The following is a 144,179-nucleotide window of genomic DNA, read 5'->3' on the forward strand; positions in this document are numbered from 1 at the left end:
CGTTGATTTCTTGCATCAAAAAATCGCAGCACATCTTTATTAGAGAATGAATTTTGAGCAGGTTGGCTGTCGCTATTGTGCTACCTATGGTATACAACGACAGGGTTATCTTTCCACAATAGGCATAAGTAATAACTGTGATGAGACCAACTGGAGATATGTCATTGAGGTCTACTCTTTGGGTTGACGGGTCTTTGGTCAGAATATTCCTGAAGTACTCACTGGAAGAAGCCATCACTAATTTGTGAACATCAAAAGATTTGGTTTTTGTAGCAATGGTCAAATCACACAAAAACTTGTCTTGCCTCATTTTACTGAGTGCTTCCAACAGACTGGAACTGTAGGAGGAGTTGGATATCTCTGTGGAAATACAGCTAAAACCATTACCTCCATCCAAAAGGCCGTTCATACCATTCAAATGGATGAGTGTACTTTCTTCCACAATAACAGTCGTTTCCTTGTTCTCTGTTTTATTCTTCTTAACATTTTTCTTCTTTGGCGCCATGATTGTAATTCTGTATCACAGTCACGATCTGGAACACGTGTTTATTTACAAATTTAGTACATAATGCACGGAAATTTAAGAATAAATTGCGGACATAAAACATGCATTATAATTATGGAAATTAGATTTTGAAATTCTCCTCCCCACAGAAAATATCTTGCAGTTTTCTTTGGTTCAGTCATGCACTAAACATGAGTAGCATTCTTGAAAGAAAAAGTTGTAAATATTGAAAATCTAAAATTAAGCCAGAAATGCACAAGATTTTTTCCTATTATTTCAAGATATATGGACTTCGCTGGCTAGGCCAACATTTATTGCCCATGCCTAATGGGTGGCAGGGTGGCGCAGAGGTTAGCATTGTAGAGTTTGCACGTTCTCCCCGCGGCTGCATGGGTTTTCTCCAGGTGCTCTGGTTTCCTCTGCAATGTGAAAGACATGCTGGTTAGGTGCATTATCACACTAAATTCTCCCTCAGTATACCTGAACAGATGCCGGGACTAGGGGACTTCCACAGTAATTTCATTGCAGTGTTAATGTAAGCCTACTTGTGACACAAATCAAAAATATAAAATATAATTACCCTCGAGGTGGTGAACTGCCTTCTTGAGTCACTACAGCCCAAGAGGTAGGTACACCTACAGTGCTATTTGGGAGGAAGTTCTAGCGACAGTAAAGGAACAGCAATATATTTCCAAGCAAGGATGGTGAGCGGTTTAGAGGGACACTTCCAGCTAGTGTTCCCATGCATCTGCTACCCTTGTCTTTCTAGATGGTAGTAGTCGTGGGTTTGGAAGGTGCTGTCTAAGAAAGCTTTGAGTGTTCCAGCAGTGCATCTTGTAGATGGTACACACTGCTGCTATTATGCACGGTGGTGGAGGAAGTGAATGTTTGTAGATGTGGTGCCAATCAAGTGAGCTGCTTTGTCCTGGATGGCATCAAACTACTCGAGTGTTGGAGGAGGTGCACTCATCCAGGCAAGGGGAGAGTATTCCATCACAATCCTGACTTGTGCCTTGTGGATTTTGGATAGGCTTTGGGGAGTCAGGAAGTGAGTTACTCGCCACAGGATTCTGAGCCTTGACCTGCCCTTGCAGCCAGTGTTTATATGGCTAGTCCAGTTCAGTTTCCAGTCAATGGTAACCCCAAGGATATTGATAATGGGGGATTCATGCCATTCAATGTCAAGGAGTGATGGCTAGATTCTCTCTTGTTGGACATGGTCATTGTCTAGCATTTGTGTGATGTGAATATTACTTGCCACTCATCAGCCAAGATCAGGCCAAACCTGCATATTGTCCAGGTCTAGCTGCATATGGCACACTCTGCTTCAATATCTGAGGAGTCGCGAATGGTGTTGAACATGGTGCAATCACCAGCGAACATCCCGACTTCTAACCTTATGATTAAAGGAAGGTCACAATCAAGCAGCTGTAGATGGTTGGGCCTTGGATTCTACCTTGAGAAAGTCCTGCAGTGATGTCCTGGAGCCGAAATGACTGACCTCCAAAAACCACAACCTTTGTGCTAGGTATTATCAGGTTTATAAAATGATGAAGGGGATAGATAGAGTGAACGTTCAAAGACTATTTCCTCGGGTGGATGGAGCTATTACAAGGGGGCATAACTATAGGGTTCATGGTGGGAGATATAGGAAGGATATCAGAGGTAGGTTCTTTACGCAGAGAGTGGTTGGGGTGTGGAATGGACTGCCTGCAGTGATAGTGGAGTCAGACACTTTAGGAACATTTAAGCGGTTATTGGATAGGCACATGGAGCACACCAGGATGATAGGGAGTGGGATAGCTTGATCTTGGTTTCAGATAAAGCTCGGCACAACATCGTGGGCCGAAGGGCCTGTTCTGTGCTGTACTGTTCTATGTTCTATGTATGGCACCAACCACCAGGGAGCTTTTCCCCGATTCACATTGACTCCAGTTTTGGTAGATTGTAAAAATGCTGAAACATTGAGAAGTGTGTATCAAGCTATGGTAATTTTTTTTTCCATTTACTACTAAGAAAGCATTGGCAATTATATTTGGGCAAAGCAATTTGCCATTGTCTTCTGCAGTAATTCTGACCAGGAAACCTTTGCTCTTACCACCCACCTTCAGGCACATTTGATAGACTTGAACTTTGAAGGACTGATAATCAAATCTTTTGTCCACGTAATGAATGCACCTTCTGTGGTCATCCAGTCCTGAACTGGGATGTGAACTCAGAGCTTCTGGACCAGAGGTAGGGATGCTATCCACTGTGGCACAAGAACTCCACATTGGTAATTAACAGATTGTGGAACAATCTCAAATTATACACAGTCGTATCCCCACTTTGGGATTCTTCAGCATCAATTACAGAACATGCACTAACCACCAGCTAAGATGGATGTGGATTTCAGTAGCATGGTGGCACAGTGGTTAGTACCAGGGATCCTGGTCCGATTCCAGCCTTGGATGGTTGTGTGGAGTTTGCACGTTCTCCCCGTGACTGCGTGGGTTTCAACTGGGTGCTCTGGTTTCTACCCACAGTCCGAAAATGTGCAGGTTACGTGGTTTGGCTATGCTAAATTGCCCCAAGTGTCCATTGTAGATTTGATGGATTAGCCATGGTAAATATGTGGGATTAAGGGGATAGGGTCGAGGGGAGGGCCTGGTTGGGATGCTCTTTCGGACAGTGGGTGCAGACTCAATAGACCAAATCATCTCCTTCTGCACTGCAGGGTTTCTAAGGACCTGGTCCCACAATAGCAGAAGATGCAAGGTTGATTAGGCCATCCTAGACACAGACTGAACACCCACACCACAATGCATTATTCACTGAACCTTTGGAAAAGCTCCACAGATAAATTGGGTATCAACTGTACTCGGTGCAACCATGTAAACTTGCCATATTTTAGAAACTGCATTAAACCTGTTCACCCCCCTCAACTTTCAAGTCATCATAATCAAATACAAAATGTATTCCAAGTAGAAAATTCCAGAGTAACAAAAGTCTGTACAAGTGAAATAATGCCCCAAAACAAATTGCAAATATTGCAGGTGCTGAACATCCGAAATGAAACCAGAACAGACTAGTTGGACATTCAACAGGCCAGGCAGTGCTTATGGAGCAACTGTGGGACCCAAGGCTGTGGAAAAAGGTAATCAATCTGCAGCAACCCTGCCTTCACCTCTTCCCAGATGCTGCCTGATCTACTGGATGTTTCCCACATTTTTGGAAATAAAGGCAACTTGAATTTATCATGGTCTTGGGATGTCCCAAAGCACTTCAGGAAAAATTGAAGTACTTCACCGTAGTCAGTGTTGAAATGTAGGAAACATCGCTGACAAGTTTTGGCCATGCTAAAATGTCCCTTAGTGAGTGCTAGGGGTATTAGCGGAGTAAATAAATGGGGTTATGGGGATAGGGCCTGGTTGGGATGCTCTGTCAGAGGGTCAGTGTAGGCTCGATGGGCCAAACGGCCTCCTTCTGCACTATAGGGATTCTATAATTGTAATAAGCACATGTCAAACTTCCACAAACAATAATGTGATAAATGATCCAGCCAGAAGTAAAGTTGAAAATAAAGTTTAAAAATGACTAACATTTCTGATACTCTGGTTAGTATTGAACACGTGGAAAGGCTGGTAAAGGAATAAAGGTCTCAGAGAGATGAAACTCAGCCCCTTACATTCTCTCTCTCCTTGCATCTGCTCAAGTACATCACTCAGACCCAGGAATAGTAACACTGCAATTTCGACCCCAGCAGCTCTGGCAGGACTTTCCATATTAAGATCGTTTCAAATAAAGACACTGCCATTCTGGCAAAGGCGACGGTGGGGGAGGGTCCACATTTCATTCATTATAATTAGTTAATCAGCAGAAAACAGTTACTTTAAACCAAAGTGGATAATTTACTTCAAATGGGAAGACATTAATGATCTCAAGCTGCCAAACTAAATATGTCAATTCTTGCACAGTTAAGCACATAATGAATTATTTAAGCTTTATAAAGGCAAACAAAAAAAAGCTATTCAAACTTGCCATCGTTTAACAATCCAAATAAACTGGCACTCCGAATCCATGATTAACAAGACATTTACAAACTCGAAATAATACATTTCTTTCGTATTGCAAGCATTCGTTCCTCTTGAAATTTAGACTTAATTTAAAAGTACAGACTGCCGTATAGTTGTTAAATGGTTGAAATACAAAGAGCTTCAATGTCACAGACTACCGATTTCACACATTTTGAAAGCCTACCCCAAATGATAAACGTTCCTCTTGAAAGTATTAGCAGACTTGGCAGCCTGGTTCACCACTCTATTGCTGAAGACTAGAAGCAAAGTCAGTACAGGGTCGGTAGCTTTAAAGACATGATTCTGCGCGCTGCGCCTGTGTTAAATGGGAAGAGTGGGGTGGGTGAGAACGCGTTTCCGGGCGTGTAGGTTAAGTTCATTCAGAGCAGCAGCTTCAGGAGACCCTGCTCACCAATGAGAAGCCAGGCATGGCAGAAGAGACAGTGCAAAATGTATTGCATCTGAAAGACCGTCTCCTAAAGGTCAGCGACTCAAATAAGGTGTGTTGGTCAGTTGCTAGGTAAATAGTTCCAAAGTGAATTGCAACCCCCGCCCCCCCCCCCTTCTCAATTGTAGTTGTTCACAGAGCATTATAGTAGTTACCTTCACTGGCAGGAGTGCGGGTTCAGGAAGATAAAGTTGACCGAGCAGTTGAGTTCTGAGGTAGATACAGTCACCATATGCTGTAGAACTTCATGAAGCAGCAGTGTTTCTGGATTAGTGTTAAAGTAGGTACTTGAAAATCATTGAGAATACTTTTTGCACCTGAAGCAACGTTTCCTGGATTACAGACAGGTGCAGAGTCTGTCTGTGATGTATGCCACCCTAGAAAGTAGGAAAAGCTGGTCTAGTATCTCCAACAGAATTTGACACAATTCCACGTCCATGTTTGCAACTTCAAACCAGCTCTGAATGGACACCGTGATCTACCATTGCATTGAAAATGGGAGGTATGGGGGGCAGGGTCATGGGACTGTCACAATATAAACTACAGATATACCTCACATTCATTTCTGGTGCAGAAATGATAAGTTATTTTGCTTCTATATTATGCATAGAAAAGCTGTGGTACAGAAAGAAGCCATTTAACCCATTGTGTCTGTGCCAGCTAAAAGAAGAGGAAAATTAAACTAGCTGCTCACTTTAATCCTACCTGGTCTGCAGCCTTGCAAGTTACAGCACTTCAGATGCAGATGTCTATTTTTAAATAGAAAGTTATTGGTCCATTACTGGATCATACCAAACATTTAGGTGTCTGGGCCAGGATGATAGCACTGTGGTCTCTCTCTCCCTCATCCTCCTCCTGTGTTTCTGACTATACTGACTGGAGTCTCCCTCAGTCCTTGTAACTGCATTGTTACTAAATCTGATAAGGCCCCTCCTTCTGTGAATAATGTTCCCTGAAAAGGGCATCAACCATTTTGCAAATTAGGTGGTGTTACAAATTCAGATCTTCCACAAATACCTTCCCAACTTCTGTTGTTCTATTAAATGATTTGAGTCTTGTATTTGTATTGGGGTCACCTATCTACTTGTACAATAAGGTTCTTTAAAAAAATGTTCAAATACCCAGTTAACTCAAGATAAACTTATTGTTCAAATTCTGGAGAAAACCGCTTCCGCTTAGCATATTAGCCATCTTTCACCTACAATAGAAAACCAAGCCAAATAGTGCCTGTCTGATATAAAAACAGAAAATGCTGGAAATGCCCAGCATGTCAGTCAGTGAAGAGTATTTTTTCCAAAGCTCATGTTTCAGGTGGAGAAATTGTAAGTTATTCTGCTTCTATGTTGTGCATAGAATCCCCTTCATTGGGACTGGGAAAAGTTAGAAAGGTTTTAAGTAAGTGAATGGTGAGGAGGATAAAAAAGAACCGGTGAGAAAGTTCTTTATAGGGTGGAAGAAAGGAAAGATTAAATGATGAAAGAGTTGGTGGCAAAGGGAGTGGTAATGAGACAAGTAAGGAAACAAAAGATGTGTCCAGAGGAGGTGTGAATGGCAGAATGAACAACTTGAATTTGGAAGCAAAAGCAGGAGAAAAATTGAATGTGAAACTGGAACTTGCATATGGATTGAGGAAACAAAATGAAGGCAGAGATTACGACCAGGAATTATTGAACTCATTGGCTTAAATTTTCTGATCGGCATTGGAACTACTGTTTCTGACAATGATCACACAGAAAAGTACACCATATATCCTGGTTAGATATATAGAAGTCAGAGTTCCCTTTCACTGTGCAGAAGAACTTCCTCACATAGGAATCCATGTAGGGACATGGGAAAAAGATCAGTGCAGCAGACACGCCCACTTTGCAACATTACTTTGACCGACTCCTCTTCATTCATTGCAATTCATATGCTGATCTTCCTTCCACACCTATGCAAATTCATGAGCCCATGGTTTCACTCTACTCTACCCTTGGCATGTTTCTGTGGGCCCATTAGCTGCCATCTCAGAGAATCTAGCAGTCATTCCTTTAGCCCACCCTACCTACTTGCCACCCATGATTGCACAATGTTTACAGCACTGACATAGGCCATCGGTCTTCCTCCAATCCCATCCATTATTTTATTTGAAATGTTAAACAGAGCCTATGTTTTGAGTGAACTTAAAATATTCAATAGCACGAGTTAAAGAAAAACAGAGGAGTTTCCTGGTGTCCAGCAGAAATTTATTCTGAAATGGCCATCAGTAAAAACAGATTGCCATGGCCTCTGAGACAGAAGGTTTTGGTTCAAGATCTACTCCAGAACTTGAGCAAAAACATCAAAGCTGACACTCTTGTGTTGCAATATTGAAGGAGTGCTACAATGAGAGGTGTCAATGGATGATATGTTAAACCAAGGCCTGGTCTGCCCACTCAGATGGATATAAAAGAAGCCATGGCACTATTTCATGGAAGAATATTGCTTGAAAAAAGACACATTATCAAAGTTTTTTGTCTTGCACTGATCAGAAGAATTTGCAAGCATACCAAATGTAAAGGGAACAACAATTTATACTTTTATGAGAGAGGAATGTTGATCGGTTGACAAATGGACTCTGCTTGGTAGAGATGTTGCCATAGAGAATGAACCATTTAGCTAAGCAGGCAGGTTGACTCTGGTCAGGTCATTGGCTGAAATGAAGTGCTTTTGAAGTGTGGTCATTGTTGTAATGCAGGGAATATGCGCACAGCTAACTGCCACAAGCAGCAGTGTGATGACTAGAAAATCGTTTGCATGATATTGATTGGGAAATAATTATTAGCAGTACAGAACTTATTGCTGAAAAAGACACATATTTGTGAAACTTTATGAATATTTCTAATGTTTCCTTGCATAACAGTGACATCAAAGGTATTTAATTACTGCAAAGCAGTTTGGGATATCCTAAGATTGTGAAAAGCATCACGAAAATGACAGTTTGTTATTTTCTAGTTCTCTATTCTTGGCCTACCAAAAGCTGCCTTATTTCTGTTTTCAAAGGCCTGTAATTTCCAGCTCCCCAGCGTCGGATTTGGGGGATACCCCAAAGATGTGTTGGGGAATTCTCTGGGAAGTTCCTGGGGAAGGGTTTACCCGGCAATTGTCCAAAAGTGTTAACTTGCTCTGGGACAATTGCACTGCACTGGGAACCATCTGACAAAGTGATTTAAATTGCTAACTTCGGATGATTCTGCCAGTTTTACACTCATAGTTGCTCTGAAAGAATTAGAAGGAAAAAAGCACTTGTAACTTTAGAGCAGTGGTTCCCAAAGGGTGCGGCACGCCACACTGGTGTGGCAAGAGAGGATGGCAAGTGTGGCGGGAAGATTCAAGGACAATCAAAGAAACATTTAAACATGGTTTAAATAAGCATCGTTTTATACTTTCTGGATGTCCCATGATATTATAAAGTAGTTGTGTTCTATGTTATGAATCAAGCACTGCTCGGAGTTTTTCTTTTTGTTTTTGAATGTATTTCTTATCAATATAAAATTCGGTGTGGTGCGAGCAAATTTTTATTCCGAAAGTGTGGCCCAGTGAAAAAAGTTTGGGAACCACTGCTTTGAACAAAGAACAATACAGCACAGGAACAGGCCCTTTGGCCCTCCAAGCCCGTGCCGCTCCCTGGTCCAAACTAGACCATTCTTTTGTATCCCTCCATTCCCACTCCGTTCATATGGCTATCTAGATAAGTCTTAAACGTTCCCAGTGTGTCTGCCTCCACCACCTTGCCTGGCAGCGCATTCCAGGCCCCCACCACCCTCTGTGTAAAATATGTCCTTCTGATATCTGTGTTAAACCTCCCCCCCTTCACCTTGAACCTATGACCCCTCGTGAATGTCACTAATGACCTGGGGAAAAGCTTCCCACCGTTCACCCTATCTATGCCTTTCATAATTTTATACACCTCTATTAAGTCTCCCCTCATCCTCCGTCTTTCCAGGGAGAACAACCCCAGTTTACCCAATCTCTCCTCATAACTAAGCCCCTCCATACCAGGCAACGTCCTGGTAAACCTCCTCTGTACTCTCTCCAAAAGTGGTTTAAGGCCCAGATCGAGTCCCACCCCCTGCTGTTTGAAGCTCCACATACCATTCACTTACCTTAGAAACTTGGTCTCCTTTTCAATGGGACCTTCTCTGAACCACTTCTAATGTATTTGCATCTTCCCTTAAATAAGGAGACCAGTACTATACATAATCCTCCAAATGTGGTCTCAACAAATCCCTGTATAACTGAAGCATAACCTCCCTATATTTGTAATCAATTCCCCTCAAAATACATGATAACTTTCTATTAGTTTTCCTAATTACTTGCTGTACCTGTACTAGCCTTTTGTAATTCATGCACGAGGACACCCAGATCCCTGTGCACTCAGAGCTTTGCAATCTCTCACCAGTTAGATAATAAGCTTTTTTTATTCTTCCTGCCAAAATGGACAATTTCGCATTTGCCCACATTATAATCCATTTGCCTGAGTTTTGTCTACTCACTTAACCTATGTCACTTTGTAGACTCCACTTCACAGTTTACTTTCCTACCTTTCTTTGTGTCCTCAGCAAAGTTAGCAACCACTCTTCAGTCCCTTCATCCAAGTCATTTATATAAACTGTAAAAAGTTGCGACTCAGCACTGATTCTAACCAATCTTCAATTCATGCCAATGTGTTACCCCCTACACCATGAGCTTTTAATTTAAACAATAACTTTGGATGTGGCACCTTGTCAAATACCTTCTGTTGAAGGCAACTGCACTTTTAAACATGCTGCTGCCTCCATGAAATTCAGATGTGTGCACTATGTCCTGCCCCTGTTCCTCCTCCTAGTGAAAATGGTAGATTTTCGGGGCAGGACTTCCAGGTTTGGGCCTTTAGTGACATTTTGACTAAGGCGCAGAGCCCGTCCTCGCCGAGACTCAGTGAAAATTCAGGCCGTCGTATCAGTTTTCACAATAAGGAATCTGGATTAAATACCAGAGAAATGAGGACAACTAAAACATAAATCTAGAGAAGGAACCTACTCGATCCATACATTTACATAGCACATTTCATTCAACAACAGGATATCCCAAAGTGCTTCACAGCCAATTAAGTACTTTTGTTTAGAAGTGTTATCATGGTTACAGTCCTAGAAAAAATAGTGCTGGAGAAATATCTAGCGTTTCATCTATAATAACCTCACCAAGGCCAGTACAACGGTGCTTTCCTGAAGTAAAGGAAAGGACTCAGTTTGTGGCTTACAATAACTCAAGCCAGTGCCGTGGATCTACAATACCTTAGACCAGGCTATGAGCATGCATTTTAAACTCCTGTTCCTCTTCTCTCAATGAGGAAACTCTCGCTCCACGAAGCCCATGGGGAGATCCGTTGATGGTGCCCTGTGTACTTGTGGCCACTAAAACACCACCCCAGGATATTAGAGGAAATCTCATAATTCAGGGATTGTCGTCTTCGATTGGAAAATGGTCAATTTCACTCTTAACATTTTAAGGAGGGTAGGAGAGAGAAAGTATGAAATTATACCGCCATTAGTTTTTGAAGAGGGAACTAATGTGACAAGTAGGGCAGTGTCCATCAATGTTAGATAAAATTGACTTGCAGATGACATTTGACAAGATTTCGTATTAAGAGACTGTTAACGAGTGGTGAAAGCACTAGAGACTGGAGGCAACCTGCTGGTTTGGATAGGGAGTTAGTTTGGAGATCCGAGACAGTGTAAGGATAATGGGTATGTACTCTTAATGACAGAGTAAATATATATACTTTTTAATTCATCTGCTGGACATGGGCGTTGCTGGCTGGCCGGCATTTATTGCTCATCCCTAGTTGCCTGGGAGCAGTTGAGTCAACCACATTGCTGTCGCTCTGGAGTCACATGTAGGCCAGACCAAGTAAGGACAGCAGATTTCCTTCCCTAAAGAACATGAATGAACCAGATGGGTTTTTCTGACAATCAACAATGGTTTCATGACCATGAAACCAATGTTCAGCATCCTTTGCAGTCCGTGCCCATGCGCAGAAAGGCCTGGACAACATTCAAGTTTGAGCTGGTAAGAGACAAGTAACATTCATGCCACACGCAGACAATGACCACCTTCAACAAGTGAAATTCTGCCCATTTCCTCTTGACATTCAATGACATTACCAGCACTGAATCCCTCACGCTGAACATCCTGGGGTGTTAACACTTCAGAGCAAGAAGATTTGAGAATAGGGATATTTTTCTTTAATTGCACAGGGTGTTGGTGAGGCCACACCTGGGGTATTGTGTGCAGTTGGTAAGAGTGAGAAGGGATCTTATAGAATCATAAAATCCCTACAGTGCAGAAGGAGGCCATTTTGGCCCATCGAATGTGCACCGACAACAATCCTACCCAGGCCATAACCCCACATATTTGCCCCACTAATCCCTCTAACCTACGCATCCCGGGACACGAAGGGGCAATTTATCATGGCCAATCAACCTAACCTGCACATCTTTGGACACTTCGAAACTTCTAACAGGATTAGACAAGGTTGATTCAGAAAGAATGTTCCTGATAGTGGTGGAGTCCAGAACTAGGGGTCGTAGTTTGAGGATAAGGGGTAAACCTCACTGAGGTGAGGAGAAATTTCTTCACCCAAAGAGTGATGAATCTGTGGAATTCACTACCACAAAAAGTAGTTGTGATTTCAAGAAGAAATTGGATATAGCTCTTGGGGTTAAAGGGATCAAGGATATGGGGGAAGGCAGGATCAGGATATTGAATTTGATGATCAGCCATGATCAAAATGAATGGCAGAGCAGGCTCAAAAGGGCTGAATAGCCTCCTACCCCTTCTATTTTCTATGTATCTCCCCTCCTGATTTCCCACCATAGTGGGTCGGATCTCAAACAATGATGAGACAGAGTATAGGAAAGAGAGAGAGAATTTGGTGAACTGGTGTGACAACAATAATCTCTCCCTCAATGTCAACAAAACGAAGGAGTCATTGACTTCAGGAAGCATAGTGGAGAACATGCCCCATCAATGCGGACGAGGTAGAAATGGTCAAGAGCTTCAAGTTTTTAGGTGTCCCGATCACCAACAACCTGTCCTGGTCCCCCATGCCGACACTATAGTTAAGAAAACCCACCAACATCTCTACTTTCTCAGAAGACTAAGGAAACTTTGCATGTTCTCATCTTACGACTCTCATCAACTTATACAGATGTACCATCGAAAGCATTCTTCCTGTCATTTCACAGTTTGGCATGGTTCCTGCTCTGCCCAAGACTGCAAGAAACTACAAAGGGTCGTGAATGAAGCCGAGTCTAATAATGCAAAACAACCTCCCATCCATTGACTCTGTCTACACTTCCCGCTGCCTCGGAAAAGCAGCCAGCATAATTATGGGCCCCATGCATCCCGAACATACTCTCTTCCATCTGCTTCCGTCAGGAAAAAGATACAAAAGTCTAAGAACACATACAAACTGATTCTAGAACAGTTTCTTCCCTGCTGCCATCAGACTTTTGAATGGACCTACCTCACACAAAGTTGATCTTTCTCTGCACCCTAGCTATGACTGTAACAGTACATTCTGCACTCTTTTCCTTCTCAATGGATGGTATGCTTTGTCTGTATAGCGTGCAAGAAACAATACTTTTCACTGTATACCAATAGATGTGATAATAAATCATATCAAAGCCTGATCACTGTCTACAAGGCAAAAGCCAAGAGTCTGATAGAATACTGTCCACTTTCCTGGATGAGTGCAGCTCCAAAAACACTCATGAAACTTGATACAGATTTGATTTATTATTGTCACATGTATTGGTATACGTGAAAAGTATTGTTTCTTGTGTGCTATTCAGGAAAAAGCAACCAGCTTGATTGGCACTACATCCATCAGCTTAAATTTTCATTTCCTGCACCACTGATGTACTGCATAGTGGCAGCAGTGTGTACCATCCAAGAGATGCACTGTAGCAACTCACCAAGGCTCCGACAACACCACCTTCCAAACCCTTGACCTTCACTACCAAGAAGGACAAGGACAGAAAATACATGAAATCACTATCGCCTGTAAGTTCACCTCCAAGCCACATACCATTCTGACTTGGAACAATATTGCTGTTCCTTTGCTGTTGCTGAGTCAAATCCTGGGACTCCCTTCCAAAGAGCACTGTGGGAGTACCTACACCACATGGACTGCAGCATCTCAAGAAAGTGGCTCACTACCCAGTTTTTTTTGAAGACAATTTGGGATGGGCAAAAAATGCTGGCCTGACCAGCAATGTCCACATCCTGTGAACAAATTAAAGAACAGTTATCCAATTAACAAAATGTGCTCAGACGTAGGATTTAAGGAATGTTTTAAAGGAGGGAAGTGAGATCGAAGTGGAGAGGAGAAAATAGATAACCATTAACAATATCAGCTTACATGGGAGCCAGGAATGGAAGTTGGTTGGTCAGCTGTTTAGTGGGACTTAGGTCATAGGTGCAGGAGCTCGGTCTCATGGACAAGATGCATTTGGGGAAGGAGGGAGTGAGGAGAAATAGTACAGAAACTATAGAAAATCTGGCCTGAGGGCCCTAACAGCAATCATCAAGGAAACTTGATGTAGTGGGCTAGTGGAAGGGAGGGAAGAGAAAGAGGCATCTGATAGGATGGTCTCGATGTTAGCAATAGAAATTCATGTGCTCCTCACACTTGTTTAGCAAGAGGGTGCAGGAGACATCAGGATGATCCTGGAACAGAAACACTGCAGTCCAGCCAAATCTGTCAGTGAATGGCTAAATCTGTTCTCTGCCACATCTGTTCAACTCTGTGTCTCTTGGACTTAAGGGAGTGAAGATGAAGGCCATACCAGGTGGAAGGGTTTGTGGGTGAGAGTGATGTGTTTAACAGGGACTGGGCATCCACGATGAAGCTTCTGGTATGGTTGAGCATACTTGTAGCTGCAGAAATGGCATGGTAGATGGAGGGCCAAAGTTGACGTTGCTATTTTAAAAATACAAGGATGTTTTTCCAGGAACAGATAAAGTAGCTTTAGGGTGTAGCTTGGGGTTGTGGGGAAGGTGGAGTGTTATGCAATGAACTGATCAGAGATGGCCCAATCTGCCATTCCGATGAAGGGATTCGTGAGGCTATGTGAGGTGGCAAAGTCAAGGAAGCGGTTGTGATGTGGAATGGAGAGTTTATTTGGAGGGAGAGCTTAAAACAGGAGAGGCAACGTGGGCTGGAGGTGAGGGGGTTGGTTGCAGTGTTTGTGGGGGTGGGTGGGAAAGGAAGAGGGAATACATAATGAATTGAGATGAAGGTTGAAATCACCCAAGTTGCTTAGCGCAGAGGCTAGGGAAGGAAAATAGTGAAGGTCGTTCAGTGAGAAATGTTTTCTGCTACTTTGGGTGGTCGCGAATTAAGATCTTAATTGAGGCTGGAGGGGAGGGGTGGAATAATGTGTGCTCCTGAAGGGAACAAATGCCAGAGGAGTTGGGGGGAGGGGAGACTGTAAAATGTGCCTTATCTGTCCTCATCAAAAGCATAGTTTTGTTAACTCCCAGATGAACTGTCTACATTGACAGTTTCTGGTACTTTGTTTAAAATGCTTTTTGAATGCTTGTTCTTGACTGGATTAGACATTCTACAGGAACTTGTGTCGTGTTGGAGAAAGACGGAAAGCCAATAATTGTGCTGAGGAAAGAGAAATCTAACTTAACAAGACTAGTGCTGTCTTAATGCACCTGTTATGATAAGCCTCTTAAAGCATCTGTGTATGAAGCCAATCGTCCTCACTGAAGATGGAATGGAGTGAGTGAGGGAGATGCAGGAATGAAGAAAATACTGCACACTAATTTTTTTATCTAGTTCTTAAGTGACCATGTCAATAATGCTTGAAGTTCACCGTAAAGAAAAAAGATGATCCCGTGTATCTGCAACCAGACTTAAATTGAAACAAGAAATAGAAGCACTGAAGAGCACATTTTCAAATCATGCTGGATTTACTCCTCAAAAAAGAAACACTATTTATATAGCTCCCTTCATGACCTTGGGATATCCCTAAGTGCCTTACAACCAATTAAGTGCTTTTAATATGTAGTTACTGTTGTAATGTCGCTAAAACCTGCTCAGCTCCATATTTTTCCTCTTCTAGTTTAGTAGCTCATAGCTCCAAACTCTTGACAGCTGTGCATAGTTTTTGCTGTTGTCAGTTGTACACATTCCACATAGAGTAGATGAATTTGACATTGATGAGCCTCACTCACAATGCAGAGCCAATATTCTGTGAACTTATCAGCTGGGTGAAGCCAGAATGCAAGTTGTATGCATCTTTTGTTCCACACACATTAGCATTTTAATCCAGAAAAAACTATATATCTTAATTTATAAATGCTTCTCAATTTTATAAAGGTTAAAAGGGGCTGAATATTTTCATCTGCTCTTTGTCTTTAATATTTTAAAAATGCATTATAAGAATACATGAAATAACTGAACTCTGAGGCATCACTGTCCTGAAGTTGGGAATTAAATATTTTATGTCCCCTCATCTAATTTTAACAAACCTCCTGTGTGGTTCTGTTGTTACCAGTTTATTTCAAAGTCACAAAATCACATGAAATTGTCATTTGTACACCAAGTATTACAATAATTGTGCTTATCTTATGAGTTGACGTTTGTTAGCCAGGGGTTTTGAGTCTTGTTTCTGTTCTTGCTTTCCTTCACAAGTATTTCTTACTTCCTTTTCTCCTCTTTTCATTTCCTCCCAACATGTCCACTCTTATTCCATTCACTAATTCCACAGTCATAAAAGCAGATGAAGGATTCTGTTAGTGCTGCTGCCAAGCTGGCTGCCAGGGAATGGGAAATTTGTACTGTCACCTTTTTAGTGAATTGCTTGGTATCTACTTGATATGGCCTTAATTAAGAATGTGTTGGATGGGGATGGTGTTTCCTCCATTCTGTGCTGCAAATACAAAGTACTGTTATCTAACAATTTGCATGCTGAAGCAAGTTATGCAACTACTTTATATGCACCTTACATCTTCACAGAAGAATACAAATGCACCATCCAAAGATTTGTGGATCTAAATCTGAGATTAACCCTTTACTGTAAAGCTTTGATGAACATGAGATTGAAGATGCACATAATAAGGAAGTGAAAGTGAGAATATTGAAATCATAGCTGTAAAATTCTCTGACAGTCCTGTTCTTCTGAGCATGTCCGCCACCATCTTCTGCTAATCCATCTGATGTTCGAGTTTTCATCAGGCAGATTCCAGAGTGACTGCTGTCAATGATTCAGTATAGTACATTTAGAACAATTCTTGGTAAATGGAATGTATCCTGATTTATCTGGTGTCCTTGATGCTTTGTTGCTGTGAACTTTGGGATTTTCATTTCAGCAGCATTTGTTGGGAACTTTTGCAAAAGATCAGAATTGAGGCCAGCCCTGGCGAGGTCATGCTATTTTTTGCTGCCTGTGTAACTGCTATCGTTTTTAAGTTGCTCATTTATAGTCTACGGTAAAAGGAGTAGGCCAATCCAGCGTTCCCATAGATAGGCACTGAGCTCATTGCAAACTCAGCCATTCCATGATTCCAAAAGAACAGGGAGTCATTTGCCATACATCATACTTTTGCCGATAACATTATTGAGTTTTAAAGTTTAATTTTATTAAATATTACTATTCCAGTTAACATGTTTTTAAACACTGTCAGAAACCATGCTTTTGTGTTGTACTTGTAAAAATAAATGCCAGGTTAGTTTAAGGATTATGATTTGCTGCAAATTGTTTTTCCTCTTTAACATCCATTCAGATCCCTTGAGTTAATACCAAGATAATACCTCCCTCGAGTTCCTTCTAAAGCATCAATTTGTGGATCTCTTCTAGGTTCTGAAATTGTTGAAGCAATTGCAAGAGTTGCATATCACAGTGGATATTCTGGTGGTAAGATACAATATCTGTATAAAACATTTTCTCAATTTACATTGTGTTCTGTTCTATTCAGCAATTTGTGCAAATATGTTAGAGATAATATTTCCTGTGTGTAAACCTCTGATGAGTCACTTAAGTTTCTCATTTCCTTGCAAAATAGTTTTCAGTTGTTTGTGCAAAACACTTGGTAAGTTATAGGCCTGCACTAGCTCCTGAGAGTAAGAACATTTTTAGAAATACTGTGACAGAACTCATCCAAAGCAACTTTACTTCTAAAGATACCACAAACAATGGCAGATGGTAATGTTTGCTGTAAAGCATCACCTTGCAGGATATGTTTAATTACAGGTCAACTGAATTCGAGAGGAATGAGCATTAGAACAGCCATAGCAAAACTTCAAAAAATCTTTGGAATCGTCAGTGGTGAATTAGTTCACAAAACAATTTTCTTTGCAAAACTGAGCCAAACATCCAAGAATGTCTATTTACACAGTATAAAAGAAACTATGGTACACTATCTATCTTCTCTTCTCTAGGTAGCATCCACAATTATTATTTGAGGGTTTCTGCACCGCAACTCATGTCATGGTTTTACTGCAGGACAAGGCAAGGAGGCAAGCCCCAAGTCTAACTCAGCTGGAATGGAGATTAGACCGGGCAATGTTGGAGTTATCCTGAATGACACACTAAGCCACCTGGACAACTGGGTTAACCACAGTTAACCCAGCACACTAGCTATAAATTACTTAACACTAAACTTATTCTGCTAACAGGCAGATTGGAAAAATAACGATGGTAAAAGCATTGCATTACCATAAAACAAAAAGATGATTTGAAGTCTACTAATGACTAAAAGCAAGGCAATCAAAAAGCAGTTCCATTCACTGAGAAATTATTTAATTTAAACTCGGCAATCTGGTTGCTCCTATTATTTACCATTGGTCACCACTTTCTTTTTTAACTTGGAACAATGTATAATAAGTTACAACTTTCCCACTCTACCACCAGTTGAGGCCTTTAAGTGGGCAAGGATCTCATCCCACCGGTGCTGGCATTCCCCTAGCAGCGGGTGTGGGGTTCGCATCACAGGAAACATGAAAAGTACAAACTCTGCAAATCCTGTTAGAGTTGCTTGTGGGCTTCTGGGAGTCAGGTGGGTGCAAGGTGTCCCTCATGCAAAGATTTTCAATACATGTGTAAGAAGCGAATGGAGGCGGGGGGGGGGCGGTGTTCACTGAGACACACTCGCCTTCCCTTGCTGTAAAACATCTAGCCACCTCGCAATCCCCTCTTGCTCTATCATACAACTTGTGACTTGAGTTCATTGGCAATCCTGGACCTTGTGTGGGTGCATTCCCAGCAGCAGCCACCACCTGTTGGCGCTACTGAGCAATGAAGAGAGGCCAGCAGCTCACGGAAGGCAGAACCTCTGCCCTCAAGAGCCCTTGATCCTGGATAAAGACTCACACTTGCCCTATTGAAATTGTTAAATTCTATCCTTGGGTCAAAAGTCAGCTGCTCCTCCCAAGTATGCTACACTCGCATGTGACATCCCAAATGACCCACCTACTGCTTTTCATAATTTTAATTTCTAAAAGAAATCTGTCCAATTTGCATTTCAATTAGTGAAAGCTATTTGCTTTCAACCAGCTCCCCAGGGAGTTTGTCTCATTTAATTCTTCGTGTGCTTTTCTTCTGAGTCCTTGATGATTTCTCTGCGTGCATCATTACAGACCAGCAAGATACTATGTCTATATTTAGAATAGTAAAAGTATTTGAGTGTGTGCCAGACTTAAAATCATGTGAACAGAAAACATCAGAACAAAAGCTTCACATTTGAATAATGGAGCCAAATACCAACTGATTAGAAAATAGTGGCACTTTCAAATCTGCTTGAACTTTTAACCTTGTGCATGAAAAATAATTGAAAGCTTGTAGAGTGGGCAGAGATTTGTTTTACCTTGAGAGATTATGGCATAAACTTGAGTTTGTTTTACTGTAGCTACATGCAGGTTTCAGTCCATGTCTTTGTTTGTTGCCAGCGATCTATTCTTCAGGTTCTGACCATGTTGTCCATAAAATAAAAAAGCTCCATCATTGGCTCTTGGGCAAACCTGCTTTTCCCCCAGCAAAGCAAATCAAATTCAGCTTCACCTTCTTGTGAGGGGGAAGAAGAGACCTTGAAATACCACAACTTTCAGATCTTTGTACTTCTCACTACGTTGACCAGCAGTCATCCCAACTAGGTTTCTTTGCTGGTATTGTTGGCGCACATGGTTCCTTTTCACCCTTTTTGTCAGAAGCAATGTTGCATGTCAATGATTCATGCACGAGAAAAATGCATGCCTACATCTTACGAAGCCATGATCTCAAATGTTACCTATGGTTATGAGTTCCTACTATCTAACTGGTGAGCCAACTTTGGCAGGTTGCTACCAGTTTTGAATCTGTATTGAATCTCATGGCTGTAATGATTTCCATATGTATTAAATGAGTAAAGGGATACCTCAAGACCACCTTATTTGCTGGAAGATAATGTGGTGGGAAAAGAGCATCTAACTATAATTAATTGCGATATAACTTTTCTATTCCGACTTTTATGCATTCAATTTAAAGGAGGAATCATTTTCTGTTAAGCGTGGCTTTTCAGCTTGATTTTTTAAAAAATACAATAAACTGGTGATGGGGGATATATCTTGATTCACAAGACTGGGAGAAGGCATCCTACTGCTTTCAGCCTTACATGGTCTCCTTCGTTTCAAACTACATCTCACCCTGGCACTTTCTGGTTTCATTTGGGTTGACTGACAATACTGGAAATGTGAAAAGGTTGCAGTAATCAAACAGCATGCACAAGTGTGCAACTCACTGCTAATTCTGGTCAATACCAAAACCAGACTAATCTCTTTGTAACCATTTGGAGCTGGCAATCCAACTATGAACTTGCAGCACACACCCCCCCTACCCACCCCCCTCCTCCCCAAAAAATCTCCATCATTGGCTCTTGGGCAAACCTGCTTTTCCTCCAGCAAAGCAAATCAAATTCAGCTTCACCTTCTTGTGAGGAGCCTGCACTGTAATAATTGTAGGTTGTGAAAGCAGTTGAGCAGAAATAATGGTACTCGGGCTTATGTCAATAAATCTAGTGAAATTGCAAGTACCAGTTTTATTTTGTTTTCAACTGCAAGCTGGCTATATTGGTTCAAAATTTAAAGGGCAGGATATTTAAATTACTTGACAGTTCCAAAGAGCCTATGCACTTTTTGCACACGTTCATGTCTACTTTTAACAATCCCAAAAGGGTACCTGACCTCTCTAAAGAACTCTGGTAGGTTCAGACAATTTTCTCAAATGCCTGAAGCCCATGAGTCATGTTTCTAATGACCAAAATTGCTACTGTTTGACTTTTAAATGTCCTGTTACCTCCATGAATCAGTCTTGTATGAAATATGTCCTGTGTCCCCCCGCCTCTGCAAAAATGGTGGGTGCCCAGTTTTGGGAACAGGATGTCTGGATTCAGGCTTCAGTGTCATTTTGACTAAGGCACAGAATCCATCAGACTCAGTGAACATTCAGGCTTTAGTATCACTTTTCACAGTAAGGGTTAAGGATATAAAGTACCCGAGATACAAGGGAAAACTAAAAATAAATCTCGAGGAAGAACAGGTGAAGTGCAGTATTGGAGCAAAGAAACTGGAGAAGAGAGTTGGTGCAATGACACAATCTTGTTTGATCCCAGTCTTCATTGAGATAGGGTCTGTGGTGGGGATACACTCCTGGCGTAGCTGCAGAAGCTCATATCTCTCATCCGTGAAGAGGAGTACATGTCCACGAAGGGAGACCAGACAGATTTGCAGTAACTACAGAGGAGTCTCCCTGCTGTCAGCATAGGGAAAATCTTTGCAAGAATCCTCCCCCCAGTGGCCTAGAAACTGCTAGTCATTGTGTAACTTTTGAGAGCCACAACAGACGTGATCTTCGATCCGTGGCTTATGCAGTATACTCCTCAAATACCCCCAAAAAATCTGTTACCATCCTCCGCCCACTCCATGATGACTTCTAAGGAATCACAGTGATAATTTAAAATCACTTGGTGAAAAGATAGTTTAGGATTAACTTCCTTGCAGAACAAATGTGGAATGTTTTGCCACAGGGAATGGATAGGGCATGCATGCCATTGTATCTCTTTAAAATTGCATATCTATTTGAAACATTGGCATACAGGACTTTGGAGCAGGAGTAGGCCATTGAGCCTGCCGCACCATTCAGCAAGATCATGGCTGATCTGGTAGTGGTCTCGCCTCCATTTGCCTGCCTGCCATGATCCTTGAGTCTCTCCTGTCCATCACAAATCTGCCTTAACTCTGTCTTGAATAAATTCAATGACCCAGCCACCACTGGTCTTTGGGGAAGAGAATTCTACATGTTGACAACCCTGAAATAAAAGGAATTCTACTCGTGTCCATCATAATAAGAACATAAGAAATAGAAGCAGGAGTAGGCCATCTAGCCCCTCGAGCCTGCCCCGCCATTCAATAAGATCATGGCTGATCTGAAGTGGATCAGTTCCACTTACCCGCCTGATCCCCATAACCCCTAATTCCCTTACCGATCAGGAATCCATCTATCCGTGATTTAAACATATTCAACGAGGTAGCCTCCACCACTTCAGTGGGCAGAGAATTCCAGAGATTCACCACCCTCTGAGAGAAGAAGTTCCTCCTCAACTCTGTCCTAAACTGACCCCCCTTTATTTTGTGACTGTGCCCTCTAGTTCTAGTTTCCTTTCTAACTGGAAAGATTCTCTCCATCTCTACCCTATCCAGCCCCTTCATTATCTTATAGGTCTCTATAAGATCCCCCCTCAGCCTTCTAAATTCCAACAAATACAAACCCAATCTGCTCAGTCTCTCCTCATAATCAACACCCCTCATCTCTGGTATTAACCTGGTGAACCTTCTCTGCACTCCCTCCAAGGCCAATATATCCTTCTGCAAATAAGGGGACCAATACTGCACACAGTATTCCAGCTGCGGCCTCACCAATGCCCTGTCCAGATGCAGCAAGACATCGCTGCTTTTATATTCTATCCCCCTTGCGATATAGGCCAACATCCCATTTGCCTTCTTGATCACCTGTTGCACCTGCAGACTGGGTTTTTGCGTCTCATGCACAAGGACCCCCAGGTCCCTCTGCACAGCAGCATGTTGTAATTTCTTTCCATTTAGATAATCCAATTTGCTATTATTTCTTCCAAAGTGAATAACCTCACATTTGTTAACGTTATACTCCATCTGCCAGATCCTCGCCCACTCACTCAGCCTGTCCAAATCTCTCTGCAGACCTTCTACGCCCTCCACACAATTCACTTTTCCACTTATCTTTGTGTTGTCTGCAAACTTTGTTACCCTACACTCAGTCCCCTCCTCCAGATCGTCTATATAAATGGTAAATAGTTGAGGCCCCAGTACCGATCCCTGCGGCACGCCACTAGTTACCATCCGCCAACCAGAAAAGCACTCATTTATTCCGACTCTCTGCTTCCTGTCGGATAGCTAACACCCTACCCCCAACTCCGTGTGACCCAATCATCTTCAGCAACCTTTTGTGAGGCACCTTATCAAACGCCTTTTGGAAATCCAAAAACACCGCATCCACCGGTTCCCCTCCGTCAACCACACTAGTCACATCTTCATAAAAATCCAACAAGTTCGTCAAGCACGACTTTCCCCTCATGAATCCATGCTGCATCTGCTTAATCGAACCATTCTTATCCAGATGGCCTGCTATTTCTTCTTTAATGATGGATTCCAGCATTTTCCCAACTACAGACGTTAAGCTAACCGGCCTGTAGTTACCCGCCTTTTGTCTATTTCCTTTTTTAAACAGCGGCGTAACATTAGCCGTTTTCCAATCCGCTGGCACTACCCCAGAATCCAACGAATTTTGATAAATAACCACTAACGCATCCGCTATTACCTCTGACATTTCTTTCAGTACCCTGGGATACATTCCATCCGGGCCCGGGGACTTGTCCACTTTCAGACCCGTTAGTCTACCAAGCACTGCCTCCCTGGTAACATTAATTGTATCGAGTACCTCTCCTCCTACCAACACTCTATCGTTAATATTCAGTAAACTATTTGTGTCTTCCACCATGAAGACCGACACAAAAAACTTATTTAAAGTTTCAGCCATTTCCTCATTTCCCACTATTAAATTCCCCCTCTCGTCATCCAAGGGTCCAACATTCACTCTTGCCACTCTATTCCTTTTTATATATTTGTAAAAACTTTTACTATCATTTTTTATATTTAGAGCTAGCCTAGCTTCATAACCTATCTTTCCTTTCTTTATCGCTTTCTTAGTTGTTCTTTGTTGTTTCTTAAAGTTTTCCCAATCTTCCGATTCTCCACTATTTTTGGCCACTCTGTACGCATCGGTCTTTAATTTAATACTCTCCTTAATTTCCTTCGTTATCCACGGCTGGTTATCCCTTTTCTTACAGTCCTTCTTTATCACCGGAATATATTGTTGCTGAGTACTGAAAAGGATCTCCTTAAAAATCCTCCACTGTTCCTCAGCTATCCTACCTACCAGTCTGCTCTCCCAGTCCACCTTAGCCAATTCAGCCCTCATCCTATCGTACTTCCCTCTGTTCAAACAGAGGACAATGGTATGGGACCCTACTTTCTCCTCTTCCATTTGTATCAGAAATTCGACCATATTGTGATCCATCTTAAAATGGAAGCCTGTTATTTTTAAACTATATCCCCTGGTTCTAGACTGAACCCCTCCTCCTTCTCCCCCACCCCTCATCCTGACACACACACACACACAGATGGAAACATTCTTTCAGTATTCACCCTTTAAGTTTATTTATTACTGACACAAGTAGGCTTACATTAACACTCCAATGAAGTTACTGTGACAATCCCCGAGTTGCCACACTCTGGCGCCTATTCGGGTAGCATGGCCAGTGCACCAAATGAGTATGTCTTTCAGACTGTGGAAGGAAACCTGGAGGAAACCCATGGGGAGAATGTGCAGATTCTGCTCAAATGACGACCTAAGCCAGAAATCAAACACAGGTCCTTGGCGCTGTGAGGCAGCAGTGCTAGCCACTGCACCACCGTGCCACCCCGTTAGTCACTTGGTGACTATCAAGTCACCTGAGGATCTTGTATGTTTCAATGAGATCACCACTCATTCTTCTATACTCCAATGGCAATAAAATAATGGGATGTAAAGGTCTTTAGGGAACGAGTGACTGGTTTTACTATTGAATTACTTTTACACAGATGTGATGGAGTAAAATGGCCACCTCCCTGCTTATTTTGGACCATGTTGCCCCACAGACTAGCCTTTTCTGTCACCTGTCATGGATATCCTTGATACCGAGGCTATGTACAGTCTGAGGTGTTTATCTCAGTATTCACATGCAAATATTTCACGTTTCCTCCTACACTTTCAAAACGACCTGGAACTCCCCTTCACGGGAAGCATTCTCTTTTGCTCATCTCTGCGAAAACTACTTTCGAAACTTCAAAAAAAGCCTGAAGATTTTCTGTAATCTGACAGTTGTCTGTGACCTACCATAAAATTGCATTAAACAGTAAAGTGAAACATGATCGGAAGGGAATGTCAACACAGAAATGTCTGACTGAGAACATGATTCTAATACTTGGCCACAATTTACATGTTGTAAAATTATTGAATCCCAAAGAAACAGTTTACTCATTCTCACTGAAGATTTTCAAGTTTGTCCGAATGACTTTTTTTTTGCTGTTGTTGTAGGAAACTGGAATAGGTAAAACAGTAAATGGATTCAGGAAAAATGAAGTTGTTGGTGACCTTGCCAAAGAGTTGGTGTGCCGGTGGAAAAAATTAATTCCTGAGGAAACCTCCAGGTATTCTCTCATATACAGCTTCTGGGAGGAGTTTGAAATTGAGGTGCAAATTCTATTCCTGTGTGTTGTGTCACCAGATTGGCTGCTTCTACCAAATGAGTCCAATAATGTACAGGTTAAGTGGATTAGCCATGGTAAATGAGTGGAGTTATGGGGATAGGGAGGGGTGGGGGGTCCTGGGTAAAATGCTCTTTTGGAGAGTCGGTGCAAACTTGATGGGCCAAGTGGTCTCCTTCTGCACTGTAGGGAATCTATGGAATTACAAAATCGCAAGTGGTCATAAAGTGATTATGAAAATATCACATGGAAAGATATGTACTGTGGAAACTTGAAGATTTTAGCAAGGCATTTGACAAGGCCCCACATGGCAAATTAGTCAAAAAAGGTAAAAGCCCGTGGGATACAGGGTAATGTGGCCAACTGGATCAAAAGTTGGTTTAGTAAAGCAAAGGGTAATGGCCCATGGATGCCCTTACGAATGGTAAGTTGTTTTAAGTGATGTACTACAGGGTTTGGTGTTGGGACCCTTGCTGCTTGTGTTACATGTTAACAATTTATGGTGAGGCCACAACTGGAATATTGTATGCGGTTTTGATCACCATACTACTGGAAGGACGTAATTGCTCTGGAGAGAGTGCAGAGGAGGTTTAAAAGAATGTTACCAGGGCTAGAGAAGTATAGCGATGAGGAGAGATTGGATAGTTGGGGTTATTTTCCTCGGAACAAAGAAGGCTGAGGGATGACTTGATAGAGGTGTACAAAATTATAAGTCACTTCCCAAATGTGAATGGCAGTATAGTGTAAAGCTGTGTACCATTTTGGGACGGAATTAGTGGTCTTATTCAGGCTGGGCCATGGTAAAAGTCATTCTTGTGCAGTAGGAGTTATTCTAGGGTTGGGCTTGTAGGCACATTGTTGAATCAGAGTTTATGGAATGTTTCTCTGCCTGTAACTGTTATTTGACCTTGGAGCACTTGAAATGGGAAAAGTGTTTATTTCCCCCCAGTGTAACTTGTATCAGTTTCATCTTCCTCAAAAAAATTGGAACAAATGTTTTCAAGGATTTTGTTTTCCATGTAATAGCTAAAATGTGTCCCTGTGAACCTCACACAGCATGTTGAAATATTGGCTGAGCGACAGAAATCTGCTATAATTTAGAATTAAATTGACACAATATTAGATGGGGATGTATAATTGGCTTCGACATCCCTAGGCGAGGGAGTGAAAATAATCATTGGGTTTCCTGCTTTTGATAATACAGGGATCTCTGGATAATTAAGTACATCTCATCAGGGTACTGGGTTGATGGATTTGGTTCAATTGTGACAGTTTCCAAAATCAAACTGCATGCTTCATGCCCAAAGAATGTTCAGCTGTGCAGCCCTGGATGAGTAGCAATGTCTGGGGAGTTGTAACCCAACCATGAGTCTTAAGGTGAGAAAGGTTAAAGGCAAATTTGAAGGAAATCTACTTTTGGCATCTGGTGCTGGCATAAAACCCTGCCACGGTGAGTATAGTATAATCCGATCAAGAGAGAACTCTCCTGTGCACTGGTTCGAATTTGTTTCCCACACCAACTATCCCCATGTTCTTCCTAACTAATACTAATTCAGAACTGAATTTAATCTTTGTCACTTTTTAAAAAATTTTCCCAGACACTGGTTTGAACCGACCCAAACTTATTTTCATTTGGTATTTGCACAATGGACATTTAATTCAACTCCGATTTCAGAGATGAACGCTTTGTGTCCCATTGCACCACCCAGTTCCTGAATCGATTTAATTATTTTTCCTTGAGATGTACTTATCAGAAGAGCTGTTGCTCTGGTTTTTCTCTTTTCAGTTAGTCCTTTAAATTATATTGGAATGTCTTTTTTTTTTTAGGAATAGCAGTGAGCAAAATGAGAAGAGGAGTAATAATGACGATGGCCATTTTGGGAAAAAGCAAAATCTGGACAAATCTGTGCTGTCCTGGCATGAAGAGACTTCGCAATTGACTGATGTGAATAAGTTTGCAAAACTCTTAAATGAGGAAGGAAGTCCACAAAACTCAGATGGTGTTGTGTCTAATCAGCGACCTCCCAAGCTCAATAATAAGTTAAAGGCCAGTGAACACAAAGCTTCATGGAGGGAAAGCAAAAAATATACTCGCACATCAAAAGACATATCTCTACATGATCAACTGTTGCTTAGAAAGGTTCAGAAACATAAAAAATCAAAATCTTCAGATAAAGATCAAAATAACTTTTCTGGAACAGACAAAAAGTCTACCAGTGGCCGTCAAATGAAAAAGTTGATTGAAGACCAACAGGAGAAGGAGTCTTCACCGGAAAGCTGTGCTACATCCTCCATTATGAGTCCGGAAAATCCTCTCTCCGTAAAGGGAACTGGTGAAAATGGTAAAAAGAATAAAAGAAAATCCATGGATGAAACAGAAAATTCTAAATTATCTGGCAAGATGCAGAAATGGTCTTCAAAGGACAAAGAAAGTTCTGGACGAGACAAATCGCAGGATGTGCTCTGTATGACTAAGAGTGTTAAGGCCTGCCAAGTTGAAGATCTATCTGAATTTGAAAATGAAGAGTTTGATAAACCAACTATGACTTTTGAATCATATCTAAATTATGAGGAACCAAAAAGAAAAGCAAAAAAACCCCCCACAAATAAGAATCCATCTGTTCTAGGAAAATACAAGGATTCTAAATTGATCACGATAAAAAAGGAGAATGTTGGATCTCATAGTAAGGAAAGCAATAAAAAGAGAAATGTAGACCGAAGAGCGCAACATGAGGAAGATATTTGGCTTGGAACACCAAATAAAAAGGTATCTTTTTAAAATAAACTAAGTTTTGGAGGAAAAGGGAAAGAAGCAAAATTGATTTTTTTGAGTTATTGTCACATGTATTAGCAAACAGTAAAAGGTATTGTTTCTTGTGCGTACCGTACATAGGGAAGGAAAGGAGAGTGCAGAATGTAATGTTACAGTTATAGCTAAGGTGTAGAGGAAGAACTGTTTAATACGAGGTAGTTCCATTCAAAAGTCTGCTGGAAAGAAGCTGTTCTTCAGTCGGGTGGTATGTGTCCTCAGACTTTTGTATCTTTTTATTGATGGAAGAGAGTATGTCCTGAGTGCGTGGGGGCCTTGATTATGCTGGCTGCTTTACCGAGGCAACGGGAAGTGTAGACAGAGTCAATGGATGGGAGGCTAGTTTGCGTGATAGAATAGGCTTCGTTCACGACCGTTTGTAGTTTTTGCGGTCTTGGACATAGCAGGAGCCGTACCAAGGTACAACCAGGAAGAATGCTTTCTATGGTGCATCTGTAAAAGTTGGTGAGAGTCAAGCGGACATGCCAAACTTCCTTAGCCTCCTGAGACAGTAGAGGCATTGGTGGGCTTTCTGAACTATAGCTTCGGCATGGAGGGACCAGGACAGATTGGTGATCTGGACAGCTAGAAACTTGAAGCTCTCGACCATTTCCACTTTGTCCCCATTGATGTAGACAAGGGCATGCCCTCCACTACGCTTCCTGAAGTTGATGACTATCTCCTTCATTTTGTTGACATTAAGGGAGAGATTATTGTCATCGCATCAGTTCACCAGATTCTCTATCTCTTTCCCATATGCCGCCTCATTGTTTGAGATCCGACCCACTATGGTGGTGTCATCGGGAAACTTGAAAATCGAGTTGGAGGGGAATTTGGCCACACAGTCATAGGTGCATACGGAGTATAGTAGGTGGCTGAGCACACAGCCTTATGAGGCACCCGTGTTGAGGATAACCGTGAAGGGGGCGTTGTTGCCTATTCTGAGGGATTTAAGGAGCAAACAATAGAGAATAGAGGCATGAAAGAATGGCCACTATCTGTATAGATGTGACACTGAACCAGGATTGACCAGTATCAAAAGAGTAAAGAACATTTGCAGATGTGAACTTATCCAGCAAAGTTTCTGTTTGTATTTGGAATGCTGGATAGTTAGATATTGGATAGTGGAGCCGAAGCTTGATGGGCCGAGTGGCCTACTCCTCCTAGTTCATGTGTTAGGTAGAAACAATGTTTGGAGAGGTAGAGAAAAAGCAGTCTTGTGGAATGAAACTATGCCTCTGATCAACTGCATTAAGATGCTGAATTTCAAAATTTGGCCCATTTGCAAATAGATTCCTGAATAAAAGTAAAAACACCCAAAAATTAATTAAATTAATATATCTACATGCATAGATGGCATTTACTGAGTGCTGAGAGAAATTGAGCACTTGTGAAGCTGTGATCTGCGAGCAAACTCTGGATGTTTGCCTGTTTCCAGTCTACTACTACTGTTCCAATGTGGTTACTATATTCGAGGGTGATAAGCCATTAGGCTTCAATTCAGGTGTAAATTTGAATTATCTAGAGAGCAATAAACAGCATGGAGTCAAAAAGGAAGACCCTTCTGACTAACTTTGAAGTTGCATCCGAAGTAAACTATTTTTTTCTCTGTTTATTCTTTCATCTATCTAATCCCCCTTGGAGTTGCTTGCTAGACCATTTCAGAGACAAATTAAGAGACAGCCATGTTGCCTTAGGTCTTCAGTCTCACAGATAAACCAGACAAGGTAGGGATCCAGATTTCCTTTACTGAAAGACATTTAGCAGGTGGGTTGATGGTTTCACACTCACCATTACTTAGATTAGCTGCCATGGTGGGATTTGAACTGGTGCCCCAAATCCTGGGCCTCTGGATTACTAGTTCAGTAATGTTACCACTACATCACCATCTCCTCCTTTTGTGCCAGACTTGAGGGTATTTTTAAAATTCAACACTATTAATCCAGCTCCGTGTATTCAACTGCCATCGTGCAGTTCTAAAAATTTGATTTCAGGTTTTGAAATCTGAAAATGAAATGTTGGTACCGTATAGTCAGTAAATAAGAAGTTGACCATTGAGTTGTCAGTAAAACAAAAGAATGAATCACTGTCTACAGACTTTACCCAGCCTGGTCTGCATGCAACTCCAGTCCAAATGATTGACTTTGACTTTAACCACCCTCTTTGCAACCATCTTGCAAACCATTTGGTTATGTAGAACCGCCACAAAGAACAATTTTTAAAAACAATTGGCATTCTTAAAAGGATTGTGCAGCAGTCGAAGAAGATGGTTCACCACCTCAGGGCAACTGGGGATAAGTAATAAATACTGGCCTTGCCATCACAGCCCACACCCAGAAAAAAATGTATTTTAAAAACAAAAGCTGCAATAGTCTCAGTTGGAACTACACTGTTGTTGCTGCAGAAATTCTGAGCAAAGAAATTTCATCTCGCATGCTAAATTCATGACCCCAAGACACCATCTTCCCCAATAGAGAATCACTATATTAAAACACTTCCTGATTTTAAAATCTCCATTGAATCGCCTCTGCTCAAGTATCCAGTATCTTTCCTATCATTAAGTGTAGTCTGACTTTATCCTTCTCAATTTATGCTGTGCTGTCTGTGGCTTTCATGTTTTACAGGATGCCCAAACTGTATGCAGTATTCTAACCATAAATTAATCTTTGCCTGATACAAATTGATCACCCCTCTTTTTTAACTCTATTCCCATGGCTATGAAATCCAATATTAGCTTCTTCTACAGTTTTATTGTGTACTTCATTGGCTGTGAAGTGCTTTTAGATGTCCTGAAATCATGATCAAAAGATTTTCTTTCTATCTACCTATACATGCAATTTCCCTGAATTATGTATTTTGAACCCTGAGGTCTGCGTAGTCATCACTGCAATCAATCATCTTCAGCTGCTTCATCAATGACCCTTCCTCTATTGTAAGGTCAGGGTTGGGTGATTGCACCATCCTCAGATACTGAAGCAGTTTGTGGCCGTGTGCAACAAGACCTGGACATATTCAGGCTTGGGCTTACAAGTGCTTGCGAAGTAACATTGCCCGGCACCTTTGATCATCACAAGAAGAGAAAATCAAACTATCTACCCTTGACATTCAATGAGGCATTACCATTGCTGAATGCCCACCATCAGCATCTTGGGGGATCAAGAAAAGAATGGGGAAACTACTCAAATGATGTTTAAGTAGCTAGAGTACAGACAAAAATATCTGGGAGTGACTGTATACTTGGCACTTGTCCAGATTAGTTATTGCAGATTGGAATTCAAAACGTCAAATGCAATGTCAAGCTATTTGGCCAGATCAAAGTCAGAATCTGTTGTAAGCGCTCAGCCAGAACGCGATGCAAGCCAGAAGGCTGATTCTGAATGTTAGTGCAGAGAAATTCAACTCTTCAAACTTGAAATTAGGTGATATACTGTACTCCAACAAGCGCTTAGAAATAAATTACGCTGTGCAATAGAAACGAGAAATACAGAGTACCAGTTAAAATTTGAAAGAAGCAAATGCAAGGAAAGAAAACCTCATTTAAAAACTGATCAGAGAAGTTAGGCTTAGTGTAAGGAAGCATTTTGTTTCAGGAGTAGTGATTAATTCCTGGAATGATTTCTGAGTGGAGACAGAAATTATGGTGAAGCTGGGACAGGATGAATGGGTTGAATCAAATAACTCCCCTCATCTATAATTGTCTTTCTTTGAAGCACGGCACGATGTTTAGCACTGCTACCTCGCAGCGCCAGGGACCCGGGTTCGATTCCCAGCTTGGGTCACTGTCTGTGTGGAGTTTGCACATTCTTTATGGGTTTTCTCCGGGTGCTCCGGTTTCCTGCCACAGTCCAAAGATGTGTGGGTTAGTTTGATTGGTCATGCTAAATTGCCCTTAGTGCCAGGGGGACTAGCTAGGGTAAATGCATGGGGTTGTGGGGATGGGGCCTGTGTGGGATTGTGGTCAGTGCAGACTTGATGGGCCAAATGGCCTCCTTTTGCACTGTGGGATTCTATGAAGATTGAATCTGAGAACACTTACAAAGGTGAGATTTTAATATATGGATTTACAAAAGTTATTTGATGTGCCACATAAGGTTTGAAAATTATGATGTATTTCAGATAAATGCAGTTATATGAATAGAAAAATGGTTAGGAATCATAGAATCTCTGCAGTGCAGAAGGAGACTATTCCCCCCCCTCCCCCCCAATCCTCATAACCCTGCACATTCACCATAGCCAATCCACCTAACCTGTCCATCTCTGGGAGGAAACCAGAGCACTTGGAGGAAACCCACACAGGCATTGGGGAGAACATGTAAACTCCATGCAGAAAGTCACCTGAGGCTGGAATCGACCCCAGGTCCCTGGTGCTGTGAGACAGCAGTGCTAACCATTTATGCTGCACAAACAACTATAGGAATACATTGATGTTCCATATTAGTGCATGTGGCCAGGAATCTGGAACAAGACACTTCTTTTTTACTTTTGTTTTACCATTTATGTAAATGATCTGGATATAGGCCCAGAAGGAAGATATTGAAACCTAAAAGATACAAAAATTAGGTGACATAATTGAGCAGTGTGGGGAAATAATGTAATTCAATGTTGATAAATGTGAGATGGTCCTTGTTTGGGGAGAACAAAAGTGAGAGGAAACATGATATTCTCTATACAGCCATTGATCAGAAAGTGGAATTATTGGACAAGTGTTTGGAATTGAGAAACATTTGAGAGGGCAAGGTATTGCAACTTTTGGTGAGGATCTAGCACCAGCCAAAATGGGCTGATTTGACCAACTTGTCCTCCATTTTCTAGGATTCAGTCTGTACTTCAGGATTGTGTCATTTGGATGCTGGATACCACAATGTTCACCACTTTCTTGCCGTTATCAATTTCTGTCACCTTGTTTCATATTCTTGTTTCACTTGTAACCAAGTTGAATATTCACCTGCTTCTTTCTCTTCGCTGAATTGCTCTTTGCCAATTTTTATATAACTGCAAGCATAGGAAATAATATAAAATGTTCTGTGCACTCTCTCCATTTGAATAATTTTCTCCTTGGAAGTTTCAGAGTTGTTTTATTCTATTAATAAATGAACAATCCAGTTGATTTTACTTGGTTTCTTTTATATTCTACAGGGGAAAATTGATATAAATACTTTGCTAGATATCCCATTGCCTAAATTTCTACCAGATGTTACTGTTATGCCTTCTGATAGCCCACCTACATCTCCCATCAAGAAATGTAAGTGAATCACAAACATTTTAGGAGAGTATTTTTCTGTCATTATTGTTTTCCTTTCATGGTAATCTTTCCAGCATCTACATTACCTAGCTTTAAAGACTGATGTCTCCCACAATATTCGTAGCTTGATATCGGTGAGTGTGTCAGAGAGGTTCAGTGATGCTGGACAGGGTATTCAGGACTCTTAGGGGGGAGGGAGATAAACCACAAGTTATTGTACATGTGGGGACACACGACATAGGGAGGATAGGGGAAGGGGATATTAGGCAGGGATTTATGGAGTTGGGGTGGAAACTAAAGGCCAAGACTGACAGAGTGGTTATCTCTGGACTCTTGCCTGTACCACGGGATAGTTTAGAGAGGAATAGGGAGAGGGAAGGTTTGAATTCATGGCTGAGGGGATGGTGCAGGAGGGAGGGGTTCAGGTACTTAAGCAATTGGGGCTCGTACTGGGGAAGGTGTGACCTCTATGAGAAGGATGGTCTACACCTTAATCAGAAGGGGACCAATATCCTGGGGGGTAAATTTGCTAAGGCCATGCAGGGAGGTTTAAACTGATTCGGGGGGGGGGAGGGATCCTGAGTAGTGGGGCTGAAAGTGAGGGATGCATGGATGGGGACTGCAATGCACGGCATTGCAGAGGTGGGGTGGAGCAGGGTTTGAAATGTGTATACTTCAATGCCAGGAGTATTCGCAATAAAGTGGGTGAACTTGCAGCGTGGATCAGTACCTGGGACTTCGATGTTGTGGCTATTTCAGAGACATGGATAGAGCAGGGGCAGGAATGGATGCTGCAGGTCCCGGGGTTCAAATGTTTTAGTCGAAGTAGGGAAGGAGGTAGAAGAGGGGGAGGGGTAGCATTATTGGTCAGAGATTGTATCACAGTGTCAGAGAGGAGGTTTGATGAGGACTTATCTGTTGAGGTAGTATGGGCGGAGATTAGAAATAGGAGAGGAGAGGTCACCCTGTTGGGAGTCTTTTATAGACCTCCTAAAAGTTCTAGAGAGGTTGAGGAAAGGATTGCGGAGTCAATCCTGCTTAGGAGTGAAAGTAATAGGGCAATTGTTATGGGGGATTTTAACTTGACTAATATTGACTGGAATTGTTATAGCTCTAGCTCGTTAGAGGGGTCAGTTTTTGTTCAAAGCGTGCAGGAAGGTTTTTTGACTCAGTATGTAGACAGGCCAACTAGAGGTGAGGCTATATTGGATCTGGTGCTGGGAAATGAGCCAGACCAGGTGCCAGACTTGGAAGTTGGTGTGCATTTTGGTGATAGTGACCACAATTCGGTTACGTTCACCTTAGTGATGGAAAGGGATAGGCATGAACCTCGGGCCAGTGGTTTTAGCTGGGGGAAGGGTAATTATGAGGCTATTAGGAGAGAATTAGGAAACATAGGTTGGACTAGGAGATTACAGGGACTGGGAACGTCCGACATGTGGAGTTTTTTCAAGGAGCAGCTACTGCGAGTCTGTGATAGGTATGTCCCTGTCAGGCAAGGAGGAATTGGTAGGGCTAGGGAACCGTGGTGCACCAAAAAAGTTTCTTTGTTGGTTAAAAAGAAAAAGGAGGCTTATGTTCGGATGAGACGTGAGCACTCGGGTAGTGCACTAGAAAGCTTTAGATTGGCTAAGAGGGAGTTGAAGAGCGAGCTTAGAAGGGCTAAAAGGGGACATGAGAAGACTTTGGCGGATAGGGTTAAAGAGAATCCTAAGGCGTTCTATAGGTATGTCAAGAACAGAAGGTTGGTTAGGGCAAGTTTAGGGCCAGTTTATAGATGGCAGAGGGAAGTTATGTGTGGAACCGGAGGAGATTGGTGAAGCATTGAACCAATATTTCTCTTCGGTGTTCACGCAAGGGGACATGAATATAGCTGAGGAGGACACTGGGTTGCAAGGGAGTAGAATAGACAGTATTACAGTTGATAAGGAGGATGTGCAGGATATTCTGGAGGGTCTGAAAATAGATAAATCCCCTGGTCCGGATGGGATTTATCCAAGGATTCTCTGGGAGGCAAGAGAAGTGATTGCAGAGCCTCTGGCTCTGATCTTCAGGTCGTCGTTGGCCTCTGGTATAGTACCAGAAGATTGGAGGTTAGCGAATGTTGTCCCATTGTTTAAGAAGGGGAACAGAGACTTCCCCGGGAATTATAGACCGGTGAGTCTCACTTCTGTTGTCGGCAAGATGTTGGAAAAAATTATAAGGGATAGGATTTATAGTTATTTGGAGAGTAATGAATTGATAGGTGATAGTCAGCATGGTTTTGTGGCAGGTAGGTCGTGCCTTACTAACCTTATTGAGTTTTTTGAGAAAGTGACCAAGGAGGTGGATGGGGGCAAGGCAGTGGACGTGGTATATATGGATTTTAGTAAGGCGTTTGATAAGGTTCACCATGGTAGGCTTCTGCAGAAAATGCAGATGTATGGGATTGGGGGTGATCTAGGAAATTGGATCAGGAATTGGCTAGCGGATAGGAAACAGAGGGTGGTGGTTGATAGTAAATATTCATCATGGAGTGCGGTTACAAGTGGTGTACCTCAGGGATCTGTTTTGGGGCCACTGCTGTTTGTAATATTTATTAATGATCTGGATGAGGGTATAGTTGGGTGGATTAGCAAATTTGCTGATGACACCAAAGTCGGTGGTGTGGTAGACAGTGAGGAAGGGTGTCGTAGTTTGCAGGAAGACTTAGACAGGTTGCAAAGTTGGGCCGAGAGGTGGCGGATGGAGTTTAATGCGGAGAAGTGTGAGGTAATTCACTTTGGTAGGAATAACAGATGTGTTGAGTATAGGGCTAACGGGAGGACTTTGAATAGTGTGGAGGAGCAGAGGGATCTAGGTGTATGTGTGCATAGATCCCTGAAAGTTGGGAATCAAGTAGATAAGGTTGTTAAGAAGGCATATGGTGTCTTGGCGTTTATTGGTAGGGGGATTGAATTTAGGAGTCGTAGCGTTATGTTGCAACTGTACACAACTCTGGTGCGGCCGCACTTGGAGTACTGTGTGCAGTTCTGGTCCCCACATTACAGGAAGGATGTGGAGGCTTTGGAGAGGGTGCAGAGGAGGTTTACCAGGATGTTGCCTGGTATGGAGGGGAGATCCTATGAGGAGAGGCTGAGGGATTTGGGATTGTTTTCGCTGGAAAGGCGGCGGCTAAGAGGGGATCTTATTGAAACATATAAGATGATTAGAGGTTTAGATAGGGTGGATAGTGATAGCCTTTTTCCTCTGATGGAGAAATCCAGCACGAGGGGGCATGGCTTTAAATTGAGGGGGGGTAGTTATAGAACCGATGTCAGGGGTAGGTTCTTTACCCAGAGGGTGGTGAGGGATTGGAATGCCCTGCCAGCATCAGTAGTAAATGCGCCTAGTTTGGGGGCGTTTAAGAGATCCGTAGATAGGTTCATGGACGAAAAGAAATTGGTTTAGGTTGGAGGGTCACAGTTTTTTTTTTAAACTGGTCGGTGCAACATCGTGGGCCGAAGGGCCTGTTCTGCGCTGTAATGTTCTATGTTCTATCATGCCTTCTTCCTACTATAGTGAGGCACCGGGCCTCCATTCCAGAACCTTCCCATGATTAGAGATCAGAAACCTTTATTTTTGGTGCAGTTTAAATGATCCTGCTGGATACTTGTATCAGGCTCTGGACTCTGCGAGGGTGATGGTCATTTCAGCTGAGCATTGATTCAGAGAAAGATCATAATTGTTCAAGTGTAAATGCCAACTATAAACGCTTTAGTACAATGACAGCTGACTGGTCACCTCAGGCTGTATATAAGAATGATGTAACTAACGTTATGGAGCTCTTTGCAATAACAAAGTTTAAAAAATAAGAAACTTCTCAAAACCTGCAGTGTTTCAATTATGTGGGCCAGCTGCAAATAGGTCAGTAGGCAGTGTTAATAAGGTACAGTGTAACAGAGAGCTGTCTAATCGGATGAAGTTGGTTTGCGGCTCAAGTGCATTTATAGGGTGAATGACCTGCTAAAGCACAGCTGGTTACAGTGAGCTGGAATTAGAATGGAGACCTTTTGAAAATGGGAATTTATTGACTGGGAATTATTCTATCTGCTCATTGACGCAGAGATGAGCAGCTCACAAAGGTAAATCCATGGCCTAAAAGGGTTTCATATCATTATACACTGCAAGCAGCATTATGACAGGAAGGAAATGTACAACTGGGATGAGCTGCACGTGAACCTGTCTGGAGCCACAGTCCAAGCAGAAAGAACAAACGGGACCGTAGAACAGAATTTAAACTGATACAGCGGAAGGTGGCGCTTCTGAGTAGAAGCAATAGTCCATGACTTCTCGTTCTCAATCCTTCTATCAATGGGAGCAGATTTCCCCCCAGTCGTCTTTGTCCAGACTACTCATCCTATGAAATCTCATCTCAACTGTCTCTGCTCCAAGAAAAACAGTCCCAACTTCTTCAATCAGTCTACTTAATTGAAGTTCCTCATCTACCATCACATATTTCCCAAAGGATGGCATATAGAACTGGATGCAATACTCCAGTTGAGACTGAACAGTATTTTACACAAGTTTAACATACCCTCCTTGCTCTTGCCCTCTATGCCCCTGTTGATGTAGCAGAGGAAACTATGGGCTTTATTTACTGCTCTCTCAACCTGTCCTGCCACTTTTAATGATTTAAGCGCACGTGCACCCAAGTTCCTCTGCTCCTGCATGTCTTTTAGTATTATATCCTTCAGTTTTTAATTCTCTCTGGGATCTTCCCACTGAAATGAATCATTTCACTCTTCTCGGCATTGAATTGCATCTGCCACTTGTCCACCCATTGCGCCAATTTGTTCACACAATCTTCCTCGCAGTTCACAGTGCTTCTGAGTTTCGTATAATCAGAAAATTTTGAAATTATGCCCCTGTACACTAAGATCTAGGTCATTAATACATATCAGTAAAAGTAGGGCTCCCAACAGTGACACCTGGGGAACTCCACAACAAACATTCCTCCTATTTGAAATATATCCACCACTCTGTTTTCTCTCATTCAGCAAATTTTGTATCCATGTTGTTGCTATCCTTTTTCTAAGCTATAACTTTGCTCACAAGTCTGTAGTGTGGCACTGTAGCAAATGCCTTTAGGAAGACCATACACCACATCAACAGTATTACCCTTATCTATCCTCTGTCTGTTAGATCTTCAAAAGCAAACTCCTAAGTTAGTTAAACATTATTTATCTTTAACAAATACAGGCTGGCTTTAATTAATTAGCCCTTCCTTGAGCAAATCAGTGGCATAGTGGTATCGTCACTAGGCTACAATCCAGAGACCCAGGGTAATGCTCTGTGGGGCCAGGTTCGAATCTCACCACAGCAGGTTGTGGAATTTGAAGTCAATAATAATCTGGAATGAATGACACCTCTGAAACCATTGTTGATTTTAAAAACCCACCTGGTTCACTAATGTCCTTTTAGGGAAAGAAATCTGCCAAGTCTCTACCTGGTCTGGCCTAGATGTGACTCTGAAATAGTCCAGGAAGACACTTTGTCTTTTGATCGACCACCCAGCTTCAAACTAGGAATCAACAAAAGCAAACTTAGCCCTGTCAACTCTGCAAAATTTTCCTTTACTAACATCTGGCAGCTTGTGCCAAAATTGGGAGAGCTATCTCACAGACAAGTCAAGCAACAGCCTGACATAGTCACACTCAGGGAAACAGATTTTGCAGATACTGTCCCAGACATCACCATCCCACCAATAGGACAGACCCAGCAGACATTGCAACACAGTGGTATACAGTCGAGAGGGAGTTGAACCATGAGCCTTCAATATCGACTCAATGACTCAAAGTCATTCATGACCTTACTTTCACCATAAGGTCAGAAATGGGGATGTTCACTGATATTCAGCACTACTCACGACTGCTCAGATACTGAAGCAGTCCCATGTCCAAATGCAGCAAGACCTAGACAATAGTCCAGATTTGACAATTAGCAAGTAACATTCATGCCACACAAGTGCCAGTCAATGACCATCTTGAACAAGAGGAAATCTAACAATTGTCCTTGACGAATCCCCCACCATCAACAACCTGGAGTTAACATTGACCAGAAACTAAACTGGACTAGCCATATAAGTTCTGTAGTTGTTGGAAGTAACATTTGCAATTCTCCAGTCCCCTAGCACCATCCCTGAGTTTAAGGAAGACTGAAAAATTATGACCAGTGGCTCCGCAATTTCCATTCTCGCTTCCCTTTATTCATTCCATCCTGGTGTCTTATCAACAGATACTCTTAACAGTACTAACACCTCCTTAGCAATCTTCTATTGTCTGAACCTCTTTCACTAACCTGATCCGCATCTTTTTTCTTAGTGAAGATGGATTCAAAGTATTGTGACAATCCCAGTTACTACTGGACAAGAAAATCCCAGACTGGAACCCTAGCTCAAAATACTGTAACATTTTAGAGACAGAGGTTTACAACGTGGAAACAGACCCTTCGGCCCAATTTGTCCATGCCGCCCTTTTTTTTTAACCACTAAACTAGTCCCAATTGCCCACGTTTCACCCATATCCTTCTATAGTCATCTTATCCGTGTAACTGTCTAAACGCTTTTTAAAAGACAAAATTGTACCACCTCTACTGCTACTTCTGGCAGCTTGTCTCAGACACTCACCATCCTCTGTGTGGGGAAAAAATTACCCCTCTGGACCCTTTTGTATCTCTCCCCTCTCACCTTAAACCTATGCCCTCTAGATTTAGACTCCCCTACCTTTGGGAAAAGATATTGATTTTCTAGCTGATCTACGCCCCTCATTATTTTATAGACCTCTACACGATCACCCCTCAGCCTCCTACCTCTAGAGAAAAAAGTCCCAGTCTATCCAGCCTCTCCTTATAACTCAATCCATCAAGTCCCGGTAGCATCCTAGTAAATCTTTTCTGCACTCTTTCTAGTTTAATAATATCCTTTCTATAATAGGGTGACCAAAACTGCACACGGTATTCCAAGTGTGGCTTTACCAATGTCTTGTACAACTTTAAGACGTCCCAACTCCTGTATTCAATGTTCTGACCAATGAACCCAAGCATGCTGAATGCCTTCCTCACCACTCTGTCCACCTGTGACTCCACTTTCAAGGAGCTATGAACCTGTACCCTAGATCTCTTTGTTCGGTAACTCTCCCCAACGCCCTGCCATTAACTGAATGAGTCCTGCCCTGGTTCAATCTACCAAAATGCATCACCTCACATTTATCTAAATTAAACTCCATCTGCCATTCGTCAGCCCACTGGCCCAATTGATCACGATCCTATTACAATTGTCGATAACTTCTTCATTGTCCGCTATGCCACCAATCTTGGTGTCATCTGCAACTTACTAATCATGACTCCTAAATTCTCACCCAAATCATTAATATAAATGACAAGTAACAGTGGACCCAGCACTGATCCCTGAGGCACACTGCTGGTCACAGACCTCCAGTTTGGAAAACAACCCTCTACAACCACCCTCTGTCTTCTGTCATCCAGCCAATTTTGTGTCCATTTGGCTACATCACCCTGGATCCCCTGAGATTTAACCTTGTGCATCAACCTACCATGCAGGCCTTGGTGAAGCCCATGTAGACAACATCAACTGCACTGCCCTCATCGACCTTTTTGGTTACCCCTTCAAAAAAACTCAATCAAATTTGTGAGACATCATGTTCCACTCACTTTTGTTTTAGAAAATTTGAGTCACAGGACCAAATTGGTTTATAACAAGAAAAAAATGTTGAACGTAAGTTTGATAATACAGTACTCCTTTACTCCCTGCCCTGCTTCACAAATGTATACAGTTTTCAAAGATAATACCCCACTCTGAAACCAAATGGCTGATGCTACTTGACCTATTTTCCGTGGACCGACCTCTCAATTCTCCAGCTGATTATCATGTAAAAGTTTTCCAAACTCCATTCCCAAGAAGACACACTTTAAAACCTTCTTTCAAATGATGCTTTCCATCAGCTGATTCTGTAATTTCCATGTAAAATTGTATCTCTACACCTTTCCTACTAGTTGGTGGCCTATAGATTATGCTGAGCAATTGAACAGCTTTTATCCCTTAAATTTAGCCATGCAGGTTCTGTCCTTGATCCCTCTAGGACATTCACTTTCTCCAGCACTGCAATATTCCCCTTAATCAATTTGACCATCCCTTGCCCTTTTTCTTCCTTTCATGTTCCTATGCATCTTGTATCCAGGAATATTTAATGTCCTGCCCTTCTTTGAGCCAGCTCTTTGTAAGAGCTACAACGTCATATCTGCACTTCGACTCACCAATCTTCTTTACCACACCATGCATTAACCGTGATTTAGACTTGATTGCTATCTCCCTTACACTGAACCTACCTAATAACTTGCACCATTTCTTGCTGTAGTGCTATCTTTCTCTCCTAGTTTACTGCGCACCTTGATATTTTGCTCTGATATTACCTCTTGCCAAGTTAGTTTAAACCCTCCTCAGTAGCAGCAGCAAATTCAAGGAATTCAGTCATGGCTCTATTTAGGTGTATTCTATCTGGCCGTTATAGGTCCCATCTTTCCCAAAGCTGGTCGCAATGTCCCAGGAAGCTAAAGCCTTCTGCCCTGCACTATCTTTCCAGTCATACATTCATCTGCTTTATCCTTCTGTTTCCAAACTTGCTTATGTGTGGTACTGGGAGTATTCTGGAGATTACTATTTTGAGTACTGCTTGCTAATTTCTCACCTAGCCCCCTAATTCTGACTTTACATTTATGGCTGCAGAAACACCTGTCTATTCCCCTAATTATCAAATCTCCTTTCACTATTGTTCTTCCAAACTTTTTCTGCTGTTCTGTACAGCTGTGTCATGGACTTAGCTCTGGCTGCACTCTCCAGATGATCCATCAGTCTCATCAGGATTCAGAAGTGAGTACTCATTGAACAGTGGGATGCACTTGGGGAACTCCACTACCTGTCTGGTTCCTCTTACTGTTTCGTAGTCACCTATTCTCCCTCTCCCTGCATACAGTTACGGAGCGACCACATCTGTAAACGTGCCATCCGGGAATCCTGGAGTTTCCATATAGCAGAGGGTGTATACTATAGAGGTCCAAGCAACCTTGCCATTACTTTATCTGTTGGATAATAAACCATGCTACAACTAAAAAATTTCAAAATAAAAGATTGGACTCAAAAGCTACTCCCTTCCTAGTTTTGGCTTAGAATCGATCCCAAACTTTGGAGAAGGGGAGACACAGCAGTAATATTCATCAGCCACTCACCTCATGGCTTTCTTATGATGTGACTGATTTTTTTAAAGAAAATATCTATAATGAGGAGATAAATGTGAAAATAATAGAACAGGTGTAGTTGGAAACTTAATGCTCTAATGTAGACTGGGAAAAAAAAACAGTGCAAAAGGCAGAGAGGGTGTAAAATTCCAACAATATGTACAGGACAATTTTCCTAATTATTCTATTACTAGCCCCCCAAGAAATGAAGCTGTGCTGCATCCAGTTCTGAGGAATAGCAAGGGCAAATGGAATATGTTACAATGGGAGAGTTTCTGGGGAATAGTTGTCACAATTAGATTTAACTAGTTATGGGAAAGACCAATGGAATGAATAGCCAACTGGAAAGGAGACAATCTCATTAATTTTAAGAAGGGACCTAGCGCACGTACACTTGAAAAAAAGATTGGACAAGAAAATAGTAAATGAGCGATTGCATACCTTCAAGATGGAAATAGGTCAGGTACAGCCCAAGCGCATTTCTGTAAGTTGGAAAGACAGGGCATCCAAAGCTAAGGCTCCCTTGACGACAAAGGAAAAATAGGTCAAAATAAAACGGGAGGAGTTTTATGATGTAGCAATACAGAATATAATCAAAAACCAGGCAAAATATAGAGTGCGGGGCAATTGAAAAAGAAACCAAGAAGGGAAAATGGAAAAAAGGAGTATGAGAAAAGACTAGCAGCTAACATAAAAGGGAACCCAAAAATCTGTAAAAGGATGGTTAAAGAATGGTGGAGGCAGATTATGGTCAAAAAGAGGGATTCTTAAAGATAGAAGATTTAACTGAATTACTGAATGAGAACTTCAGTAATCTTGAAGGAGGATGAAGGCAATGTTGATATAAGAGGGAGGAGCTGAGATATTGGATAGGATACAAAATATAAACGGGAGTTTTACTAATGTCCCAGCCAGTTTGAAAAAGTGGAGAAGGATACACCGGTAACTACAGGCCAATTAGTCCAATGCCAGTGGTGGGAAAATGCCTAGAGACCATTGTCGAGGACAAAAATAACAGAGAGAGAGAGAGAGGGTTGATGAAGTTTTGCAATAAATGTATCAATGTTCTTTCAAAAGGCATTGGACACAGTGCCTTATTACAGACTAATTTAGAAGATAAAAGAATATGATCTAATGGCACAAAATTGGCTGAGGAATAGGAGGGCAGAGGTTATTGGTGAACTGATGGTTCTCTGACTGGAAAGAAATACAGAAAGAAGTCTCTCAACACCAGGTTAAAGTCCAACAGGTTTATTTGGGAGCACAAGCCACAAGCTTTCGGAGCACTGCCCCTTCATCAGGTGAGTGGGAGTTGTGTTCACAAACAGGGCATATATATGGACATAACCATTATCTTGTAAATTGAGTTTATGTCCATATATATGCCCTGTTTGTGAACACAACTCCCACTCACCTGATGAAGGGGCAGTGCTCCGAAAGCTTGTGGCTTGTGCTACCAAATAAACCTGTTGGACTTTAACCTGGTGTTCTGAGACTTCTTACCGTGCTTACCTCAGTCCAATGCCGGCATCTCCACATCATGGAAAGAAATAAGCAGTGGTCAGTATCGGAACCAAACCTTTTTTGTTGTATATAAGTGATGTGGATGTTTGTATGGGGAGTACAGTTTTGAGGTCTCCAGATGATTTAAAATTTGGCAAAGTAGTGAAGGGATAGGAGCAGATATCAGAAGTTCATAGACTGGCAGAAATGGAGCAAGTGCTATTTAATGAAGATAAGTCAAGTGATACAATTTGGGAGAAATAACATGAAGATGCACTGTAATCTAAAGGATAAAAGCAGAGGGATCTGGGGATACATATTTACAAATCTTGAACAGTGACAGGACAAGTTGAGAAAGTAGTTAAGAGAGAGCATTGGGGCACTTGGCTTTGTAAATAGAAGCATTGAGTGGTAAGAAAAGGAAGTTGACCTGGCACAAAGGAAGATGGTTGTGGTTGTTGGACAGATGTCGAACACCTGTCCCAGAACATTACTGCAGAAGTTTCTCAGGATAGAGTCTAGACCCACCATCTTCAGGTATTTCACCAATGAACTTGCCTTCATAATAACATCAGAAGTTGAGATGTTTGCGGATGACTGGACAATGTTTACACCCTTTTGTGACTCCTCAGATACTGAAGCAAGCATGTCTAAATTCAACAAGACTTGGACAATATCCAGACTTGGGCTGGCAGGTGGCAAGTAACATTTGTGCCACACAAATGTCAGGCAGTGGCCATCTCCAACAAGAGAGAATCTAACCATTGCCCTTGATAATCAATGGAATTGCAATTGCTGAATCCCCCACTATCAACATCCTGAGGGGTTACCATTGACCAGAAACTGAACTGGACTAGCCATATAATTATGTGGCTACAAAAGCTGGTTAAAAGCAAGCAATCCTGTGTCAAATAACTCTCTTGAAGTGGCCCTAGAAATAGTGGACACAATGATCATTTTCCAGAATTCTATAGATTCTGGAAGAGTTCCAATGGATTAGAGGGTGGCTAATTTAACCCCACTTTTTTAAAAAGGGAGGGAGAGAGAAAACAGGAAATTATAGACCGGTTAGCCTGACATCGGTGGTGGGGAAAATGCTGGAGTCAATTATTACGGATAACTCAGCATTTGGAAAGCGGTGACAGGATCAGTCCAAGTCAGCATAGATTCACTAAAGGGAAACCGTGCTTGACAACTTTTCTCAAATTCTTGAGGATGTGATCAGTAGAGTGGACAAGGGTGAACCAGCGAATGTTGTTTATCTGGACTTTCAAAAGGCTTTTGACAAGGTCCCACACAAGAGATTAGTGAGCAAAATTAAAGCTCATGGTATTGGAGGTAATATATTGACATGGAAAAGAGAACTGGTTGGCAGACAGGAAGCAGAGAGTAGGAATAAACAAATCCTTTTCCGAGTGGCAGGCAACGACTAGTGGGGTACCACAGAAAATCCGTGGGCGAGGTCTATTCCTGGCTGAGAGGCAGGGCCTATTCCCTGGATAAGCTAGCTCCGATGATTCTCTTCCACCCCACCGCCCCCCCAAACCCGGATGGCCAGTCCCAATTTGCTGTCCTCCCTCTCTCTGCCTGCGACTTCTATGCAGAGTGGCAGCAGGACCCCCACCTAATAGGCTATGCCCCCTTGTCACTGCCTGATGCCCCATGGGGAAAGGAAAAGGAGCAACTATTTTGACTTAAAAACACAATTACAACAGTAAAAAGGAATTCACTGTGTAATAAAGTAGTTACTGTTTTTTAAAAAAACAGTTAAAGTAAGAAATAGTGAAAGATGCACAAGTCTGGTGAGAGTTGTCTATGGACCTCCTGTTAATGATGTTGCCAGCAGTGTTATGTATAAACATGAATGGCTAATTGATCAGTGGAACAGGCTCCCTTGGGTGAATGGGACCCATAGCTTAATCAGTTAAAGGTAATTTTCTGCATCTGAAACTGACTTTCTTTTCCTCTTTTACTTATAGCATCAACAACACCCAACGTTTCTGATAGTACCGTGGCGTTTACTGGTCAGAGATTACACTGTAAAATGCAAGTGTACTCTGGCTCAAAAACAACAAATATTTTGAAGATGATGTCTCTGTATGAGCAGTGCATTCGAGTCCTCCAGAACAACATTGATTGTAAGGAATTGGGAAAATATAACTTTTTTCATTTCCTTTTGTACACAGATGGCACAGGAGAAATACTAAAGATGCAAATTGTATGTCACTTTTATTAGAAGTCTCTTTTTAAACAACTGGAAACTTTTCCTCTCTGCATAGAATGTGATCAGGAAAACAGATAATCACATATTTCTTGTTTTGGAACAGCGTGGCTCTATAATTAACAGGCAGACTGCACTCATAATTCAGAGACCCAGGGCAAATTCTGAGGAATCCAGATTCAAATCCCAGCACGGCAGTTGGTGAAATTCGAATTCCATAAAAATCTGGAATTAAAAGTCTAATAATGGCCATGAAACCACTGTTGATTGTTGTAAAAACCCATCTGGTTCACTAATGTCCTTTAGGGAAGGAAATCTGCCATCCTTCTCTGGTCTGTGACTCTAGATCCACAGCAATGTGGTTGACTCTCAAGTGCCCTCTGAAATGGATGGCAGTTAGGGATGGGCAATAAATGCTGGCCCAGCCAGTGACAGCCACAGCCCATAAGTGAATAAAAAGGAAACATTCCTAAACAATGAATTGTGTTGATACTGAAGAAGATGAAATGGTTACAATGCTTCCAGATTTTTTTGTGACTGAAGCAGTTACAGGTAAACTTTACAGTCAAGTACTTGCATGTCAAAAAAGTGTTGTTTAATCCCAACTTTTATTCTTTCTCTTTCCTGACACCCTCCCCACCCAAGCTATTCATGAAGTAGGTGGAGTGCCATTTGAAATTATTGAGCCAGTGCTTGAACGATGTACTCCGGAACAGCTCTTTCGAATTGAGGAATGTAACCCGGTAAGAAAGCTCACTATATGAGATCTCTGTTCATAATGAATGGGTAAGCAGCAACTGAGAAGAACTTTTTCATAACTTGTTCTTAAAATATATACTTGCTTTAGGAATAATGTTCCACCTTTGTGTTGGATATAACCTTAATTTTTGTTTCATTTCTGGAGCTTGGAATGTTAGCCTTCAGAACAAATTTTGTCCTGAGTTTAGTTTAGTCTTTTTTTCCCCAAGTTCCTGCAATTGTTGAGTTTTAATCAAAAACATAGTTTCTGGCTTCCACATTTTCACTTGTACCTTCATTTCAAATCAATCTACATTTGCACAACTCAAGTTCAGAAAAATAGTGAAGCAAAATGTTTGTGAAGATTTTTATTTAATGGCTTAAATTTCCAACATCTGTTCTTGAAGTTATGGATCATGACTAGTTCTTTTAAATTTATCTTGTTCCTCCATAATTTTTGCCTTAAGTTAGCTTTGGTCTCCAAGATATTTTGTTCCTGTTTCAACTGACTTTTTGGTCACGTTTACTCCTTTGTTCTTCGTTTCAATTGAAGTCATAGAATCACAGAAACCCTACAGTGCAGAAAGAGGCCATTTGGCCTATCGAATCTGCACCGACCACAATCCCACCCAGGCTCCACCCCCATATCCCTACACATTTAGCTGCTAATCCCTCTAACCAATGCATCTCAGGACACTAAGGAGCAATTTTGCTAAACGTTTTGCACAGAAGTAAACAATTCTGCTCATGATGCATCATCATATTTGTATGACATTTCCTGAAATTCAGCCACCTGTTTTGACTTGAATTTCACCAAAACCAGAGGGCATGGGTTAAGGGTGAAAGGAGAAAAGTTTAAAGGGAATATTAGGGGGGGCTTCTTCACGCAGAGAGTGGTGGGAGTGTGGAATGAGCTGCCGGATAAAGTGGTAAATGCACTTTTAACATTTAAGAAAAACTTGGACGGGTTCATGGATGAGAGGGGTGTGGAGGGATATGGTCCAAGTGCAGGTCAGTGGGACTAGGCATAAAATGGTTCGGCACAGACAAGAAGGGCCAAAAGGCCTGTTTCTGAGCTGTAATTTTCTATGGTTCTATCTTGCTAGCTAAAAGAATATGTTTTCAAGGAACCTCAAGATTGTTTCCCTCCCGTTTTTAAATCTCACTTGTCTAGATTTCTGGATGATGAGTCTGGAAAAGGATGTGTAGATAGTTTGGGTCATGTTGAGATCAAAAAGGAGGAGGTATTGGGGTTCTTGAGAAACATTAAGGTAGATAAGTCCCAAGAGCCTGATGGGATATACCCAAGAATACTGAGAGAGGCAAAGGAGGAAATTGCTGGGGCCTTGAGAGAAATCTTTGTATCCTCACTGGCTACAGGGGAGGTATGATGTGGAGATGCCGGCATTGGACTGGGGTAAGCACAGTAAGAAGTCGCTCAACACCAGGTTAAAGTCCAACGGGTTTATTTGGCAGCACTAGCTTTCGGAGCCTCAAGCTCCTTCTTCAAGTGAGTGAGGACTTGTGTTCAGAAACAGGGCATATAAAGACACATGTGACTTTGTTCTTTGTTCTTTGACACAAACTCAATTTACAAGATAATGGTTGGAACACGACAACGCAGAATCGCTGAGCAGAAACTGATAGCCAAGTTCCGCACACATGAGGACGACCTCAACCAGGATCTTGTGTTCATGTCACACTATCTGTAACCCCCACGACTTGCCTGGGCTTGCAAAATCTCACTAACTGTCCTGTCTGGAGACAATACACATCTCTTTAACCTGTGCTTAATGCTCCATCCACTCACATTGTCTGTACCTTTAAGACTTGATTACCTGTAAAGACTCGCATTCCACCCATTATCTTGTAAATTGAGTTTTTGTCTTTATATGCCCTGTTTGTGAACAGAACTCCCACTTACCTGAAGAAGGAGCTTGAGGCTCCAAAAGTTAGTGCTGCCAAATAAACCTGTTGGACTTTAATCTGGTGTTGTGAGACTTCTTACTGTACAGGGGAGGTCCCAGAGGATTGGAGAATAGCCAATGTTGTTCCTTTGTTTAAGAAGGGTAGCAAGAATAATCCAGGTAATTACAGGCCGGTGAGCCTTACATCAGTGTTAGGGAAATTATTGGAGAAGATTCTTCAAGACATTATTTATTCCCACTTGGAAATAAATGGACGTATTAGTGAGAGGCAACATGGTTTTGTGAAGAGGTCGTCATGTCTCACGAACTTGACTGTGTTTTTCGAGGAAGTGACAAAGATGATTGAGGATAGGGCAGTGGATGTTGTCTACATGGACTTCAGTAAGGCCTTTGACAAGCTCCCTCATGGCAGACTGGTGCAGAAGGTGAAGTCACACGGGATCAGAGGTGAGCTGGCAAGGTGGATACAAAACTGGCTCTGTCAAAGAAGACAGAGGGTAGCAGTGGAAGGATGCGTTTCTGAATGGAGGGCTGTGACAAGTGGTATTCCTCAAGGATCAGTGCTGGGACCTTTGCTGTTTGTAATATATATAAATGATTTGGAGGAAAATGTAACTGGATTGATTAATAAGTTTGCGGACAACACAAAGGTTGGTGGATTTGCGGAAAGCGATGAGGACCATCAGAGGATACAGCAGGATTTAGATCAGTTGGAGACTTGGGCGGAGAGATGGCAGATGGAGTTTAATCCAGACAAATGTGAGGTAATGCATTTTGGAAGGTCTAATACAGATAGGAAATATACAGTAAATGGCAGAACCCTTAAGAGTATTGATAGGCAAAGGGATCTGGGTGTACAGGTACACAGGTCACTGAAAGTGGCAATGCAGGTGGAGAAGATAGTCAAGAAGGCATACGGCATGCTTGCCTTCATTGGCCGGGGCATTGAGTTCAAAAATTGGCAAGTCATGTTGCCGCTTTATAGGACCTTAGTTAGGTCGCACTTGAAATATAGTGTTCAATTCTGGTCGCCACACTACCAGAAAGATGTGGAGGCTTTGGAGAGGGTACAGAAAAGATTTACCAGGATGTTGCCTGGTATGGAGGGCATTAGCTATGAGGAGAGGTTGGAGAAACTTGGTTTGTTCTCACTGGAACGACGGAGGTTGAGGGGCGACCTGATAGAAGTCTACAAGATTGAGAGGCATGGGCAGAGTGGATAGTCAGAAGCTTTCTCTCGGGGTGGAAGAGTCAATTACTAGGGGGCACAGGTTTAAGGTGCGAGGGGCAAGGTTTAAACAAGATGTACGAGGCAGATTTTTTACACAGAGTAGTGGGTGCCTGGAACTCGTTGCCGGGGGAGGTAGTGGAAGGGATACAGTAGTGACTTTTAAGGGGCGTCTTGACAAAAACATGAATAGGATGGGAATAGAGGGATGTGGTCCCCGGAAGGGTAGGGGGTTTTAGTTAAGTCGGGCAGCATGGTCAGTGCAGGCTTGGAGGGCCCAAGGGCCTGTTCCTGTGCTGTAATTTTCTTTTTTCTTTGTTCTGGATGAGGTAACCATTTTTTCTAAAATTAAATCTATGTTTGAATAATGACCACATCTTGGTGAATGGTTCTTCTTCTACTTATTTCAGAAGCTTTTAATAAAACTTGAAGTTTATGTTGATATTTTTTAAATGCTTTCTACCTTTTTGGATTATTTTTAGATTTTATATTTGCATGCACATGCTTGGCCTTTATCTGCTCAACCTATCCTTGATATGCAATGGCATTGTTTTCATTGCGTATTAGATGAAACTTTTACATGTATGTTCTTAATAACTAACTGGAAAAGCTGCAGAATGAGCAACATAGTGCAGAGGCAGTGTTTTGCAAAAGTGTAGTTTTAGTGTTTAAAATAGCAGTGGGGACCATAATTTAACAGAGTTTACTTAAAGAAATACACACATGTCGGTGCATCTGAAGTTGGATGATTGTGTGCTCAAATGCTCATGAGGTACCTCTAGTCACTTGATTTTTTGTAATGTCATTACTTTGACTGTTCTGGTAGCTGCAACTCGATCTCTACTTTGTATTCAGCTCCGTTGTTGGGCAGGATGCTGCAGGAAAGTAAAACTTGTTTTGTTGCCTATCCCACCTTCAGTGACAGTTTGTTTGATTTATTATTGTCACATGTATACAGTGAAAAGTATTGTTTCTTGTGTGTTGTACAGACAAAGCATACCTTACATGGAGAAGGAAAGGAGTGAGTGCAGAATGTAGTGTTAGTCATACCTACTTAATATGAGGTAGGTCCATTCAAAAGTCTGATGGCAGCAGGGAAGCTGTTCTTGAGTCAATTGGTACATGGCCGCAGACTTTTGTATCTTTTTCCCAATGGAAAAAGGTGGAAGAGAGTATGTCCGGGATGCGTGGGGTCCTTTGCTGAAGCAGCAGGGAGTATAGAAGTCAATGGATGAGATACTAGTTTGTGTGATGGACCGGGCTTTGTTCATGACCCTTTGTAGTTTCTTGCAATCTTGATCAAGGCAGGAGCCATACCAAGCTGTGATACAACCAGAAAGGATGCTTCCTATGGTGCATCTGTAGAAGTTGGTAAGAGTTGTAGTGGACATACCAAATTTTCTTAGCATTCTGAGAAATTAGAGGTGTTCGTGGGCTTTCTTAACTATAAACGCCAGCATGGAGGGACCAAGACAGGTTATTAGTGATCTGGACACCTAGAAACTTGAAGCTGTCGACCATTTCCACTTCATCTCCATTGATGTAGACATTGGTCATGTTCTCTCCTACGTTTCCTGAAGTTAATGACTATTTCCTTCGTTTTACTGATGTTGAGGGAGAGATTATTGTCATCACACCAATTCACCAGATTCTCTATCTCTTTCTTGTACTCTGCCTCGTCATTGTTTGAGATCTGGCCCACTACAGTGGTGTCATCAGCAGACTTGAAAATCCAGGGGAATTTGGCCACACAGTCATAGGTGCATAAGGAGTATAGTAAGGGGCTGAGCACAGCCTTGTGAGGCAGCGGTGTTGAGGATAATCATGGAGGGGATACTGTTGCCTTTCTTTACTGTGGGTTAGGAAGTCTAGGATCCAGTCACAGAGAGGAGCCGAGCCCTTGGCCAGGGAGTTTGGCGATGAGTTTCATGAGAATAATGGTGTTGAAGGTTGAGCTGTCGTCAATAAATAGGAATCTGACATGGGTGTATTTGCTATCCAAATATTGACCAAGCTGATGATTAAGTGGTTACAAAATCTACGTTCAATGATGAGTTGCATTTCAAAAGATATTGGCATCTGCATTTTTACAATATTTACCAAAGGGCTTCTTACCTGCTAGATATGGTTTGCTTTATATTAGCTCTAATCTAGCATAGAATTCTAAGTCAACTGCTGGGAAACACATTTCCAGCCCAATTGGTTTTTTCTAGCATTCACACAAGTTTCTTCATTTAAACTTATTATAATTTAGTATATTCCTTCCTTCGTCATGCTTGGCTCAAGTCCCCTTGAATGCAACAATGCTTTTCACATCAACTACTTGCTGTGGTAGTGCATTCTATGTTCTTGCCACTCTTGGGTAAAATGGTTTCTTCTGAATTCTTTGAATTATTCGTGACTAACTTCTACTTATGACCAGTGGAAATGTTTCTTTTCCTGCGTTTACTATGTTGTACCCATTCATAATTTTAAAGATCTCTATTGGATCACGCATTGGCCTTCTCTCTTCTGCAAATTGCATGCTTGTTCTACAAGTTTTTTGATGTATTGTATGTTGTCACATTCTGTAACCTACATCCACCATACTGTTGATCACAAGTTCTGAAAATATACATTCAATTCCCAAACCCGTTTTGAGCCCAAGATGATCTTCTGATCACATACATTCCATCCAATCATTTTGTGTCTTGTGAACACCAGAGGTTGTAGTGTTGATCCCTGTGAAACACCGCTTCCCACCTTTTTGCCAGTGTGTGGTATTGCCTACAACCCCTTTTCAAAGACTTGTTGCAAGTCCAAACATTACTGGAAAGTAAGATATGCTGTCAAAGATTTACATCTTGCACTCATCAGGACAGATTCACAAAAATACCAATAGCTTGGTATTGGTATACAGAAATTTATACTGCATGAGAAGAACATATGAAATAGGAGCAGAAGTAGACCATTTGGCCCCTTGATCCTGCTGTGCCAATCAGTACAATCATGGCTGATCTGTTTGTGTTTTGAGTTGCATATTCCCGATAGCCTTTGCTTTAAAGTTTATTTATTAGTCATAAGTAGGCTTACATTCATACTGCAATGAAGTTACTGTGAAAATCTAACTGCCTTTAACTGCTTCAATTGATCTGGCCCTGGTGTAGAACATAAGAACATAAGAAATAGGAGCAGGAGTAGGCCATCTGGCCCCTTGAGCCTGCTCTGCCATTCAATAAGATCATAGCTGATCTTTTTGTGGATTCAGCTCCATTTACCCGCCTGCTCACCATAATCCTTAATTCCTTTCTGTTCAAAAATGTATCTATCCTTGCCTTAAAACATTCACTGAGATAGCCTCAACTGCTTCACTGGGTAGGGAATTCCACAGATTCACAACCCTTTGTGTGAAGACATTTCTCCTTAACTCGGCCCAAAATCTGCTTCCCCTTATTTTGAGGCCATGCCCCCCAGTTCTAGTTTCACCTGCCAGTGGAAACAACTTCCCTCCTTCTATCTTATCTATTCCCTTCATAATCTTACATGTTTCTATAAGATCTCCCCTCATTCTTCTGAATTCCAATGAGTACAGCCCCCGTCTACTCAGTCTCTCCTCATAAGCCAACCCTCTCAACTCCAGAATCAACCGAGTGAATCTCCTCTGCACCCCCTCCAGTGCCAGTATATCCTTTCTCAAGTAAGGAGACCAAAACTGTACACAGTACTCCAGGTGTGGCCTCACCAGCATCTTATACAGCTGCAACATAATCTCGTTATTTTTAAACTCCATTCCTCTAGCAATAAAGGACAAAATTCCATTTGCCTTCTTAATTACCTGCTGCACCTGCAAACCAACTTCTTGAGATTCCTGCACAAGGACACCCAGGTCCTTCTGCACAACAGCATGCTGCAATTTTTTTAACCATTTAAATAATAGTCCATTTTGCTGTTGTTCCTACCAAAAGTGGATGACCTCACCTTGTACTCCATCTGCCAGATCCTCGCTCACTCACTTAGACTATCTATATCCCTTTGCAGACTTTCTGCGTCTTCTGCACGCTTTGCTCTGCCACCCATCTTAGTCATGATGTGGAGATGCCGGCGTTGGACTGGGGTAAACACAGTAAGAAGTTTAACAACACCAGGTTAAAGTCCAACAGGTTTATTTGGTAGCAAAAGCCACACAAGCTTTCGAGGCTCTGAGCCCCTTCTTCAGGTGAGTGAAGAAGGGGCTCACCTGAAGAAGGGGCTCAGAGCCTCGAAAGCTTGTGTGGCTTTTGCTACCAAATAAACCTGTTGGACTTTAACCTGGTGTTGTTAAACTTCTTACTGTGTTTACCCATCTTAGTGTCATCTGTGAATTTTGACACACTATACTTGGTCTCCAAATCATCTATGTAAATTGTAAACAATTGCGGTCCCAACACTGATCCCTGAGGCACACCACTAGTCACTGATCGCCAACCAGAAAAACACCCATTTACCCCCACTCTTTGCTTTCTGTTAGTTAACCAATCCTCTATCCATGCTAATACATTACCCATAACACTGTGCACCTTTATCTTATGTAGCAGTCTTTGGTACGGCACCTTGTCAAATCCTTCTGGAAATCCAGATACACCACATCCACAGGTTCCCCATTGTCCACTGCACATGTGATATTCTCAAAGAATTCCACCAAATTAGTCAAACATGACCAGCCCTTCATGAACCCATGCTGCGTCTTACCAATGGGACAATTTATATCCAGATGTCTCGCTATTTCTTCCTTGATGATAGATTCAAGCATTTTCCCCACTACAGAAGTTAAGCTAACCGGCCTATAGTTACCTGCCTTTTGTCTACCTCCTTTTTTAAACAGTGGTGTCACATTTGCTGTTTTCCAATCTGCGGGAAGCACCCCAGAGTCCAGCGAATTTTGGTAAATTACCACGAGTGCATTTGCTATTTCTCCCGCCATCTCTTTTAGTACCCTGGAATGCATTCCATCAGGAGCAGGAGACTTGTCTACCTTTAGCCCCATTAACTTGCCCAACACTACCTCTTTCATGATAGTTTCTAGGTTCTCACCTGCCATAGCCTTCCTGTCATCAATTTTTGGCATGTTATTTGTGTCTTCCACTGTGAAGACCTACACAAAATACCTGTTCAATGCCTCAGCCATTTTCTCATTTCCAGTTATTGCTTCTCATCCTCTAAAGGACCAATGTTTACTTTAGCCACTTTTTTCATTTTATATATTTGTAGAAACTTGTGCTATCTGTATTTTGCTATTTGGCTCTCGAGATGTTGCCCTGAGATGGAGTCATAGACGTTTACAGCATGGAAACAGGCCCTTCTGCCCAACATGTCCAATCCGCCTAGTTTCTACCACTAAGGTAGTCCCAATTGCCTGCATTTGGCCCATATCCCTCTATACTCATCTCATCCATGTAACTGTCTGAATGCTTTTTAAAAGACAAAATTGTAGCCACCTCTATGACTGCCTCTGGCTGCTTATTCCAGACACTCACCACCCTCTGTGTGAAAAAACTGCCCCTCTGGACCCTTTTGTATCTCTCCCCCCTCACCTTAAACCTATGCCCTCTAATTTTAGACTCCCCTACCTTTTGGGAAAAGATGTTGACTAAAATAATGAGGGGCATAGAAAAGATAGAAATAGACCTCTAGGAGGAAGCTCACCACTGAGCCTCCTACGCTCCAGGCAAAAAAGTCCCAGCCTCTCCTAACTCAAACATCAAGTCCTGGTAGCATCCTAATAAATCTTGTCTGCAGTCTTTCTAGTTTAATAATATCCTTTCTGTAATAGGGTGACCAGAACTGTACACAGTATTTCAAGTCTGGCCTTACTAATGTCTTGTACAACTTCAACAAGACATCCCAACTCTTGTATTCATTGTTCTGACCAATGAAACCAAGCATACCAAATGAATTTGCTGTTGCTCTGGCCTATATACTTGCGATGACCTCACAATTTTCTTACACCACAATTGGTCTGAGATTAGTGGGAGGGATTAGTGGGTAAATATGTAGGGATATGGGGATAGGGCCTGGGTGGGATTGTGGTCGGTGCAGACTCGATTGGCCGAATGGCCTCTTTCTGTACTGTAGGGTTTCTATGATTTCTATGATTGTCAACAACGGCAAATTCAAATCTGATAGGCTCTTAATAGCTGATTGTCTTTTTTAAACTGATAGGCTACCAAAAATGCAAAAGCTTGCTACCAAGGCAACCCTGATGCTTGGTTCTTGAAACAAATGTTGCAACTTAGAGTCTCTGTGCACTCTGCATCCAAGCACGGAACTCAAAGCTAGTTTTTAAAGGGACCATGCACTATTTTCTTTCCCTCTAGCATTTTTACAATTCTTTACAAACATTCTTTAAAAACTCAACTTCACAACATTACCCAGGCCATTCTTTCTGTTACTACTTCAATGCAAAAACCCAGTCTGCAGGTGCAACAGGTGATCAAGAAGGCAAATGGAATGTTGGCCTATATCGCAAGGGGGATAGAATATAAAAGCAGAGATGTCTTGCTGCATCTGTACAGGGCATTGGTGAGGCCGCAGCTGGAATATTGTGTGCAGTATTGGTCCCCTTATTTGCGGAAGGATATATTGGCCTTGGAGGGAGTGCAGAGAAGGTTCACCAGGTTGATACCAGAGATGAGGGGTGTTGATTATGAGGAGAGACTGAGCAGATTGGGTTTGTATTCGTTGGAATTCAGAAGGCTGAGGGGGGATCTTATAGAGACCTATAAGATAATGAAGGGGCTGGATAGGGTAGAGGTGGAGAGATTCTTTCCACTTAGAAAGGAAGCTAGAACTAGAGGGCACAGCCTCAAACTAAAGGGGGGTCAGTTTAGGACAGAGTTGAGGAGGAACTTCTTCTCTCAAAGGGTGGTGAATCTCTGGCATTCTCTGCCCACTGAAGTGGTGGAGGCTACCTCGTTGAATATGTTTAAATCACGGATAGATGGATTCCTGATTGGTAAGGGAATTGGGGATTATGGGGATGAGGCGGGTAAGTGGAACTGATGCACTTCAGATCAGCCATGATCTTATTGAATGGCGGGGCAACCTCAAGGGGCTAGATGGCCTACTCCTGCTCCTATTTCTTATGTTCTTATAACAAACAGCCTGCCTTTATCCCTTCTAATGTAATAAAATGTCCTGACATTTAACACCAAATCAAGAGATATTAGGTAACCAACAATGGCTTAAATAAGCATTAAGGAGCATTTTACCGCCTCTGCCTCTCTGTCCTCCTTCAAGGGAGGGAATTTCAGAACTTATGGACCAGACAACTGAAGATATCGATGTTATTATGTCTGTATTTGCGAGAGTTGAGAATTGGAGGAAGACAGAGTTCTTGGAGGGTTTAGCACTGGAGGGTTCTCCTAAAATTAGGAGCAATTTGTAAATAGGATTGAGAATTTTAAAATTCGGGTGTTGCTAAACTGAGAGCTAACTGACTTGTGTTAGTGAGCATGGTGGATGGGTGAATGGAATTTGGTGCAAGTCAGGGTATAAGCAGTGTTTTTCAAGACTTTTCAAGAACTCGAGTTCATGGAGGGTAGAAAATGGGAGGCCGGCCAGGCATAGTCAAGACCAGAGATATCAAAACCAAGGATGCAGGTTCCAATAGCAGTTGGGTGAGATAAGATCAGAAATGAGCGATGTTATTAAATTGGAGGTGAGCAATTTTTATAATGGAGCAGATATGTGGTTGGAAGCCTATCCCCGGTGGCACAGTGGTTAGTACTGCTGCCTCATTGCCAGGGGCCCGAGTTCAATTCCGGCCTTGGGTCACTGTCTGTGTGGAGTTTGCACATTCTCCTTGTCTGCATGGGTTTCCTCCGGGTGCACAGGTTTCTTCCCACATTCCAAAGATGTGCGGGTTAGGTTAACTGGCCATGCTAAATTGCCCCTTAGTGTCAGGGGAACCAGCAGGATAAATAAGTGAGGGGTGGGATTGTGATCAGTGGAGACTCTGGGCCAAATAGCCACCCCCAGCACTATAGGGATTCTATCTCAAGGTCAAGGAGGACTCCGAGATTTCAAATGGTCTGATTCAGCCTTTAAAGGTTGCCAGGGAGAAGGAAAAAGACAGTGACGAGGGAACTGAGTTTGTGGAAGACCATAGCTTTGGTCTTCCCAATGTTAAGTTGATGGAAATGTTTGGTAATCTTGTACTTGGATATTGGCAATCAGCATAATAAATCCGAAACCATGGAAGGATTGAAGAATTCAATAAGATTGGTCAAGCATGATCTTTTTGGAAATCCATAGCAACTTTTTAATGTGTTTTGAGTTCCTGGATATTTTGAATACATTTGAGTAAAGCTTCAATTACCTTTTCCTACCACCAATGATGAGCTAATTCATAGTTTTCTGGTTTCGTTCTTTAAAGAGACTTAACACATCTTCATTTCAATTACCTTTCTGTTTTTGTACTTTCAACTTGCAAGGACAAAATGTTCAAGTGATAACATGGTATTTAATGCATTATTAAACATGGTGAATTACCAAGATTTTTTTTAAGTTAAACAGTATGTAACTGATTAACTAGGTACAAGGGATGGTTCTTGTTTTATTTTTGTTTTGAAACCTGAACAAACCTCTTGTGAAATATTTTTAACCAGTAATTGAGTTAATTGCCCAAGAAAACATTCTCCAAAGGTGATGGGGCAGAAAAGATAACTATTTGATTGTATTGAATTAAAGTATATTTCATTTTATGATGTTTTCAAATGAGTGAAGAGTATGTACACAGGGACAAAGGAGCGAGAATAGATTACACAGTAAACAACAGTGGTGACAGCTTAAATTGGACCCAAAATAGATGAAAATCACATGTGACTTAAAAATTTTATGTTAAGAGTATTATTGAATATCAGTAATAAAACTTGGCCACACAGCTGAAACTGGGAAGAGAAACTGAACAATTCAAACCCATGATCTGGTAAATCTGACATCACAATGTTATAGGTGGTATGGTAGTTAGCACTGCTAGCTCACAGCACCAGGGACCCAAGTTCAATTCCAGCCTCGAGTGACTGTGTAGAGTTTGCATGGTCTCTCCATGTCTGTGTGGGTTTCCTTTGGGTGCTCTGGTTTCCACATTCCAAAGATGTGTGGGTTAGGTTGATTGGCCATGCAAAATTGCCCCTTAGTGTCAGGAGGACCAGCAGGGAAAATACGTGGGGTTATGTAGATAGGCCTGGGTGGGATTGTTGTCGGTGCAGGCTCGATAGGCTGAATGGCCTCCTTCTGCACTGTAGGAATTCTATTCAATGATTCTGCATATTTTGGGAAACCCATTCTTTCAATCCTGTATTTAGTATTTTAGTTTGAAGGATGAGTCTATATGATGAATATACTTGAAGTGCGAAACTGGAGTGTCGATATCTTGTCCCATCTTTTTAATAAGATCTTGGGCACTTTTGCTTACCTTAAATAGGGTTTTATTGAACAGACTGATCATTTCTGGATGAAACATTGTAAAAAGGATTTCAAAAGTGAGGAGCCTCAGGAGTATGAATCGTGGCGAGAGTTGTATCTGAGACTTTACGACGAAAGAGAACAGAAACTGAAAATGCTGACGCAAAGCATTAGTTCTGCACATGCTAATAAGCCCAAAGGTCAGTGAAATTTTGCATTGGCAAGCTATTATGGTGTAGCACAAGGTTCAAATTTAAGTTGTTAATATACTATTAGATCTGAAGTTGGAGGTCAAGGTACAGAGCGACACTCTGAAATTGGGTTCTACATCTACAAAATAATTATGTTAACTGGAACTGAAATTGCGTTAAATTTAGTATGGTGACAAAAATGAGTTTCAGTGTGACTGCTTGAAGAATTTCAAACATGACATTGTAATAAATCTTTTGTTGAAGGTGTAAGGAAAATTGGGAGAGGTTGAGGGAGGCTGTGCAACAATCATTGACTTCTCCTTTTTACAGCTCATGCCAAATTTCAGGAGCTCTGAGGAGCTGCCCACAGCATTAGTCTTAACCATAAAAACAGGACATAAAAGAATTTCCTTCTGCATAGGCAATTTTGGGATTTTTATTTTTACAGCCTTTTGAGTTTTTGTTCCCAATCAAAATTGAAACATCACCTTGTAACAAATCCAATTTGAGAAGTGATGTGTTATTAAAACCACTTCATTCCAGTAGCCAGGACAAAGTCATTCAATAAGGTGCCACGCAAAAGATTAATACCGAACATAAGGGACCCTCTGGAATTGGGGTAAATATGGTTAGAGAATTGGTTAATGCACAGGAAATAGAACATGCATATTTGTGGAGCATTTTCAAGTTGGCTGTTTGTGACCAATGGAGTGCTGCATAGATCTTTGCTGGGCCTCAGCTATTTACAATCTATTCATGACTTGGAGACTGAGGAGTAATTATGTATCCAGGTTTGCTGACGCACTTGTCTATTTTTGTAAGCTATGAGGTAAACACAAAGTGGTTGCAGAAAAAGGCTGCTTATGTGAATGGGCAATATGTAGTAAGATGGCCTCTTGAGTTTAGAAGATTGAGATGTGATCTCATTGAAACATACAAGATTCTGATGGGGTGTGAGGGAGTAGATATTGAGACGTTGTTTGGTAGACATTGAGACCTTATTTTTCTCCTGACTAACCTGGGGAGGGGCGGGGAGGTTGTTTCAGGCTAAGGAGTCAGACATTTTGGGCTGAGATGAGGAGAATCTTTGAAATTCTTAAAGGCTTCTCAGGAGGATGGATTTCTAGTGTCTCGGGGAATCTAGTGATATGAGGAGCGATTGGGGAAAGTGGAGTTCAGACAACAGATCAGCGACAATCATATTGATTGACAGAGCAGGCTTCAGGTGAGGGGCATATGGTCTGCTTATACTTGCTATATTTGTATGATTTCTGAACCAGCGGCTTTACACTCTTCAGTATCATAACTGTAACTTGGGACTTTTATTTTATTGATGCTGTGTATTTTGTTAAGGCTCCTACTGGGCATCTATTTGACCCATATGACCAACGTTACCTGAGGCTAAATAAATGTAAATTGGGTTTGAAAATTTGTATTTGACTGGATAGCAATTTTTGACTTGTGCATGCAAATGGAGTAGAGAAGGTAACATGTAATTTCCATAGTCACGTAAAACCTGCCACTATGATGTCATTAGCCTTGCAGCAGAGAATGATATCAATTTTCTTGACTCAACAAACATTTAGTGTGTTGTTAGAACGTGCCAAAAAATGTAATGATTTGATCTATGATTCCATCTTCAGGTCGTCAAGTAAAATTAGCTTATGTAAATACTTCGGCAAAACCACCAAGAAACATTCTGCGCCAACAAGGAAAACATGGCACTGCTGGCTCTGCCCTTCAAAGTTCTCCCTTTGCCAAGCACAAGTAAGCATTTTTGTTCCTGCAGCATGTGCGCTAACGACTGGAAAAGAAGGTCTTCGTTTTTTTAATGTTGGAACAGTTTTATGAATAGATGGCCTCCTGTTTCTACACCAGGCAAGAGTAGAGTGCAGGTTACCACCATTTCTACTTGTTTTTTAATGCGAACAACTCGCCACCTGACTCCCCAAAGCCTGCCCACCATCTGTAAGGCGCAGGTCAGGAGTGTGATGGATTACTCTTCATTTGCCTAGATGAGTGAAGATCCAACAACACTTGAAGCTCGACACCATCGAGGATACAGCAGCCCACTTCATTGGCACCCTTTCCACCTTCTTTAAACATTCACACCTTCCACTACCAGCAAAAAGTGACGACAGTGTGTAGCATTTGCAAAATGCTTTGCAGGAACTCACCAGGGGCCTTTAAGCAGCACCTTCCAAGTCCAAGACCATTACGGTTGAGAAGAACATGGGCAGCAAATACCCGGGGACAGCATCACCTGGAAGTTCCCCTCCAAGTCACACACTTTCCTGACTAGGAAATTTATCCGCATACCTTTGCTGTCGCTGGGTCAAAATCCTGGAATTCCCTCCCTAACAGTGCTATGGGTGTACCCACACCAGATGAACTGCAGCAATTCAAGAAGGCAGCTGGCACTACCTTTTCACCACCTGGCAATTAGGGAAGGGCAATAAATGTTAGCCTAGTCAGTGATGCCCACATCCCATGAATGAATTTTTAAAAAAAACTTTATTAATCACTGGTCAGGAACCAGTTAGAATATTGTGGCTAATTCTAGGCACCATACTTTAAGAAGGACACCCCTAAACCTGTGAGAGAGTATGGTAAAGGTTCATTTAGAATTTTGTCAGGATAAGGGATTCAGTTATGAGATCCGTGAAGCTGAAATTATTCTCCTTGGAGCAGAGAAGCATAAGGGAAGATTTAATAAAGGCATTCAGTGTCATGAAAAATTTGGATCAAGTAAATAAAGGGAAGTAATTTTTAATGGACGAAGGGATCAACAACCAAAAGGCACAGGTTTAAACTAATTGTCAAAGCACAAGATGGGGGGAGAAAAGTTAGTGGGCTGTGATGTGAAATGTCTGGAATGCACTGCCTGAATGGATGGTGGTGGTATATTCAATAGTAACTTTTCAAAAAGGAATTGGGTAGAATACTGTTGAGGAAAGTACCTGCAGGGCTATCAGAAAAGAGTGGGGGGAGGGGGGTGCAGTTGCGCTAATTGGATAGCTCTTTGAAAGAGCCAGAATAGATGCGATGGGCCAAATTCCTCTTTCCATGTGGAGATCATTGTATGATTTTTGCATTCCCCTCAGAATTTTACATTCTTGTTTGAGTGAAAATGTGTCACCTACTTTGCTCTGTACTACAACATTGCCTAAAAACACAAAATATAAGACGTGGTGCTAGGATGGGCTAAAATATGAATCTGTACTTTGCGATGCTCAATGAGAACATGGCCACATCAGTCATTTGGCAGTTTGATTCTTTGTAATTTTAGTAGCTGGTTAATCTTGTTTAGGTAACACTCATAGAATCACACAGCATAGAAGAGGCCCTTCGGCCCATCGAGTCCGCACCAACAGGAAAAACCTGAACTCTCACCTAATCCTATCTGCCAGCACTTGGCCCATAGCCCTGAGATTTCGGTATGTTAACAAGTACAGTTGGTGATTACAGTCAATACATGTGTCATGATGTTTTGTTTGATGCCAACTTTTTGTGAATGTTTGTTCTCTTTATGGTAATCAGTTAATGGATACTGGTTTTGTCGGTAGGGGGGGCGGGGGGGGGAAAGATTTTTTGGCAGAATTTATTTGAACTATGTTAGCTTTTGCTTAAAGCCGCTTTATAAGTTTCTAATGCCATACACAATGAAAATAAAGTGTTCTGAGGATTGATGTGGTGGAGGTTGTTTTGCCTGTTTAGAAGATGATGTAACTTGACATGGCTGAGTGTTATGCAATATGTGAAGTACTTTCATACGTTGATACTGAGAAGAATGCATTGATTATAAATTGTGCTGTGGACAATTTTATTTCTCTTTTATGAATAGATGAGGTATTAAATTTTGTAATGGCATTTGTGATATCTTAAATCGCAGCTAATTATAGTGAACTATGTTTTAACTTGTCGATTAGAGTATAATCGCTTTTCAATTCCTCTTCCAATTTTTTAAGAGAAACATAGAAACTGGAGCAGGATTAGGCAGTTCAGCCATTTTGAGCCTGCTCTGCCATTTAAATCTGACCATGACTGATCCTCTGTCCGCATGCCATACTCCAGTGCTCTGTCCACACTCCTTGACACCGAGTCTAGAAATCTATTTCCTCCTCGTATACATTCACTGACTTTGCCTCCACAGCTTTCAATGGGAGGGAATTCCACAGGTTCACCACCCTCTTCAGTGAAGAAATTTCTCCTCATCTCAGTCCCTGCATTCTGAAACTGTGGCTCCTTGTTCTGGACCCGTCCAGCCAGAGGAAACAACACCCTTGCACTCAGTCTGTCCAGCCCGGTCAGAATTTTATATGTTTCAATGAGCTCTCCTCTCCTTCTACTAAATTCCAGTCAATAGAGATCTCGTTGACCCAATCTCACACTGACCCAATCAATGTGTAATCGTGACTTAGTTAAGGAGACCAAAACTGCCCACAATACTCCAGGTGTAGTCTCACTAAGGCCCTGCACAGCTATCCTTGCTCCTGTAATCAAGCCCTCTTGCAACGAAGGCTTGTGCATGCAAATGGAGTAGAGAAGATAACATGTAATTTCCATAGTCAGGTAAAACATAGAACATAGAACAGTACAGCACAGAACAGGCCCTTCGGCCCACAATGTTGTGCCGAGCTTTATCAGAAACCAAGATCAAGCTATCCCACTCCCTATCCTGGTGTGCTCCATGTGCCTATCCAATAACCGCTTAAATGTTCCTAAAGTGTCTGACTCCACTATCACTGCAGGCAGTCCATTCCACACCCCAACCACTCTCTGCGTAAAGAACCTACCTCTGATATCCTTCCTATATCTCCCACCACGAACCCTATAGTTATGCCCCCTTGTAATAGCTCCATCCACCCGAGGAAATAGTCTTTGAACGTTCACTCTATCTATCCCCTTCATCATTTTATAAACCTCTATTAAGTCTCCCCTCAGCCTCCTCCGCTCCAGAGAGAACAGCCCTAGCTCCCTCAACCTTTCCTCATACGACCTCCCCTCCAAACCAGGCAGCATCCTGGTAAATCTCCTCTGCACTCTTTCCAGTGCTTCCACATCCTTCTTATAGTGAGGTGACCAGAACTGCACACAATATTCTAAATGTGGTCTCACCAAGGTCCTGTACAGTTGCAGCATAACCCCACGGCTCTTAAACTCCAACCCCCTGTTAATAAAAGCTAACACACCATAGGCCTTCTTCACAGCTCTATCCACTTGAGTGGCAACCTTTAGAGATTTGTGGATATGGACCCCAAGATCTCTCTGTTCCTCCACAGTCTTCAGAACCCTACCTTTGACCCTGTAATCCACATTTAAATTAGTCCTACCAAAATGAATCACCTCACATTTATCAGGGTTAAACTCCATTTGCCATTTTTCAGCCCAGCTTCGCATCCTATCTATGTCTCTTTGCAGCCTACAACAGCCCTCCAACTAATCCACTACTCCACCAATCTTGGTGTCATCAGCAAATTTACTGATCCACCCTTCAGCCCCTGCCACTGTGATGTCATCCGAATACTTGCTGTACCTGCATGTTTGCTTTTAGTGGCTGATGTAATTGGACACCCTTTGTACATCAATATTTCCCAATCTATCACAATTTTTAAATAATATTCTTCCATTCTATTTCACTATCTGAAGTGGATAACTTCACACTTATTCAGATTCTACTGCATATAGAACATAGAACATTACCGCACAATACAGGCCCTTCGGCCCTCGATGTTGTGCCGACCAGTGAAACCAATCTAAAGCCCATCTAACATACACTATTGCAATATGCCATGTATTTGCCCCTGGTGGTGGACAATTAAACAATTCAGTGGAAGAGGAGGCTCCACAAATATTCCCATTCTCAATGGTGGAGGAGCCCACACATCAGTGCAAAAGATAAGGGAACTAAAAGAGATGGCGGGAGAAATAGCAAATGCACTCGTGGTAATTTACCAAAATTCGCTGGACTCTGGGGTGCTTCCCGCAGATTGGAAAACAGCAAATGTGACGCCACTGTTTAAAAAAGGAGGTAGACAAAAGGCAGGTAACTATAGGCTGGTTAGCTTAACTTCTGTAGTGGGGAAAATGCTTGAATCTATCATCAAGGAAGAAATAGCGAGACATCTGGATATAAATTGTCCCATTGGTAAGACGCAGCATGGGTTCATGAAGCGCAGGTCATGTTTGACTAATTTGGTGGAATTCTTTGAGAACATTACATGTGTAGTGGACAATGGGGAACCTGTGGATGTGGTATATCTGGATTTCCAGAAGGCATTTGACAAGGTGCTGCACCAAAGATAAAGGTGCACAGTGTTACGGGTAATGTATTAGCATGGATAGGGGATTGGTTAACTAACAGAAAGAAAAGAGTGGCGGTAAATGGGTGTTTTTCTGGTTGGCGATCAGTGACTAGTGGTGTGCCTCAGGGATCAGTGTTGGGACTGCAATTGTTTACAATTTTACATAGATGATTTGGAGTTGGGAACCAAGTGTAGTGTGTCAAAATTCACAGATGACACTAAGATGGGTGGAAGAGCAAAGTGTTGCAGAGGATGCCGAAAGTCTGCAAAGGGATATAGATAATCTAAGTGAGTGGGCGAGAGTCTGGCAGATGGAGTACAATGTTGGTAAATGTGAGGTCATCCATTTTGGTAGGAATAACACCAAAATGAACTATTATTGAAATGGTAAAGAATTGCAGCATGCTGCTGTGCGGAGGGACCTGGGTGTCCTTGTGCAGGAATCTCAAGGAGTTGGTTTGCAGGTGCAGCAGGTAATTAAGAAGGCAAATGGAATTTTGTCCTTCATTGCGAGAGGGATGGAGTTTAAAAACAGCGAGGTTATGTTGCAGCTATATAAGGTGTTGGTGAGGCCACACCTGGAGTACTGTGTACAGTTTTGGTCTCCTTACTTGAGAAAGGATATACTGGCACTGGAGGGTGTGCAGAGGAGATTCACTCGGTTGATTCCGGGGTTGAGAGGATTGGCTTATGAGGAGAGACTGAGCAGACTGGGGCTATACTCTTTGGAATTCAGAAGAATGAGGGGAGATCTTATAGAAACATATAAGATTATGAAGGGAATAGATAAGATAGAAGCAGGGAAGTTGTTTCCACTGGCGGGTGAAACTAGAACTAAGGGGCATAGCCTCAAAATAAGGGGAAGCAGATTTAGGACTGAGTTGAGGAGGAACATCTTCACACAAAGGGTTGTGAATCTGTGGAATTCCCTGCCCAGTGAAGCAGCTGAGGCTATCTCATTGAATGTTTTTAAGGCAAGGATAGATACATTTTTGAACAATAAAGGAATTAAGGGTTATGGTGGGCGGGCGGGTAAGTGGAGCTGAATCCACGAAAAGATCAGCCATGATCTTACTGAATGGCGGAGCAGGCTCGAGGGGCCAGGTGGCCTACTCCTGCTCCTAGTTCTTATGTTCTTAGAAGACTGAAGCATTCGCAGCAATCTTCTGCCAGAAGTGCCAAGTGATGCTCCATCTTGGTCATCTCCAGTGTTCCCCAGCATCTCCGATGTGAGTCTCCAGCCAATTCGATTCACTCCACGTGATATCAAGAAACGGCTGGAGGCACTGGATACTGCAAAGGCAATAGTACTGAAGACTTGTGCTCCTGAACTTACCACTCTTCCAATATAGTTACAACACTGACATCTACCCAACAATGTGGAAAATTGCTCAGTTACGTCTTGTGCACAAAAAGCAGGACAAACCTAACCTGGTCTATTACTGCCCAAACAGTCTACTCTTGATCATCAGGAAAGTGATGGAAGGGGTCATCAAGCAGCACCTGCTCAGCAATAACCTGCTCAGTGATGCCCAGTTTGGGTTTCGTCAGGGTCACTCAGCTCCTGACCTCATTACAGCCTTGGTTCAAACATGAACAAAAGAGCTGAATGCCAGAGGTGAGGTGAGAGTGACAGCCCTTGACATCAAGGTGACATTTGACTGAGTGTGGCATTAAGGAGCCCGAGCAAACCTGGAATCAATGGGTATCACTCCACTGGCTAGTCATACGTGGCACATGGGAAAATGGTTGTGGAGGGCCAGTCATCTCAGCTCCAGGACATCCCTGCAGGAATCCCTTGGGGTAGTGTCCTAGGCCCAGCTGTCGTCAGCTGCTTCATCAATGACCTTTTCTCCTTCATAAGGTCAGAAGTGGGGATTTTTGCTGATATGCTCAGTGCCATTCATGACTCCTCAGATACTGAAGCAGTCCATGTTCAAATGCAAAAAGCCCTGGTCAGAATCCAGGCTTGGGCTGACAAGTGGCAAGTAACTTCACACAACACAAATGCCAGACCATGCTTTAACCACCACCTTTTGACATTCAGTGCTGTTATGGTCACTGAATCCCCCCACTGTCAACATCCTTGGGGTTGCCATTAACCAGAAACTCAACGGGACTCACCACATAAACACAAGAACAGGTCAGAGGCTAAGAATACGACAGCGAGGAACTCGCCAAAGCCTATCCACCATCTACAAGGCACAAGTCAGGAGTGTTGCCTGGATGGGTGCAGCTCCAACAACACTCAAGAAGCTTGACAGCATCCAGGACAAAGCAGCCCGCTTGATTGGCACCACATCCACTCGCTCCATCACTGACGCTCAGCAGCAACATTGTGTCCTATGTACAAGATGCACTGCAGTCATTCACCAAAGGCCTTTAGACAGCACCTTCCAAACCCACGACGACTTCCACCTAAAAGGACAAAGATATCACATACATGAGAGCAACACCACCTGCACGTTCCCCTCCAAGCCACTCACCACCCTGACTTGGAAATATATTGTAAGAAGTCTCACAACACCAGGTCAAAGTCCAACAGGTTTATTTGGTAGCAAAAGCCACTAGCTTTCAGAGTGCTGCCCCTTCGTCAGGTAAGTGGGAGTTCTGTTCACAAACAGGGCATATAAAGACAAAAACTCAATTTACAAAATAATGGTTGGAATGTGAGTCTTTACAGGTAATCAAGGAAATATACTGCCATTCCTTCACAGTCACCCATTCCCTCCCTAACGGCATTGTAAATCAATTCACAGCAGCTCACCTCCACCTTTTTGTGGGCAACTAGGGATGGGCAATAAATGCTGGCCAGCCAGCGATGCCCATGTCCCATGAATGAATAATTTTAAAAAATCATTTGTCTAAATCACCTTGAAGCCTCTTCACAGTCTCCTCACCACTTGCGTTCTCAATAAGTTTTGTGTTGTCAGCAAACTTAGAAATATTACTTTTGTTTCTCTCATCCAAATGTTGCGAATAGTCAGGGCCCAAGCTCTGACCCTGGCTGGACCCCTCTAGTCACTAACTGCCACTTTGAAAAATACCTGTTTGTTCCTACTTGGTTTCCTGTCTGCTAACCAATTCTCAATCCATGTCAATATATTACCCCCAGTCCCATGTGCTTTGATTTTGCACACTCATCTCTTCTGTGGGACTTTATCAAAAGCTTTCTGAAAATCCAAATACACCACATCCACTGGTTCACCCTTATCTATTCATAGTAAAATTGTACTTTGTTATTTACCATTGATCCTAGATGGTGGTGCACCTCTAACTGATTCTGATGCTTAATCTATTTGACTTTTCTAGTGGTCAGTGACCTGTGTTGAACTATTGAATCAAGTCATCTAAATTGTTAATTTGCATCATGGTGATCCATATGAATTTGTGAATTAGGAATAGAGTTCGGCAATTCAGCCTCACAGGCCTTCTCTGCCATGATAAGATTATAAGAACATAAGAACATAAGAAATAGGAGCAGGAGTAGGCCATCTAGCCCCTCGAGCCTGCCCCACCATTCAATAAGATCATGGCTGATCTGAAGTGAATCAGTTCCACTTACCCGCCTGCTCCCCATAACCCTTAATTCCCCTACCGATCAGAAATCCATCTATCCGTGACTTAAACATATTCAACGAGGTAGCCTCCACCACTTCAGTGGGCAGAGAATTCTCGAGATTCACCACCCTCTGAGAGAAGAAGTTCCTCCTCAACTCTGTCCTAAACTGACCCCCCTTTATTTTGAGGCTGTGCCCTCTAGTTCTGGTTTCCTTTCTAAGTGGAAAGAATCTCTCCACTTCTACCCTATCCAGCCCCTTCATTATCCTATATGCCTCTATATAAGATCACCCCTCAGCCTTCTAAACTCCAACGAGTACAAACCTAATCTGCTCAATCTCTCCTCATAATCTACACCCCTCATCTCCGGCATCAACCTGGTGAACCTTCTCTGCACTCCCTCCAAGGCCAATATATCCTTTCGCAAGTAAGGGGACAAAAACTGCACACAGTATTTGATGCGCGTTATCACACACGAGGCTTGAGATGCTCAGGAAATAAAGGCTTTTATTTGCTCTAACAACGAAGCTACTAATTATATACACGATCCCAGACTGAGGGGTCCCAGACAGAGCAGAGACCTTTATACCTCTCCCAGGAGGCGGAGCCCGACTGGGATGTACCACAATAACTATAATACAAGGTGTAACAGCCCAACCCTAACCCCAACAGCAACAAGTAGAACAACCCATCCCTAACCCCAACAGCAACATATATACATACTTGTAGTACTGGCCAGACCCTGGCTCAGTACTATCTAGTGGGAACCAATGATGGTTCACCACAGTATTCCAGCTGCGGCCTCACCAATGCCTTGTACAGATGCAGCAAGACTTCTCTGCTTTTATATTCTATCCCCCTCGCGATAAATGCCAACATCCCATTTGCCTTCTTGATCACCTGTTGTACTTGCAGACTGAGTTTTTGCGACTCATGCACAAAGACCCCCAGGTTCCTTTGCACAGTAGTATGTTGTAATTTTTTTCCATTTAGATAATAATCCAATTTGCTATTATTTCTTCCAAAGTGAATAAACTTGCATTTGCCAACGTTATACTCCATCTGTCAGATCCTCGCCCACTCACTCAGCCTATTCAAATCTCTCTGCAGACCTTCCGCTTCCTCCACGCAATTCACTTTCCCACTTATCTTCGTGTCGTCAGCAAACTTTGTTACCCTACACTCAGTCCCCTCCTCCAGATCATCTATGTAAATAGTAAACAGTTGAGGCCCCAGTACCGATCCCTGCGGCACGCCACTAGTCACCATCTGCCAACCAGAAAAGCACCCATTTATTCCAACTCTCTGTTTCCTTTTGGATAGCCAATCCCCAAACCACGTCAACACCCTACCCCCAACTCCGTGTGCCCCAATCTTCTGCAGCAACCTTTTGTGAGGCACCTTATCGAATGCCTTTTGGAAATCCAAAAACACCACAATTATGGCTTATCTGATTGTGGCCTCAATTCTACTTTCTGTCTACCCCCTATATGCTTTCCCTTCTTTGTTAGTTAAGAACCTATCTACCCCAGCATTTAAAAAATATTCAATGACGCTGCCTCTCTGGAGAAGAGAGTCCCATAGTCCTCTGAGAGAAAAATATTCTCCTCATTTCAATCTAAATCGAAACTCCATATTTTGAAATTTTGTCACCTTTAACTAATCTCCTGCATGGGAAACATCATTTTCACACCTATCTCTTGAGACCCCTTGGGATTTTATGTTTCATTAAGATCACCTCTTATTCTTTAAACCCCAATGGATACGTGCCCAGTTATGTCCAACCTTTCCTCATAAGATCCTTTATCCTAGTGCCAGGTGTTGGAATTAAATATGGATCTTTGGCAATGCAGAATAAATGGTGGAAATTCTTAATAAATATAAAAAATCTGTACTGCAGTAAGAATGAGTTGCCTTGGTATAAATGAGAGAGTAGGCCTTTGGTTCCTGTGTTATAAGATTCCCAGTAAACTGAAGTCTTTTATTGTATTTCTAGATAGTAATTTTATTTACTGTTGATGATGATCTTTTATTAATTTCATTTGTAAGTTCAGATTTGAAAAATGGGTTTTTAGCTTTGTATACATCTATAACTAAGCCAAAATTATGATGTATGTGAATATAACCGGAGAGGTGCATGGTGTTTAAAAAGGCTAATTAATGGTCTGGAATGCCATTGTGATTGAGAGGACTAAGGCATAATTTGTGCCAAAATGCTTTAAGGAGAGGGGAACAAAATGTTGGCCGGTTTTCACCTAACAATCCAGGTGGATGCACCATGTTATGTTCTTTATTCTTTCAATTGTGCACCGCTTTATTAACGATGGGAGATGAAAATATTCAGACTTCATTCACAATTTGAAAAATATGCAGATCTAGGTGTATGTGTGCATAGATCCCTGAAAGTTGGGAATCAAGTAGATAAGGTTGTTAAGAAGGCATATGGTGTCTTGGCGTTTATTGGTAGGGGGATTGAATTTAGGAGTCGTAGCGTTATGTTGCAACTGTACACAACTCTGGTGCGGCCGCACTTGGAGTACTGTGTGCAGTTCTGGTCCCCACATTACAGGAAGGATGTGGAGGCTTTGGAGAGGGTGCAGAGGAGGTTTACCAGGATGTTGCCTGGTATGGAGGGGAGATCCTATGAGGAGAGGCTGAGGGATTTGGGATTGTTTTCGCTGGAAAGGCGGCGGCTAAGAGGGGATCTTATTGAAACATATAAGATGATTAGAGGTTTAGATAGGGTGGATAGTGATAGCCTTTTTCCTCTGATGGAGAAATCCAGCACGAGGGGGCATGGCTTTAAATTGGAGGGGAGGTAGTTATAGAACCGATGTCAGGGGTAGGTTCTTTACCCAGAGGGTGGTGAGGGATTGGAATGCCCTGCCAGCATCAGTAGTAAATGCGCCTAGTTTGGGGGCGTTTAAGAGATCCGTAGATAGGTTCATGGACGAAAAGAAATTGGTTTAGGTTGGAGGGTCACAGTTTTTTTTTAACTGGTCGGTGCAACATCGTGGGCCGAAGGGCCTGTTCTGCGCTGTAATGTTCTATGTTCTATGTTCTATGTTCTATGTTCTATGATGCCTGTGATTCCATTTTGGTTTCAGTGGAAGTTGAGGAAGTGGTAATATGCTTTGAGCTTCCATCAGAGATCTGCACTGAGCTCAATCAACATTGAGAACTGTCAAGAAGCATTGCTCACTTTTTCCACTGCAAAGAACAAAGAAAATTACAGCACAGGAACAGGCCCATCGGCCCTCCAAGCCTGCACTGACCATGCTGCCCGACTTAACTAAAACCCCCTACCCTTCCGGGGACCATATTCCTCTATTCCCATCCTATTCATGTATTTGTCAAGACGCCCCTTAAAAGTCACTACCGTATCCACTACCTCCCCCAGCAATGAGTTCCAGGCACCCACCACTCTGTTTAAAAAAAAAAATCTGCCTCGTACATCTCCTTTAAACCTTGCCTCTCGCACCTTAAACCTGTGCCCCCTAGCAATTGACTCTTCCACCCTGGGAAAAAGCTTCTGACTATCCACTCTGTCCATGCCTCTCATAATCTTGTAGATTTCTATCAGGTCTCCCCTCAACCTCCATCGCTCCAGTGAGAACAAACCAAGTTTCTCCAACCTCTCCTCATAACTAATGCCCTCCATACCAGGCAACATCCTGGTAAATCTTTTCTGTACCCTCTCCAAAGTCTCCACGCCCTTCTGGTAGTGTGGTGACCAGAATTGAACACGATATTCCAAGTATTAATTGCATAGAACATGTTTGATTCACATTCTTGGCTGCATCTGAAAAACTTTTCTCGCCTAGGAAGAGGTCCATTGGGAGCACAGAAAATTCCAGCTTTGCTGGAGGAGGTATCTCCTCTGACAGGACTAAGGGCAGCAGTGGCTATGTTGCGGCAAGCAGTCATTCAGGCCCAGAATCAAAGAGGCAAGTTAAAAGTAAGTAAAGTAAACCATTTTTGAAAAGTACCAGGACAGAACACTTGTGAACCATTTTAAAAAAACTTGTGATGAGATGAAATGATGGACTTGATTCTCCCATCCCAATGCGCACATTTTTGGGCACATCGGGTTGGGAGATGCGCATGTCGGCCATTTTGCGGGATTCGCGCATGCGTTCCCGACACCTGCATGTCTCCCACAGTCAGAAAGCAGGTGCAGTCGAGACCGCGCTGGAAACCGGCGGGAAGACGGGTAAGTGATTTAAATCTGTTTTTAATCTTATTTAAATGTAATAATTGGGCCCGGGATGGAATTCTCCAGGCCCGATAGCATCTCCCATCCTGCCAAGAGTATTTCATTCTGGCAGGGTTTAGAGCAGCTCCCCACTTGTGGGGAACTAGTGGGAGACCCTGTCGGAGAGAAGGGGGGCAATCAGGGACCCCCGGGGATCGGATGGTGGTGGGGTGGTGCCCCCTGGGCATGGGCACCCTGGTTGTGCCAGCCTGTGTTCCCTGGCACTGCCCAAGGGATAAAGTGCCCATGCCCAGGGCACTTGGGCACTGCCCACCAGGCATTGGGCAATGCCAAGGGGGCGGGGCCTAGGAGCAATTGATGGGTCTGGGGGTCCCGCTGACACTCTGCACATAGGATTGGTCGGGGCCAGAGGGAGGACAGTGATTGGGGGGGGGGGGGGGAGCGTGGTCGTGAGGGGCAGCATTGCAGGGGTCCTGGGATGGCCAGCAATCGAGCTGGCCAGCAAACTGCTGCCCTTTTAATGATATTCACGATTGTGACCTCTGCAATGCAGTGTGGGAGATTCGAGTCTGAAGTTGCACTGAAAAAAGCAGTCGTGAATTGCACCATTTTTCTCACCAATGCAGCACTTGGAATTTTTTGGGAGAATCCGGCCCGGTATTTCCATTTGTTCTAAAGCTTACAATACATTTTTCTACTGTTTGATGCTGGGGAGGGGAGGTGGCGGGGGTGTGGGTGGAGAGGGGTTGGCAAAGTGAAAGACCAACAAAATTAACTCCTATCCACACGTAATGATTCATTGGTTGGTTGGGGGATAGCATTGATGCTGGACTCTGTAGCTTAAAATTGTGGGGAAATATGGAGCAGAGACCCAGGCGGGATGGCAGGAGGAGAAAATTGGCACCAGAGGGTAGCAATGGAAGGGTGCATTTCTGAATGGAGGGCTGTGACAAGTGGCGTTCCTCAGGGATCTGTGCTGGGGCCTTTTGCTGTTTGTAATATATATATAAATGATTTGGAGGAAAATGTAACTGGATTGATTAGTAAGTTTGCGGAGACACAAAGGTTGGTGGATTTGTGGATAGCAATGAGGACCATCAGAGGATACAGCAGGATATAGATCAGTTGGAGACTTGGGCGGAGAGATGGCAGATGGAGTTTAATCCGGACAAATGTGAGGTAATGCATTTTCGAAGGTCTAATACAGATAGGAAATATACAGTAAATGGCAGAACTCTTAAGAGCATTGATAGCAAAGGGATCTGGGTGTACAGGTACACAGGTCGCTGAAAGTGGCAATGCAGGTAGAGAAGGTCGTCCAAGAAGGCATGTGGCATGCTTGCCTTCATCAGCCGGGGTATTGAGTTTAAAAATTGGCAAGTCATGTTGACGCTTTATAGAACCTTAATGAGGCCGCACTTGGAATATAGTGTTCAATTCTGGTCGCCACACTACCAGAAGGATATGGAGGCTTTGGAGAGGGTACAGAGAAGATTTACCAGGATGTTGCCTGTTATGGAGGGCATTAGCTATGAGGCGAGGTTGGAGAAATTTGGTTTGTTCTCGCTGGAGCGACGGAGGTTGAGGGGAGCCCTGATAGAAGTCTACAAGATTATGAGAGGCATGGACAGAGTGGATAATCAGCTTTTTCCCAGGGTGGAAGAGTCCATTACTAGGGGGCATAGGTTTAAGGTGCGAGGGGCAAGGTTTAGAGATGTATGAGGCAGATGTTTTACACAGAGTAGTGGGTGCCTGGAACCCGTTGCCGGGGGAGGTAGTGGAAGCGGATATGGTAGTGACTTTTAAGGGGCGTCTTGACAAATACATGAATAGGATGGGAATAGAGGAATATGGTCCCCGGAAAGGTAGGGGGTTTTAGTTAAGTCAGGCAGCATGGTCGGTGCAGGCCTGGAGGGCCGAAGGGCCTGTTCCAGTGCTGTAATTTTCTTTGTTCCAATTACTTAATGCATTCAATAGAAGAATTGTAGGAAAAAGGTTACCTAGTGACTTTTGCTGTGGTAGTTATAGGGGAGAGATGACAAGGGCAGAATCTGACTGAGAGAATTTGTGACTGAGTGCGAATGTTGCAATAGATTTTGAGTTGTGCTATCTTGTAAAATATATTTTCTGGGAGTGTGAGTGATGCGACAGAGGGTTGATAAGATGGAGCAGTAATATTTTCGCTTCTTGAATATTGCCAGTTTAGAGGAGTTCACTTTCATTATCAAAATTCAGCAGTGGAATTGTATATTTAGAAAATTTCTTTTTATTTGAGATATTTTAGCATTTCCATCATGGGTGTTTTTTTTAAATAAATGTAGGATGTACTCAAGTTTGCATGTTAAGATCTCTTTGGAACCAGACATGGTTTTCTTTTTTAAAAAATTGTTTTTTTTCCCCAGAAGTTGCACCAATGATGGCAAAATCTTTAAGGACCTTTAAGAACAGGCTCGGTCCACGATAAATACGATTGAGACCAGCTGTTTGATCTACTTGTGTTGTATATAAGCTTATTGTTCAGAAGATGGAACATTTACTTATTATTTTTGTACACCAATTTGACCAACAAGTGCGTCTTGTACATATTTTCTGGGAGAAAACTGATTATGTGCACAACTCTGGAGCAAATGTGGTGTGAGCTTAAATTTAAACAAAAATAAAGATGCAAGATGGAAATGATTTAAAGTTTCTCAAACAATTCTTATTGATGTATCGCATTCAGAATAAAAGCTAGAATGTACACTGTTCAATAGATTTGATTACCCTCAGCCTGTTTGTAGTGTGCAAAATCGAATGCATTCACTTTCAAGCACTTGCGTTATTTGGATGTGGCATTCAAAACCAATTTGGATGTTGATGTAGGCTAATTCAGCACTTTTACAGTTTTAAACACAGCTACTGAAGCCATACAATAAACACTATGTTCCATGCTGGCTGTTTAAAAACACTTAATCTAGTACAGTCACAGGTATTTGTGGCTACGTGTACACAGGTTTTCCAGTCGAGAGGCCTTTATAAGAAACAAATTCCCCTGCTACTCTTATTCTTTGCAAGTGTTTGACTCTTGAGGTTACATGTGAATGTACTAATTGAGAGCAAGATTAGACTATTCAGTCCCTCAAGCCTGCTCTGCCATTTGATAAGATCATGGCTGGTCAAATTGTGGCCTCAACTCCACTTTCCTGTCTGCCCTCTATAACTTCTGACTCCCTTGTCAATTAAGAATCTGACTTGGCTCAAAAATACTCACTGACCCTGCCCCGACTGCTCTATAGGGGAGAGAATTCCACATACCAACGACCCTCTGGGGAGGCGATGGCCTAGTGGTATATTAATCCAGAAGCTCAGCTAATGATCGAATCCCACCATAGCAGATGGTAGAATTTGAATGCAATAAAAACAATCTGGAATTAAGAATCTACTGATGGCCATGAAACCATTGTTGATTGTTGTGAAAAAAACAATCTGCCTCACTACTGGCCCTTAGGGAAGGAAATCTGCTGTTTGTTCTTAACTCCAATGGATACAGGCCCAATCTGTCCAACCTTTCCTCCACAAGATAACACTGCTCTCCCCCATTGCCCATCACCCCCACCATCCCAGGAATCAGTTTAGTGAATGCTTTCTAATACAATTATAATTTCTTTGAGTAAGGGGACCAGAATTATACACAGCACTTCAGTGGCCTGTACAATTGCAGCAAAACTTCCCTACTCTATTCCTCTAGTAATAAATGACAACATTCCATTTGTCATCCTGACCATTTGCTGTACCTGAACGCTCACATATTATGATTCATGTGCATGAAAATACCCAATATCCTCTGCACAGCCAAGTTTTGCAATCTTTCTCCATTTAAATAACATGCTGCTTTTCTATTCTTCCTGCCAAAGAGGACAAGTTCACATTCTCCCACATCATACTCCATCCGCCAACTTTTTGTCCACTCACTTTTCCTATCTATAATCCCTTTCTGGACCCTTTTTGTTGTCCTCAAAATTAATTTTCCTACCTATGTCTCATCCACAAATTTAACAGCCATACTTTCAATTCCTTCATCAAGGTCCAAAGTTCTGGAGAAATCATCAAGATTAGATAATATCATTTCTTCCATTCACTTTGAAGATGCAGCGCTTTTAAAATCCTCAAAAAGGTGGTTTCTGGCATAACCAGATAGCACTACTGAGCTCCAGAAGCCTAGTTTTCTGCAGCATGGTGTGGGCGTTTTATTCCTGTAAAGTCAGTTGTGGTAATTGCTTTGCAAACCATTTTTGAATGAATTAGTTTGTTTATTACATCTATGACTAGTGGTTGGCTGATCCTCCTCCCTGCCATTATGGCCAAATAAATATTTCATTGATGAACAAACTACTTAATGATTAATGTTCAAAGATCATGGAACACTTCCGTTGGAGCACAGTTACAGCCAGACAACTGGCCTTTCATTGCATATGTCTATTAACTAATGTTGCATTAAATTCTTCGACTCCTGTGCACCAGATGGAATTTCATCTGAGCAGTGACTTGTGTTTCGGAACCCAATGGTGGCATCTTGATGGCATCTGTCATTGCTGCTAATGGAACAGTGGTTTGCTGATTTCTACTGACTATTCACAAGGGAATAATAGATTTTCTGGATACAATTTAATGAAAGCATCTTTCCCATTAGTTGAAGAGCCAGTGGGAACCCCACATCACTTTTCTCGGGGAGGCCCGATGCTGTCTAGGCAAGGCTGGAAATCCTGGCCATCAGAGACTGGCAGCTTTCCACTACTGGCAGTGTCACCATGGTGTGGTGAACATTGCTGGTAATATAGTGGGGCCATTAGCAGGGATTGCTGATTGATCCCTGGGGAGAGGCAACTATGGGTAGGATGAGGCTTGCAGGGTAGGAGTCGCCTGTGATGATGGGAGGAGGAGGTTTGGAAGCAAGGGCAGTGTGATAGTTTATTGTGGTGATCGCTGCCCCTCCTCTCCCCTCCCCAATGTTGGAGTCACTCAATTAGGCACAAGGTGCCTGCGATTGAGGGATCACCCTGGTGGGAACCCAACACTGTTTGCAGGGTGGGCTCCTTGAATGGCCTGCTGCAGATTGAATATCGATGATGGTGGGATGAAACTCTTAGGTGGCCACTAAAGGATATTACACTAGGGTTGGGAGAGAACTGAAACTCTTGTACCTTTTTCCTTACTGTCGATAATCAGTGTAGTTTTGGAGAGGAAGGTGTGTGTGTTTCTTATCCCCCAGAGTGTGCAGTCAATTTAAATAACAGCAGCAAGCTTTTGTGGATTTAAATAGAGGATTATTTATTCACTCATTCACCCCAAAAGTCTAAACGCTACGTGACATCACACATGCCCGCATGCAAATACACACACAAAATGTACAATTCGAGAAAAGTGCACTTTTACAAGTTGTATAATGAAGAATAGTTCATTTTTCACATGTTTGGCTTGTAATGAGAAAAGCAGCTGTGCTACAGGAAAGGGTAGTTTAAATGGTTTTAATAACTAGTTATAAATTGAGGATTTTTGTAGGATTCTCTTTAAGAGACCACTTGTAGTTTCTTCTTATCAGGAGATTACAGGTAGAGTTAGAATAGAAATAAGAATCAGGCCGGGAGATGCAGCAGTCTCCAGGTTTAAAAAGGTGAGTCCACTACATTCTCTGCTTCTGATATCTTGCAGCTGGTGGTTGCTGTAATCTGCATGAGTTTAAGTCTTGAGATAAGTACAATTTGTTATCTGAAGACTGATTTGGTCTTATGATCTGGAAGTCTAAAACTATGGTGTCACGATGGGATAATGGATGAATAAAGTACTACATTGTAACTTGTGTTGTTAAGCAGTGGATTAATATTTCATATCTTTTGCCAGATTTGCTTGTTAAGTGATTGTCAACTGCTATCACCAAGTCAACATCAATTAATGTCTTTTGGGTTTAATAGACTCTGGATGTTCCTCATGCATGAGTGCTTATTAGAATTCTCTATAGCTTTAAATCCCTTATATTTTTCAATCCTTATTGCAAAAAGAACTTCTTCTCCAGCTACAGTGGTATCCATTCAGCAACTGATATTATTTTCTCACATTTGCCCCAAGGCACTCTAACCCAATGTTATAATTCAATGTAATACAAACTAGCTTATTCTATTTAATAATCTCTGTCTCTATTTACATTTTTGGGTTATACAGTTGATCTTCCTCTTTGTTTGAATGGATTGTCATTAGATAATCACACCACTGTTTTGAACAAACTGGTTCATCCAAGTCTTGCCAAATTTTAGGGTGGATGTCACGTTTCACCCCGGCGCTTTTTATAACTGAGATGCCATTCAGCTTCTCTTTCTATTCTTCCAACAATGCTAATTTTCCTTGACGCGGATCAAATTCGCAGGGGAAGGATGATTTAATTTATTTTCTGCAAAGGCTACAGTTTCTTTTTCAGCTCAGTCAGTTCTCTAGGACTATACCAATTTTACTGGCCTTTTGTTCCATTGGCATTGATCTGTGATTGTTGGCATGTTGAAGGTGTTATCTCAAGTGGATTTCTGTTTGCTAGCGATGCAGTCCACAGATGGCTTTATCTTATACTAAAAAGAGTTTGGTCTATGTCAAAGTTATTATGTATTACATTGCATACAGACTGGATTCTCCAATTTAACTGAATGCATGATTTATTCTCCAGAAAGTTTAATAGTGTAGTATTCTTGTTGTGTTGGATAATGCATTGATGCCTTTAATGCCTGATGGATGTGGATTTTTTTGTACTTAAATCAGTTGTTTTGGTTTCTTCACTCTCTTTCGCTCATTCCACCTCTTCCTACACTCTCTCCAGGCAACAAAACTCCTTAATCTTAAAATTCTTTGAGTTATGTTTAAATCCCTCCATAGCTGCCTCGCTGACTATCTATAAGCTTCTCCCACAGCCCACCAAACCTCAAATCTCTGCACTCATCCAATTCTGAACTCTGCAGCTGCCAACTTTCTTTGCCCTGCAATTGGTGAGTTGTTGAGACCCTAGGTTCTGAATTCACTTTCCTGAACCTTACCACCTCTCTTCTCCTTTAAACTTATCTCTCTGACCAATCTTTCGGTCATCTGCCCAAATACTTTATGGAACGTTTTGTCAAATTTTGCTTTCTTAATCGCACCTTGGGATTTCTTATTATGTGAATATACTAATATACAAATGCAGGAAATATTTGGATAAATATCTCCTGAAATATGATGACTTATTATCCGATTTATCAGCTTTATTTTAAAGTAATGAGTTCATCATGAGTTCAAACTCAACGTTGAAATATTTGGTAAATCTATTGCCAGATAAACACAGCAATCACTCTTTTAAAAACTCAACTGGTTTACTGATATTCTTCAAGGAAGTGATTTCGCCACCCCTAACTGGCCTGGTACACACTCCCATTTTGAGGGCAAATATTCTTAAAAATACAGTTAGCAGTAAGGAACAGCACCATCCGCAGCTCCTACCTGCTTTACTGCTCTATAGGGACAAGGGCATTTAACCACCTGAAGCAACAGATTAGAGCTAAGGTGTTGGGGGAGGTAATTTGAGTGTCGTGTTAACGGAGACCCTTGCTCCAGTTAATTGATAGAAAAACTTTATCTTTCAATCAAATTGCATCTTTATTAAGAAAATTGTAAAAACCTTAAATACTTATGACTGCTACAAAACTGATTCTCTTACACTTTATCACAAGTAACTGCTTCTAGCCCCCTATAAATCTACTACAGTAAGTTTACAAGCATAGATTTGTAACTAATACTTATCTAATGGACCGGGAAGGGAGGGTGGGGAGCATCACTATGCACTCACGCTGGTCAGATATGGGGTGGGGTCAGACTTCTTCAAGCTTAGAACTTGAGGTTTCCTCTTCTTGCTTCTGTGGTTCTTCTTTCAATTCTGCTTTCAAGACTTCAATATTTATCCTCTGAGCCTTGCTGAAGACATGCATTCCCACATGTAGGCACTGACCTTGGATATATTGTTCAAATTAGTTTATTGCAGGCTGCTTGACCTTAAGGCCAGTTGTCTTCAATCTTTCTGACTCCATTTTGAGTCATAGAATCCCTACAGTGTAGAAGGATGCCATTCAACCCATCAAGTTTGCATCTACTCTCTTAGAGTATCTTTCCCAGGTTCTTTTCACCCACCCTATCCCAGTAATTCCAGACATTTACCATGGCTAATCCAGCTAACCTGTACACATTTGGACTGTGGGGGGAAACCCACGCAGTCACAGGGAGAATGTGCAAACTCCCCACAGACAGTCACCCAAGGCCGGAATTGAACTGGGTCTGTGGCACTGTGAGGCAGCATTGCGAACCACTGTGCCACCGTGACGCCATTGATCAGTTAGAATCAGTTGTCCATCCTGCAAATTTTCATGGTTAGCCTCTCGGACACCTATTATCCAGTACCCTACTGACTTTATTGCCCATCATAAAAATCCAAGGTATTTATTACACATAAACATAGATCACTTCTTCTTGTTGCAGGTCACATACCCAGCCTGGAGCTAAAACCTCTTGGTTCTCAAGTGAGCCATATTTCCCATCAGGTCTTCTTTGCTTGGCGATTTTGTATTAAATTACAGCTTGTCGGCTACACAAGAAAAGTGTGACTCCATGTATTAAAATATGGGTGCAAAGAGCTCCCCTGTCACTGTGGAGCCATGAAATTGGTTTTAAAATCAATGGTTTGGATAATTGTTACAGTGTAGAGAGAGACTATTCGGTCCATTGTGTTGGAGCTGGCTCTCAGAATGAGCAATAGTGCTCTTCTCCCTGTAACTCTGCACATTCTTCTTTTCAGATTATAATCCAATTCCCTCTTGAATGCCTCAATTGAATGTCTCCACCACACTCTCGGGCAGTAAATTCCAGATCTTAACCACTGGCTGCATGAAAATGTTTCTCCTCGTGTCTCCATTGCTTCTTTCACCAATTACCTTAAATGTGTACCCTCAATCTTCTCTGTCCGGATCCCTCATGATTTTGAATATCTCTATCAAATTTCCCCTCAATCTTCTCTTCTCCAAGAAAAACAGTCCCAGCTTCTCTAATCTGCCTACAAAGTGAAGTTCCTCATCCCTGAAACCATTCTTGTGAATCTTCATTGCACACACTCCAAAGCCTTCGCACCATTCCTAAAGTTTGGTGCTCACACCTGGATACAATAGCCAGCTGAGGCCAAAGCCATGTTTTATAAAGTTTAACATAACCTCCTTGCTTTTGTACTGTATGTCCTATTGATAAAGCCTTGGATACTGTAGCCTTTAATAAGCACTATCTCAACCTGTTCTTCTACATTCAATAAAGTGAGGGTGGCATGGTGGCACAGTGCCAGGGACCTGGATTTCAATTCTGGCCTCGGGTGACTGTGTGGAGTGTGCACATTCTCCCCATGTCTGTGTGGGTTTCCTCCGGGTGCTCTGGTTTCCTCCCACAGTCCAAAGATGTGCAGGTTAGGTTTATTAGCCATGCTAAATTGACCATTAGCGTCAGGGGGATTAGCAGAGTAAATACATGAGGTTACAGGGATAGGCCCTGGGTGGGATTGTTGTCGGTGCAGGCTTGATGGGCTGAATGGCCTCCTTCTGCACTGTAGGGATTCTATTACTTGTGCACCTCTACAACCAGGTCCCTTTGCTCCTGCAGCCGCTTTAGAACTGCCTTTCCCTGTCCTTCCTACCAAAACGAATCACTTAACACTTCTCTGCATTGAAATTCATCGGCCACCTGTCTACCCATTCTATTGACTTGTCTATGTCTTTTTGAAGTTCTACACTATCCTCCTCACTGTTCACAATGCATCCGAGCTTCATTTGTGAGGGAGTCTATAGTTGTGGATTTTTCTGTGTTTTTCTAAATTCAGTCTCCACATCTTTTTCTAAATTAGCAGCCAGGGGGAATGACCTTTAGTTGGCTGAAGATTGTGATGTTTAAGGCACAGGGTACATCAGATCCTGCCTCAGGGCAAGATGGAACTGTGTTGGGAATTATTTACAAGTCACACAGAGCAGTTTAAAGAGCAGAGTTAACAATAGTTAATAGTGAACATTGGTTGCTAGCTTTGTGCTGGTGAGGAGGTTGGGATGAAGAAAAGCCTGGTTTAGTAATTAGCCAGTGAAGCTGATGCGAATGGCAGCCATTGGCTCTGTGGCATTGGCAGTTGAGGACCAAAGGAAGCCTGTGAACTGTGGGGTTCTGCTCAGTGTAGCCAGAGAGCTGGAATGGGGGTGCAGCCGTATGAACCCAGTGGGATGCAGACTTAGAACCATAGAATCCCTACAGGACAGAAAGTGGCCATCCAGCCCATCGAGTCTGTACCGACTCTGAAAGAGCATCCCACCCAGGCCCTTCCCTCTGCCCTATCCCCATAATCCCAAGCACTCCCAACACGGCTAATCCACCTAATTGAGGAACTGGGAGAGGGGCAGTCTGAGTTGAAGCAGATTTTGAGGGAAATCAGAGGCTAGATTTTTAAGAGAGGAACTGAAATCCCTCAGGAGGAAGACTGAGGGCAGAGATTTTGTAATTTTATTTGTGTTTTCTCAGGCAGGAAAAGTGGTGGGTGGGGGTGTGTGGGCAGGGACAGCCTAGCAGATGCCTTGTCGGCCCTGCTTTTCCTGCCAAATTTTGCCAAAAGTACTTTGGAAAAAAAATGAAAGGGGCGGGAATCATGATGTCATGCTGGTAAGGTGGGTTCTACAGCAACCCTGAGCCTCAGACAGACTGATCTGAAAAGTAATTATAAAAAGGACCTCCCCAAAGACACACAACTCCAACACCACCCACCCCCCCCTCCCCCAAGATATGAACCCTCCCACCCCGAATCTCCCCAACAGAAACCCCCGTAGCAGTGCCCAGGCATAACCCACTTCCTCCCGGGGGCTGTACTTACCTGTGCGTCCCTAGTGGGAACCATTCGCCAGCCCCCCCCAGTTGGTCCTGTTGTAAACCCCAAAGACGTGATATCCTGCCAGCCATATGGGGAGGTGGGGGGATAGAAAGGAATTCCCTATGGGAGGGGATAATATAGTGGGGAAGCCTGCTAATTATATTTAAATATATGCTAATGAAGTTCCTGACCTTTCATGGCAGGAACCCCATTACATCTTTGGCTTACTGTTTGGGGACTCCTATTGGATTCTCTGCCCCCACCGGTTTTCCTGCCTGCCAAAGACAGGGGCGGAGAATCCTCCCTAAGTTTTAAAGAATTTTGTGATTCAGTAATGTCTGGGTGGGTAGCTGAGAACATATGTGGGACCTGTTGTGTGTTTCATTTAATGTGCAGTTTGTGGGGTTTTCAACCCCAGTTTGCCTTTTGATTCATGTTTACATTGTGTTAATTCTGGCTATTAGAGTATAGGATTCATGAAATGTTTTGCTTTGCTGACTTTTGTATACTAAAAATTCTTCATTGTTTAAAACCATGGAATCTTGTTGCTTTACTCAGTAAATATCTGCGATTTCTAATTGTGTCTACTTTAAACAAAAGTTACTGGTTGTAAAAGTTACAAATCATAACAAAATTTGGGAGTCTGGTCTGTGATTGTAACTATCTGCAGATTTTTGAAATTAGTCCATAAGATATAGGACCAGAATTGGGCCATTCGGCCCATTGAATCTGTTCCAACATTCCATCATGGCTGAAAGTTTCTCGCCCCCATTCTCCTTTCTTTTCCACATAACCTTTAATTCCCCTTACCAATCAAGAACCTATCTCTGTATTAAATATACTCAGCCTTCTGTGGCAATGAATTCCTTAGATTCACCACCCTCTGGCTGAAGAAATTCCTCCTTATCATGGTCCTAAACGGTCATTAATATATATCTGGAAGAGCAATGTCCCAACACCAACCTCTGGAGAACTTAACCACTACAGATCTTCCTCCAGTCTGAAAAACATCTATGAACAATTATTGTATCTTGTCACTAAGCCAATTTGTATCCATGTTGTCCATTTTATTCCATGAGCTATAACTTTTCTCACAAGTCTGTTGTGTGGCACTGTATCAAATGTCTTTTGAAAGTCCATGTTCATTACATCAACAGCATTACAGTCATCACCCCTCTCTGCTACCTCTTCAAAAAAACTCCAGCAAGTTAGTTAAATATTCTGAAGAATTGCTGAAAATGCAGCCTTTAATTGACTGCCGATAGGTGACCAATTAATTCTTCTTTTCTCTGTCTCGATACTGTACCTTTGTGGGAAATGTAATCTTTTCTGTCTGACCAAAAATGTAACTGACTTTGTGAAGTTGTTTCCTTTTTGCTTCAGTGATGTTTTGCACAAGTCATTTGGTAAGATTTTGACATAATCTATGTTGTCATGTCAAATCTAGGAATGTGAACTGTTTTGTTAGCATTTGAAACTGTCCGATTCTCACTGCAAAGCTCCTGAATAAACCCCTACACGAGACATGACTAAAGTCAGAACATTTTGAATCATTATTAATGTTCTTGGCCACCAAGGTTTCCATTACAACCAGAATTCTGGTTGCTGTTCCTTATATAATACAGTATGGTATGTGTGCTCCACCTGAAGGCAGGCTGATGCTTCATCCCGAGCTGTTTTCTCAGCAGTTTCTGGTCAGTTGTAGTTTGCCATTATCTTCCTTGGGATCAGGGCAAGGAGGACACAGTAACCATACTGTTCCCATGACATCAATACATTGCAAATCTTAAATATTGTAAAGATATCAAACTCATTTAATAGCAAGGATAAAAATCTGAATAGTTCTGATAGTGTTCATATTTGCTATCTTGCAGTTAGATGTTCCTTATTATTGTATTTTGAAGATATAACTTTTATTTCAAATGGTTTGAAAAATTCCAAGTCTACCTCAGCCAGGGCAGGAATCAAACCTGCCCTGTTGGCGTTATTCAGAATCAAAAGCTAGCTGTCTAGCCAACTGAGCCTCCATGACATGAATGCATCTCATGTTTTCCATGGCCTTAAGTTGCATGTTTATGGTCTATATCTTGGCATAACATTCCCACTTGATGTATTATCGGGGCCAGAGGTGTAGTTTTCTATTAAGGAGTTAAACTGCTTCCTGGGTTAAGCAATAGGTGGCTGGTTTAATATCCCACTGCTGCAGTTGACCAAAAATCCTGCATTTTTCCTGGGTAATAGTGAGCAGCTGTTTCACAAAAACTCACTGGAATTGCAGGAGGATCCACAGCACAGTAGGTCCTTCAACCTAATACTATTCACTCTCCACGTAGCCCAGTACCAGCCTCTATTTCAAATGCTTATCTACTCTTCCAATGAAGTAAATTGCTCCTCATTGCAAAGCATTGTAGGCTGCACAGGAAAACATTCCCCAAATGTGACTTAGATGGTCTACCCGAACCACCCTAAGAAAATCCTTCATAATTTTAAAGCTTTTATTTCGACCAGCTCCGTTCCAGTGGGAATACATATTTCAAGTGTTTCCTCGTAATCCTTTCCCACACTGGCTAGCTTGGTGAAACTAAAGTATCCGTCCTCTATTGTTTTAATATCTTTCCTATAATGTGGTGCTCAAAATTGTAGATGGTCCCATGGCCTCACAATTGCCTTGCCCAAATTAGTAACTTTTTTTTGTTTTCTTACTTACTGTATTTTTTCTCCGGTATCGTATTACTCATACATTCTATGATATTCACCAATGCTGCAGTGTCATGGACTTTACATGTACGTACACTCCCTGAAGTAATCTACCCGCCTAATCTTGAAACAATTCTCTGCTTGCCTGAAAAATATTTTTGGAATTTGGGCAACAGTCAATTAACCCTTCCAATCCTTCACTCTCAAGTTCTGAAATAATTTGAAGCAATGACTCACATTTAAGTTAGTTTTTGTTCTTTAGTGAGGAAACCTTTAGTAGGGATTTACTAGGATTCTTACAAGTTTTTCTGCCACATTCTTTTCATTAATAAATAATCCCAGGATGATTGAACATTTACAGTGGATGATCCTGCCTGCCTGATCAGCATCATATGGCGTGACACTCTTTCTGCAAATCATTCACTGTCCTTGCAGGAGCCAAAATTTCACAATTAATTGGGATGTCAACGAAACTAAGCATCTACACATTTAGTCAACTGTGAAACCAAACATTTCTTTGGTCAACAAACATTTTCAGCATTTAACTGGATGTTAACCTAATCAAAACCATTCACGCATGTCCTTTGCTGATGTGCTCCATTGTTGAAGATTAAACCCACATTCCATTATACATTGCCACACTGCAGAAGAAGGTTTTTGTTTGCTGGATTTCAGTTCTCAACTAGTTGAACTGAAAACTGGTCCAGGAAGCAATGAAAATTGACGTTGCTGTTGATTCCAATCAGTTTAACAGTTCTTACAGTAAATCTTCCATGATTGTTCTGCTCTTGTTCTATTTACTAGAGCATTTTTCTTTTTGTAGTTTTGACAGTTTTAAATTTTAAACGATCCAAACTCTCAATAGTTAACACATGCAATAATTTTAACTTATATTCTAGCCAATGTATGATTGAATTTAAAAGTTCTATTTATGCATTGTGGAGTTATGAGCTGGAATGCACTCCCTGAAAAGTTGTGGAAGAAGATTCAAAAATAACTACATTTTGTTTGTTAAAACCTGCAACCTCTAACAGAGTTTGGACACTAGACAAAGAAACTTGTTGGGATTTTGTTTCGTTAATAACATGGAAAAAAAGATCCCAAGTAGAAAAAAAGATATGGGCTGGAATTTTACTGCGCCGCCCACCATGGGAATCGAAGTGGGTGAGGGGCGGACAATGGGAAGGTCCGTAGACCTCAGGTGGGATTTTACGGTTTTGGGACGAGTGGGACAGTAAAGTCCTGCCTGTGGCTTGCGGTGGACTGAAAAGATTGAGTATGTGGACTTTAACAAAGAGGTTGTGCTGGAATCTTTGAATGGCATCAAGATAGATAAGTCGCCGGGTCCGGATGGGATGTACCCCAGGTTACTGTGGGAGACGAGGGAAGAGATTGCAGAGCCTCTGGCGATGATCTTTGCGTCGTCGATGGAGACGGGAGAGGTGCAGGAGGATTGCGGATGTGGTTCCTATTTTCAAGAAGGGGAATAGGGATAGCCCAAGAAATTACCGGCCGGTGAGTCTAACCTCAGTGGTTGGTAAGCTGATGGAGAAGATCCTGAGGGACAAGATTAATGAGCGTTTAGAGAGGTTTAGTATGCTCAAGAATACTCAGCATAGCTTTGTCAAAGGCAGATCGTGCCTTATGAGCCTGGTGGAGTTCTTCGAAAATGTGACTAAACACATTGACGAAGGAAAAGCGGTAGATATGGTTTATATGGATTTTAGCAAGGCGTTCGATAAGGTCCCCCATGCAAGGCTTCTAGAAAAAGTGAGAGGGCATGGGATCCAAGGATCTGATGCCCTATGGATCCAGAACTGGCTTTCCCAAAGGAGGCAGAGAGTGTGTATAGATGGGTATTTTTCTAATTGGAGGTCGGTCACCAGTGGTGTGCCCCATTTTCATAAATGACCTGGATGAGGAAGTGGAGGGATGGGGTGGTAAGTTTGCCGACGACACGAAGGTTGGTGGGGTTGTGCATAGTCTGGAGGGATGTCAGAAGTTACAGAGGGACATTGATAGGATGCAAGACTGGGCGGAGAAGTGGCAGATGGACTTCAACCCAGATAAATGCGTAGTGGTCCATTTTGGCAGGTCAAATGGGATGAAGGAGTACAATATAAAGGGAAAGACTCTTAGTACGGTAGAGGATCAGAAGGACCTTGGGGTCCGGGTCCATAGGACTCTCAAATCGGCCCCGCAGGTGGAGGAGGTGGTTAAGAAGGCGTATGGTGTGCTGGCCTTTATCAATCGAGGGATTGAGTTTAGGAGTCCGGGGATAATGGTGCAGCTATATAAGACCCTCGTCAGACCCCACTTGGAGTACTGTGCTCAGTTCTGGTCGCCTCATTACAGGAAGGATGTGGAAAAGATTGAAAGGGTGCAGAGGAGATTTACAAGGATGTTGCCTGGATTGAGTGGCATGCCTTATGAGGATAGGCTAAGGGAGTTCGGTCTTTTCTCCTTGGAGAGACATAGGATGAGAGGAGACCTAAAAGAGGTATATAAGATGTTGAGAGGTATAGATCGGGTGGACTCTCGGAGGCTTTTTCCCAGGGTGGAAATGGCTGCTACGAGAGGACACAGGTTTAAGGTGCTGGGGGGTAGGTACAGGGGAAATGTTCGGGGGAAGTTTTTCACACAGAGGGTGGTGGGCGAGTGGAATCGGCTGCCGTCAGTGGTGGTGGAGGCAAACTCAATAGGGTCTTTTAAGAGACTCCTGGATGAGTACATGGGACTTAATAGGATGGAGGGTTATAGGTAGGCCTAAAAGGTAGGGATATGTGCGGCACAACTTGTGGGGCCGAAGGGCCTGTTTTGTGCTGTAGTTTTTCTATGTTTCTATGTTTCTAGAACAGATTTATTGAGAGATGTTCGCTGCATGGAAGCCTGTGAAACATTCCAATGAAATCACGATCATGTCATGTGATCTGCTCTTAAAGCAATCATGTAACCGCTTAAATATATAACAATTGTCATTTGTCATTTATCTCAAGAGGCTTGGAATACAAAAGCAGGGATGTACTTCTGAGGCTTTATAAAGCACTGGTTAGGCCCCATTTGGAGTACTGTGAGCAATTTTGGGCCCCACACCTCAGGAAGGACATACTGGCACTGGAGCGGGTCCAGCGGAGATTCACACGGATGATCCCAGGAATGGTAGGCCTGACATACGATGAACGTCTGAGGATCGTGGGATTATATTCATTGGAGTTTAGGAGGTTGAGGGGAGATCTGATAGAAACTTACAAGATAATGAACGGCTTAGATAGGATGGACGTAGGGAAGTTGTTTCCATTAACAGGGGAGACTAGGACGCGGGGGCACAGCCTTAGAATAAAAGGGAGTCACTTTAGAACAGAGATGAGGAGAAATTTCTTCAGCCAGAGAGTGGTGGGTCTGTGGAATTCATTGCCACAGAGGGCTGTGGAGGCCGAGACGTTGAGCGTCTTCAAGACAGAAATTGATAAATTCTTGATTTCTCGAGGAATTAAGGGCTATGGGGAGAGAGCGGGTAAATGGAGTTGAAATCAACCATGATTGAATGGTGGAGTGGACTCGATGGGCCGAATGGCCTTACTTCCGCTCCTATGTCTTATGGTCTTATGGTCTTAATTGGATGAAGAGTGGAAACGAAAATATTTGCTTGACTGTGGAGAAAGGGTTTAGGGCTAATTAGGTAGCATTTCCAAATGGCCAGCACAGACTTGATGGACCAAATTACTATTGCCTGTGCTGTACCGTTCTAAGACTTTGTCCAAATAATTTTAAATTATTCTAAGGTAGATTGTTGCGTTGGAATTAGTAAGTCAGTTTTTTTTAAGTTTGCAATCAGCTGCGTGCAATCGTTTTATTTTTGACTTAATAGACAATGTTCAGATTTAATCATAAAGCAAGTTTTGGAAAGAGTGTAAGTATTGCTTTAAATTATTGAAAGCTTGTATTGTGCTTGGTTTTTACTCCTTGGCTTCTCTGCAGCGCTTATCACAGTTTATCACTCCATTCTCCTTCTTGTCCCTCCTCTGTTTTTCACCTCATTAGTTTCATCAGCAAGGGAAGCCAAAGGGGAAATTGTGTGTACTAATAAATTAGTTTCTCAGTTTCTAAGTTTTATCCTGACAAATTGTCCCTATCAAGAGTTGGAAGTCCTAGCAAGGAGGACCCTCTCAGAACCTACTGGGAGGCAGCCAGAATCCAGCTGGTGGTCTCTGCATATGGTGTCTGGCCCAGCCAGGGTGGGAAGAGTGGGGGCGAGCCATCCTTAATTGAGACCTCCGTGTCTGAATTGATTGCTCAGAGGATGGTTTTGTTGCCAAGGTTCCTGCCAGTGGTATATACCATTGCAGCAGGAAGACATCAGGTTCCCCTTTCAATGCCTTACCCCACCCAATGGGCTGGGAAAATTCAATCCTATATCTCAGCAAAACCTAATGCCTTTAGGAGAAAATTGGGCAGATGTGAAAATATACAAGTAAAACAATAAAATGTCATTTGTCCTTCAAAACAGTCTAACTACCATAACAATCTACTCAATTATAGACTAATTATTTATATCCCTGAAGGCATAATGGGCATAAATAGGCAAAAGTAAACTGAATATTCATTGCCAGAGGGAGAAAATCTGAATGCAACTTTACTTATGCATATTTGAACAAGATATACATCCATATGTTTTCCACTTATAAGCAAACTGAAAAATGGATTTGCCAAATATTTCTCAATGAAAACTATATTTTTGTGGTGAAGGAGGACTGATGTGTTGTTGTAGCTTCCCCTGGTGGCTAAACTCTGTATTGCACTGAATAAGGAAATCTTTATTCATTTAATCATGCAACACATTTAAACACATAGGTAGTAGACCACTTGGCTTCAGTGTGACCGTGACTAATCTGTGACCTAACTCGATATTTCCACCTTGGCCAATATCTATTAATAACTTTGATTAACAAAAAATCTATTAATCTGCATTTTAAGTTTATAATTAATCTAGTATCAATTGCCATTTGTGGAAGATGGTTCCAAACTTCCACTACCCTTTGCATGTCGAAGTGTTCTCTCATGTCCCTCCTGAAAGGTCCAACATTAATGCTTAAACAATGCGCTCTCATCCTAGGCTCCACAACCAGCAAAAGTAGCTTGATCTCTATGTACCTTTTCGGTTCCCTTTAATAGTTTAGACCCAGTTCTGTGTTTCAGACCACCCTGGATCATTAGGGATGGGCCTGGTTATACAGCTGAGCAAAATACCAAACCATTCCGTCCCAAACGCATAATACTGCCAATGCTGGAAATCTGAAATAAAAATGATTGAAATTCGTAGCTTGCGGGCCAAGCAGCATCTGTAGCAGGGGAGAGACACAGAATTAACATATTGGGCTGATGACGACAAGTAGTTAACCTGAAACATTAATTCTGTTTCTCTTTCCACGGATGGTGCCAGAACTGTAGAGCATTTCCAGCATTTGCCATTCACTCCCAACACTGGAATTGATGTATTCCATGGCCGTTCTTTGCGTAAACTGTCATGAAAATGCTCTTTATGTCAAGTACTGAATTTTAATTCATTGGGAAACCTGAATTAAACTTATAAAAAGAGACTTTTTTTCAGCACAGAGTTTAAAATTGTTACCCTAACTTGTATCACAGTATATTTGACATTTCAGTCCATTGGGATTCAGACAGAATGTCAGCAAAGATTCAAAGAGAATTACTTGGGGACATGAGTGACCCACAAAACCTGTCCCCCATTCCCAAGGTATCAAGGCAAGTGCCTGAGATATTCAACTGGTGGAGATGAAACATGAAACATAGGACAATAGGACCCCAGCTAAGAGGAGCACCCTTGCCATGAACTCATCTGGCTATAATAGGAATACCTTAAACCGAGTCACTTGAATAGGACTCTTGCTGAGGAGGGGATGCCCAGAGATGCACTTATTAAAGTTACAAGGATGGAAGTTACAAGGGAGGAAGTGTTAGGGTTTTTAGGAAACATTAAGATAGACAAATCCCCAGGGCCAGATGGCATCTATCCTAGACTCCTCAGGGAGGCAAGAGATGAAATTGCTGGGTCTCTAACGGCAATCTTTGTCTCTTCACTGAACACAGGTGAGGTCCCAGAGGATCGGAGGATAGCAAATGTGGTCCTGTTATTTAAGAAGGGTAGCAAGGATAACCTGGGTAATTATAGGCCGGTGAGCTTGACGTCCGTGGTAGGGAAATTGTTGGAGAAGATTCTTAGAGATAGGATATATGCATATTTAGAACTGAATAATCTCATTAGCGATAGACAGTATGGTTTTGTACGAGGGAGGTCATGCCTCACAAATTTGGTTGAGTTTTTTGAGGAGGCGACAAAAACGATTGACGAGGGAAGGGCCGTGGATGTTGTCTATATGGATTTTAGTAAAGTGTTTGACAAGGTCCCTCATGGCAGGCTGGTGCAAAAGGTTAAATCACACGGGGTAAAAGGTGAGCTAGCTAGATGGGTGGAGAACTGGCTTAGCCATAGAAGACAGAGGGTAACAGTGGAGGGGTCTTTTTCCAGTTGGAGGTCTGTGACTAGTGGTGTTCCGCAGGGCTCTGTACTGGGACCTCTGCTGTTTGTGATATATATAAATGATTTGGAGGAAGATGTAGCTGGTGTGATCAGTAAGATTGCTGGAGTTGCGGATAGTGATGAACATTGTCAGAGAATACAGCAGGATATAGATAGGCTGGAACATTGGGCGGAGAAATGGCAGATGGAATTTAATCCAGATAAATGTGAAGTGATGCATTTCGGTAGATCTAATATAAGGGGGAGCTATACAATAAATGGCAGAACCATCAAGAGTATAGACACACAGAGGGACCTGGGTGTACAAGTCCACAGATCCTTAAAGGTGGCAGCACAGTGGAGAGGGTGGTCAAAAAGGCATATAGCATGCTTGCCTTTATAAAAGGTTCTTAGAGATAGGATATAAAAGTTGGTATATGATGTTGCAGCTGTATAGAACATTGGTTAGGCCACATTTGGAATACTGCGTCCAGTTCTGGTCGCCACACTACCAGAAGGACGTGGAGGCTTTGGAGAGAGTACAGAAAAGGTTTACCAGGATGTTGCCTGGTATCTTCTTAGCTATGAGGAGAGATTGAGTAAACTGGGGTTGCTCTCCCTGGAAAGACGGAGGATGAGGGGCGACCTAATAGAGGTGTATAAAATTATGAAGGGCATAGATAGTTTGAACAGTGGGAAGCTTTTTCCCAGGTCAGAGGTGACGAACACAAGGGGTCACGGGTTCAAGGTGAGGGGGGGGCAAGGTTCAACACAGATGTCAGGAGGACGTATTTTACACAGAGGGTGGTGGGGGCCTGGAATGTACTGCCAAGCAAGGTGATTGAGGCGGACACGCTGGGATCGTTTAAGACTTATCTAGATAGCCACATGAACAGACTGGGAATAGAGGGATACAAACGAATGGTCTAGTTGGGCACATGAGCGGCGCAGGCTTGGAGGGCCGAAGGGCCTGTTCCTGTGCTGTATTGTTCTTTGTTCTTTGTTCTTCTTTGATGAATAATTTCTTCTTGACCACATTTGAATCATTGGCTGATGGTCAGGTGACAGGCCACCCTGTGTCGAAACCTCTGCTTTCTCCGAGTAAGAGGACAAGCAGCTGAAACTGACGAGAGAAGATCTGAGTTGGCCCCTTCTTTCTCTCTCTCGCTCTCTCAACCCACCTTGCAAGTTTCAAACCCTCCAATCATCCAGGAAATGCCCCTGTGCAAGAGATGCCTTAAATGAATTCAATCCAGCAATACCATTACAGCCGAACACTACATTACAGTGGCACAGTGGCACAATGGTTAGCATGGCAGCCTCACAGCGCCAGGGACCCAGGGTCAATTCTGGCCTCGGGGCACTGTCTGTACGGAGTTTGCACATTCTCCCCATGTTTGTGTGGGTTTCCTTCGGTTGCTCTCGTTTCCTCCCACAGTCCAAAGATGTGCGGGTTAGGTTGATTGGCTTTGCTAAATTGTCAGGAAGATTAGCAGGGTAAATATGTGGGATTACGGGAATAAGGCCTGGGTGGGATTGCGGTCAGTGTAGTCTTGATTGGCCGAATGGCCTCCTTCTGCTCTGTAGGGATTCTATGAACAGCCAAATCAGCCGTCTAAAGTGGAAGTATCAGAAGGAAAGTTGCAAAACCACCAAATTCAGAGTGGCCAAACTGCAGACTTTATATTCCTTTTATTTCTCTGGATGCTTCTTCTATCCTTCTCCACTCTGTAATTTATTGATTTTTAAAAATTCATTCTTGTGGGCATTGCTGGCTGGGCCAGAATTTATTGCCCATCCCTGATATTTTAAAAAAATTTTTACTCCATTCTTAAAGTTACAAAGCCAGTGCTCAGAGTGGACTGGGCAGACCCAGATCCATCCCCTTGCTTGCTCTAAAAAACAAATTCAAATTCGGATCAAATCCAATTCATGGTCTTCACAAGAGAAACAAACAAGATCCAAGCTGACAAGATAAGACATTACATCCCATCTTGGGCTTGATCAGATGCTTGATCTTAGCCAAAAGGCCAAGAAGCAATGCCCTTGAACTGAGTGACTTCCTAGGCCATTTCAGAGGGCAGTTAAGAATCAACCACATTACTGTGGCTCTGGATGTAGGCCAGGCCTGGTAAAGATGGCAGATTTGCTTCCCTAAAGGAGATTAGTGAACCAGAGGGGTTTTTACAACAATCGACAAAGATCTCATCATCATCACTAGACTTTTAATTCCAGATTTTTCTTGATTTCAAATTTCACCATCTGCCCTGATGAGATTTGAACCCAGGTTCCCAGAGCATTACCCTTGGTCTCTGGATTCCTAGTTCAGTGACAATGCTACTATGTCACCACCTCCCCCAAGTATTCAGTGTGTGTGTATGAAAGTCAGAGTTTTGATCAGTTTAAGTATAATAAACTCAAAAGAACCTGTCTGGTTGGTTCTTTGATGAGCCTAGCATGTGAACAGTTAAAGGCTCACTAAATTGGCATACATATCCCTTTCAAAACAAAGACAACCTTTTGTAGCCAATCAAGGAGTGGAAAAGAGGAGAGCCACTCGACCCCCCCCCCTCACCTGATTGTCACAATATGTGTTCTTTTTAAACTTGTGTGATACAGAATGCTGCTTGCCCTTGTTATTTAAAAGAAAGCATTTTTCAGCATAACGTCTGTGCGAACCCATCAAAGGGAGACTATGTGAATTGGACTGGCACGATGGCACAATGGTTAGCACTGCTGCCTCACAGCGCCAAGGACTTGGGTTTGATTTCCGGCTTGGGTCACTGTCTGTGTATAGTTTGCACATTCTCCCCATGTCTGTGTGGGCTTCCTCCGGGTGCTCCAGTTTCCTCCCACAGTCCAAAAAGATGTGCGGGTTAGGTGGATTGGCCATGCTAAATTGCTCCTTAGCGTCAGGGGGACTAGCTAGATTAATTGCATGGGATTATGGGCATAAGGCCTGGGTGGGATTGTGGTCAGTGCAGACTCAATGGGCCAAATGGCCTCCTTCTGAACTGTAGGATTCTATGGTGAGCAATAACTCCCTACACAAAAAAGTGGGAACTCTCTTCATTCACACCTTATTAAATCATATTTTTTTGTGTTTCCTCTAGGTTAACTCAATTATCCGTCCATTTAATTAATCTGTCTACCACTGAAGAGCAACCATTTCTGTTAAAAGTGGTTTCACTGAATAATGCAGAACAGTAGATTAGGTGGAATTAGGTGGAAAATTGTCAAATAATATTTTCTTTTTTCATAAAAGCTAATACATTCTTTACAAAACCAAGTATTTTGTTGCAGGAACAGGAGACATTGATTATAGCCTGAAGAGTATAAAAACTCCTCTATGTTCAACATCAATTGGAGGAAGCAATGGGGGGCGGCAAGGGCAAGGGCAAAGAATATTGTCTGGGTGAGGGACTTCAATACCCATTACCAAAAATGGCATAGTAGCACCACTACTGACTGAACTTGCCGATTTCTAAAGAACATCACTGCCAGACTGGATCTCGGACTGCGGCAGTTGGTGAAGGAACCATTAAGAGGCAAAAACATACTTGACCTCATTCTCCCCAGCCTGCCTGTCATAGATGCAGCTGCCCATGATAGTATTCATGGGAGTGACTACTGCACAGTCCTTAGAGAGAAGAAATCCCATCTTCACTTTGAGGATACCCTGCATCATGTTATGCAGCACTACCCCCATGCTCAATGGGATAGATTTCGAACAGATCCAGCAACTTAAAACTGGGCATCCATGAGGCACTGTGGGCCTTCGGCAACAGCAGAACTGTACTCAACAACAATCTGTAACCTAATGGCCCAGCATATCCCCCCACTGTACCCAGGCCAGGGGATCAACCTTAGTTCAATGAAGAATGCAGGAGGGCATGTCAGGAGCAACAGCAGGCATACTTAAAAGTGAGGTATCAACCTGGTAAAGCTACAACACAGGTACTTATGTGCCACACAGTGGAAGGAGCATACGATAGGCAAAGCTAAGCAATCCCATAACCAATGGATCAGAAGCTCTGTCCTGCCACATCAATAAGAAGTTTAATAACACCAGGTTAAAGTCCAACAGGTTTATTTGGTAGCAAAAGCCACACAAGCTTTCGGAGCTCCAAGCCCCTTCTTCAGGTGAGTGGGAATTCTGTTCACTCACCAAAACCAAATAAAAACAGGGCATATAAAGACACAAACTCAATTTACATGAATAATGGTTGGAATGCGAATACTTACAGCTAATCAAGTCTTTAAGAAACAAACAACGTGAGTGGAGAGCGCATCAAAACAGGCTAAACAGACAAGACAGCCAGTGAAACTCTGCAGGTCCAGGCAAACTGAAGACTGTGGAGGAACAGAGAGATCTTGGGGTTCATATCCACAGATCTCTGAAGGTTGCCACTCAAGTGGATAGAGCTGTGAAGAAGGCCTATAGTGTGTTAGCTTTTATTAACAGGGGGTTGGAGTTTAAGAGCCGTGGGGTTATGCTGCAACTGTACAGGACCTTGGTGAGACCACATTTGGAATATTGTGTGCAGTTCTGGTCACCTCACTATAAGAAGGATGTGGAAGCGCTGGAAAGAGTGCAGAGGAGATTTACCAGGATGCTGCCTGGTTTGGAGGATAGGTCTTATGAGGAAAGGTTGAGGGAGCTAGGGCTGTTCTCTCTGGAGCGGAGGAGGCTGAGGGGAGACTTAATAGAGGTTTATAAAATGATGAAGGGGATAGATAGAGTGAACGTTCAAAGACTATTTCCTCGGGTGGATGGAGCTATTACAAGGGGGCATAACTATAGGGTTCGTGGTGGGAGATACAGGAAGGATATCAGAGGTAGGTTCTTTACGCAGAGAGTGGTTAGGGTGTGGAATGGACTGCCTGCAGTGATAGTGGAGTCAGACACTTTAGGAACACTTAAGCGGTTATTGGATAGGCACATGGAGCACACCAGGATGACAGGGAGTGGGATAGCTTGATCTTGGTTTCAGATAAAGCTCGGCACAACATCGTGGGCCGAAGGGCCTGTTCTGTGCTGTACTGTTCTATGTTCTATGTTCTAAACTTGATGTGTGTCCACATCATGACTGCCACATCATGTCCACATCATGTGTCCACATCATGACTGCCACAACAAGTCATGAATGATCGTGGACAATTAAACAATTTCCTGGAAGAGGCTCCACAAATATCCGCATCCTTAATAGTGTGACCCAGCACATCAGTGCAAAATATAAAGCTGAAACATTCACAACCATCTTCAGCCAGAAGTGCCAAGTGGATGATCCATCTCAGCATTAATTCGTAGGTCCCCAGCATCACAGATGTCAATCTTCACTCAATTTGATTCAGTCTTAGAATCTTAGAATCCCTACAGCACAGAAAGAGGCCATTCGGCCCATCGAGTCTGCACCAACCACAATCCCACCCAGGCCCTACCCCCATATCCACCCACTAATCCCTCTAACCTACACATCCCAGGACACTAAGGGCAATTTTAGCTTGGCCAATCAACCTAACCCGCACATCTTTGGACTTTCCACATAATAGCAAGGAATGGCTAAAGGCACTGGATACTGCAAAGTTTAAAGTTTATTTATTAGTGTCACAAGTAGGCTTACATTAACACTGCAATGAAGTTACTGTGAAAATCCCCTAGTGGCGGCACAATGGCACAGCGGTTAGCACTGCTGCCTCACAGCACCAGGGACCCGGGTTCAATCCCCGGCATGAGTCACTGTCTGTGTGGAGTTTGCACATTCTCCCCATGTCTGCGTGGGTTTCCTCCGGGTGCTCTGGTTTCCTCCCACAGTCCAAAGATGTGCAGGTTAAGTTGATTGGCCATGGTAAATTGCCCCATAGTGTCAGGGGGATTAGCAGGGTAAATACATGGCGTTAAGAGGATAGGGCCTGGGTAGATTGTGGTCGGTGCAGACTCGATGGGCCTAATGCCCTCCTTCTACACTGTAGGGATTCTATGATTCTATGGCAAAACTTGGCTAATGCACCTAACCACCATGTCTTTCAGAATGTGGGCAGGAAACCGGAGCACCCAGAGGAAACCCACACTGACACGGGGAGAATGTGCAAACTCCACACAGAGAGTGACCCGAGGCTGGAATCGAACCCGGGTCCTTGGCATTGTGAGGCAGCAGTGCTAGCCATTGTGCCACCGTGCTGTCTCCATGGGCTCGGACAACATTCCAGCAATCGTACTGAAGACTTGTGCTCCAGGACCAGCCATGGCCCTAGCCAAGCCGGTCCAGTACAGTACAACACTGGTATCTATCCAGCAATGTGGAAAATTGCCCAGTTATGTCCTATCCACAAAAGGAACAAATCCAACCCGGCCAATTACTGCCCCATCAGTCTATTCTTGATTGTCAGCAAAGTGATTGAAGGGGTCAGCAACAGTGTTATCAAACAGCAACTACTCTGCAATAACCTGCTCACTTTGGGCCAGTTTGTGTTCCGCCAGGATCAAAGAACTAAGAACAAAGAACAGTACAGCACAGGAAACAGGCCCTTCGGCCCTCCAAGCCTGTGCCGCTCCTTGGTCCAACTAGACCAATCGTTTGTATCCCTCCATTCCCAGGCTGCTCATGTGACTATCCAGGTAAGTCTTAAACGATGTCAGCGTGCCTGCCTCCACCACCCTACTTGGCAGCGCATTCCAGGCCCCCACCACCCTCTGTGTAAAAAACGTCCCTCTGATGTCTGAGTTATACTTCGCCCCTCTCAGCTTGAGCCCGTGACCCCTCGTGATCGTCACCTCCGACCTGGGAAAAAGCTTCCCACTGTTCACCCTATCTATACCCTTCATAATCTTGTATACCTCTATTAGATCTCCCCTCATTCTCTGTCTTTCCAGGGAGAACAACCCCAGTCTACCCAATCTCTCCTCATAGCTAAGACCCTCCATACCAGGCAACATCCTGGTAAACCTTCTCTGCACTCTCTCCAATGCCTCCACGTCCTTCTGGTAGTGCGGCGACCAGAACTGGACGCAGTATTCCAAATGTGGCCTAACCAGCGTTCTATACAGCTGCATCATCAGACTCCAGCTTTTATACTCTATACTCAGCTCCTGGCCTCATTACAGCCTTGGTCCAGACTTGGGACAAAATCACTGAACTCAAGATGAGTTGAGAGTGAAGTGAAATCCCTTGTCATGGAGGCAGCATTTGACTGAGTGTGGCATCAAGGAACTTCAGCAAGACCAGAATCAATGGAAGTTGGGGGTGGGCATGGGGGAAGGGGGACAGTTGTTCTGGGGACCCGGTTCGAATCCTGCCATGGCAGATAGTAATATTTGTTATTAAGGATCTACTGATGACCATGAAACCATTGTCAATTGTTGGAAAAACCCATCTCGTTCACTAATGTCCTTTAAGGAAGGAAATTTTCTGTCCTTACCTGATCTGGCTTACATGTGACTCCAGAGCCACAGCAATGTGGTTGACTCTCTGGGTGGCATGGTAGCACAGTGGTTAGCGCTGTTGCCTCACAGTGCCAGGGATCTGAGTTCGATTCCAGGCTGGGTCACTGCCTGTGTGGAGTTTGCATTTTCCTCCGGGTGCTCTGGTTTCCTCCCACATTCTGAAAGACGTGCTGGTTAAGTGCATTGACCTGAATAGGTGCTGGATTGTGGCAACCAGGAGAATTTCACAGTAACTTCATTGCAGTGTTAATGTAGGCCTTACTTGTGACTAATAGATAAACTTTAAACTTCTCAACTGCCCTCTGAAGAAGGGTAACTAGGGATGGACAATAAATGCTGGCCAGCCAGCGACACCCATGTCCCACAAATGAATAAAAAAAGTCCTGGAGATTACCACTGACTAGAAACTAAACTGAATTATCCACATAAATACTGTGGCCACAAGTGTCATGATTATGGAGAAAAATCCATGAAATTATGCTCAAAACATTGAACTTTAAAAATTACTCAAGTTTTATTTCTAAAATGGACATAAGCCCGAGAAATGACTGTGAATGTATAATCATGATGTGGAGATGCTGGCGTTGGACTGGGACAAGCACAGTAAGAAGTCTCACAACACCAGGTTAAAGTCCAATAGGTTTATTTGGTAGCACAAACTTTCGGAGTGTTGCTCCTTCCTCAGGTGCGTTCACAAACAGGGCATACAGACACAGACTCAATTTACAAGATAATGATTGGAATGCGAGTCTTTACAGGTAATGAAGTCTTTACAGGTACAGACAATGTGAGTGGAGAGAGGGTTAAGCACAGGTTAAAGACATGCCAGATCATCGACACGGATGCCATCATCTCACGTGAGAACACCATCCACCAGGTACACGGTACATACTCTTGTGACTCGGCCAACGTTGTCTATCTGATACGCTGCAGGAAAGGATGTCCTGAGGCATTGGTACATTGGCGAGGCCATGCAGATGCTATGACAATGGATGAATGAACACCACTCGACAATTACCAGGCAGGAGCATTCTCTTCCTGTTGGGGAATACTTCCTGATGTGTCAAGACAGGCTAAAAAGATGTGTATTGTCTCCAAACAGAACAGCCAGTGAAACTCTGCAGGTCCAGGCAGGCTGTGGGGATTACAAATAGTGTGACATGAACCCAATATCCCCGTTGAGGCCGTCCTCATGTGTGCGGAACTTGGCTATCAGTTTCTGCTCAGCGACTCTGCGCCGTCGTGTGTCGTGAAGGCCGCCTTGGAGAACGCTTACCCGAATATCAGAGGCCGAATGCCCGTGACCGCTGAAGTGCTCCCCAACAGGAAGAGAACAGTTTTGCCTGGTGATTGTCAAGTGGAGTTCACTCATCCGTTGTCGCAGCGTCTGCATGGTTTCCCCAATGTACCATGCCTCGGGACATCCTTTCGTGAGAAGACCATCCACCAGGTACACGGTATATACTCTTGCAACTCGGCCAACGTTGTCTACCTGATACGCTGCAAGAAAGGATGTCCCGAGGCATGGTACATTGGGGAAACCATGCAGACGCTGCGACAATGGATGAATGAACACCGCTCGACAATCACCAGGCAAGACTGTTCTCTTCCTGTTGGGGAGCACTTCAGCGGTCGTGGGCATTCGGCCTCTGATATAGGGTTCGTGTCACATGATTTGTAATCCCCACAGTCTGCCTGGACCTGCAGAGTTTCACTGGCTGTTCTGTCTGGAGATAATACATGTCTTTTTAGCCTGTTTTGATGCTCTCTCCACTCACGTTGTTTGTATCTTAAAGACTTGATTAGTTGTAAGTATTTGCATTCCAACCATTATTCATGTAATTGAGTTTATATCTTTATATGCCCTGTTTGTGAACAGAATTCCCACTCACCTGAAGAAGGGGCTTGGAGCTCCGAAAGCTTGTGTGGCTTTTGCTACCAAATAAACCTGTTGGACTTTAACCTGGTGTTGTTAAACTTCTTACGGGGGAACACTTCAACAGTCATGGGCATTCAGTCTCTGATCTTCGGGTAAGCGTTCTCCAAGTCAGCCTTCACGACACACGACAACACAGAATCGCCGAGCAAAAACTGATAGCCAAGTTCTGCACGCGAGGACGGCCTCAACCAGGATCTTGGGTTCATGTCACACTATCTGTAACCCCCACAACTTGCCTGGGCTTGCAAAATCTCACTCACTGTCCTGGCTGGTGACAATTCACACCTCTTTAACCTGTGCTTAACCCTCTCTTCACTCTGTACCTGTAAAGACAGGTCTTCTTTAACAAGAAGTTGTGAGACTTCTTATAATGTACAATCAGCCACTGACAGGAATTGCTGCAGGGTGTTTCTGTAAGGGACAATGAATCTCCTGCCTGTTTCCAGACAAGGTACTTCTAAAAGCATCCAGAGTCTGATTACCATCTCCTGTAAAGACAAACAGATATAATGGCCATCCCATCTTGAGAGATCCTGTTTGTAATGCCTAAACAGACTTGTGGACTCTGTTTTCCACTTGGAATATACAAAGAAGTTAAAAACTAGCTGACAGAGTTGCCCCAGTCTGTGCTGGAAGCTTTTCGCACTCAATGTACGGGACACAGTAACAGAAGCAGCCAGCACTGCCCCCTCCGAAAGCTTGTGTGGCATTTGCTACCAAATAAACCTGTTGGACTTTAACCTGGTGTTGTTAAAACTCTTACTGTATTTACCCCAGTCCAACACCGGCATCTCCTCATCATGAGGAAGTCAACCCTGCCAACAAAATGTTTGCAGCTGGAAAGAGAACTGAAATTTCTCTGCGAAATTACAGAACACTGGAAAAAAAGAACCAACTATTTCCTTACCGAGTCAATTCTACTGAAATCAAATCATAACTGCCAGACTCTTCCATCATTGGCTCCTCAGGAGTTGAGGACTGTTCCATGTATCCTTTTATATATATATTTACTTACTATTGCATTCAATTCTCACTTCTAATCTGTATGAATGTACATGCATGTTTTAAAATATTTTTTCTCCTCTTTTTAGCAGTTAATAAACTTACTCTATCTTTAACTGAAGAAAGCCTGCATAAATTGGCTCCATTTTAAACATAACTTTTGAGTCTGGATAAGGTACCCACAGGGAAGGGAACCTTGTTAGATTAAACCTTGTTGCTACCAGCAGAGGGGGCTGAATAAAGGCAGGATCAGTCATCCCTCCTCACGAGAGTATATAATAATTTGAAGGTATCACTAATGGACAGTGACAAGTCAAGGAGTCTCACCCGGATCAACAAAATTGGGGAACTACCTCTTGACTCTCCAAAGCCTGTCCACCATCTACAAGGCACAAAAGGTAGGAGTCTGATGGAATACTCTTCACTAACCTGAATGAGTGCAGTTCCCAACGACACTCAAGAAGCTCCATCCAGGACAAAGCAGCCCATTTGACCAGCACTCCATCCACTGCATTAAACATTCAGTCCATCCAGCAGCAGTGCAGTGTATGCCATCTACAAGATGCACTCCATCAACTTGTCAAGGCTCCTTCAACAGCACCTTCCAAACCTGCAACCTCTACCACCAGGACAAGGGCAACAGATACTTAAGAACACCACCACCTGCAAGTTCCTCTTCAAACCACACACTTATGACTTGGAACTTCATTCTCGCTTCACTCTGTTGTATGGGGCACATTACAGCATTTTCTGGGTGTTTTAGGCATTGCTTTCTGAAATTGGTCCAGTTTACAGTGAGAGTTGTAGTAGTGACCCATCACCGAATGGTGACAGCATGGGGGGCATACAGCCTATCATGCCTGCAGCAGCTCTCTTCAAGAACAATACAGCTAGCCTGATGTCCCTATCACTTCCCTATAGCCCTGTTTTTGTTCTCCCTCTGTTTAGGTGCTTATTTAAAGACACGATTGAATCCACCCCCAGCATATTCCCAGGCAGTATATTCCAGCTCTAAAGCACTCTTTGGATTAAACAGTCTTTTCCTTATGTCGCCATTGCTGCTTTTGCCATTCACCTTAAATCAACATCCTCTGCCAAAGGCATTTTTTCTCATTTACCTGACCGAGAACTCTCATTACGTTGAATGCGACTATCAAAACTACTCTCAGCCTTCCATTTTCTAAGAACAACCTAAGCCTTCTGCAATCTACCATGCTGCTTTTTCCGAGAAATTACATGACTTCAGCTCGATGACCAGGAAGTTAAGAGTTCCTTTGTTTTCTTGAGTTAAAGTAAAAACAAAATGCTGCTGCCAAGCTGTAAACACTTGGCCTGGGTGAAGTTCTCGCTGAGCAGTTTTTTCAAACTCAATGCGCTTGTGTGTGCATATTGAGAGCCAACTGTAAAGGAAGATCTCCCCCCACCCACCCCCCATATTCCCTGTAGTCCAGCATATCTGTTCACCTTCAGCAGAAAATTCACATCTCAAAATAACTTGTCTGTATTGAAAGCCAGCGAAACTGTGATAAGCAAGACTTGAAGAATGAGGTTCACTGACGATTCATCCAAAGGATGAGCATACAACTGCTTTGCAAGTTGTTTTAAAAGTTTCATTTCATAATTATTGAGAGTTTATCAAAAGCCTGGTTAAGATCTACTTATTCTAGGTCTAGCAGTAGCAAAGGTATACAATTGGCCGTTTTGGTGAGTAAATTAAACATTGCTGTGCCCTGCACACTTGCAGGATTTTGAAATGTAGACAACAGATGATTGGAAACAGATGATTCCATCATGGCTGATATTTTTCTCATCCCCCATTCTCCTGCCTTTCCCCCATCCATATTCTCCTGCCTTTTCCCCATAACTGCAGATCCCCTTATCTGTCTTAAAGACACTCAATGACCTGGCCTTCTGCGGCAAAGAGTTCCACAGATTCACCTCTCTCTGGCTGAAGAAATTACTCATCTGTTTTAAAGGATTGTCCCTTTAGCCTGAGGTTGTACCCTTTGGTTCTAGTTTTTCCTACTAGTGGAAACATCCTCTCCACATCCACTCTATCCAGGCCTCGCAGTATCCTCTAAGTTTCAATAAGATACCCCCTCATCCTTCCAAACTCCAATGAGTACAGACCCAGAGTCCTCAACCGTTCCTCACACAAGCTCTTCATTCCAGGGATCATTCTTGTGAACCTCCTCTGGACCCTTTCCAAGGCCAGCACATCCTTCCTTAGATATGGGGCCTAAAACTGCTCATAATACTCCAAATGGGGTCTGACTAGAGCCTTATACAACATCAGTACATCCCTGCTCTTTTATTACATGATATGAATGCTAACATTGCATTCGCCTTCCTGTCGACTGAACCTGCACGTTAACCTTAAGAGAATCTTGAACAATGACTCCCAAGTCCCTTTGTGTTTCTGATTTCCTAAGCATTTTCCAAACAAAGAACAAGACAAAGAAAATTACAGCACAGGAACAGGCCCTTCAGCCCTGCACTGACTATGCTGCCCAACTTAACTAAAACCCTTTACCCTCCCGGGGGCCATATTCCCATCCTATTCATGTATTTGTCAAGACGCTCCTTAAAAGTCACTACCGTATCTGCTTCCACTACCTCCCCCGGCAACGAGTTCCAGGCACCCACTACTCTGTGTAAAAAAATCTGCCTTGTATATCTCCTTTAAACCTTGTCCCTCACACCTTAAACCTGTGCCCCCTAGTAATTGACTCTTCCACCCTGGGAAAATGTTTTTGACTATCCACTCTGTCCATGCCTCTCAATCTTGTAGACTTTTATCAGGTCGCCCCTCAACCTCTGTCATTCCAGTGAGAACAAACCAAGTTTCTTCAACCTCTCCTCATAGCTAATGCCCTCCATACCAGGCAACATCCTTGTAAATCTTTTCCGTACCCTCTCCAAAGCCTCCACATCCTTCTGGTAGTGCAGCGACCAGAATTGAACACTATATTCCAAGAGCAACTTAACTAAGGTTCTATAAAACTGCAACATGACTTGCCAATTTTTAAACTCAATGCCCCAGCCAATGAAGGCAAGCATGCTGTATGCCTTCTTGACTACCTTCTCCACCTGCATTGCCACTTTCAGTGACCTGTATACTTGTACACCCAGATCCCTTTGCCTATCAATACTCTTAAGGGTTCTGCCATTTATTGTATATTTCCTATCTGTATTAGACCTTCCAAAATGCATTACCTCACATTTGTCCAGATTAAACTCCATCTCCATCTCTCCGCCCAAGTCTCCAACCGATCTATATCCTGCTGTATCCTCTGATGGTCCTCATCGTTATCTGCAAATCCAACCTTTGTGTCATCCACAAACTTACTAATCAAACCAGTTACATTTTCCTCCAAATCATTTATATATATTACAAATAGTTGGCTCTATTCTTTCTCCACAGATGCAGTCAGACCTGCTGAGATTTTCCATTTTTGTTTCAGATTCCAGCATCCACAGTATTTTGCCTTTAACAGGTGATTGGATGTCGATTAATACTAACTGGTAAAGGATAAAAGATACCATGTTTATATATTAATAAATAAAATGGCTTTGATAGTCAGTGACTTAGTGCCTTTATTACTTATGGATTTCACTGTTCTAATGTATTTCCAACATGATACTCGCTGCAAAGCTGTCATCTGAAACACTATTGCCCATATCCTTCCACCAAGGTCTGACCTACCATGGCTCCTGTTTAAGCAACACCTTCATTTTAAAATTCCCATCCTCGATTTCAAACATCTCCCGTTCTCCTCAAATTCTGGGTGCCGAAATGTCCTAATTTTAATTGTTCTACCATTGACATTTGCCTTCAACTGCCTGTGGGTCCTCAAGTTATCCAAATGTGCTCCTTTCCTCCTTCAATACTCCTCTTAAAACCTACCTCGGTAACCATGATTTTGGTCATCTATTTCCTTATTTATATTGGTATCAATGTTTTATAATGCCCCTGCAAAGGATCTTGGAATGTTTCATGTTAAAAATTGCTGTATTGTGAAACCTCTTAAAAAGTCAAATCACAGGGTTTGGTTGGGAAAATTGATACATATACTAAATAGGAATGGGCAAGTGCAAGTTTGTGACAGGACAAGAGAATAGAACAGGTGAAGAAAAGCTTCTCTAATATGAGGTATAACTTTTGACCTGGCCTAAAAATGCATTCACTGGAATACTACTGGACATGTCATTATTTTCTTTCATCAGTTTCCACTATTATCCATTGCAGAGGGTTATGTACACAGTCCTGCCACTGATTATGCCTCGTTCAAGGCTTACACATTGTAAAAAATCGATTTTAAACATAACAGATACTTCCCTTATAAAGTTCAACTTAAGATAAAATTAATGGGTAGTGTGTAGAAAAAGATGCTACAAACATTAGCTATTTTAAAAGTAAGTAGGTTCAACTCCACTATTAACATTTTTTTACTATAGCAATTTATTGCTAGTTCATTTTGACATACATACCCAAGACAAAGCAGTATGGTAATATTAGCATTGAGTTATAAGTGGGACAAATGGAAGCTAGTTTAGTATCACATCATTGCACTTTCTTCACACTTAGTGGCATTTTTTCCCCCAAGAATGTCAAGTTGCAAGTGGATTTGACTGCATTTCTAACAATAATCCATTTATTTGACTGATAAAAACAACTTTACTTATCATTATTACATTGAATCTCTTCTTCCCATTGGAGATATTTTCGTCTGAATTTTCTGAGGGGTGACAATCAGCGTGGGGTGTGTGGTGGTGGACTGGCGGGTCCATATGTGTGTGTGCATCAGTCCAAATGACTGAGGTCATACATTGTCTTAGTTACCCAGGAGTTAGATTCGGATCTTTCTATCTAATTTTTGCTGCATAACTATTCAGGTAAGTAAACTTTAACTGTTCGAAGTCTCCAATTCTAACTTAGAATTGGAGAGCTTTTTGAAGGACTCCTTGGAGCAGAATTGCCCATCAGAAGTTCAAACTTCCCAGGCAATTATCACAGAAATGTTGCCAAGGGGTCCCATAGCATAACTTGTGGGGGATACATCTGGCTCTGACTATCTGCAGAGTGGAAGAGCTAGACCTTTATCTTGCCAGCTATCAAGCACTGCACAAATAACCAGAATGCCTGGATAACAGAGCATTCATTAACTCACGCATACTACTCTCAATGTGATTTAATGTTGTCTTTAACATAGTCACTCAGCATTTAACATATATTTACAAAGCTTTTTTAAAAAGAAACTCTTGACATCGATAGTACTGTTACAAATGGCTTTTATTGCATATTTCATGTGCTCTTCATTTATTTTCCAGGCAGGAGGATACCATCATACTGGAAAAAAAAACATAACATTAACCAAAGATTGCACTAAGTAGTTTGCCAAACTGATTTCAGTTAAGTTGGTTTTTAGACATGCTTAACATATTAATCCTCACCCAAATGCTCTCAAATCTCTGGCTCAGTTCCAAAGTGCTATCTATAATGTTGAAGCTTATGTAATTACTTATAAACTTGAAAGAGGCATGTCCTCTATTTTAAGAATTGCAGATGAAGTTTACTGTACACCCATATCACATTTCATTCATAAACAGCATCAGAAACCCAAATATTATTCAATACAAGAAACACAAGAGATGGTAAAGCTATATACAGGGAAAAATATAGGTAAATTTAATGAGACCAACTGAGTTCCCAATGTCAGACAGAGGGAAAATGGCAGTCACTCATGACAAAGTGAATCAGAACAGGGCAATCACCCAGTATCCCATGTCGGCAGTATACAGGTAGCAAGTCACTGGGAGCAGGGGGAATTACTCTTCAGGAAGTATTTGATAGTTAATAGCTTTTCCCACGGGTAGCTATTGAAAAAGTCACTTATTCCCAATTTACTAAATTCTAAACATAAATGTTTGTTCCAGATTAGTGTTAGTTTTTTTTGAAAAACTGAAACTCCACTTCATTTATGTTTCCCATCTCTGGCCACTATTTTTTTGGTCAGTGCTAATATCTGGAGCTTCAACATTTGACTGCCGGCCAAAAGGTCAATGTGGTTCTTCAGATTAATACAGGAGCAGCGATCCATTAACGGTCTGATGCATATAAATAATTTCTGTGACAGTTGATCACACACACAGGTTAAATCGCTGAACATCAAATCTTAATTACACTCTGCTGGAAAAACAATGCAAAATGTAATTCTGGAATTCAAACCGAGGAATGAATTTGTCTTCAAAAAAAGATCCCAATAGGATCTTATAGATGAGCAAGGCCATTCCTCCCCTCCTCCCGAAAATAAATAAAACCCATAAACGCTTAAAATTTAACCCCGTCAGTTGAATCCTAGATCACAACCCCCATTTAATCACCAATCCTTTAACTGATCCACTATTTGGGGGGGGTGGTCTGAAAGTTTTGAAACCTTTTAATATATTCTGCAGCCTTCTTGGAAATCTAACCATTTTAAGCAAAGTAAAACTGAAGACAGAGATGGCATACAAATATGCAAGATCCAGTTATAAATTGATCGCTTGTACTTTCCCGAAAACACAAAGACTGAAAGCCAGTCTAGACAAGAGATGCATCAAAATCAGAGACACTGCTTACTTTCTGCTGAAACCACCTCATTGACTCCTCCTTGGAAATTTTGTGTTTTGACCCAATGCGTCCCCGTTTCACCTTTTTATCGGAAATGCTGAAACCAGGCCGCCCCATGACCTATGAATTACAAACAAAATCATAAAACAGAAACATGACTGGGTACGAATTCTAACTTCAGTCTACCTCATTACCACAGAATAAATCACAATATCCTGAAGCAATAGACAATGTTGCAGAATCGTCTGTATTTAGAATTGCTCTGAAACAATTTGTTCAAGGAACTTGGTTGCTTTTAAAGGAATACCGTTCTGCAGCCAGGACCATGGAGCTTCAGCTAGCTACACCACTGTTCCTCATTAACCATTCAAATGTGCAGTTAGCCTTACTATAAATAGTTATATTGCAGAGAACTGTTAACCTGAAGGGGATTATGTGGCCTGTTCTGAAATCTACCTGACAACAGGCCAGGGAAAACATTATCAAGTCCATTGTAAAGGATGTAATAACAGAGCACTTAGAAACAGATGATATAATCAAACAGAGTCAGCATGGCTTCAAGAAGGGGAAATCATGCCGAAGAAATTTGAGAAATTTTTTGAGGTGGCAATCAGCAGGATAAAGGGGAGCAAGTAGATGTAAATAATCTATAAAGTATCGCACATGAGGCTTTTTAATAAGATCCATTAACATGGATAGAGGACTTGCTAACTAATAGAAGGCACAGAGTTGGGATTAGAGGGGCATTTTCAGGATGGCAGCCTGTAACAGTGGAGTGCTACAGGGATCAGTGCTGGGGCCATAATTATTTACAATGAATAAGTTGGATGGGGGAAATGAATGTACTATTGCCAAATTTGCAAATGGCAAAAATATAAGTGGGAAGGCAAGTGGTGTGGATGACACAAAGAATCTACAGAGGGATATGGACAGGTTAGATGAGTGGGCAAAAACTCAGTAGATGGAATATAATGTAGTAAAGTGTGAAGTTATGCACTTTGGTAGGAAGAATAAATGAGCTGAATATTATTTAAATGGAGAATGACTGCAAAAAGCTGCACACAGAGGGATTTGTGGGTCCTCATGCATAAATCACAAAAAGTTCAACAGGGAAGGAATGTTCACCTTCACTTCAAAGGGATCCAAAGATGTGTGGGTTAGGTTGATTGGCCAGGTTAAAATTGTCCCTGAGATGCGTAGTTAGAGGGATTAGCGGATAAATATGTGGGGGTAGGGCCTGGGTGGGATTGTGGTCGGTGCAGACTCGATGGGCCGAATGGCCTCCTTCTGCACTGTAGGATTTCTATGATTTCTATGATTGGAGTATAAATATAGGAAAGTCTTGCTAAAACTATGCAACGGCACTAGTTAAGACCACATATGGAATACTGTGAACAGTTTTGGTCCCCTTGTCGAGAGTGGTTCACTAGGTTGATTCCACGTATGGAGGGATTTTATTTCAAGGAAAGGTCGAGTAGGTTGGGGCTGTGCTCTTTGGAGTTCAGAAGAATGAGAGGCAACCTTATTGAGACATATAGAATTCTCCAACGACTTGAAAGGTAGATGCCGAGAGGCTGTTTCTCCTTGTGGGAGTGTCTAGGACCAGAGGACATAATCTCAGAGTAAAGGGTTTCCCATTTAAGACAGATGAGGAGGATTTTTTTCTTTTAGTGAATCTGTGGAATTCTTTAGCGCACAGGGGTATAGACGTTCGAGATGTTCAAGGCTGCGATAAATCGATTTTTAACCATTAAAGGAATCAAGGGTTCATAGAATCATACAGTGCAGGAGGCCATTTGGCCCATCGAGTCTGCGCCGACCACAATCCCACCCAGACCCTATAACCCCTTGTATTTATCCTAGCTAGTCCCCCTGACACTAAGGGCAATTTAGCATGGCCAATCAACCCAAGTTGCACATCTTTGGCGATTAGGGGCCTACAGTGGGAAAGTGGAATTCAGGATTATTACATCAGAATAGTCTTGATCTCAATGAATCATTGAATAGACTTGATGGGCCAAATGGCCTACTTCTGTTCCAAAGTCTTATGGTCTTTATAGCTGACCCAGGTTGTTTTGCCAGGAAGCAGGTGTAAGGTATTCACACTTGGGAGATGATGGCAGCAGCATTTGTTAATAGTGGTTAGTGTGATGGTATTCAAAGTCTCAGGAAAGTTGAGAAAGCAGAGAATGTCAGGTCTTAAACAGTAATACTTTAAACTGTCCATATAATGCAAAGATTGTGATCTCAAGGATAGCTAATCAGCAATTCCATTGGATTTGAAGCCAATGAAGACTTTGCCACAAAGGTGGGCTTTGAGAGGGGAAGAGTCTATAAGCAATCTCTGCACGCACAGTCTAGAATCCAGGAGAGAAGGAGCAGCTGAAGGTCAAAAGTTTCTACTGTTCATTGCACAGGAATGTGGGTTAGGGCTCGCACTTGGATTGAAAAGACCAAATTAGTGAGAATTTGAAACAAGACTGAAAAGATTTGCCTCGCTTGCGTTAGAGAATCACCAGGAAAAAACCCTCACCATGAAAGTCAGTTCTGGAGTTAAAGGTTACCGGCCTAGGAAAGGAAAAGAACGGAAATAAAACCTTGGGTGTTAAGAATCACTTTGGCTTGTATTCAAGAAAACCATGCGACTACTTAAGGGACAGCATAAAGCTTATCTGTGAAGTGAGCTGCTCAGTTGTGTTAAAAAGTTAAAACGAAAAGTTATAGTCTGTAATCTGAAGTACAGGTTGCCTCTAAAGAGTGTTTAGTCAACAGCGTCAAATTTCTTTTTTTAAAGCAATCGGTCTCTATGAGGATCATATCATTTACAAATCTCAGCATGTCACTCACCACATAGAAATCCAGACCATAAATTCCAATACTAGGGTCATATTTGATGCCCAGATCAATGTGTTCCTGGATCCCAAAGCCAAAGTTGCCAGTGTTACAGAAGTTGCTCTTCCTCAGTTCATATTCCCGAACCTGAACAAAAAGTTGTTACATTTATATAGACCGGAAGCAAAATTTAAATGAATTCCAGGTGAGAAGCTTTGGTGTGAAGGAACAGATCACTTTTATTTCTGCTCCCAGTATCAACATCAAATGCTCACAGCTCCCATATATCACAGCCAGAAGCTATTTACATATCCCTTTACATAAATCTATCCAAAAGGTAAACATGCTGCCCAAGCCACAAACACATCTTGGATCCCAGATATGACCTCTGATTTGGTTCTTCTCAGCTCGGGTGGCTGTGGGGACACCATCATTAGTCTTGGTTTCCTGGGTGGTGCAGGAAGTTGGAGCAGGAAAGTAAGCCAAGATCTTTGTGCTTTACTCGGACTGATAAACAAGTGAAGATGTTTGAAAGGTAGCTGGGGACAGGACAAGATGCGTACAATGCCTCCCATGAACCAAACACCCTGTTTATGCTCACTATCTAGGCGTTCCACACAAAGATAAAGCACAAGGAACTGCTGGCCCCTATGAAACTGCACCTCAATGAGTGAAAATTGTTTGGGGTGGGGAGGAAATAAAATGGATAGGAGAAAGCTGAACATTCTATCTCAATAGCTTTACAATGCACAATTCAGATCAGCAATTTCCATGTGTCACTTTCTATTCTCCCATGAAAAGAGATTGCTAACTAATTACATACAAAATCAATACCTGGGTAATATTCAGATTTGGGCTGCTAAATGACAAGTAACATTTGTGCCACAAGTGCCAGGCAAGGACCATCTCCAACAAGAGGCAATTTAACAATTTTGCCTTGAAATTCAATGGCATTACCATTGATGATATTCCTACTATCAACATCATGGCGGTTACCATTGGCCAGGAACTGAACTGAAGCAGCCATATACATACTTCTGCTGCAAGAACAGGTCAGAGGCTGGGAATTCTGTGCAAGTAACTCACCTCATGACTCCCCAAAGCTCATTCCCCATCTACAAAGCCAAGTCGAGACTGTGAGGGAATATTCCCCATTTGTCTGGAGGAGTGCAACTCCAATAACACTCAAGAAACTCAATACCAGCCAGGATGAAGCTGTCCACTTGACTGGTACCCTACCCACATTTACCTTCAACATTTACTCCCTCCACCACTGACACATATTGGCAGCAGTGTACTGTCTGCGAGATGCACAGCAGCAATTCACTATATTCCTTCAACAGCACATTCCAAACTAGTGATGTCACCTACGATAAGGCAGCAGATGGATGGAAACACCACAACCTTTCAAGCTTTTCTCCCCCCTGTCCCCAAGCCACATACAATCCTGACTTATAGAGTCACTGACGTTTACAGCATGGAAACAGGCCCTTCGGCCCAATTTGTCCATGCCGCCATTTTTTTAAACCCCTAAGCAAATCCCAGTTGCCCACATTTGGCCCATATCCCTCTATACCCATCGTACTATCTAAATGCTTTTTAAAAGACAAAATTGTACCCGCCTCTACTACTACATCTGGCAGCTTGTTCCAGACAGTCACCACCCTCTGTGAAAAAATTGCCCCTCTGGACACTTTTGTATCTCTCCCCTTAAACCTGTGCCCTCTAGTTTTAGACTCCCCTACCTTTGGGAAAAGATATTGACTATCTAGCTGATCTGTGCCCCTCATTATTTTATAGACCTCTAAGATCACCCCACAGCCTCCAACGCTCCAGAGAAAAAAGTCCCAGTCTATCCAGCCTCTTCTTATAACTCAAATCATCAAGTCCTAGTAGCATCCTAGTAAATCTTTTCTGCACTCTTTCTAGTTTAATAATATCCTTTCTATAATAGGGTGACCAGAACTGCACACAGTATTCAAAGTGTGGCCTTACCAATGTCTTGTACAACTTCAACAAGACGTCCCAACTCCTGGAACTATATTACTGGACTTGGAACTATACTATTGTTCCTTCATTGCTACTGGGTCAAAATTTTGGAACTCCCTAACACATGGACTGCAGCAGTTCAAGGCAGCTTATTTCCAGAGAGGTCGTCTGTACCTTCGCTTTGGACTGGATTAAAATTTGATTTCCAAATTGAACACTATGAAATCATAGTGTGATCATCAACACGCATCAACCCAGTATAACTCCAACTGACAACTGCTCAAAGCTTATTAAAACAATTACACAGTAAGAAGTCTCACAACACCAGGTTAAAGTCCAACAGGTTTATTTGGTATCACGAGCTTTCGGAGCTTCATCACCTGATGAAGGAGCGGCGCTACAAAAGTTTGTGATACCAAATAAATCTGTTGGACTTTTAACCTGGTGCTGAGAGACTTCTTACTGTGCCCACCCCAGTCCAACGCTGGCATTCTCCACATCATTAAAATTATTACAAGATAAGAATGTCTTCATGATGAATCACTGTTCTCCCATGACAGTAAGTACAACTGTTTGACTTGCTGTCTTTGCTTATCTCTCAGTTGAACTTGGTCATCAAATTCATCAAAAATGTAAATCATGTATCTATAAACAGCTCACCTTTAGACCCTTCTCCAAAATTTCCTCAGCTTTGGCTCCACGGATTGTGCAATGAACGGCAATTTTCTCATTTCTTCGAATCCCAAACGATCGCACAGTATAGCGAGCTGTTGGGGAAATAAGCAAGTTTGAACATTTGCTACCATTACGCTCTCAAAATGCGGAGCATCTGCTCCTTCCAGGACAAGGAGGACAGGTTCAACCAAAGTACCCTAAAAAACCAGGGTGTACCAAACAACCTACTGAAAAACTCATTCACTAATAAACCTGAAGTACATTGGAAAAGAATTGAAGATTTAAATTTTTTGATTCAATCTTAAATTCAATTAAATCAAAGCGCAAAAAGCCATTTGGCTCATTATGCGTACAAAATTGGACACATCACTAAAAGTTTATAAACATTTAGCATAGAAGACTCCAGGGGAGAGGGTGGTGTAGTGATAATGTCACTGAACTAGTAATCCAGAAGCCCAGGCTTAAGTTCTGGGGAGATGGGTTCAAATCATAGTCTAAGTAATGCTGACCATAAAACGGAGAACAGTACAGCACAGTACAGGCCCTTCGGCCCTCGATGTTGTGCCGAGCTTTGTCCATAAAACCGTCAACTTTTGTAAATACCCCTACGATTCGCTAACAGATCCTTACCCAGTCTGGCCTGTGTGTGGCTCCAGACCCACAGCTGATGACTCTTAGCTGTCCCCTGAAATAGCCAACAAGTATTCAGTTCAAGGACAATTGGGGATGGGCAACAAATATGCTGGCCTTGTCAGTGATGCCCACAACCCCAGAACAAATAAAGGAATAAAAATTCAGTATGCTTTAATAGCTTTGTCAAATTATCCTGCAATATGTAGGTACACCTTCATATACCTGTCCCTGAATATGCTTTAAAATTGTACTATTAAATTTATATTGCCTCTCCTCATATTTCTTTCCAAAATACATCACTTAACACCTACCTTAAACTCACCCCTCAGAGGTATACACAAACCTTGTACCAGTGTCAATTTTCTTATACACAAGAGCCATATTATGACCCTTAACCAGATTGTCAAATGGGCCTTTCTCATCATGAATGGAGGCATAACTGCTGTAAACTCATTCTATTCAACACTTGTGATATTATCTAAGAATTTTGTCCTGCACAAGTTGCATTTTAAACCAGAATCAGGTTCAAAGCTACTATCTAATTTTGTTCGAAACATTCTGACCTGATGGAAAGTGAGTATTAACCTTTAGAAAACACTGGGGTCTGGCCAGTGAGTTGCTCCAGCACTTTAGCAGCTCTGGTGAGTCTGTCACCACTTTCACCTACACAGATATTCAGACATAGTTTCCTGATGCGGAGCTCACGCATAGGATTTTCCTTCTTTTCACCCTGAAACAAACCAATAAAAACATCATGAATAAAATATGACAACGTCTGTTACAACAAGCACTATTTCACTCCAGTTTCCCACAACCAACCTATTCAAAATGAGGACTCAGGAGAATTACCTGTGGCAATGGGAATCTGGCCAAGCAGCCGGTCCGGAATCGAATGTGACTGAGGATGGGAAAAAGAAACCCAGAGTAGGAAAGGGCCAAGGGGTCCTGCAGTGACAGTTGTATAGATCACCATGACCAAACTGAACAAGGGAAAATAGTCTTGGGGAGGGCCTCCTCCTGATCTTTGTTTCCTTATTCTAAGATAATTAAGAGTGTGCATGGTGATCATCTTTGCCCAATAGAAAACCTCCTAAACATTGCACTCACCTAACTGGGTCTCTTCTGGCAATGACTCAGCCTCCAGCCAGATTTCCCCAGCCAGGTCTTACCCCAGGAGTAAATGAGAAGGACACTGCCTACCTGTGACCCTTGGTCACCTGGAAGGTTGCTGAAGATGAAATGTGGTTGGATTAACTCCCAAATTTTCCACATTGGTTAGCCACTCCGCAAAAGGAGCTTTCAAGTGTCAGTTTTCAAAATTCCTCACACTGTGTTGCATTGCATTTACATCAATGGAAAATGAGTTGCATCCACTGAAGATTTCAGAGAAATATTTAAACCAAGATTTTCTGGGTCAGCTCACTGTGCATTAATTGAAGTAGTGAATGGTGTCAAACAAGTGCAAAATGGGTGAAAGCTCCAATAACACCCGAGAAGCTCGACATCACCCAGGGCAAAGCAGCCCACTTGATGGCATCCATCCACAACCTTCAACATCCACTCCCTCCACCACCAATGCATAGTGGCAGCATTGTATACCATCTACGAGATGCACTGCTCTGACCCACCTTTGACAGCACCTTCAAACCCACGACCTCTACCACCTAGGACAAGGACAGTAGACACGTGGGAACATCACCACCTTTCAAGCTCCCCTTCAAGCCACTCACCATCCAGATCTGAAATATATCATTCCTTCACTGTTGCTGTGTCAAAATTTGGAACTTCCTAACAGCACTGGGTATTCCCATAACACGCGGACAATAGTAGTTCAAGGTGGTGACTCACCACAATGTTCTCTGCTCTTGTCAACACCCACATCCCGTGGGAAAACTGAAAAGCTGCTGGATGCATTGTAACAGGTAACATTGCAACAAGTGAGAACCAAGTTGAAAATAAAAAGTTCAGGAGGGGTATTAAAAAGGGGCAAAGCGAAATTAAGAGACATAAAACATACAACTTTTAAAAATCCAAAAGCTTTCTATAAGCATATAAATAGTAAAAGGGTAGAACGAGAGGTCGGGCCAAAGTGGGACACACACAGACAGGGAGCATGTATACTCACTGCATTGAGTACTTTTCACCTGCCTTTTCCATGAAAATGTTACCAAAATGAAAGTGGAGACAGTTGAGACAGTGAATGGAGCATAAATTGATAAAGAGAATGTATTTGAAAGGTTAGCTGTATCTAAAGTTGTTAGGATATCAGGACTGGCAAAAATGCATTCTGTGTGAAGCAAGGATGGAAATTCCAGAAGCACTGGCCATAATCTTTCAATTCTCCTTAGATTCAGGGGTGATGCCAGAGGACTGAAGAATTAATGATGCATTGGATAAATTCAGCAATTACAGGTCAGCCAGTTTAACCTCAGTAGTGGGAAACTCGTAGAAACAATAATCCAAAACAAAATTCAGTCACTTGGACAAATGTGGATTAATTAAGGTAAACCAATATGGATTTGTTGAAGTGTTTGATGAGATTTTTTTTGATTGGGCTTTTGAAAAAAATGCAGCAAGTGGCAATGACCTGGAACTCGCTGCCTACAAGGGTGCTGGCAGTGAGACAATGAATGATTTCAAAGCAAACCGAATGGACACTGGAGGGAAATAAACTAGCAGTGGGTTGAATGACTTCTTTCTGTGTTGTAAAGATTCTATAGGTAGAAAATTTAATAAGGGTAACTGCAACGATGCGATGTATCCAAAAGGTACTTCATGAAATGCCACAAGACAGGCTTGCCAGCATGGCTAAAGCCTATGGAATAAAAGGGACAGTGACAACGTAACATGAAGGTGGCTGATGACAGGAAAGAGAGCATTGGTGAAGGGTTGTTTTTTTGATTTCTTTTTAGGGTGGGAGGTGAAGGTATACAGTGGGGTTCCCTGGAATCTGTACTAGGATCATTGCTTTATATTCCTGACCGAAACTTGGGGGGTATAGGCACAATTTCAAAATTTGCAGGTGACAAAACTTGAATGTATTGTGAACCACGCAGAGGATAGTGACAGACTTTCAGGAAGACATAGGTTGGCTGGTAGAACGCGAGAACATGTGGACAGATCAGCGAAGCTGGGTCCGTTGTCCTTGGAGAGGAAATTTGATAAAGCTGTTCAAAATCATGAGGTGCCTAGACAGAGTAGAGAGAAACTGCTCCCATTGGTAAAAGGGTTGCGAACCAAAAGGTACTAATATAATGTGATTGGCAAAAGAACCAAAAACGACACGAGGAAAAACGTTTTGCACAGCAAGTGGTTACAACCTGGAATGCAGTCTCCTGGAGGCAGATTAAATCATGGCTTTCAAACGGGGAATTGGACAAGCACCGGAAGAGGCAAAATTTTCAGGGCTACAGGAAAAGAATGGAGGAGTGGGACCAACTGAGGTGCTCTTGGAATACGACAGGCTGAATGGCCTCCTTCTCTGCTGTTCTATGATTTTTTAAGTCACTATTTTCACAGTGCACAGCCACCTAACAATCCAAAACAAAGAACTTGACAGTTTAGACAGAACACTATTGCATAAATTGGTGATTTTGTACAAGTTCAATGCATAACACATCCCCAGCACAAGACAAGGCTTCACTCGTAATGAAAGTTGCAGTCAGAATCTGACTGCAATCTAACTAAACCCAGTACAAAATAAGAGTTTTGCCACTTGCAGAGTGAACAAATTTAACAAATTCAATAGAGAACCCATTCAGCGAAATAAAAATAAACCCAATTAATTTAGACCATTAATAGGAAATGTTTACTGTAGCAACACCAAAAAAAGCTTCCTAAATGTCTGTTTATTGCAACATATCACTTTCAAAAATGGGTCTTAGGGAAATATTTCTTTTAACACTTAATTCATTAAGTATTTCTCAAACTTTTCTAGTCAATTATATTTTCAATGCCAGACGTTTTATGAAAAGGACGCTGTAATTTACTATCTGGTCCAGTGTGCCATTCAGTCTAAAAGATGATAAAAGATACGGTGCCATTCACCAGTAGAGAATATGGCTGTTCACAAAGAAAGATTTGACAATAGCAACACACCAGTGAATATTTGACAAGTGATAATAAAACGTGCTGCTTTTAGTTTGGCAATAGGACAAACACTGGATACAAAAAGGAACTTTGCTGTTGGCCGTTTTAGTTAGTCATAGAGGTTTACAGCATGGAGACAGGCCCTTCGGCCCAACTTGTCCATGGCACCCAGTTTTTACCACTAAGCAAGTCTCAATTGCCCACATTTGGCCCATATCCCTCTATACCCATCTTACCCATGTAACTGTCCAAATGCTTTTCAAAAGACAAAATTGTACCCACCTCTACTACCACCTCTGGAAGCTCGTTCCAGACACTCACCACCCTCTGAAAAAAAATCCCCTCTGGACCTTTTTGTTATCTCTCCCCTCTCACCTTAAACCTATGCCCGCTGGTTTTAGACTCCCCTGCCTTTGGGAAAAGATATTGCCTCTCTACCTTATCTATGTCCCTCATTATTTTATAGACCTCGATAAGATCACCCCTCAGCCTCCTATGCTCCAGGGAAAAAAGTCCCAGTCTATCCAGCATGCTAGTAAATCTTTTCTGAACTCTTGTTAGTTTAATAATATCCTTTCTATAATAGGGTGACCAGAACTGTACACAGTATTCCAAGTGTGGCCGTACTAATGTCTTGTACAACTTTAACAAGACGTCCCAACTCCTGCAGTCAATGTTCTGACCAATGAAACCAAACATACCAAATACCTTCACCACCACCCTGTCCCGCCGTGACTCCACTTACAAGGAGTAATGAGCCCGTACTCTTAGATCTCTTTGTTCTATAACTCTCCCCAATGCCCTACCATTAACTGAGCAAGTCCTGTCCTGTTTCAATCTGCCAAAATGCATCACCTCACATTTATCTAAATTAAACTCCATCTACCATTCATTGGCCCACTGGTCCAATTGATCAAGATCCCATTGCAATCCTAGATAACCTTCTTCACTGTCCACCATGCCACCAATCTTACTAGTCATGATGTGGAGATGCCGGCGTTGGACTGGGGTAAACACAGTAAGAAGTTTAACAACACCAGGTTAAAGTCCAACAGGTTTACACGGCCTCAACCGGGATATTGGGTTCATGTCACACTATCTGTAACCCCCACAGAGTTTCACTGGCTGTCTTGGCTGGAGACAATACACATCTTTTTAGCCTGTCTTGATGCTCTCTCCACTCATATTGTTTTGTTTCTTAAAGACTTGATTAGTTGTAAGTATTCGCATTCCAACCATTATTCATGTAAATTGAGTCTGTGTCTTTATATGCTCTGTTTGTGAACAGAATTCCCACTCACCTGAAGAAGGGGCTTGCAGCTCCGAAAGCTTGTGTGGCTTTTGCTACCAAATAAACCTGTTAGACTTTAACCTGGTGTTGTTAAACTTCTTACCAATCTTACTAACCATGCCTCCTAAATTCTTATCCAAATGACAAATAACAGTGGACCCAGCACCGATCCCTGAGGCACACCACTGGTCATGATGTGGAGATGCCGGCATTGGACTGGGGTAAGCACAGTAAGAAGTCTAACAACACCAGGTTAAAGTCCAACAGGTAGTACACCACTGGTCACAGGTCTCCAGTTTGAAATCAACCCTCTACAACCACGGAATAGCCAAACTGATAGCCAAGTTCGTCTTCATCAATGACATGTTGAAGGCTCCGGAGGAGATGCCGTAGCTTCTCCGCTCCGGGGAAGTACTGGACGACGAAGGGTACTCTGTCCACCGTGTCCCGTGTTTGTCTTATGACGATCAGCACTGTTTGAGAGCACATTTCCACTCCATCTGACGAAGGAGCAGTGCTCCGAAAGCTTATGGTATTTGCTACCAAATAAACCTGTTGGACTTTAACCTGGTGTTGTGAGACTTCTTACTGTGTTCACCCCAGTCCAACGCCAGCATCTCCACATCATAGTAAATACCAACAGGCTGTGAACAAGGACTCAGAAGTGATGTGGACAGAAGGAGGTAGTGAGCTAGGGATCAACTTTGCTCAGACTTCCTATCTGGATCAGTAGACTATGGATTGAAATCCCATTTCAGCAACTGGAGGTTAACATACTGTTGACCATTACATCCTTCTGGTGCGAAACAACCCATTTGTCACTCAGGTGGAGTAAAAGATCACTGAGTAATCTTCAACCTGGTGCGTGGAGTTTGCCTCAGTTTCCTCAAAAGTATTTTTCAGCCAACATCACTAGAAAATATTATCGGGCACTACCATGTTGCTGTTTGTGGGAGCTTGCTGTGAACAAATTAGCTGCTACATTACCTACAATGATTACTTCAGAAACACATTAATGGTGAGCTCTTTGGGGATATGCAGAGGTCATAAAAGGTGCCACATAAAAATGCAAGTTCTATTTTCTTCTGAAAGTTCCCATCCAACCCAAGTTATCAATGTTATGTATTTAGCAAACTGAAAATCTCCAGTGGAATCACAGTTCAAAAGATGGTGGTTAGGTGCATTGGCTATGCTAAATTCTCCCTCAGCGTACCCAACAGCTGCCGGAATGTGGCAACATTGTAGTTTAACGTAAGCCTACGTGTGACAATAATAAACATAAAAAACTCTACCAGCCAAATGCCAACCTCTATTGTACAACTGTATTATTCAGCAAATAGGCTCATTTCCTCAGTAGTTTCAACCAGTGTTTCTACAGTGAAGGTGGATGGGATGAAAACACTGATCACGAAATCAAATCGACCACCGCCAGGGAACTAACTTACATCATTCCTGCACCGAAATTCAAAAATGTCAGCAACAGTTTTGCAAGGAGAGTAATAAACCCTGGCAGGCAGTGTGTTCTCCAGTCCTGTGAGCTGACACAAGCCGCGGCCTTGTCCATCCTCCCCAACCAGCAGCGAGGAGGATGGCGGCTCAGGCCGCGGGCCTGCCCCATCTCGTCTCACCGATAAATCTTACATTATCAGCGCTGCCGCGGGTTGTGAACACGGCAGATTAAAAGCTGCAGCCCGCTCCCCGTCACCACAGCCCACCACCGCTCACACAGGCAATCGTTACAGTGACCGATGGCGGCGGATTCAGTATCAATCGCCTCCAACAGCAACAAACTCACCGCCATTCCCTCAGCCGCTCAACAGCGAAAAGGCCGAACGGCCTATCGGGAAATGCTGACTCCGCCCGCCGCCGCGAGAGGCCCCGCCCACTGACAGCCCGCTCCTCCCAGCCCAGCACTCACAGCCCCAGTCGTCCCAGCCGGGTCCTCCCACCACTGACAGTTCCCAGAGCACAGACAGCCCAGTCCACCCAGCCCAGCACTGACAGCTCAGTCATCTCAACCCAGTCCTCCCAACACTGCCAGGCCTGTCTTCACAGCACTGTCAGCCCAATCAACCTCAAAGTGAAGGGGAGGAACTTCTTCACCCAAAGGGTTGTGAATCTGTTAAATTCCCTGCTCAGTGAAGCAGTTGTGGCTACCTCATTGCATGTTTTAAAGGCAAGGATGGATACATTTTTGAACAGTAAAGAAATTAAGGGTTATGATAAGTGGAGCTGAGTCCATGAAAAGATCAGTCATGATCTTATTGAATGGCAGAGCAGGCTCCAGGGGCCAGACGGCTTACTACCTGCTCCTAGTTCTTATGTTCAATCCTCTCAGCCCAGTCCTCCCAGCGCTGACAGCCCAATCCTCCCAGCAATTACAGACCCGGCCTCCCAGCCAAGTACTGACAGCCCCCTCCTCCCAGCCCAGTACGAACAACCCAGTCTTCCCAGACCAATCCTCCCAGCACTGACAGCCCAGTCCTCCCAGCAATTACAGTCCAGTCCTCCCAGCAATTACAGTCCAATCCTCTGATTACTGACAGCCCAGTCCTGTGAGGCAGCAATGCAAACCACTGTGCCAATGAACCACCCCAGTCCTTCCAGCACTGACAGTCCAGTCCTTCCAGCGCTGTTAGCCCGGTCTTCCCAGCACTGACAGCCCAATCCTACCAGTACTGACAGCCCAGTGCTCCAAGCCCAGTGCTCCCAGCACTGAGAGCATAGTCTTCACAGTACAGTCCTCCCAGCACTTACAGCCCAGTCTGCCCACCACTGACAGCCCGATCCTCCCAGCATTAACATCCCAGTCCTCTCTGCACTGACAGCCCCCTCCTCCCAGTCCAGCACTGACAGCTCAGTCAACCAAACCCAGTCCTCCCAGCACCGACAGCCAGTCCTCCCAGCACTGAGAGCCCAGTCCTCCCAACAATGACAACTCAGTCCTCCCAGCTCAGCTTTGACCAGTTCAGTCAACCAAGATTATTTATGTATTATTTATTCATTTAATGAAGTTCCTGTGAAAATCCCCTAGTCGCCACACTCTGTCACCTGTTTGGGTACACTGAAGGAGAATTTAGCATGGCCAATGCACCTAACCAGCACGTCTTTCGGATTGTCGGAAAAAACCGGAGCAACCATGCTTGCACGAGGAGAACATTCAAATTCCGCACAGACAGTGATCCAAGCTGGGAATTGAACCTGGTCCCTGGCGCTGTGAGGCAGCACTGCAAACCACTGTGCTACCGTGCCGCCCCGTCCTCTCAACACTAACAACCCAGTATTCCCAGCACTGACAACCCAATCCTACCAGCACTGACAACACAGTGCTCCCAGCCCAATGCTCCCAGAACTGAGAGCATACTCCCCACACCAAAAGAGAAAATGCTGGAAATTCTCAGTAGGTCTGGCAGTATCTGTAAGGAGAGAAAAGAGTGACATTTCGAGTCCAGATGACCCTTTGTTAAAGCTAAAAGACATAGAATGTGGGAGATATTTATACTGCAGGGTGAGGGGATGAAAGATGAGTCATAGCCACAGAAACCAAGGAAAAGGCTACTAATGGCAGTCCTTTCAGAGAATAGATGGCGTGAAAAGCCAAACAGCAGAAAAACTGAAATCAGAGTGTAAACTGTGGCAGATGAAGATGTGGGGTGGGGGGGGGGGGGGGGGAGGTGGGGGGGAGATGGATGGGAGAGAGGTAAAATTGAGAAAAGGGAGGGGAAGGGGAAACAAAGGGGGAGAAAAGGTAAGGAAAAGGGGATAAAATAGGGGGAAAAGTGGGGGGAAAATAAAAATAAAGAAAATCAAAAAATAAAAAGTAGAAAACAGTTAAAAAATTAAATAAAATGAAAACAAAAGAGTCGATGTGAGGTAGAGCTAATCATCTGAAGTTGTTGAATTCGATGTTGAGACCGGAAGCCTGTAATGTGCCTAGTCGGAAGATGAGTTGCTTTCCTCCAGTTTGTGTTGAGCTTCACTGGAACATTGCAGCAGGCCAAGGGAGCAGTCCTCCCAGTACTGACAACCCAGTCCTTCCAGCACTGTTAGCCCTGTTGCCCCAGCACTGACAGCCCAGTTCTCCCAGCACTGACAACCCAGCACTCCTAGCCCAATGCTCACAGTCCAGTCCTCCCAGTACTGACTGCCCAGTCCTCCCAGCCTGACAGCCCCAGTTATCTCAGCCCAGTCCTCCCAACACTGCCAGGCCAGTCCTCACAGCTGTGACAGCCCAGTCCTCCTAGCCCAGTCCTCCCAGCACTGTCAACCCAATCCTCTCAGCATTGTCAGCCCAGTCCTACCAACACTGACTCTCCTGCCCAGAGATTAAGCATCAGATTAGGGTGGTGTCAGTGAAGATTATGGGGGCATCGATGAAAGTTGCCGAGATGAGATTGAAATGGTATAGTCATCTGTTGTGGAGTAAGAGGGCAAATGTGGTAACGCGAGTGATGGAGATGGAACTGCCAGGAAGGAGAAAAGGGAGGCCTAAGACCAGATGGAAAGATACAGTGGCAAGCGACGTAAACACAGTGGGATTGGAAGAGGAAGAGGAATAGGTGACTGAAGAGAGGACATGGAGAAGGGTGTGGAGTAACCCTAATTAACATATGCAAAATCACTAAAAGAAGAAGGGGGAGGGGGGCAAGGGATTTGCAGATAATGCAGAAAAGCGGAGTTTTTGGGATAAAGGTTGAATGGTGGAGGCTTGAAGGTACAAATGGTTTACACCTGCTCCTATTTCTCACATTCTTATTTTCTGGGAACAGCCACAGACAACTTAATGCTCCAGGATCTGAAGCAGACAGACCTCATGCCTCCTGCAGGCAAACAATCCCAGTCCTTTAGCAGACAGACAACATAGTCTTCCAAGGCCAATGAGTCATTAAGATTATCTACTTTTATATGCTGTACGTTCTGAAAAAGAGACTATTTGTGTGTCTGTACATACATGACGTAGCGGTACTGTCACTGAAGCAAATTTTGGAGAGATGTAAAAACAAAGAGGGAATTTCAATTATTCTAATGTAGACTAGGGAAAAATCACTGGTAAAGAACAAAGAAAGGAGGAATTCCTGAAACACATACAGGAGAAGGTTCTTGATTAGAATATTCACAAATTTGATAGAATTTTTTGAGGAGGTAACTAAGTGTGTTGATGAAGGTAGGGCAGTTGATGTCATATACATGGATTTTAGTAAGACGTTTGATAAGGTCCCTCATGGTTGGCTTATGATGAAAGTAAGGAGGTGTGGGATAGAGGGAAAGTTGGCCGATTGGATAGGTAACTGGCTGTCTGATCGAAGACAGAGGGTGGTGGTGGATGGAAAATTTTCGGACTGGAGGCAGGTTGCTAGCAGAGTGCCACAGGGATCAGTGCTTGGTCCTCTACTATTTGTGATTTTTATTAATGACTTAGAGGAGGGGGCTGAAGGGTGGATCAGTAAATTTGTTGTTGACACCAAGATTGGTGGAGTAGTGGATGAGGTGGAGGGCTAAACTATAGGGTTCATGGTGGGAGATATAGGAAGGATGTCTGAGGTAGGTTCTTAACTCAGAGAGTGGTTGGGGTGTGGAATGGACTGCCTGCAGTGATAGTGGAGTCAGACACTTTAGGAACATTTAAGCGTTATTGGATAGGCACATGGAGCACACCAGGATGATAGGGAGTGGGATAGCTTGATCTTGGTTTAGGACAAAGCTCGGCACAACATCGTGGGCCAAAGGGCCTGTTCTGTGCTGTACTGTTCTATGTTCTATGTTCTATTCCCAATGTGGAAGGAAACAGTGAGGGATCTAATTGAGAGGAATGAAGTGGAGGAAAGGACAGCATGTTTGAGCAGAACACTATTAGAAAATGCTGATCACAATATCATTGGGTTTTTAAAAATATATAGAAAGGGACAAGGAATGATGAAGTGGAAAATAGTTGTTTGGTAATACAGAACTTGATTATTGCTGGAAAAAGTGACATGTTGTTGAAGCTTTTCATTTTGCACGACTGACTCAAAAATGCCAGGTTTCAAATGGAACAACAATTTATATTGCATGAGAAAAGGCATGCTGATTGGTTGGCAAGACCACACTGATTGTTCAAGATATTGCCATGGTGAATGCACCAGGGAGCTATTGTTCCTTATACTTCTTTTAATGAAAAAAAGTGCACCATCTGGATATTTTGCTTTTGCCTGCAGAAGATAGGCCCTGCATATGAATATATGTTGCTTCCAGCAAGCAGAAGTGAGCCATATTGAGAGTTGGACAGATAATCTTAAATTGGTTGTTAATGTAAGACTCAGCACACTTGAGATTGTTCAGCAAGAGCTGCCCAATTGCAGAATCTCATCTAACATTAGACAGTGTGTTCTAAGTTTTGCAAAAATGGAGTTGGTTGAGTCTGGTCAGTAATTTGCCTTTTGTGAACAGGCCAAAGGGACATGATATTTGATACAAACTGCTAGTCGTTAGGGCATTCGGCCTAAATATCTGACACCCTAGAATCCCTACAGTGCAGAAAGAGGCCATTCAGCCTATCAAGTCTGCACCGACCACAATCCCACCAGGCCCTATTCCCGTAACCCCACATATTTACTCTGCTAATCCCCCTGACACTAGGGTCAATTTAGCATGGTCAATCTACCTAACCTGCACATCTTTGGACTGTGGGAGGAAACTGGAGCTCCCGGAGGAAACCCACGCAGACACAGGGAGAACATGCAAATTCCACACAGACAAACTCCACCGAGGGCAGAATCGAATTCGGGTCCCTGGTGCTGTGAGGCAGCAATACTAACCACTATGCCACCGTGCCGCCCATGACACAACTCTGAAATTCATATACCACATTACTAATCTGTGTGGTAGGCAGAACATCTTTTTGGTTTGATGGTAGCATCCTGTTAGTGCTGGACATCATTTGTATTGCCATTCATTGTAATGAAATGGTTAGCTTCCACTGCTGCTCAAATGTTTGAGATACTTTAACCTTCCAGGGTAATTTGTGGTAGACTGGGCAATTTTCAGGTCTGAAAGAGATGACCTTAGACCCATTCACGAGTTTGTGTGGTAGACAGTGAGCAATGATTTGATCAGTGTAGCCATTATCTTGTAGGATAGCTTTGGTGCGCCCTACTTCAGCATCATGCTTGCAGGGTGAGATTGCTGATAAAGTCAATCTTGTAGTGCATGGAGTTGTAGTAATCTCAATGCATGGGCGGCACGGTAGCACAGTGGTTAGCACTGCTGCTTCACACCTCCAGGGACCTGGGTTCGATTCCCGGCTTGGGTCACTGTCTGTGTGGAGTTTGCACATTCTCCTCGTGTCTGCGCGGATTTCCTCCGGATGCTCCGGTTTCCTCCCACAGTCCAAAGATGTGCAGGTTAGGTTGATTGGCCATGCTAAAATTGCCCCTTAGTGTCCTGGGATGTGTCGATTACAGGGATTAGCGGGTAAAATATGTAGGGATATGGGGGTAGGGCCTGGGTGGGATTGTGGTCGGTGCAGACGCGATGGGCCGAATGGCCTCTTTCTGTACTGTAGGGTTTCTATGATTTCTATATATTGACCAGTGAAGGTAGGGGTGCAGTTGATGTAGAAGATAATCCATTCACAGATTTCTCAACCAGCACATCGAGGAGAGAAAGTTTGTTAGACTGTCCATTTCAAGGTAAATTTGAATGCAAAATGGAACACATGAAGGTGGACAGGGAAATTCTATGTTTGAATCTTGCAACTGCAGATTCAAACATAGCAAACGTGTCATCTATATATTGAAAAATATATATTGGAGAACGCTTACCCGAAGATCAGAGGCTGAATGCCCGCGACCGTTGAAGTGTTCCCCAACAGGCAGGAAACACTCCTGCCTGGTGATTGTCGAGCGGTGTTCATTCATCCGTTGTCGTAGCATCTGCATGGTCTCCCCAGTGTACCATACTTTGGGACATCCTTTCCTGCAGCGTATCAGGTAGACAACATTGGCTGAGTTGCATAGTCTTCCTGTTGGGGAACACTTCAGCAGTCACAGGCACTCAGCCTCTGATCTTCGGGTAAGCGTTCTCCAAGCCATCCTTCACAACACACAACGCAGAGTCGCTGAGCAGAAACTGATAGCCAAGTTCTGCACACATGAGAATGGCCTCAACCGGGATCTTGGGTTCATGTCACACTATCTGTAACCCGGGCTTGCAAAATCTCACTAACTGTCCTGTTTGGAGACAATACACATCTCTTTAACCTGTGCTTAACGCTCTCTCCACTCACATTGTCTGTACCTTTAAGACTTGATTACCTGTAAAGACTCGCATTCCAACCATTAACTTGTAAATTGAGTTTGTGTCCTGTTTGTGAACACAACTCCCATTCAAAGAACAAAGAACAAAGAACAGTACAGCACAGGAAACAGGCCCTTCGGCCCTCCAAGCCTGTGCCGCTCCTTGGTCCAACTAGACCAATCGTTTGTATCCCTCCATTCCCAGGCTGCTCATGTGACTATCCAGGTAAGTCTTAAACGATGTCAGCGTGCCTGCCTCCACCACCCTACTTGGCAGCGCATTCCAGGCCCCCACCACCCTCTGTGTAAAAAACATCCCTCTAATATCTGAGTTATACTTCGCCCCTCTCACCTTGAGCCCATGACCCCTCGTGATCGTCACTTCTGATCTGGGAAAAAGCTTCCCACCGTTCACCCTATCTATCCCCTTCATAATCTTGTACACCTCTATTAGATCTCCCCTCATTCTCCGTCTTTCCAGGGAGAACAACCCCAGTTTACCCAATCTCTCCTCATAGCTAAGACCCTCCATACCAGGCAACATCCTGGTAAACCTTCTCTGCACTCTCTCTAACGCCTCCACGTCCTTCTGGTAGTGCGGTGACCAGAACTGGACGCAGTACTCCAAATGTGGCCTAACCAGCGTTCTATACAGCTGCATCATCAGACTCCAGCTTTTATACTCTATACCCCGTCCTATAAAGGCAAGCATACCATATGCCTTCTTCACCACCTTCTCCACCTGTGTTGCCACCTTCAAGGATTTGTGGACTTGCACACCTAGGTCCCTCTGTGTTTCTATATTCCTGATGACTCTGCCATTTATTGTATAACTCCTCCCTACATTATTTCTTCCAAAATGCATCACTTCGCATTTATCCGGATTAAACTCCATCTGCCACCTCTCCGCCCAATTTTCCAGCCTATCTATATCCTGCTGTATTGCCCGACAATGCTCTTCGCTATCCGCAAGTCCAGCCTGATGAAGGGGCACCTGATTCACCTGATGAAGGGGCAGTGCTCCGAAAGCTTGTGGCTTGTGCTACCAAATAAACCTGTTGGACTTTAACCTGGTGTTGTGAGACTTCTTACTGTGCTTACCCCAGTCCAACACTGGCATCTCCACGTCATACCCAATAAGCACATTGCTATCAACATGCAGGTCACATATAGTCTTATATGGGAAACCTTCAACGTGTGTATTGAAAACTCGTTCAGAACTGGTTCCAGCAACTCGCTCAATTATTTCATCAATTTGTGTTGACCATTCATAGACAAAATAGGATGAAATGGGACATCACCTTTGTGTGTCTTAGGCAGCCTGTACATATGCGGATACATTGAACCATGAGGACGAATCCTATCGAATACACCACCTGACAACTTATTTGTGCAAGTCGAACACAGGTTTGTGTAACTTGCTTTTGAGCAGAGCACAATGGCCATATGCAATGAATGGTCCAATGGAAATGACTTTGGATCTGTCATTAAGAAAAGTGTACTTTTCGTTAGTCTTTTTGTCCAGCTTGCAAATACATCTGGGTTGGCCTTGATGCCTAGGATCACCAATAGACATTTATGCTGCATATGCAAATCAGACAATTCAATGGGTGTCTCTTAATATGCATGTGCTAGATCACTTTAAAAGACTTGGCATTTTATTGAACGTTGGTTGGGGAGGGATAATTTGCAAATACCTCTTCCCATTTGATGTGGGACATAGGAACACCAAAATAGGAACCATGCACAAGGATAAACTCCACTCTTTCAGGGAGTACATGATTAAACAGATTCACTATGTTTTTGTCACAAAGAACAAAGAACAACACAGCACAGGAACAGGCCCTTCGGCCCTCCAAGCCCGTGCCGCTCCCTGGTCCAAACTAGACCATTCTTTTGTATCCCTCCATTCCCACTCCGTTCAAATGGCTATCTAGATAAGTCTTAAACGTTCCCAGTGTGTCTGCCTCCACCACCTTGCCCGGTAGCGCATTCCAGGCCCCCACCACCCTCTGTGTAAAATACGTCCTTCTGATATCCGTGTTAAACCTCCCCCCCCCTCACCTTGAACCTATGACCCCTCGTGAACGTCACCACCGATCTGGGAAAAAGCTTCCCACCGTTCACCCTATCTATGCCTTTCATAATTTTATACACCTCTATTAGGCCACCCCTCATCCTCCGTCTTTCCAGTGAGAACAACCCCAGTTTACCCAATCTCTCCTCATAACTAAGCCCTTCCATATCAGGCAACATCCTGGTAAACCTCCTCTGTACTTTCTCTAAAGCCTCCACGTTCTTCTGGTAGTGTGGCGACCAGAACTGGGTGCAAATGCGGCCGAACCAACGTTCTATACAACTGCAACATCAGACCCCAACTTTTATACTCTATGCCCCGTCCTATAAAGGCAAGCATGCCATATGCCTTATGCACTACCTTCTCCACCTGTGACGTCACCTTCAAGGATCTGTGGACTTCCACACCCAGGTCCCTCTGCATATCTACACCCTTTATGGTTCTGCCATTTATCGTATAGCTCCCCCCTACGTTAGTTCTACCAAAATGCATCACTTCGCATTTATCTGGATTGAACTCCATCTGCCATTTCTTTGCCCAAATTTCCAGCCTATCTATATCCTCTGTAGCCTCTGACAATGTTCCTCACTATCTGCAAGTCCAGCCATTTTCGTGTCGTCCGCAAACTTACTGATCACCCCAGTTACACCTTCTTCCAGATCGTTTATATAAATCACAAATAGCAGAGGTCCCAATACAGAGCCCTGTGGAACACCACTAGTCACAGGCATCCAGCCGGAAAAAGACCCTTTCACTACCACCCTCTGTCTTCTGTGACCAAGTAAGAAGTTTAACAACACCAGGTTAAAGTCCAACAGGTTTATTTGGTAGCAAAAGCCACACTGTGTTTACCCCAGTCCAACACCGGCATCTCCACTTCTGTGACCAAGCCAGTTCTCCACCCATCTAGCCACCTCCCCCTTTATCCCATGAGATCCAACCTTTTGCACCAACCTACCATGAGGGACTTTGTCAAACGCTTTACTAAAGTCCATATAGACGACATCCACGGCCCTTCCCTCGTCAACCATTCTGGTCACTTCTTCAAAAAACTCCACCAGGTTAGTGAGGCATGACCTCCCTCTCACAAAACCATGCTGACTATCGTTAATGAGTTTATTCCTTTCTAAATGCGCATACATCCTATCTCTAAGAATCCTCTCCAACAACTTCCCTACCACGGACGTCAAGCTCACTGGCCTATAATTTCCCGGGTTATCCTTCCTACCCTTCTTAAATAACAGGACCACATTAGCTATCCGTCACAATTACCTGTGACGTCACAATTACCATTGAGCACTTGGCATGTCATCACATTCGAACAGGGCTACAGACCAAGTGCTGATAGATAGGATTAGGTGGGAGTTCAGGTGTTTTTCGCGTCGGTGAAGACTCGATAGGCCAAAGGGCCTCTTCTGCACTGCATTCTATGATCATTAAATGTGCAACCAAAATGCTTCTGTTTGAGTGAATGTTATAGGGTAATTTGAAGGTAGCCAATTGTGTCTTAACTTAGACAATTCAAAACTCGCAATTCAAATATCTCTGTGCAAAGACGTAACAAATTTATATAACATAAAACAAACAAAATAAACATACAGCCGACTCGGAGACTTCCAAAGGGTTAAACAGCTCTGGGAATAGAGCTACAGAAGCACTCTGAAAGATCTGACGTACAGAGTTAATTACAGATTGATTATAATTTTTTCTAATCAATGATTCTGCCTTTCATTTGCTTAAAATCAATTTCATTTAACAGTCATACATTAATACAAATCTCTGTCAAGTATCTCAGCCAACCATATGATACTTAATAGCATGGTGATATGGTGATATCTTATTCACCCAGCGAGTCCAGATGTCGTTTCCCTTCTTAGCTCTAACTACATCCCCGTTGCCTGGTAACGGCAGACACTACCACAAGGTCAAAATGGACGTTCCCACCAGCTCACTGCCAAGTTGAATAAACATGTGTTCCTGCATTCAAGAGCATATCTATCCTTGTATCTGGGCAGTGAATACATCTATTCATTAATGTTGCAGAATACGTTCCCTCATAGGAATCCTCCCGAGAACACTGCTGACTAGCTAGTTCCCAGACCTTTAGTTTTAAACGAATGACATTTACTACCAAAACTTTCCGTAACTTTGCTTGACCAAAGTGAACAGTACATTTAAAATATCAGCATATATGTTTTAAAATCTTAATTACTTGTTCTGATTCACTTACTGCATTCATATATGTGTAAACTGTTTGTGTTAGCTTGCCTAATAATCATTTAACTCTTTACTGATCCCTTGTCCTCTTAAGGACAGCATTCTGCCTATAAATCGTATTAGCTGGTTAGGAATCCCCTTCTTCAGTGAATTTATGGTGTGAGTGTCTTTTAAGTAGATATTGTTCATGGTGTGGTCAACTATTGAGGCAATATAGTGGCACAAATGGATCAAATTGAGGACAATGATCAGGAGAGATGAACCAAAGCTTTCTCTGTGAGATGGATATTAAGGAGGGCCTGATGTGGAGATGCCGGCGTTGGACTGGGGTAAACACAGTAAGAAGTTTAACAACACCAGGTTAAAGTCCAACAGGTTTATTTGGTAGCAAAAGCCACACAAGCTTTCGGAGCTGCAAGCCCCTTCTTCAGGTGAGTGGGAATTCTGTTCACAAACAGAGCATATAAAGACACAAACTCAATTTACATGAATAATGATTGGAATGCGAATACTTACAGCTAATCAAGTCTTTAAGAAACAAAACAACATGAGTGGAGAGAGCATCAAGACAGGCTAAAAAGATGTGTATTGTCTCCAGACAAGACAGCCAGTGAAACTCTGTGGGGGTTACAAATAGTGGGACATGAACCCAATATCCCGGTTGAGGCCGTCCTCGTGTGTGCGGAACTTGGCTATCAGTTTCTGCTCAGCGACTCTGCGCCGTCGTGTGTCGCGAAGGCCGCCTTGGAGAACGCTTACCCGAATATCAGAGGCCGAATGCCCGTGACCGCTGAAGTGCTCCCCAACAGGAAGAGAACAGTCTTGCCTGGTGATTGTCGAGCGGTGTTCATTCATCCGTTGTCGCAGCGTCTGCATGGTTTCCCCTCAGTGCTCAGCGCCAACAACTGCCAGTTTCCAGATGCAATTTTACATCTCATCCGCTTCATCCTGGACCACAATATCTTCACCTTCAACAACCAGTTCTTCATCCAGACACACGGAACAGCCATGGGGACCAAATTCGCACCTCAATATGCCAACATCTTCATGCACAGGTTCGAACAAGACTTCTTCACAGCACGGGACCTTCAACCGATGCTATACACTAGATACATCGATGACATTTTCTTCCTTTGGACTCATGGTGAACAATCACTGAAACAACTCTATGATGACATCAACAAGTTCCATCCCACCATCAGACTCACCATGGACTACTCTCCGGAATCGGTTGCATTCTTGGACACACGCATCTCCATTAAGGACGGTCACCTCAGCACCTCACTGTACCGCAAGCCCACGGATAACCTCACGATGCTCCACTTCTCCAGCTTCCACCCTAAACACGTTAAAGAAGCCATCCCCTACGGACAAGCCCTCCGTATACACAGGATCTGCTCGGATGAGGAGGATCGCAACAGACACCTCCAGACGCTGAAAGATGCCCTCATAAGAACAGGATATGGCGCTAGACTCATTGATCAACAGTTCCAACGCGCCACAGCGAAAAACCGCACCGACCTCCTCAGAAGACAAACACGGGACACAGTGGACAGAGTACCCTTCGTTGTCCAGTACTTCCCTGGAGCGGAGAAGCTACGGCATCTCCTCCGGAGCCTTCAACATGTCATTGATGAAGACGAACATCTCGCCAAGGCCATCCCCACACCCCCACTTCTTGCCTTCAAACAACCGCACAACCTCAAACAGACCATTGTCCGCAGCAAACTATCCAGCCTTCAGGAGAACAGTGACCATGACACCACACAACCCTGCCACAGCAACCTCTGCAAGACGTGCCGGATCATCGACACAGATGCCATCATCTCACGTGAGAACACCATCCACCAGGTACACGGTACATACTCTTGCAACTCGGCCAACGTTGTCTACCTGATACGCTGCAAGAAAGGATGTCCCGAGGCATGGTACATTGGGGAAACTATGCAGACGCTGTGACAACGGATGAATGAACACCGCTCGACAATCACTAGGCAAGACTGTTCTCTTCCTGTTGGGGAGCACTTCAGCAGTCACGGGCATTCGGCCTCTGATATTCGGGTAAGCGTTCTCCAAGGCGGCCTTCGCGACACACGACGGCGCAGAGTCACTGAGCAGAAACTGATAGCCAAGTTCCGCACACACGAGGACAGCCTCAACTGGGATATTGGGTTCATGTCCCACTATTTGTAACTCCCACAGAGTTTCACTGGCTGTGTTATCTGGAGATGCTCTCTCCACTCATTTAGCCTGTCTTGATGCTCTCTCCACTCATGTTGTTTTGTTTCTTAAAGACTTGATTAGTTGTAAGTATTCGCATTCCAACCATTATTCATGTAAATTGAGTCTGTGTCTTTATATGCTCTGTTTGTGAACAGAATTCCCACTCACCTGAAGAAGGGGCTTGCAGCTCCGAAAGCTTGTGTGGCTTTGCTACCAAATAAACCTGTTGGACTTTAACCTGGTGTTGTTAAACTTCTTACTGTATTAAGGAGGGTGCAGGGATTTAGGGGGAAGATTACTAAACAAGGAGCTGCAAGTATTGCAGCAAAGAGTGGATCGGCAACAAACACACAAGAGACTATTGCTTCTTGGACTTAGGCTAAGATCAAGCATCAGATCGAGCCCAAGATCAGGTGCAATGTCTTTTCTTGTCAGCTTGGACTTTCTTGTGGGGACCATGAATTGGATTCAATTTGAATTTGTTTTTGGAGCAAGCAAGAAGATGGATTAAGGGCTTCGCCTGTCCACTTTGCACATTGGCTTTGTAACTTTAATAATGGAGTAAAACTTTTTAAAAAGGAAGCTAGAGTTAGAGAAACAAAGAAATGGAGGTGGGTAGGGTGTGGACCTGGTGTTCTTCCATCGATATTTAAAATATCAATGGAAGAACGATATCAAAGCTCACCTTAAACTCCATGCAGATGCTGCCTAACCTGCTGACTTTTTAACAGCATTTTCTGTTTAATTTTATTCCATTAATTTCATGGAATAAACTACCAGAGGAATCAATGGTAAAACAGGAGCTGGATGATTTGGTAACACTGGTTATTTTGGTTACAAAGTAACGATCAATCAGATCAATCTGTGATCAATCAGAAAGGATGTTCCTTTTGGATCAAATAATCTTTTCCTGTTCCTTAATTTTCCTTTGTCTGGTTGGTGGACAGGGAACCTTTTATACTACTTTCTTCATTGAAGGACATTTATAGTCATATTAATTTTAGTGACATTTAAAATGCGTCACCCAACACTACTTTGTTCAGATTAAAATATGACACAAATGATTTTAGCACGTCATTGTACCATCTAAGCATTAACAGAGGCTATACTGCCTTATCTGGATTATGCTGTGGGGATATTTTGTTCTTTTTAATAATATGGATATGTCATTTTTTAACATGAGGGAGTTTTTATTCACTCATTTTGGGCAACAGAATTCATCTTAAACAAGATTTTTAAAAAATTAAAACCTTAATACAAGAACATGTTTCAATGATCTTTCCCCCACATTTGAATTGAATGATGAAATTGTAAAATAGCGCTATGATGTTGGAGCCCAAGTATTTTGATTTTATGGCAAATTCCTACCATGTACTCTAAATGACAAAAGAAAACAGAATGGGAATCTCATATTATTTTTATATGTATATGAATATATATGGATTGGTACTTGGGACTACGATGTTGTGGCCATTACGGAGACATGGTTAGAACAGGGACAGGAATGGTTGTTGGAAGTTCCGGGGTATAGATGTTTCAGTAAGAGTAGGGAAGGTGGTAAAAGAGGTGGAGGAGTAGCATTGTTAATCAAGGATAATTTAATGGCTGCTGAAAAGCAGTTTGAGGGGGATCTGCCGACTGAGGTAATATGGGCTGAAGTTAGAAATAGGAAAGGAGCAGTCACATTGTTGGGGGTTTTCTATAGGCCCCCAAATAGTAATAGAGATGTGGAGGAAGAAATTGCAAAGCAGATTATGGATCGGTGTGGAGGTCACAGGGTAGTTGTCATGGGTGACTTTAACTTTCCAAACATTGATTGGAACCTTTATAGGTCGAATAGTTCGGATGGGGCAGTTTTTGTACAGTGTGTGCAGGAGGGTTTCCTGAAACAATATGTGGATAGGCCGACAAGAGGTGGGGCCACGTTGGACTTGGTACTGGGTAATGAACCGGGCCAAGTGTTAGATTTGGTTGTGGGAGAGCACTTTGGAGATAGTGACCATAACTACAGGCCGGTTAGCTTAATGTCCGTAGTTGGGAAATTGCTGGAATCCATCATTAAAGAAGAAATAGCAGGACACCTGGAAAACAATGGTTTGATCAAGCAGACGCAGCATGGATTCATGAAGGGAAAGTCGTGTTTGACGAATTTACTGGATTTTTATGAAGATGTAACGAGTGCGGTTGACAGAGGGGAACCGGTGGATGTGGTGTTTTTGGATTTCCAGAAGGCGTTCGATAAGGTGCCTCACAAAAGGTTGCTGCAGAAGATTAGGGTACACGGAGTTGGGGGTAAAGTGTTAGCGTGGATTGAGGATTGGCTATCTAACAGGAAGCAGAGAGTTGGAATAAATGGGTGCTTTTCTGGTTGGCAGTTGGTGACTAGTGGTGTGCCACAGGGATCGGTGCTGGGGCCTCAATTGTTTACCATATACAGAGACGATCTGGAGGAGGGGACTGAGTGTAGGGTAACAAAGTTTGCAGATGAGTCGGAAAGCGAATTGCGTGGAAGATGCGAAAAGTCTGCAGAGAGATTTGGACAGGCTAAGTGAGTGGGCGAGGATCTGGCAGATGGAGTATAATGTTGACAAGTGTGAGGTTATCCACTTTGGAAGGAATAATAGTAAAATGGACTATTATTTAAATGGTGAAAAATTACAACATGCTACTGTGCAGAGGGACCTGGGGGTCCTTGTGCATGAATTGCAAAAACTCAGTTTGCAGGTGCAGCAGGTGATCAAGAAGGCAAATGGAATGTTGGCCTTTATCGCAAAGGGGATGGAGTATAAAAGCAGGGAGGTCTTGCTGCAACTGTACAAGGTACTGGTGAGGCCGCAACTGGAGTACTGTGTGCAATTTTGGTCCCCTTATTTGCGGAAGGATGTATTGGCCTTGGAGGGAGTACAGAGAAGGTTCACCAGGTTGATACCGGAGATGAGGGGTTTAGCTTATGAGGAGAGATTGAGTAGATTGGGCCTGTACTCATTGGAGTTTAGAAGGCTGAGGGGAGATCTTATAGAGACATATAAGATAATGAAGGGGCTAGACAGGGTAGAGGCAGAGAGATTCTTTCCACTTAGAAAGGAAACAAGAACTAGAGGACACAGCCTCAAAATAAGACGGAGTCAGTTTAGGACAGAGTTGAGGAGGAACTTCTTCTCTCAGAGGGTACTGAATCTGTGGAATTCTCTGCCCATTGAAGCAGTGGAGGCTACCTTGTTAAATATGTTTAAGTCACAGGTAGATAGATTTCTGATCAATGAGGGAATTAAGGGTTATGGTGAGCGGGCCACTATCAGATCAGCCATGATCTTATTGAATGGTGGGGCAGGCTCGAGGGGCTAGATGGCCTACTCCTGCTCCTATTTCTTATGTTCTTATGTTCTTATAATTCGGTGTCTTTCATTATTGCAATGGAGAGGGATAGGGCCTTACGGCAGGGCAAGGTTTATAATTGGGGGAGGGGTAATTATGATGCGATTAGGCAAGAATTAGGGAGCATAAGATGGGAACAGAGACTGTCAGGGAAAGGCACAAATGAAAAGTGGAGCTTGTTCAAGGAACAAATACTGAGTGTCCTTGATAGGTATATCCCTGTCAGGCAGGGAGGAAATGGCCGAGTGAAGGAACCATGGTTCACAAAAGAGGTTAAATGTCTTGTCAAGAGGAAAAAGGAAGCGTATGTAACGATGAGAAAACAAGGTTCAGTTGGGTCGCTTGAGGGTTACAAGGTGGCAAGGAATGAGCTAAAAAAAGGGCTTAGGAGAGCTAGGAGGGGGCATGAGAAGTCCTTGGCGGGTCGGATGAAGGAAAACCCCAAGGCTTTTTACTCTTATGTGAGAAATAAAAGAATGACCAGGGTGAGGTTAGGTCCGGTCAAGGATAGTAGTGGAAACTTGTGCATGGAGTCAGAAGAGATAGGAGAGGTGATAGTGTTCACCAAGGAGAGGGACCATGTTTTTGAGGATGAGAGTGGGATACAGGCTGATAGGCTGGAGGAAGTGGATGTTCTGAGGGAAGGTGTATTCGCAATTTTGAAAAACCTGAGGGTTGATAGGTCCCCTGGGCTAGATGGGATATATCCTAGGATTCTTTGGGAGGCAAGGGATGTGATTGCAGAGCCTTTGGCTTTGATCTTTGGGTCCTCACTGTCCACGGGGATAGTGCCAGAAGACTGGAGAGTGGCAAATGTTGTTCCTTTATTCAAGAAAGGAAATAGGAATGACCTGGTAATTATAGGCCAGTTAGTCTTACTTCAGTGGTCGGTAAGTTAATGGAAAAGGTCCTGAGGGATAGGATTTATGACCATTTGGAAAGATGCTGCTTAATCCGTGATAGTCAGCACGGATTTGTGAAGGGTAAGTCTTGCCTCACAAATTTGATTGAATGCTTTGAGGAGGTAACTAAGTGTGTAGATGAAGGTAGAGCAGTTGATGTCGTATACATGGATTTTAGTAAGGCATTTGATAAGGTTCCCCATGGTCGTCTCATGAAGAAAGTAAGGAGGTGTGGGATGGAGGGAAATTTGGCCGATTGGATAAGTAACTGGCTATCTCATAGAAAGAAGTTTAACAACACCAGGTTAAAGTCCAACAGGTTTATTTGGTAGCAAAAGCCACACAAGGTTAAAGTCCAACAGGTTTATTTGGTAGCAAAAGCCACACAAGCATCTCCACATCATATCTCATAGAAGACAGAGGGTGGTGGTGGATGGAAAATTTTCAGACTGGAGACCAGTTACCAGCTGTGTACCACAGGGATCAGTGCTGGGTCCTCTGCTTTGTGATTTTTATCAATGACTTGGAGGAGGGGGCTGAAGGGCGGGTCAGTAAATTTGCTGATGACACCAAGATTGGTGGAGTAGTGGATGAGGTGGAGGGCTGTGGTAGGCTGCAAAGAGACATTGATAGGATGCAGAGCTGGGCCGGAAAATGGCAGATGGAGTTTAACACTGATAAGTGCGAGGTTATTCATTTTGGTAGGACTAATTTGAATGCGGATTACAGGGTCAACGGTAGGGTTCTGAGAAATGTGGAGGAACAGAGAGATCTTGGGGTTCATATCCACAGATCTCTGAAGGTTGCCACTCAAGTGGATAGAGCCATGAAGAAAGCCTATAGTGTGTTAGCGTTTATTAACAGGGGGTTGGAGTTTAAGGGCCGTGGGGTTATGCTGCAACTGTACAGGACCTTGGTGAGACCACATTTGGAATATTGTGTGCAGTTCTGGTCACCTCACTATAAGAAGGATGTGGAAGCATTGGAGAGAGTGCAGAGGAGATTTACCAGGATGCTGCCTGGTTTGGACGGTAGGTCTTATGAGGAAAGGTTGAGGGAGCTAGGGCTTTTCTCTTTGGAGTGGAGGAGGATGAGAGGTGACTTAATAGAGGTTTATAAGATGATGAGGGGGATAGATAGAGTGGACGTTCAGAGACTATTTCCTCGGGTGAATGTAGCTGTTACTCGGGGGCCTAACTATAAGGTTCATGGTGGGAGATATAGGAAGGATGTCCGAGGTAGGTTCTTTACTCAGAGAGTGGTTGGGGTGTGGAATGGACTGCCTGCTGTGATAGTGGAGTCGGACACTTTAGGAACTTTCAAGCGGTTATTGGATAGGCACATGGAGCACACCAGAATGATAGAGAGTGGGATAGCTTGATCTTGGTTTCGGACAAAGCTCGGCACAACATCGAGAGCCGAAGGGCCTGTATTGTGCTGTACTGTTCTATGTTCTATTAATATAAACCAGGACATACTCTTAACAGCTAACACTACATAAAATGTAATACTATTTTGTTGTTTTGGCCCTTCAATTTTCTATCTCCATTTCATCCTTGAAGGTACAGTCTGCCTCTGTCGGGTCTGGTTCCATATTCAGCAGTTTTTATATTACCTGTTCATAGGACTGGATGATGGCAGCATTTAGTGCATTGCCTATCCACAATATCCCTTGAGGAGGTGGTGAGCCACTTTCTTGAACTGCTGCAGTTCATGTGGTGTAGCTGCACTCACAATATTGGTAGGAGGGGAATTCTAGGAATTTGACCCAGTGAAGGAACAATGATATAGTGCCATATGAAGATAAGAAACAGGAGCAGCAGTAGAGCTTACAACCCCTCAAGCCATTCAATACGATCATAGCTGATTGCTGGCCTCATTGCCACTTTCCCACCTGCTTCCCGTATCCCTTAATTCCCTGAATGACCAAAAAACTTCCCATCTCAGACTTAAATATACTCAACAATGGAGCATTCACTAAGTATTTTCCTATAACCCCATTACCCTATGTGGTCGTGAAATCCGAAGATTCACAACCCTTTGAATGAAGAAATTTATCCTCATCACATTCCTAAATGAACAACTCTTATTCTGACACACTGCCCCCATGTTCTACATTCCTCAGCCAGGGGAAACAACTTCTCAGTGTCTATCCTGCTAAACCCTTGCAGCCCCTTGTATATTTCACCTCTCTTAATTCCAGGTAATATAGACCCAATTTACCTATTCTCTCATTGTATGGCAACTCTCTCGTCTCAGGGACCAATCTATTGAACCTCCAACAGAAGTATATTCTTCCTTAAATATGGAGACCAAAATTGTATACCATATTCCAGATGTGGTCTCACCAAACTCCTTTGCAATTGCAGCAAGATTCTATACTCTTATACTCCAAGCCCCCATGCACTAAAGGCCAAGCATGGTGGCACAGTGGTTGATACTGTTGTCTCAGCACCAGGGACCCAGGTTCGATTCCCAGTTTGGGTTACTGTCTGTGTGGAGTCTGCACGTTCTCCCCATGTCTGCGTAAGTTTCCTCCGGGTGCTCCGGTTTCCTCCCACAGTGTGCAAGACATGCAGGTTAGGCACATTGGCAATACTAAATTCTCCCTCAGTGTACCCGAACACTGTGGGTGTGGCAACTAGGAGATTTTCAGAGTAACTTTATTGCAATGTTAATGTAAGCCTACTTGTGACACTAATAAATAAACTTCTAATTCCTCCATACTAACTTTCTGTGTTCTTTGTATGAGTACAAGAAGTCAGGTTGAACATCAACATTTACAAGTTTTATACCTTTTAAAAAATATTCTGCTCTTCTTTTTTTACTACCTAAGATTTACTACCTAAATCTCACACTTAGTCACATTATATTCTGTTACAGACGGGAATGTGAGAGAACTGAAACCTTTGTTC

General features: G+C 42.9%; 3 protein-coding genes across 3 annotated transcripts in view; 1 reads left to right on the forward strand and 2 right to left on the reverse strand.

The window, feature by feature from the left end:
• The window catches only part of klhl31 (kelch-like family member 31), a 21,299-nt gene extending 16,416 nt beyond the window's left edge, over window positions 1–4,883 (reverse strand). The window contains exons 1-2 of the mRNA XM_078213277.1: window positions 4,745–4,883; window positions 1–533 (exon numbers count right to left, since the gene is read on the reverse strand). The exon at window positions 1–533 is cut by the window's left edge and continues 667 nt beyond it. Of these exons, the coding sequence (XP_078069403.1) occupies window positions 1–505 (505 nt within the window). The 5' untranslated portion in view covers window positions 506–533; window positions 4,745–4,883. The remainder of the gene's footprint in view (window positions 534–4,744) is intronic.
• A 6,155-nt stretch (window positions 4,884–11,038) lies between these two features.
• Window positions 11,039–76,107, forward strand: eloal (elongin A, like). Its single transcript, XM_078213589.1, is given in 11 exon segments — window positions 11,039–11,077; window positions 16,861–16,941; window positions 24,727–24,839; window positions 26,724–27,663; window positions 32,842–32,947; window positions 45,700–45,858; window positions 46,587–46,684; window positions 59,278–59,458; window positions 61,093–61,216; window positions 73,140–73,273; window positions 75,934–76,107. Coding segments are annotated over 11 exon segments (2,037 nt in total). The 3' UTR covers window positions 75,996–76,107.
• A 33,243-nt stretch (window positions 76,108–109,350) lies between these two features.
• On the reverse strand, window positions 109,351–124,121 carry LOC144493790 (large ribosomal subunit protein uL5-like). The gene is made up of 6 exons (XM_078213283.1): window positions 123,993–124,121; window positions 117,403–117,547; window positions 116,170–116,276; window positions 113,536–113,667; window positions 110,698–110,808; window positions 109,351–109,425 (listed from the first exon to the last, which is right to left on the reverse strand). Exons 1-6 carry the CDS (start codon window positions 123,996–123,998, stop codon window positions 109,396–109,398), a joined length of 531 nt encoding a protein of 176 aa, XP_078069409.1. The 5' UTR covers window positions 123,999–124,121; the 3' UTR covers window positions 109,351–109,395.
• Between the last annotated feature and the right edge of the window lie 20,058 nt (window positions 124,122–144,179).

This window comes from Mustelus asterias, chromosome 5, assembly GCF_964213995.1.
Source record: "Mustelus asterias chromosome 5, sMusAst1.hap1.1, whole genome shotgun sequence".
Lineage (NCBI taxonomy): Eukaryota > Metazoa > Chordata > Chondrichthyes > Carcharhiniformes > Triakidae > Mustelus > Mustelus asterias.

Coding starts and splice junctions, on each gene's coding strand:
- LOC144493790 (XM_078213283.1), bottom strand. Junction 116,277..117,402: donor GACCCCAGTGTTTTCTAAAG/GTTAATACTCAC, acceptor TTTCCCCAACAG/CTCGCTATACTGTGCGATCG. Junction 113,668..116,169: donor TTTTGGAGAAGGGTCTAAAG/GTGAGCTGTTTA, acceptor CTTTTTGTTCAG/GTTCGGGAATATGAACTGAG.